The sequence below is a fragment of the Saccostrea cucullata genome, unplaced genomic scaffold, assembly GCF_032062105.1.
Source record: "Saccostrea cucullata isolate Sc308-1 unplaced genomic scaffold, CSIRO_AGI_Scuc_v1 ctg494, whole genome shotgun sequence".
Lineage (NCBI taxonomy): Eukaryota > Metazoa > Mollusca > Bivalvia > Ostreida > Ostreidae > Saccostrea > Saccostrea cuccullata.
The window spans coordinates 585737-708669 of NW_026936234.1; the positions used below are offsets into that span (position 1 = coordinate 585737).

At 33.8% G+C, this 122933-nt stretch overlaps 1 protein-coding gene and 1 pseudogene across 1 annotated transcript; one reads left to right on the top strand and one right to left on the bottom strand.

Annotated features, from left to right (window-relative positions):
- The first annotated feature begins 4128 nt into the window (after nt 1-4128).
- On the top strand, nt 4129-103009 carry LOC134245063 (high affinity cAMP-specific and IBMX-insensitive 3',5'-cyclic phosphodiesterase 8B-like; annotated as a pseudogene).
- A 3040-nt stretch (nt 103010-106049) lies between these two features.
- Nucleotides 106050-120193, bottom strand: LOC134245064 (phosphorylated adapter RNA export protein-like). Its single transcript, XM_062727327.1, has 10 exons — nt 120034-120193; nt 118000-118144; nt 117823-117882; nt 117194-117402; nt 116441-116601; nt 112467-112533; nt 110988-111675; nt 109333-109424; nt 107734-107897; nt 106050-107130 (listed from the first exon to the last, which is right to left on the bottom strand). The coding sequence occupies exons 1-10, from the start codon at nt 120085-120087 to the stop codon at nt 106890-106892; spliced, it is 1881 nt and encodes a 626-aa protein (XP_062583311.1). The 5' UTR covers nt 120088-120193; the 3' UTR covers nt 106050-106889.
- Nucleotides 120194-122933: the final 2740 nt, after the last annotated feature.

Here is a 122933-nt window from a genome sequence, read left to right on the forward strand (position 1 = left end):
ATCGTGAGCCCCGGGGATAGGGCGGGGCCACAATGGCCGAAATCAAAGTTTTACATAAGACTATATATTGGAAAAATCTTTGAAAATCTTCTTCTCAAGAACCACTGAGCCAGAAAAGCTGAAACTTATGTGGAAGCATCCTGGGGTAGTGTAGATTCTAAATTCTTCAAATCGTGACCCCCGGGGATAGGGCGGGGCCACAATGGGAAATCAAAGTTTTACATAGAAATATTTAGGAAAAATCTTTGAAAATCTTCTTCTCAAGAACCACTGGGCCAGAAAAGCTGAAACTTATGTGGAAGCATCCTGGGGTAGTGTAGATTTCAAATTGTTCAAATCATGACCCCCGGGGGTAGGGCGGGGCCACAATGGGAAATCAAAGTTTTACATTGAAATATATAGGAAAAATCTTTAAAAATCTTCTTCTCAAGAACCACTGGGCCAAAAAAGCTGAAACTTATGTGGAAGCATTCTGGGGTTGTGTAGATTTCAAATTGTTCAAATCATGACCCCCGGGGGTAGGGCGGGGCCACAATGGGAAATCAAAGTTTTACATAGAAATATATAGGAAAAATCTTTAAAAATCTTCTTCTCAAGAACCACTGGGCCAGAAAAACTGAAACTTGTTTGGAAGCATTCTGGGGTAGTGTAGATTCTAAATTGTTCAAATCATGACCCCCGGGGGTAGGGCGGGGCCACAATGGGGAATCAAAGTTTTACATAGAAGTACATAGAAAAAATCTTCTTCTCAAGAACCACTGGGCCAGAAAAGCTGAAACTTATGTGGAAGCGTCCTGGGGTAGTGTTGATTCTAAATTGTTCAAATCATGACCCTGGGGGCTGGGCGGGGCCATAATGGGGGAATCAAAGTTTTACATGGAAATATATAGGAAAAATCTTTAAAAATTTTCTCAAGAACCATTTGGCCAGAAAAGCTGAAACTTATGTGGAAGCATCCTGGGTTAGTGTAGGTTTTAAATTATCAAATCATGACCCCTGGGTGTTTGGAGGGGGCACAATAAGGTCTCAATGTTTTTCATAGAAATATAGAGGAAAAATCTTTTGCTCAAGACCCACTGGGCCAGAAAAGCTGAAACTTATGTGGAAGCTTCCTGGGATAGTGTAGATTTCAAATTGTTCAAATCATGACCCCTGGGGGAGGGTTGGGTCACGATATGTATTGCAAGGGGGAAATCTAGGAAAGAACAGCATGGTCAAAGCTTCTCATTTGAGCGATGTGGCCCATGGACCTCTTGTAATTATTTTAAAATCATTTAAAATCGTTCAAAATCCCTTCATTATACATTGAATACTTTAAGGGCTCTCGTAAATAAAGACACAAATGAACCAAGACTAAAACTCCGAATATTTTGTAAAATCATAAAATTTAAACTTTTATGGGATAGTAGTAATTTAAGCCGAGCAATGCGCAATTTTTTTGTTGTTGTTTATTAGGTACCAATGCGGTGTAATTGATTCCAAAATATCATTGATCAGTTATGAAAATAATAATATTCAATACGTTTTTAGCTCTACTGGTCAGAAAACATAAGAGCTCACGCGATAGTAATGCGTCCGTCCGTCTGTCTGTCTGTCTGTCAACAATTTTTCAAAATGCTACTCCTCCTACAGTTTTGGTCTGATTTAAATATAACTTGGCACACAAGTAGACTACACTAAGATACATAGTTCTGTATATCGGTTTTTGATTTCGATGAACGGTGTTGCCATGGTAACTAAAAATAGAGATTTCTTTGAAATACTTTAAAATGCTATTCCTTCTACAGTTTTGGTCTGATTTCAATATAACTTACCACACAAGTAGATTAAACTAAGTTACATAATTCTGTGCATTGGTTTTTGATTTCGATGAACGGTGTTGCCATGGTCACTAAAAATAGAAACTTCTGTGAAATACTTTTGAAATGCTTCTCCAAATACAGTTTTAGTCTAATTATAATATACAGCTCAACGCACTTTCTAAGCTCACATGGCTTTTCGCACAAATTAAGGTCACATTCTTCTTGCAATAAAATGAACACTTTCGACTTCTAATGCGAGACTTAGCCCAAATATGTACGTAATATCTCATGTTAAAGGTACATTTTCTTTAAATTCATAATCTTAAAGTTTTAAGTGGGACCTCATTAATAAATGATATCATGTTACATCTGCATGAATTCATTATAGGTATTTACAAATTAAAATTATCCAGCTTTCTTTGATAATATTTAGTTGAAATTGTCATCTTAAAGATGAGTATCTTTCGAAGTACTTTGCAAATTTTCCATACTTTCGTGGTTTTGTCGAAATATAGCGCCGAAAAATGACAATACTGCATAAAAAAAATCGTGACAAAAGACAGGATAAAAAAGTATTGTTCATCTATTAAAATAGTAAATTGTTACCATTGAAAACATAATTCTTTGATATTAAGGGTCTGAAACATAAGAATGCGGTCAGGTCTATCTTTCATGATGCTAGATTCAGAAAGTAACCCTTAAAAATGCCAGCTCTTTAATAACAAGAAAAGCAGTCGAACAAATAAGAAATACTATTATCATCTTGCGCTTTATAGAGTCATGTACAAAAGTTACATGATTTGCACTGTTTTTAAGTCCATGCAATTCAAAGAACTGTTTTAAAAAGAACGGGTACATGTACATAAACGGCTACATTTGACGAGAAACCACGAAAAAACATTTGAGAACTATCACAATCCATCCGCCAAGAGTATATTATTATCTTACCAATAATTATGTGTGAATAATATTTTAAGTTAGTTAAATAAACTTAACAAACTTAAAAAATAAGGAAGATATCACTTTTAAAATGCATTTTGTTACCTCGTTACACAATCTCGCATAATAACAATGTGACCTTAATTTGTGCGAAAAACTATGTGAGCTTAGAAAGTGCGTTGAGCTGTAATTTGGCATGCAAGTAGACTATGCTGAGATACATAATTGTCAATTTTGTGTTTTTGATGAACAATGTTGCCTTGGTAACTAAAATTTAAAATTATGTAAATTACTATTAAAAACTTCTCCTACCGTTGTAGTCTTATTGCAGTATTGCCACAAAAAGTGATTTAATCAAGGATCATTATTCTATTTATAAAGATTGCTTTTTTAAAAGTTTTATGTCCCAAATGCTACTTTTCTCTTCCTTTATTATAAGTACAAACCAATAGAGCTACAGTCTCGACAGAGACTTCTGGTTTTCTATGCTAATACAAAAAAAAATCACCATGGATGTTAAAATGTTTATGATAATAAGGATAAGATTTGCAAAAAGTTCTGAACATTTTAATTTTTTTACTCTAAAATGAAATACCGGTAATTATCCTTCATGTAAAAAGAACATAAATGATCGTTAATACATTGAAAGTTACCATAGAACTACCTTAATTAAGTATCAGCATTGAAGCATATCACTAATTATAAGCTTATCCTGTTTATCGGATACCAATGTGTTAAAAGACTGATGTGTCACCTTCTAATCGGCCAAAAAGTTATTCGGGAGTCCAGTTATTATATGTATATGAACATGTTTGCCTCAAAGAAAGTAAAAATATCTTTAAAATCTGATATACAGTTCTATGTTAAAGATAGTCTGATCACAATTCAATCGTCTTTTGGTAATGCTATATCTTTTAAATGTTAGGCAATTGGAAAAAAGTGTTGGAGTTCAAAAATCAATACTTAAAAAGGTATACCTGCGTCATTGGTTAAGCTTCATTGGGCAAAGTGGAAACAAAATAGTGCGAGGACAGGACCTTAGACCTATTGATACCGGGACAAAATGGCAAAACGTAAACAGCACAGATAAGACGACTGTATTCTCTTACACAACTGTACCTCCATTCTACAAACATCTTTTATTCTCTTCTAGTCAATCAAAAAATATTTAATAGCATAGATTTAAAGTCCTGTGCTCTTTGAATGCAGGTCTAAAAACTAATCTTAAATGCCCTTACTAGTAAAAGACTAGCACTGCGCTTTACTGCTTAACGTTAAGACTGATTAAACTCGGGGACACATAAACCAACTAACGCTGACATAGAATTCTACATGGAAGTACATGTATACGACCTTATATACTGGATTGCTAGAAATGTCATTCTTACAGGAATAATTATTGATGGATATATGTTAACTTGATGTATTTATATTCATTAACATGTCTTCAAACTACAAGCTTCCACGGCTCCAAGAGGAGAGACAAAAGGTTAGTAGCATACACGTACAAAGGTAGAAACGAGTCTTAAATGTCCACTGTACATAACTTGTTACCTTTTATTATAAATAGAATTATTCAAAATTATAGAAAGATGAAAAGATAAATCGTTCTTATCCTTCTTTTGGTAAAGGAAAAATTCTCAATTTACTTTCACAATGGGACGAAGAATTTACATATGACCCATTCAAAAGAGTTCACTGTTACAAGTCAATGATGTTGTGTTTTAAGACTTAGAATCATAAATGGCGTACCCTTCCCTTACCATTTTAATGAACATAACTCTTAGATTATCGTTACTTTTTTCTTTTGGTTAATTTGAATAACACAAGCACATATATTGTACTTCGCTATTGACAGGTTTCGGTAAATACTAGTAATTTATAATTTCTTTGATTGAAATAAAGAATTGTTAAGGTGGAGGCAGTGATAAATCTCGGACACATGTCCATGGAAACATACCACTGTGGAATCCGGTGTTTAAGAGGAGAAAATATCCCCCTGTCGACCGGTCATAATTATACGTTGATACTCTTGTCCAGTGATGAGGTAAATAAAGTAATCCGTTAAATGGTATGAAAACAATGGACAACCATTCTATGGGAATCTTGTTAATCAAAATACGACGCCACAAAAAACCCTTTTCCAAACAAGGTTATTCTAACGACGAGACAATATGCAAAAAATGTTGATTTTAGGCACAGATGATACGTGTCTGGACCTATTTTGGTTGTCAATTATGGAAATATTAAATTTCTAGAATACTAAGAAATTGTCAACTTTCTATGATTTTTTCAAATTCTACCTTTCTGTAACATTGACTTATTGTTATTAGTCTGCCCCTCTTCAAATTGAACTTACTCAGAGCATGCTCTTGAATATCGAATCTGTTGGGATGAAATAGAGAGACAACACAGACAGCTATTGATAACATGTTTGTTGAGTGGAAAGCAACAAGAGACGTCTTCAGAGTTCTCCTCGTGTAGAAGTTTTGGAATAAATTCTTCATAATTTATTTAATCGGCTAATGAAAGGCTCAGTAAGAGTTTGTGTTCTTTCACAATCCAACGGTATAAATGTCTACCATGAAGAACCCCAGCATTTCAATACCATTTTCAGGGTACTTTTGTGTAGAATTAGAATTATTTTAACGTAATGAGTTTGTAGATGAACAGTTGTCTGTAATGATATAAAATTTTTATTGAAGAAAAACTTGCGTTTGATATTTAACACAATCTGCCCGCTGTGAGAAATGGTTGTAAAAAGCACTTAAAAGTCGTTTGTTTTGAGTGGAAACTGATTAATAAATAGTTTGAAATACAAGTATACAGATAACGTACAGCAATGAAGCTTTCTGTCCATTTAAACAATACAAATCGAGAGAAGTGCAACTGTGGACCCCAAAACATCAGAGGTGGGAATATGTGTCATACATGTAGTAAGGATAGATATAAAAAATAATCTCAATATTCACTAGACAAATGTTACATTATTTGGTATCATTCTCTTTCACATACTCTACGTACATATTTAAATCATTTAATTGCAAATGATTTATGGGTCTTAGAGAAGGTACCATTCCAAATCAGAATGCAGGAATATTAATTCAAGATCTCTGTGTTGTGTTGATTACCAGTAATCTTTCCTTAAAAATAATCAAACTGTTGACAGCAGTTTTCTGAAGAGCTAATATTTAAGGATATGTACAAATCTATAAAGTTTCTAAGTTGTTATTTAAAACAAAGCCAGAGCGAGAGTTGGCTATACAATAATAAGTAACGTTTTACTAGTCAAAATAAGAGGATTATTTCGTCTAACAATCACAATAAGAGTTAATTGACCCATTCATTTATTTATTCCCAAAAACTATATAAATGGTACAAGATGTATATATCTTTTTTACAATTATCGTAGACGAACAGAGTTTACAGGAAACAGTTTTTAAAAGAATGTGCAGATGAGCAGCATTGCCCGTGGTCATCCTGGTACATGCAAGCGAGAGATAGAACTGTGCTTTTCAAAGACTTCTTGGTATAGAAAATCATTTACTAGTATAGTATTTTCTGTGGTACCTAAACTGCAATAAAATGCATATAGCGGATAGCCAGAAAGTTTACACAAACTGTCTTCCCAAAAATGTCGTATTAAAATTTTCTATTTTAATTAAAATTTGTGGGAAGGCAGAACACAGATACTGGAATTGAATGTTTTTTATCTACACAAGTCAATTCGAATGTTATCTATTTATTCTCTTTAAATTTTATTTCATATATTTAGTTTGCAAGTTCTTCAGCATGTCCTTATGGCTTACACATTTTAATTTCGTTTTAATTAATAAATTCTAAAGATTCATTACATTTTTATTATATATTTTCACGAAATAAATCATGTGGCACAATTCAAAAGAAAGACAAGAAAAACTCTTACATATATATCTATATAATAGAAAACTGAAAATTGCTTGGAGTTAATCCATTGCGTTTTAAAACATAATTATGTGGCGACCTAGAATGTTCAAGTAGTAACATAAATTATTTAATTAAATAGCTTTTAAAATGACTAAATTTCAATGGGTTTAATTATGAGACCTTTTCTTCTGCTTGGAATTTAAATATATCACAACCCATTATTAATGAAAGTAAATGCTAAAACTAAATCATGCAGCAAAATCAATCGCGAAATTGATCTTGCAATCAAAGAGAGAGCTGTACGACATTTTTCATATTTTCTGATCCCTAAATAAATATGTCTGCGACTCTCCGCAGGCGACAAAAATATATCAGTATACAAAAGCATTGACTTGTAGATGTACATGTATATATATATCAATATACAAAAGCATTGACTTGTAAATGTATATCTGTTTACACTTAAATTCCAAAATTGATTATGATCAGATTCTCTTATAAGGGTTGTACTTCTTAAACATTCAGACTACTCAATATTCTTTTAACAAAATACAGTAGGTTTTTTTTAAAGTCGAATTTATTTATAAAACGAAAGTTTGTGTCATACAAGAGTATCGAGCTTGAAGAACTGTTTAGAATTGTTTAGTTATTGCAATGTCAGTTATGGAGATATATTCCAAGTTAAGAGAAAAATAGCTAAAAACCCATGTTTTTTAAGTATCAAAAAGCAAGTATTTACTGGGAATAATGTTTCTAATGATACCAAATACAGTCAGGATGTTGTAACTGCTAGATCCACAAACATCGTCTGCCAGGCCCACCCTTCGTCGGTTGTCCCGTTTTCTTACCTGAAACCCTCAGGGTGGGAGTCAGCAGTGCTTTTCTCCACCATATTTAGCAAGACGCTTTTGTGCTGTGTTTGAAATTTTCTGTATTCCTGAAACTAAAAATAACTGAAAAAATCAGAAAATGGGGATCAAAGTTTTTTGGAGAGCTATTATTTATGGATATGTCCAAATCGATGAAAAATTTATGTTTATCTAAAACAAAACCAGAGACAGAGTTGGCTTCACAATAATAAGTAAACGTTTTACTGACTAAATTAAGAGGATTTTTTGTAAGATGAGCAGTATTGCCTATCCTGGTAATGCAAGAGAGAGGGAGAACTGTACTTTTTAAAATACCTTTTGATATATAGAGAGTATCAATTTACTAGCACTACACATGTATATAGTATTTTCTTTTTATCCGATACCTTAACTGCGATAAAATGCGTATAACTGATAGCTAAAAAGTTTAAACGAACTGTCTTCCCACTAATTGTTATTGAATTTTTCTATTTTAGAAATTAGTTTTTGTGACTAGCTATGGTGTCTCGGTGACTTAAGCTTGTGTCTAACCAAAAGTAATGGTGTCCTGTTGATAGCTATGGTGTCTTGGTGACTTTAGCTTGCGTTTGTGTGTCTTAAGGTGTTATCTGTGACTTTGTGATTTTAGAGTGTGTTTTGGGGGTAGTTGCGGACTGTGTCGGGAAACAACAGAACTGTTAGTTAAACCACTCAGTCTGCAACTACAAGGATAAGGTAATAGGTTTGATTATTGGTATGATAAATTATTGTTGATTCTTTTGTTATAGTTCGTTGTTATTTTGTTTACTAATCATTATCCAGATAGGACCAAGGAAAAAGTACATGTATATATAGTGAATTTCAGTCAGTTTCTTCTTTAAGTGCCATTGCGATTAAGTTTGATTTTATATTATAAATGTGGTTCTTAGGAAGGAAACCTAAGCGGACCCAATTATTTATTATTTGTGAATAGTAAGAACGTTACAATATCTTCACCAAATGAATCATTTGACACAATTCAAAAGAACGACAAGAAAAACTCTACATTGATATATAAAAGAAAACTGAAAAATGCCTGAAGTCAATCCATTGCCTTTTGAAAAATAATTATGTGGCAACCTGGAATGTTTGTTCAAGTATTAACAAAGGGAAGAAATCTGAATTATCTAATTAAATAGTTTTTAAAATGACTATATATCTATGGGTTGAATTGTAAAAACATTTCTTCTGCTTGAAAAATAATATGCCGCAACCCATTATTAATGAAAGTAAATGCTAAAATTAAATCATGCAGCAATGCCAAACGCGAAATTTATCTTGCAAAGAGAGATTGATTCTGTGAAAATTTCATTGACTTTTAAATACAAGAAATATGAGAAGAATCCTACCTTAATATGTCTGATAATTTTTTGTCTTTCATATGATCATGTATAAGTATGTGCATTTGTTTTATGTATGATGACATGATACCAAATAAATATTACTACTTCTACTATAACTATATCCAGAACTGGGTATTTACTTGTATAAGTGTATCCGTTAAGAATAATTCTTACATTAAAATGAGCGAATTCTCTTATGAGGAATAAACTTCTAAAACATTCAGACCACGCAAAAAGACATTAATATTGTTTTTACTTAAACTACAGTAGTTTTAAGAAATGAATTTAGTTTTTGAAGATTCATGAGGTTATGAACTAGGACGCTTCACGCCGGCATATTTCATGAAGCGCGTTAGCGCTTCGTGATAAATATGCCGGCGTGAAGCGTTGTAGTTCATATACCTCATGAATCTTCAAAAATTAAATTCATTTCTAATATTCACATTATTTTTCTGATGACTTGACATAAATTTACGCCATTCAACTGTCATTTTTAAAGCAAAACAGAGTGCACTATATTTTTTGACATCAAGTGCAGTATTATGACGTAACAGTGGAGATATTCATGCTTATTCGTGGTGCATATGTAATGTAGTTCATGAGAAAATGAACTGCATTTTATTTTGTAAAGAATCATAGGGGAAATTTATTGGAAATGTAAATATTTCTAGGTAAATTTTATAAATATTAAATAATAAGTTCGTGTCATGCAAGAGTATCGAGCTTGAATAACTGTTTGGATATGTTCAGTTTTTTCAATATCAATTATGGTGATATATTCCAAATCAAGAGAAAAATAACTAAAAGCCTATATGTTTTAAGTATCACCCCATTTGTGAGAACGGTTTCCCTGTCAGGACGTTGTAACTGCTGGATCCACAAACATTGTCTGCCAGGCCCACCCTTCGTTGGTTGTCCCGTCTTCTAACCTGAATCACCCTCGGGGTGGGAGTCAGTAGTGGTTGGCCAAACCACTGGCCGTCTGCAGGTGGCTTCCAGCTCTTTTCTGCTTTTCTCCACCATAACCAGCAAGACGTTTTCTGCTGTGAAAGTTTCTGTATCCCTGTCCTTTCAGCCTTTTACTTGGCACTCCAGAGGGATTTTACAGGAAGTCGTCTGAGGCCTTTTTTCACAGAAAACACCCATGTACTTAAATCCTTTGCATGCATTATCTGCCCGATCTTGATATTTTCTTCTCTTTCTGTGGTTGGCCTTCTTACATCGTTTTTTTTCAGAGTACGGTTCACTAAACCATTATGATTTGTTACACCTTTAAAAAAAATTGTTCCTATACAAATCTATGCGGAAAAAGACTAATGTATTAATGTATTTTATGTTTTACTGAGCGGCCATAAAAATAATAAATGTTTGACCGCTGAATAAGAGATGTTGGACCTGTCGATGAGATGTTGTGCCGTTTACGTCACAAAAGGGGCGGAGCTTTATCTCAATTGCATTCGTTGAACAGTGACTGGGTTTACATCACGGAAGACAGTACAGGATACATGTATATTAATATAATATTAAAATAAAAGTTATAACAAAACATTTATAGACTGTTCTCGGGAAAATGAGTTTTGCTACCACAGTTTGGTTCTTGGGTCCGACAAAACGCATATTGCCTTCAAACTCAGTCATTAAATGTATAATATTGGTTTGTCTGGAAATACGCGATGTTTGCCCGCAACACCCAGGAATCTGCTAGAAGTCAAGGAAGGGTTCTCATTTATGATATTTAGAAACCACTGGTGTTTTACCCTCTGCTCTATCCCTCCTTCTCCTGTTCCTCATCTAGAATGTGTGTTAGCACTCTCAATACTTGGCCTGTTCCTTATCTACAATGTCTGTTAGCACTCTCAATACTTGGCTATGTCTCCAACCGGGCATTGCATAACGAAACATTGCAAGATGACAAAACGTGCCCTTGACTCCTTTCCCACCTAGCTCCACAGTAAGGATTTTCTTGAAGGCACCACCAACACAAGTTTGTTAGGATTTGGAAGTAGAACACAGACCGATCTCAGAACTTGATGTGGTCTTGCTCAGTCTGACAGATTTCTTCCCGTTTCAGTTTTTCTATCAAGTGGAGTCAATCTAGTTCTTTCTCTCGTGGGGAGGAAGGGGGTAGAGGGTGTTTGTGTGAGTGCTTCCAAACCCCTGCTTCCCCTCTGCTATAGTGCCCCCTTAATTTCATTTACCAGGGATGAATTGGCAACTAGCGTTTGGTTGAGGAATTGTACAGTCCAAGGGAGAAAATTAAAACCATGTTCCGGTGTTGATGATGGTGATATGTGTGCGATGGATGGGAAATGTGTGAGAGGAACAAAACGTGTTATCTTTTCACCATTTTTATTAAACCGGAAACTGTCTAACATCAAGAACCAAAACTAACAAAAATAATAAATCCGGAATTCTGGTCTACGTAATATCGATATACTTAATATTGATATGGAACATCCCCGCCATGAGAAAAAAAATTTGACAGAATTTTTTACAATGTGTCACAGACCAGAATTCAAAATGACACTGGAGAAAATGTAATACGTGTACAAAATACAGATTACCTTAATGTAAATGGTCAAGTTAAGGTAAACAATATGTGAGAATATACACACATATCATTCTATTAAGTGACAAAAAAAATTAGAACAAGTTGAAAGTACAATGTTATAAGAATTTGTTTCCATTATATAAAAACTAGTATTCCATGGTAGTCAACCTGAAGAAAAAATACATTCTGGTGATGAAATCAGATATGAATAAAATGTATGAAAAACATGTACACACCATTCATTGGGCCCATCAAACACTCTCACGTTCACACTAACATAATATACAAATCAGAGTGCATCAAAAGAAGATTTACCTGCAAATGCCATATATAAGTAAACAATCTAGATACAATATAGAGTAAATGCACTAGTTTTAACACATTGACATTTTGTTGCAGTAATGACTGTTTTGGAAAAAACCTAGAAATCATGGAATGAGGTAAACATTGCAATTTCGTGAGAATGTACAAAACAGGAAGAGCAAAGTACTGTATACTTTAAACAAAAAAAAGGTGTTTCCAAACATGTATCAAACAAATGAAATTACACAAATTGACAATGTACCCTCAAGATATCGCATGTTATGTATGCATAGGTTAATGGTCTCAAAAAAAATTTAAGCAAGTGTGGGTGGGGGAAACGTGTTTACATGTTGTAAAGCTTTGGAATCCAAGTCCTTCTTTGAAATCCAAAAAGAGTTATGGGAGGGTTCCCCACGTAAAGTGACTTTATACTGTGTATCGTCACCGACTAGTCTCTGACCAATAACTCGTTTGATCTTATACTGACTGGAAGAGTCAGAAGAAACAATGTCACCGGCTGTATAGTCTGAATTCCTAAAACGAACTGGTTTGCGAATAGTACGCTTTGGTCGTGAGATAGGTTTAGTCAATGAGGCAATATCCTGGGATGGTTCTGTCTCTTTTGGTTTTGAGATAAATTCAGTGTGTTGGGCATTATCCTGGGATGGCTGAGCCTCTTGGGAAACATCCGAGGTAGATTTGGGTGGTTCTGGAATTGGTGTATCGATTCGAGTAACAACTTTGTCCATAAAATACGGCAAAGGTTAAGGCTCACGAACATGGGCCATTTTCAGTCTGTCCATATGCACAACATCCTTGCGGCAAAGATTTGTCTGGGGGTCCTTAAGAGTGACCATGTGTGGGCTAGGTATGCCATGTACAACAAAGGGTCCATCAAACTTGTGTTGTAATTTCTGTCCTTGACTTTTTGGGTCCGTTGATAAAAAGACATAGTCACCAACTTGTACATTCAAAGGAAACGCTTTTGAATTGTACCGTGAAACCATTTTGTCTTGAGCCTTTTGAATGTTTTCCAACACTTGTTTGCGCAGCACTGCCAACTTCTCACTACAATGCTGAACATAGCGGTGTAAGTCTGGGGGAACATTCTTGAGATCAGGTCCAAGGTGTCCGAAAAGTGGGAAATGAGGTCTTTCAAGAAACACAATTTCAAAAGGTGAATACTGAGTAGTAGAGTGTACTGCATTGTTCACTGCAAACACAATCATAGGTAAAACAGATTCCCACGTAGGCATGTCGGAGTGAACATATGGTGCAAGTTTTTCTGCAAGAGTCCTGTGAGTGCGCTCACATGCTCCTAGACAGTGATGAATGTAGCTTGGGGTGAATTCCTGTGGAACTTGAAACAATTTACACACAGTTTTCATAACTTCAGCAGTAAATTCAGTTCCATTATCACTAATCAATGTCTTGCACACACCAAAAAGACAAAATAGTCGAATCAAGGCATTTGACACAGTCACTGAATCTTTGGATGCTAAGGGTTCCGCATACATGTATTTACTGAAAATATCCACAGCAGTAAAAATGTATTTCGAGCCATGACTGGAGATAGGCAGTGGTCCATAAATGTCAACTTCCCATACGTCAAATGGCTTGGATGGTGTCTGGAATGCTGTAATGCCTGATTTGGTAGGTATTTGGGTCTGTTTACGTTTTTGGCATTCCATACGAGAGCGGACATAATCTGCTACTTTCTGACCCATCTTTTTGAAGAAGTAGTGCTCCCTTAACCTGTCCAGAGTGTCCTGGATTCCTGAGTGCCCCGAGAGTGGCGAGTCATGATACAGGTTTATGATGGTTTTGATCATGACTTCTGGAAGAACAATCTGAAAATGTGTCATAGTTAGTGTTCGTTTGGATTTGGCATGTCGTGATTTCAACAGAATACCATCAATCAAGACGTAATCACTCGATTCTAACATAAGCCTTCGACTTTGTTTTTGAGATGTTGGTAAAATTCCATGTTGAATGTACTGTATGAGGGGAGACAACTCCTCATCAGCGGCCTGCAATCTGCTGAGATCATCCGCAGTGTATCGAGTCCTCTTAAATAACTCCACAGACTTTAACTGCGAATGCAAGTCATCTTGGACATCAGAATCATTGCTGGCGGTAGGTAAATTACTGATGGAGTCGTACGAGTCTTTTTGAGATACTTCTGTGCATGCTGGATCGTCACTATACGAGTCACCAATTCTAGAACTGTCACCTGATGTCACTGTACCATCAGTAACAGTTGTGCACATAAATTTTTCATCCTTGTTCGAATAATCACAGTCTCTATCTGTGTCTATTGAGTATTTCACATCCTTATGGGAATAATCACAGTCTCTATCTGTGTCTATTGAGTATTTCACAATACAGTCACTATCTGTAATACAGTCACTATCTGTAGAAACACCATATTTCACACAAGGAGTATGCTCATCTAATTCAGTGTCGGCATCATATGGGTCATCATAACATTTGCTTTGTAAAGTGTTACGCACACGTTGACTTTGTTTTCTCGGAAACACTCTTTGTGGTTTCAACTTTTGTTGTTCAATTGGTGTGTTTTCTGGCTGAACTGCTGGTATCTGAACAACTGTTGCCCTGTTAGCCTGTGGGACCTCAACCTCCTGTTGTAGAAAATCACGGAACTGAATCCCGTTTCCCATCACGTTGTCGCCAGCACTGTCCTGCACATATGGGAAAAATGCATCCTCCTCCTCTGGACTCGAATGAAGTATGTTACGTTCATCTTCATGAGTAATCCGAGATAAAGCATCGGGGACAATCATTTCTCTGGCGCATTTGTACTTTATCTCAAAGTTGAACTGTTGCATTAGTGTCAACCATCTGTCATATAATGCACCCTTCAGGGGATTGTTGTAGAGAGGAGCCAGAGCTTTATGATCACACTCGACATAAAGGTTGATTCTCTATAAGGCCATTTTCCGGCCTACGATAAAATCACTTTAAAATGTGATTTTATATAACTATAATCATTCTAGTTCATGATTTTGATGTTTGTTTTTCAACATCGATCATCTACGTCACGTGATTTAGAAATAAAAAATGGCCGTCAGTTAAAGAAAAATTGAGGGTGGGTCTATTCAAATCAAGTTTCTTTGTATGTTTCTGAATGCAAATGATCAAAAATTGTTTATTTATGTCGGAAATACATCAGAAATAAGTAATAAATTGGAAGATTTATAAATTTAAGGTTTAAGATATTTTTTATGACAAGAATTCCGATGCATCCACATTTTGCATTTTTTGAACGTAAATCTTTACAAAATTCACACTGAATGATGCTGAAAAAAGTTTGATTAGCATTTTATTAGTAGTATTAAATCATATATAATTATATTGTAATTGTATATCATTTCTATAGATGTGTTACTTATTTTACGCATAAAATAAGCATTTTAGAAATGAGCTTTCTAAGTGTCTATTGAACTATAAAAGTTATGTATCAAATGTTGAGAGCACTGAATGGATTTTGATTGTGATCAAATAAAACTGAAGTAGTAATTAAGAAAGAAATTCAACAATTGCAAAAAATAAAGAATTAACAGCATTAAAACATCAATGCAAGTACATCTTGACTATCCATATACATGTAAATAGTCAATACATATACATGTAACTCAGAGCGGTTGCATTAAAATATACATCTCTAAGTGAAATGAAATATCGTCGTAAAACGGCTTTGCTTTTATTTATCTACTCGTGTTGCACGATATATTTAATTTAAAATGCCATCTGAACTTTATGTATTTACATGTATAAAAGTTGAGACCCCCCCCCCCCGTTTCTAACAGCACAACATTAAATGGAGTAGAATTTTGAGTATTATCTAGAGAACGAGACGGGTTCTGTATCGTAGATACAAATTTGGGGTGGATACGAGTGCAACATCCCAGGTACAAAATAGATCCTAATGGTTTGATGCTCCTTTCGCACTATTGAAACCTGTAGGTTAAATTCAGTCTCCTTCCCAGTGCAGCGTCAAAAACTTGTTTTACACAGATATTGACAGTTCCCTACCTAAGTCTTTAGCATTTAAAGTGAATATCATGGGTCTTTAGGATATTATCTTTTAAAAAAAAGGTCCCGTCCCGCGTTAGGCGTTGGTCAGTAATGCAACTATGCATAAACACTTGACCTTAAGTGGATGATCTCTTTACCTGGTCGAAAAATCCTAAAATGGGGTAAAGCAACATTCAATAATAAATTACATATTACATATAGGAATCCCTCTCCTCCTTACCATTTTATTATTTTAGACAGGGCTACTGTTCTCGTAACTTATATCGATGCTGTCAAAGAAGTGTGATGAATAGATTGAGTCCTCTCTATTAAGACCCATGCAGTTAACAAAATATGGATCACATGTTACTCTTACGGAAGTGTCCATATAAAAACTATGTGTGTACCCATAGGAAAAAAATCTATAACACAAATAGGAAATGCATTTTATCGCTTCAACAAAGATGGTTTTTATCATTTCTAAAACACTCGTTAGGAAATACAAAGAATATATGCAATGCTGATAACGGAATTCAAACAAGTAGCATATAAAGATAAACTAAACTATCATTATAAATATAAAAGATAACTCATATTCACACCTTATAGCCTATAAAAGTTTTTATTTCTTAATATTTATTAGACATTTCAATGAAACGTCTCCACTAGTAATTTCATGACATCCAGTCTTCTCAGTCCCTTGATTCTAGATTTTTTAAGTAAAAATTTCACATTTATTTTTAGTAAATATGCATGGCTGATATAAGTGTTAGTAAATCATCAGAAAATTGTACTCTAACCAAAAGTTTATAAAAAGAAATAATCTACATAAGCTGATATCCTTCATTGTGAGTAGTTAGCTTTTTCTGCAAATATCGTAAAAATGAAGCGAAAAGTTTTTATTTGGATGTCATAACCACCTTTAACCAAATTCATAATTTGGTAGTCACTTTTTATGTTTATTAGAAATTTACATGCAAATTTTGGTGTTGGTTAAAGGTGGTTATGACATGCGTATGAGTTATCTAACACAGCAACCCTCTTGAGTTTTCCCATTACTCTAATGCTAATACGGAACCGACAGTACCTTACACCCTATATCATTAAAAATACTATTGTATCATTAACCAACCGATATTTATCATTAAATTGGAACATAAGCCTAGTGATTCATGCAATTTTTAAGGGAAAAAATACTATCTGAAAATTTGACGTCATTGTAGGCCGCAAAACGGCCTTATAGAGAATGATCCTTTGTGTCCTCGTAAATATTGTGAACAATCCATAATGCTAGTGACCATGCCAAGAAGTTCAAGTTTTGTTGGTCCATACGATTTCTGCCAGCGGGATAGTCCCTTGGAACCAAATCGAATCACACGAATCCGTGACATCACTTCCTGGGAATCCTCTGGTGGTAGAATTTGGTATAGCATGTAGCCGATGCCATGGGAGGAAGTATCCACAGATAGAATGAAGGGTAGGTCAAAACGTGGGAAAGCTAACACAGGGGACTGTAGTAGTTTCTGTTTGAGGGTATCCACAGATCGAGTATGTTTCGGCATCCACTGGAAAGGAACATCTTTATGCAAGAGTTCATGTAGGGGTTTCTCGATAGCACTGAAATTCGGTATAAATTTACGAAACCAATTTAAGAGTCCTAAGAATCGTTGAAGTTCTTTAGCGGTCGATGGAACAGGGTAATCCTGGACAGCCTTCACTCTGTCTGGTGGTGGTCGAATACCATCTTTTGATATCAAGTGTCCTAGAAATACACATTCACTACGAGCAAACACACACTTTTTCGGTCCTAACTTTAAACCAGCTTCTCGAAATCTCTGAAATACTGTGTTAAGATCTTTAAGGTGCTGTCCAAAGGTTGATGAAAAAATGAGACAGTCATCTAGGTAACACAACACAGATATATACGAAAGTCTATGAAATATCCTATCCATAAGCAACTGTAGTGTGCCTGGTGATGTACGAAGACCCATTGGAAGTCGGTTGAATTGGTAAGTACCAAAACAAGTATTAAAAGCAGTAAGCTTGCTCGACGTGCTAGCAATGGGGAGTTGGAAAAATCCTTGAGACAAATCTATACAAGTGATGTAATTGGGGGAATTGTCTGCAAATGATTCCGTCAACTCTTGAAGGTCAGGTATGGGGTACTGAAATTCCTTTGTTTGCGAATTAAGGTAACGAAAGTCAACACAGAATCTGTAAAGTGATAGACTAGCTTCACGAGAACCTGGTGTAAACTCCTGTTCGTTTTTATTGCGCTTACGTACGAGAACTACAGGACTAGTAATAGGTAGGTCCTCTTTCTCCGAAACAGGCGAGATAATACCTTGTTTTAACAGTTCATCTAATTGATGTCTTAACACTTCTTTCTTGTCGGGGGTCAGACGAAAAGGGCGTTGTAATTTAGGCACAAAATTGTCTTTCAAGTGAATATTGTGTTCAACTAAATTTGTTTTCCCTAGCTGTGGGGATAATTTTGTAACAAAAATATCATGATTCTCATACAAACAATCTTTCAAAGACTTCAGTTCACTTGTACTGAGGTTAGCATTGTCAAATTTAAATTCATCAAAAAATCTCTCAGAATCGTTATGACTTACATCATTCACACTGTGCACCCTTGCATGATTACAAACATTTACCTTTGCATCAGAATTATGAACAGGAGAAATGCAGAATGTGTTATCTAAAGGGGTAAATGTAGCAATTTTGGTACCCTTAGGAATAACAATAGTAGTGTCTGTAGCATTCAGCAATTTCACAGGAATAGTGTTCTCAACAGTAACAACACCAATACATTTGCATGACACTACCTTAGATGTGGTAAGGTTATGATGCATACATAAACCATGGATACCTGGATATAAAGAAGATCCAGAAATGGAACCAAACACAACAGCCTCAGATTCTGGGGACATAGCAGTCTTGCTTACAACTTTGTAATTTCTGTGGTAAACGATATCTGAACATTTACCAGGCTCAGAAAAATTGAGTGAAATACTGGACTGGGCTAAAAACTGAGTTCCCAGAATTACAGGCTGAGATGTTTGCTCCAGAACATGAAAAACAACATGCATGTATTTGTGCAGCTGAGGCACATACAGTTTCACCCTAGTAGTGCCAAGCATGGCAATCACAGAACCATTAGCTAATTCAAGTTTGTCAAATGATAATGGTCTCAATGCAGTTTTAACTGACTTGGGCAAACGACTGTACAATGAAAAAGACATTAAATTTGTAGTGCTGCCCGAATCTAACAAAGCAGCAACTCTAAAATCATTAAAATGTAAAAACAAATACAGTAAATTACCAACAGAATCACAATCAGATTGAGACAATAGATTTTGATTAAATGATTCATCTAAATCACATGCATTTGATTGACATATCATAGAATGTTTGTTGTCCAGGGGAACACATGGATGAGTGCCCTGGGGTGGACCAGTCGCATGTTCCAAAGAGCTCCCAAGATGGCGGGCATCATTCTTGGGACCGATTAGTTTTTTCGTTGAGTGCACTTCACAGCGCTATGTCCGTTCTGTTTGCATATCTGGCACTTAATGTCAGGCGCGTAACGACCTTCTGCATTCCAGTTGCAAGACGAATCATCATGACCTCTTCCTCGACACTTTGAGCACGTCAGTCCGGAGTCTGTTCGTGGATGCTGTGATCCTGGCCGGAATCCTCCTCGGTGAAGTCCTCCTCGCGGGATGTAGGAACCACGACTGTGAGAGCTAAGCTGACGAAGGTCGTCAACCTGAGTAGAAAGTACCTCGATCTTGCGAATGAGGCCGTCAAGGGATGGCTGTGTAGCACCAGCCATATGACTAGGAGTAGTGCTGGGTATCGCAATAGTAGGAGGATGGGACTCTGTGGGAGGTGTTGGTTCTCTGTACCCACAGGCAGCACCCGATAATGCCGATTCCAGGGCCTGTGCTAAGTCGATCGGACGACCTGCTCGTACGAAAAACGCCAGGCGGTCGGGGAGGCCTGCTATAAAACGATGCAGAATGTCCCTATCCCCGACTTGTAGACGGGCTCCGAGGTCTACCACTGTCGCGTAGAAATCTTCAAGACGTTGTGTAGGTTGTAGTCTCAGTGAATGAAATTTCTCAATGTCACTGTGGTAAGTACGGTTATTGTTGTTATACTGCGCTAGAAAACTGGCGCGCAAATTATGCCAATGGTACTTAACGTTATCTCTCAAGCGCTGATACCAAGAAAGAGCTGGCCCTTGTAAGTGCAGATGGAAAGCAGCACATTTACGATCCGTTGCCGTTGCTTTGATCCCATGCAAGATTAGGTAACTGTCTAGTTCGTCCAAGAACTTTTCAGGGTCCTCGTGTACTTGACCGCTAAACTTCGTAATATGGATTTTCTGTGTCTCCATCTTGTATGGCCCTCTCGATGGAGCGAAAAGAAATGAATAATTAGAGATTCTCCACCATGTTTCGGTGTTGATGATGGTGATATGTGTGCGATGGATGGGAAATGTGTGAGAGGAACAAAACGTGTTATCTTTTCACCATTTTTATTAAACCGGAAACTGTCTAACATCAAGAACCAAAACTTGCAAAAATAATAAATCCGGAATTCTGGTCTACGTAATATCGATATACTTAATATTGATATGGAACAACCATAAGTATTTTTCAAATCAGCCTTGTAACTGATTAGGTCTTAAAAGTATTTTTTAGAAAGGTCTTTGACAGTTTTTCGAATCTGTTATTATTTTAAGTAAGTCTGATATTCTTCATTCGTCTGTTTTGTTTTATTTCAAATTACTGCGTTTTTTAATTTTTTCTATCATTAGTATTTTTAATTGGTCTTATACAAATGTATGTAGTTTTGATTTGTCTGGTATTTTCAAGTTCACATATTTTTGAACTAATTATTCCAATATATTTTTCATTAAGCCTGATTTATTTTTAAGGTTGTCTAGTACTTTTTTCAAAATGACCTTTTTTTCGACTTTGCCTAGTATTTCAAATAGGCTTTGTACCGGTATTTTTCAAATCTAATCTTGTATATTTTTAAAGTTATTTTTGTATAATTTTTAAAATCCAATCTTTAGAAAGAAATAGTCTTTTTAAAACAGAGTTCAAATGACATGTCGTGTGAATATCCTTTTTTATAAATATTTTTATATCTAGGACACTTAATTTAGATATTTGGGCCACCCTATATCTTACACTGTCTTTTGTTAATGATTGGTTCTGTGATTGATAATACAATATCTTACTATATGTCACAATCAATTATCACACAGTTTCATTTTCAATTTTTAATTTAGAAACTTCGATAATTTGTAAGGAAGATCTGTCATATTGATCCAAAAAAATATCAGTGTTGTTGACTACAAATTCATAACAACGGAAGAAGCTACAATTTACCGCTGAAAAAAATCTTGCAAAAACATACTAATATCTTCACGTAAAGTCTAGTAGTACTACATGTACTACCATTTATTATATTCCAGGATGCGACTTAGACAACTGAATTGCAAAAGTTAACTTTTGATTTGATTCGAACAATTTTTTTTTTAAACAAAAAGGTGGATGGGGGGATTATGAGCTATTTCTTTGAATAGTCTGCCAGAATTACCATGGGTACCAATTGCGCTCCATTATCTACAGACCTAATTTTTGTATTCATATAAAGCAGAATTTGTTCAAAAACGTATACACGAAGAAAACACTGGCATTCAGACTGACATTTAGATATATCGACGACGCGTAAGACCCATTTTTATATCGATTCGATATAACCTAGTCTTTGAAATGAAAGATACCATAGAAATTGACACGGCTATTTCATATTTGGATATTTTTAAAACTAGAAAGAGAAAATGTGAGGACTTAAACTTTTCCATCGTCTACCTCCCTTACTTACGTAGCTATATACATTTACCCTGATTCCCTGTACATGGGAATTGTGTCTCTCATTTGATTCGATATGCAAGAGCATGCTCTACCTAATAAGTTTCTAAAACAAGGCAAGCTATTAACAGACAAGTTGATGAAACAAGGATATTAATGGTTTCGTTGAAAGTCATCATTTTGCAAGTAGTGATACAACACAATGATCTTGTTAGCAAATACAATCTTGACTTCATTAGACAGATGAACACTACAATTTAATTGAGGCAGTTGCATCACTTGCCTGCCTTGTGTGACTTTATCATTAATTAATAAATAAGAGTTATCTTTCTTTCGAAACTTGTAATTATGCGCTATGAAAGCCAGCAAAATCATTACAATGTAAACAGTTTTAAACGAGAAGAGTTGGGTAATTTCTCTTCTAAGAATGCTGCAAAATCGAAGGAAGCTGAAATGAAGTTCGTAACTCTCTTTGTCACGAGATCGGAAGCTGAAACGAAGAGCGCTTAATTAAATTTCCTCTCATTAATTTCTGTAAATAAAAATCTGGTAAAGGAAACATAATCTGATAAGTAAGATCAGCTAAAACTGGGTATTTACAATTATTTTAACGTAACAATGAAATATCTACTAGAATCGAATAAACAGTTTAAGAATTAGATATTTATCAATGTCTTAGGTATATACGAGGTGGCTTTTATTTCTTCAGGGGAAACGGTCAAAAACACCATGATCTTATGTTTAAGACCTTGTGAATGATACCTAAATAATAAAAGAACAAACTTTGGTAATATCGCAAAGCCTTGACATTCGAAGTCACCTAAGAAATTAAAGTATTTATTAAGAGAAATACTTCAGTATTGAGAACCTAGTATTTATTTTACTAGTTCATATTTTGCTGTATGTAAGCAAATAAGGGGACATCGGGAGATACTCTTTGTTTGAAGGAATATGACATGTAACTTTGATATCAAAATTTTCTGTTGCAAAATTGCCATTAACTATTTCCTAGTGTCTTTCTGACATATTCTTTATTTATCAATAAAAATATGCATTTTGACTACTAAGTAGTCATAATGCATGTTATTATTGATAAATAGAAAATATGTCCGAAAGACACTAGGACAAAGAAAATAACATCTATAAACTACTGTTGACCTTATTTGTGATAAATTAACAAGCTATTTACAAGCTCTTAATAATGAAAAATTACATTATCGTCATCCAATAAAATATTGTTTTTTAAAATACACTGTAATACTTAAGATATTTACTGCTTTATTTTAGTCCTTTTGATTATAAAGGTTTAAATCAATAGCAAATAAAATTCTCAAAAATGCAGCTCATAATGTTTTTTTTTTTAAATGCTGAGCTGTGCATATTTCCCTGAAACCAGTTGAATTTTTTTTCCTTTGAAAAAAGAAAATCTTTCTCAAAACATGAAAATTAATATATGTTTAATAGTGTGTACTGGGTACTGGTATCATTTTTAAGAGAAAGAATAGCTGCTAAGGTACAAGTGTCTTTATTCCATAAGCTGAAAGTTGGAGGCTAAGTGATTTACACACGGATTGAAGCTATTACTTAACTCGAATGTAGACACGTTTATAATTTAAGTTAGTGACCAAAGTTTAATGGGCTTATATGTGGATTAAAGTCATTGCCAAAGTACGCTGATTAACACCAAAGAAGGGGCAGTCATTTTCGTACCGGCAAATTGTAAGGCCTGTATTTGTTACACTGTATTGTGTACAGATTTTTCCGTTGCCCGATCATGACAAGGAGAACACGGCGGGTGTGAACAGTCAAAAGATGATACTTACCCTCGATGGCATCTGATCCCACCTCTGATGTTTTAGAGTGTTTGATCCGCTCCAAATTTGTATTGTATCTGTGGATGTTTGAGCTAGATTGCTGTTCGTTATCTTTATTTTTTTATTTTGTCATTTTTATCATCATTATTATTTTTTTTCCTGGTCCACTAGGGAACAGCTAAGGATCTGTCTGAAAGTAAACATTTTTTGGGTGATAACTGGAGAGTGACTTTACTGCTTTATCATTAATGTATTTACATTGTCGCTGGAATATTTATGGTACTTAACTGACACATAAAAACTAAAGGCATTAATTGTGCATAAACACTGAAAGATTCAGTGGAGAAATCAATAGGCGAGAATTCCCCAGGGACAGAGAAGGAAGCTGCAGCAATTATAACGTAACATTTACTTAGCAATCAAAACCTGTCCACATTATTGGCATAATATAAAATCTCGCTGAAAGCTTGTCTCCATGACACTTTGGTTAATGATAGACTATCTAACTCATTAGGTTGTTTGAGAAGCCCATTGCAATACTGTTATACAACAGCAAGATCTTCGGAATATTTTTTTTTCTAAATAACAAATGCAAGCATCAGGGTTTGTACATATGTGAGAAGAACAAGATGTAACTGTGTAAAACACTACATGTAGCAGCTTATTATATAAACAAGATGTGTTTGTAAAACACTGATGCCCCCAAATGGCAACATAGCGGAAATTAAAGTTTTCATAGACGCAAATTAAATATGTTGGTACCCAAAGGAAGGTCTCCTCACAAGAAATACAATTGTAAAATATGAAAGCCCTAGCACCACCTGTTAAAAAAATATGGCCAAGGATGTTTTTGAAAGGTAGGTCAAACTCCAGATTGAAGGTCAAAGGGTCAAAGTTGTAAAAGATCTTATCACAAGGATTACATATGTGAAGTATTAAAGCCCTTACTCTAACTGTTCAAAAGTTATGGCCAAGGTTAAATATTTTTAAAAAGTAGGTCAATATCCAAGTTCAAGGTCAAAGTTGTTGGTATTCAATGAAAGGTCTTGTCACAAGGATAACTCTAAGATCAAGATCAAAACCTCAGAAATACCAGTGGAAACGTCTTGTCACAATGGGTACACATTTAAAGTATGAAAGCACTAACAAAAACTGATCAAAAGCTATAACCAAGTCTAAAATTTAATAAACTTTTGCAAAAATGGGTCAAACTCCAAGTTCAAAGATGTTGGTACTCAAAGAGAGGTCTTGTTATAAGAAATATGAAAGGAAGAATTTTAAGGCCATCAAAATGATTAACGCATTGAAAACGCATGCAAGCTTTTAAACTGAGGAAAAACTCGAAACTCGCCATAATCCCAGCTGTACAGCTATCAACTACTAATACTTTGTAGGAAAAAAAAGAATTAATGCATAGAAATTCATAAAAATATTATCAATGACATACAATAAATACGCATATTGTTAAAACATTTGATTTTTCTCTGGTTCACCTGATTTTGTCCATCGAGAGATTAACTATGTCAGTTAAACTACTGGTAAGCATAGTGTTAAGATTTTTCTCTTCTTGCATTGAAACGATTGGGGAGCATTTTTTTTCCGGACGTCACTTTCAAAGAACAACGTAAGAACACATTGAGCACAAATTCTTTCAGTTCCTGTGCTGTTCTCTATTTGAGACGTATATGCTTTTGCTAGCCCAGTGTCAATTTGCCATGAAATGGTCTCTTACGATCATCATTCTGTTTCGACTTTAGCACGGCTGATGTTAGTCTTTTCTTTCCCTATAAAACGATGGTTTTCCAGCACATTTGCTTTCACTGGTTGAGTAATTTGTCAGAAAAAAACATTTATGCCAGCATTAAACATAGCCTTAGACATGTTTCTTCGGCACTAGGTTTTTTATAAGCAGGTCACTGGCCTGAATTAACGTTCTCCGCTCTAAACAAATGTAAGCCCGCTCGTCTGCTTTGACGTCAAAATTCATTTTGCTGAAGTAATCAGATTTCTATAGCTTTATGAAATTGTTTCATGATCTCCGCATTTCTGTTCACCAAAATATGCAAATAGAAAGGACGTTTCAATAATTTCCAAAACTCCTCTTATATCTTTTTCTAATGAAGAACGATTTTCCCGGAAACTATAAATTAAAAAAAAATCTATTTAGCTTAAGAAATAGGCGGAAAACAAACACATTTAAGTTTTTTCATCTTTACTAGCCAAGGGTTTTTGAAACACTACTCTCGAGGAGAGTAGCGTATCAGAAACCATTGAATAGCAAAGATGAGTTTTCCTGACATACCATATTAAATTCAGTATGTATTTATAACATTGGTAAAAGTAAGCAGTAAATCCATTGTGGCAACATTGAAACAACAAGCTAATTCAGAGAATTTATGGAACGCCGTAATTGCCTTATGTGGAGAACTTTCATTATATGATGGTATTTTGTCATTATATGTGCTTAAATTATATGATGGTATTTTGTCATTATAACGCACTTTATATGATGGTATTTTGTCATTATATGATGGTATTTTGTCATTATATGATGGTATTTTATCATTATATGATGGTATTTTGTCATTATATGATGGTTTTGTCATTATATGATGGTATTTTGTCATTATAATGGTATTTGAAAAAAATTATATGCTGGTATTTTATCATTATATGATGGAATTTTTTCATTATATGATGCTACTTTGTCATTATATGATGGTATTTTGTCATTATATGATGGTATTTTGTCATTATATGATGCTATTTTATCATTATATGATGGTATTTTGTCTTTATATGATGGTATTTTGTCATTATATGATGGTATTTTATCATTATATGATGGTATTTTGTCTTTATATGATGGTATTTTGTCATTATATGATGGTATTTTGTCATTATATGATGGTATTTTGTCATTATATAATGGTATTTTATCATTATATGATGGTATTTTGTCATTATACTACTTTTCATTATATGCTACTACTTTTTCGTCATAATTTGAAGTCTCGATCATCCAGACTCTTGTCTCTATAACGCTTGTCTCTGTTCCGCGATAGAGTGGAAGCGTCTAGATGATCAAGAATAGTTACAAGGCTGTGCAAGAAGCACGTGTAAAAATGTTGCATATATTGGAAAAACTGGGTTTGCAGCATGTACATGAACAGTTCGAGCGGGAAAAAATAACACCAGATATTGTGTGTCAGCTTTCAATGCAAGACTTTGAAGCCATTTGCTGTGATGAATGAAAGTGTGTAACATAACAAACCAAATTCCCTGTAGGACCTCCCATGTATGATATTCCAAAATCAACTTTAGAGAATTTAATTGAAAATGATTTTAAGATCGCTGACATTGCAAGACTTTTAAACGTCTCCGAAAGAACTGTTTATCGTCGAATGACACTATTCGGATTGAGCAAAATGAATTTTTCGGAAATAAATGAGGATGACCTTGAGAAAGAGCTCGGAAATTTGATGAAGGATTTTCCTCTGTGTGGTGAAAATATGTTAAGACAAATGATGCTTGCCAAATGTTAACATATTAGAGACTGTATTCATCGAAAAAAATTTATAGATACGTGTGTATATGCCAAAATTTTCATACAAATCACAAGTTAGTCCGTTGAAGATTTCAGGGATTTATCTAGCTATTTTGTTTTACTACCGTTTTGTAAGAGAAATGAGAACTCTATAATTTTGGCAAAATTTTGTGTTTTTAAACATCTGTAGACCTTTACAAAGGCCACAAAAAGAGAGAGATATCAAAAAAAAAAAATTTAAACCAGGTCATACAAATCTATCACAAATCAATTCTGTTTTTCATGTTTCACTACTAACATTATTTTTGTTGTTACTCCATTCTTCCGATTCATAGTGATTTAAGCTCCATCTTACTGATCTACACTTTTCTTAACTCTGCAATATATATTTTTGACACCATGGACATGGCACATGTTTACCGATCAATATCAACTAGAAGCTTGAATAAACTCTCTCTTCTAAAAGCGTTTGAATGACTAGGATTGTGAATTAGGATATGCTGTTAAACTTCAATCGGACAAAAAAAAAAATTTTCAGTACGATGTTTTAAATATTCTCTGTTTAATTGGAGACTTTTGCTTAAATTTTTCACCTTTGTAAAATCTGTTTACCGGTAGTAAAAACAGCCTTGATAAATCCCTGGATTTATAGTTATTGGTGGTATTGATGGGTTTAGCAGGCTTGTGACATACCTTAAATGAGAGCCAGTTCGCGATAAAAAAAAATACATGTATACGAAAAATACATGTATGAAATGCATATACAGCTATTCTTTATTATGTGTTAATATTCTGAATATTTATCACACTGTAAATGATTTTATAACCTCATAAAATTTCACAGAATACTACATTTAGTAAAAAAAAAAAAGATTTAAAAAAAAAAAAAGAACAAAATTTCGATTTACGAGAGACTTCCTTGTACAGTTCGTTGTATACTGAAGTATTTAGAATGTATATAATTCATGTTTTTTTTTCAAATATCATGGTGATTTATTAGCCTTTATTAAAGGTTACGAGATGTTAGAACATAAAGAACCTGTTTTATAGATATATCTGCTAAAAATAGGTGGGAATGATAAAGAGTAATAAAACAAACGGGGCTGATAGACCTAGGGAGTTTTGGTATAAAATTCAGCCAGTCTTTTCTGAAATATCGTTTTACACACAGACAGAATGTATAAATTTCTTGGTTTTCTTCAAAATCAATAGTTTTTTAGGCCAAAAAAAAACATTGCATCAAAGATATCGTGTGGCACCGCAAAGCGAATTTGTATTCCTTGACCTTTTGACCTCAAAAAAAGATCCCGCTATGCTAAAATTGCAAAACAAAGGGTCAATCGTGTCGAAAGCACACAGAAAAAACTAACATACACATAAAGTAATAACACACATAATCGCACTTTTCAAGCGGGGGACAAAAAACAATCAAGCGAGGGAAGGAATTAAGGTAAACTGTATAATATGGTGTCTTAATAGGGTTATTTCAAAAAAAGTAACAGCGTGTAGAAATAACCAAAGTAGCGCTATTTCTGAAAAATATAAGTCTAATTCCTTTTGTTTCATGAAAATTTTTTCAAAGTGCGTTAAATGTTTACATGGTGTAAAATTATGATGTACAGTTTTAACACACTTCAGTATTGCAATGAAATTTTACATAACAACTCATTGGTAAAAGTAAGTTCAAGTAAATTTATACATTCTGTCTGTGTGTAAAAATTTCAGCGATATTTCACTGATGCAATGTAATTTTAAAAAAATATTTCGCCCCTTTCCGCAACCGTTTGTTTTAAAGTAAAAATTATATCTATTTTTAGCGCAGGGGAAGGAAGTTATTGGTATAAAACTGTCGGCGAACTTTATGTTCTTATTACATAGAACTGTTTAATAAAGGCTAAATTCAAACAATTGTGTAAAACAGAATATATACATGTATGTGAAATACTTCACACCCAAAGCACTCTAGTGGCGCGTCTTGTTCACGATTTGCATTAGGACGTTATCACTAGCAGCATGTGAAATGAAAAATTTATGAGGTTATAAAATCATCATTACAGTGTGATAAATATTCCATATGAAAAAATCGCTATACACATAATAAAGAATAAGCAATCAAATCTTTATATGCATATTGACATACATGTATTTTATTTCCTTCAGTATACATGTATACATTTAAACAACACACCAGTTTAGCGTGACGGCATGTGTGTCACGATTTGCATTAGGACGTTATCACTAGCAAAAGTGCAACAATGCTAGGGTGTTTTACACGCGTTACATATGTACAACGCACTAGTGACATTGCGCTAGCGCAATGTGACAATGCTTCGGTGCGTTCTTAACAACACACAAGTTTAGCGTGACGGCATGTGTGTCAGTTGCGTTAGTGTTGTGTGTCAACACGACGGTGTGCTGTGTCAAGTTGCGTTAGCGTCATGGCATGTTGTATGTTAGAGCAACGGTGCGTTTTGAGTAAGACGCAAGCGCGCTTCACTATGCGCTGGTGCAATGTTCCTATTTCTGAATAAAGGGCATAATTTCTACAATTTAAAATTTGTGTATTCATATGATTTATTCAAAAACTAATACATGAGTAGAAGAACATACAAGATTGTTGTGGCCTTTATCTTGACATTTAGATATAACGATATCCATTCATTCCAACTGAGTCTGAAATATCTGTTTAAAATTCGTTAATCGTTATCACCAATTTAAAAAAAAATCACCGTGGTTCTACACACACGTACTCCAAAGTTGAAAAGAAATTATTTTGAAAATGCTGGAGTTCCTCATTAATTGACATCATTTATGTTGTCTTCGGAGACCAGGTCCTCTATCAAACTGTAGGAATTCCGATGAGCTCTTATTGTGCTCCTTTGTCAACTGATTCGTTTTTATCTTTTGAAGCAAAATTCATTCAAAATTCTCATATGATTCATTGATTTTAAATGGCTTCAAAATTCTTTTAACCTATTGAAATCGAAGGAATGCGAGTTTATTTGATTATTGCAAGTACATGCTCTATGTTTGAGCAATTTCGTAAGCGACATAAGCTATTGACAAATAATTTGATATAAGAGTAATATAAGTATCTTAACAGTCTTGTTCAGAATCAACATTTTGACATTTTGCAAATTCTTTTGATGCAATGACCATGTCAGTAAATACAATCTAACATTTATTCAACTTATTCCTTTCATATAAATTGTTAGGCAGTTGGTTTTACACACACCGAACTGTCTACTTTTTTCTGTTTGTCGGGTCATGACAAGGAGCACACGGCGGGTGCGTGATCGGTTCACAGAAAAATCCCTCTATGGGACCTAATCCCATTTCTGATCGAAGTTTTTAGAGGTCCGTGTCTGCTCCAAATTTGTATAGCTTCAATGAACATTTGAAATAAAAAAAAAGGCATTTTGCCCTATAAGGTTTTATATATTTATGTATTTTTTTTTATTTCTCAGGGGCCCTATAAATCAAAATGAACGATTATTTCAAACAAGGAATCATTTTCTTACCTAGCTATGAACTACAGTGTTTGTTTTAAAATACTAGTAGGTTTATGTCAAAAGATCGACTTTTGGTCAACATCTGACCATGACCTCTTGCACTGGCATTCAGCCGATTTTTCATTTGGTGTTGCAAATTGTTGTATACGATGAAAGTTTAAAGAAATTGAAACTCATTTTGTATTTGAGTTGATATTTTATATATTTTATTAAACGTCTTAAAGTAGAAATATATCTACACGTGTATAAAACAAAGAAATTATAGTTGTCAAACTTCTATCTAAGTTCTTGTGGAAAGGACAGCGGGTTAAAATGCTATTTCTTATATGCTTTCATTATTCGGTGCATACATTTAATAAATTAAATAAATGTAAAAAAAAAATGTATTTAAAGAAATATGACTGGGTAACTTCTGTGTTAATATATATAATGTAACATTCATTGTGAAGAAATTTCATTCATATTTTGCCATTGTCTGTGATAAAAGTTGTAAATCTTTCTCTCGCCATAATGTAAATGTTTATTTCCGCTTCCAATTAATTACAACAATGAGCGCGACACTAATTTAATTAAACGGAACCTTGAATTCTCCCATTTACTATAATGTGTACATTTTTGGAAAGTAAGACTACACAAGATTTGTACTTGCGTTGATTTCATTAAAATTAATAAATAGAATACATAATATATTTATGGAACACTCAATGAAATTTTGAAATCCATGACTTGATTTCCAGGATTAAATAAAACTTGCAATACATACAAGAGTATGAATGTTTCAAACACATGCGCTTGTTTCATGAAGTATGCAAGTTTTTTATGCCCCCGTAAACGAAGTTTTGGGTTATATAGTTTTTGTCGTGTCGGTCCGTCTGTCTGTCTCTCTGTTTGTCCGCAAAAACTTAAACCTTGCCCATTATTTTTGATTTAGTGGAGCTATGATATACATGTTTCATATGTGTATTCCTTGCGACAAGACCTTTCTTTGAGTACCACCAAATTTGACCTTTTGACTTTGACCTTGGAGTTTGACCTACTTTTACACAAAAATTCCAAACTTTTACTTTGGCCGTATCTTTTAAACCGTAGATACCAGGACTTCTATACTTCACATATGTATTCTTTGTTGAAAGACCTTTCATTGGATACCAACAACTTTGACCTTTTGATCTTGACCTTGGAGATTTCTGTACTCGTGAAAAAACTTTAACCTTGGCTATAACTTTTAAACGGTAAGGGATAAGGCTTTCATACTTCATATATCAATTCCTTGTGAGAAGACCCTTTATTGGAAACCAAGACCTTTGACCCTTTGACCTTGGAATTTGACCTACTTTTAAAAACCAAACCTTGGCAGTAACTTTTAAATGGTTAGGGTTAGTGCTTTCATACTTTACATATTTAATCCTAGTGACAAGACCTTTCATTTGATAGCAAGACCTTTGACCCTTTGACATTGGAGTTTGACCTATTAAAATTTTTTTAACCTTGGCCATAAGTTCTGAAAGATTAAGGCTAGGGCTTCCCACTTTAGATATATGTATTGTATGTGACAAGACCTATCATTGGATACCAATTACCTTGACCCTTTGACCTTGACCTTTGAGATTTTTGTACAATGTACTTATGAAAAAACTTTAATCTTGGCCATAATTTTTTAACACTAAGGGCTAGTGATCTAATACTTTAATTTAGGGATGTCAAATCGGTCAATTTTTAATACTCGGTTACTCGGACGTTTTTTAAAAAGTACCCGGGTACTCGGTAAAAGTGTAAATAAATATGAACAAGTAAATTAATGAATGTAAAACATTGAAAATACTTGTAGAAATAAAACCACATGCTTTGATAGGAAGTTTACACGTAAATGCATTTCTGTTGTAACAATGATAAGAACTTCGTGCCCGACGAAATTTAATACATTTTTTTTAAGTTCAATTTATTTATCAGATAAACACAAGAAATAAAATCGTAAGTGGTTCATGGTGTTTTTGTTCAAAAAAAAATAATCTACTCCGTAATTGTAATGTAACTCTTTGTTGCATTTGACGTCAATGTATATACATGTATAAGTCGTACAGTTTGACTTTAACTTGACCAAGTTTTAACAGAGCTTATTTACGATTTTCGTGTACTCTTCGATCCTAGATTTTAATGTATCACGGGACGGTATTTTGTAGTTTGGTGCAACGATGGACATCAGTTTTTTTAAGCCTTTGTCTTCAACTATTTGTACATGTATTGGCACGTAATTAAACACAACCATATCAACAGTCGCGCGTGTAATATCATCTGTCTCTTTTCCCGAGAATTTACGGCTTCTCGGAGAATTGACAAAATTATCTAATTTACTTAATCATAACAGACCTTAAACGATGTTTAGTGAAAACAAATAATTAAATAAAATCAAAAAATAAGGGTAGAAGACAGCCGAAGGTGAGAAAAGCCAGGTAATAGGTGCTTGGGTCCCGATAATTACTGTATAAACATTGCCGCGGGCGATAACGGTCAATCAGAGGAGTCTAGGAAACCCTAATTACTATATGTACAAGTGCAATGAGTATTTTACGTTTTAAAACAGATTGTTTAATGCATTAAAAAATAAGCTTAGAAATATTCAAAAATATACATCCGAGTAACCGAGTACCGATTTTAGTATTCGATACTCGGACGTTCGATCGAGTACCCGGTTAACCGGGTACTCGTTGACATCCCTACTTTAATTACTAATGTGATCCTTGTGAAAAGACCCATCATTGGATACCAAGATCTTTGACCCTTTGGCCTACTTTTAAAAAGTAAACTTTGATCATTACTTTTAAAGGGTTAGGCCTAGTGCTTTCATACTTTACATATTTAATTCTTTTGACAAGACGTTTCATTTTATAGCAAGACCTTTGACCTTGACCCTGGAGTTGGACCTACTTTTTAAAATCTTTAACCTTGGACATAACTTCTGAACGGTTAGGGCAAGGGCTTCCATACTTTACATAAGTACTTTTTGTGGCAAGATCTTTCATTGGATACCAATGATCTTGACGTTGAAGATTTCTGTACTTATGAAAAACTTTTACCTTGGCCTACTATCATATTTCACAATTGTATTTTCAGTGAGAATACCCTACTTTTGGTACCAATGTATTAAATTTGCATTTTAGAAAAGTTTAATCTTTGCAATGTTGCCATACGGGGGAATCGTTGCTCCACAAACACTTCTTGTCTACTATACAATATAACACATACGTTTCATACGGTACGTTAGTTTTCTACTATACATGTACAATAACACATTACTGTATAGTAGAAATCTAGCATACTGTATGAAACAAGCTCCTGCGGTTTCAAATAAATATATGGAAGTGACGCAGTTCAACTCAGGCTTGTAGGATTAGGAGACTGCACTGGAGGGGGGGACTCTTCTTGCAAACATAATCTTTACCTATTGCAAATATTCATTTGAAGACTTGTGGTCCCATTTCGTTTTAACATGGTATATTCATAATATATATGTACACACGAGGTGTGTCCGAAAAGTTCGTGGACGATGTCAATCTTCGTTATATTTTTCACTAGATATTTAAAATAAGCACGATTTGATATGTAGAAATATTTGTTTTGTTGAAATGTGAAGTTTCATTCTATTCGATTTAACAGAAGTCAATTTACTTCATTTTAGAAATCAACATGTTTTGTACCCGCGGAGCACACTTCACGGCAATGTAACGAGATACTATCCCTATATACATTTCTCACAGTATAATCCAATGTCCACTCATTAAATCCTTTTTCATTTTTTTAGGAATTGCTCTAGTTGTTTAATTTCCTTTGTTAAGGTTTTAATTATACCCCCCGCTTGAAAAGCGGGAGGGTATACAGAAAAGTATTTTAAGGTTTATCCTTCTCTTACCCGTCCGTCCGTCCGTCTGTTACGCTTTGGGGTACCCATCTCTTATCCGCAACTCCTCTCATACCACTGAATGAAATTTGATGAAACTTTCACAGAATCTTTAACACATATTGCCATTGTGCACCTCCTATTTTACTTTTTGATCAGACACATATTTTGGGTTTCCCGGCCATAGGAAAACATGGAATTTTTATATAGTTATAACCATATGGGAGGCGGGGGGTATCATTTAGTGAGCTCATCGCTCACAGTACCTCTAGTTTTCTTTTATTACTTAACTCTCATTCACAGGATAAGCAACTCTGAAGCGTTCATGTCTTTCCTTGACGTTCCCACTTTTTATTAAAGTTTTTATTCAGATTTTTACAGTTAAACCGTTTCTTCACAGAGTCTCTTTCACTCAAATACTGCCTGTACTATTTGTCCACACATGCACAACTTGCTTGTGACATATTTTATTATATTTACATTTGCAAATGCTTGCAGGCACGTAGCAACCCCCCCCCCCCCCGCCTTTTTTTTCCTAACCTAACTACTACGAGGGTTATCCCGTAAAATCGTGGACAAGTTGTCTAGTGTGAAAAATAAACATCACTGCGTTCTGAAATTTTCACTATTATTTAGTACATATTTTATTAATATACACAGCAAATTTCAGATAAATATATGCATAAATAAACAAATTATGAGATTTTATGCCATGTATTGTATCACCTTACGGCGCATGGATTATAACGTCAAAGTGTCTAAAACAGCGTCACGTTTTATCTTTGCTGAAAATGAAGTTGGATGAGTCCGACTTAAATTTAGGAATTTCATTGATACACATTCTTTAGTCTCCATAAAAAGTCGAAGAACCAATTGGCACCCTCATGCGATCTTCTGAAGATTTATTAGTTAGTTACGGACAATATTCTCACCATCATTCAACTAATAGAAAATCTCATATCGGCGGTCTACTGTGACAGCGTCTTTTGCTATTACATTAGGAGTTTGTCCGTATGTTTTGTACTCCCCAGGGACTCGATCAAAAAAAAAATTCGCTAAGAAAACTCCTATTTCATTTGTATACTTAAGATATGGTGATATTTTTATAATCTTTTTTCTTCTATGGTCATTTCAAGTCTCTAAAGGTGTCATTACAACATCGAAATAAAACTGAACTGTTCTCCGGTGCGCCGTAACGTCATAAAACGTCGCCATTTTTCGTGTGTTGTGTTTACCACTTTCCTATTTCGAATGTTCGAGAAACTGCCAAAATTAAGCAAATTCCTTAAAATTTTTATAAAGACTACAAAATTGATTGTGGAATAGAATTACGATAATTTTAATCCAAATCTTATGTATTTAAAACTTTTATTTTGAATTCAAACATGTGTATTCTTTAATAAAACCTTGGTTTTTTTACCGTGCACCGTAGGACAATATCTTGTGCACATTCAAGCATAATAAAATCTTTATTTTTGCCTATATTTTATCAAAACAATTATCATGCACTTAAATATGATAAATAATCATTTACTGAAATTTTCAGCTTAGTGCGCCCGTTACTTTTCGAGAAAAACGCTTTGTCCACGATTTTACGGGACAACCCTCGTACTTTTGAAAATGTTAATTGATATGCTGGTTGCCCCCCCCCCTTTACTACAGTGAAGGAAATGTAAGGGAATTGTAGTATTGTATTTTACTACAATGAAGGAAAATAAGGGAAATGTAGTATTGTATGATCAAATCTTTATAGGATTTGGTCACGTGACCAACCCATTTTACATCCCAATAAAACTCAAAATATTATACTTTATTTCTTAATTATTCCTCCAACATTTTAAGAGTTTTTTCAGGATTTTTCTTGTGTAAAACACAAAATTGCTTCGTTATCTGCTGCTCCGTGACGTTCTAAAACGTCATCCTTTTTGTGTTTTTTTTTTATTTACGGACTACCTGTCCTCTCAAGTTGATTTCTTTTCAACAAAGCAAAATATAAAGCCATGATTTGAAATACGAATCGTTGTAACAATTCTTAATTTGAATTTCTAGGTTGTTTTTCGTTTTTTGCTCCGTTTTACAGCGAATATTACTAGACATTATTTAGTGTAATGTTTGTAACTTACTAAATTTTGACCTGCTCCGCGACCCAATTTTTGCATTTTTAAAATCGGGATAAATTTTAAATAAATCCTCATATTAAAAAAAATAATACAAATCATTTGAATTTATCGTTAAAATATTTCTACCAAATTTGGATAACATATGATGTCAAATTAAAAAGATATGACAGAAGTCCACGAACTTTTCGAACAACCCTCGTATTAATAAAATTTGGTTAAGAAAAGAAATTCCATCCTAAACACCCCCAAACACTCACACACAGAAAGATACACCTGGGTATAAATATTATGATCTTGACCCTAGCGTTTGATCCCTTTTTAAAACATTAATTCGACCATAACTTTTGAAGAGCTAGTTAGTACTAGGGTTTCCTATTTCACAGATTTACATATAGGTATATCATGAGACAAAATCTTCCATCGGGTACCAACACTTTTAATACCATTTTGACCTTTTACTTTGACAAGCATTTGAGAAACATAACCCTCATCATAAGCTGTCTTACGGGGCAAAGTGTTTCACATACAAATCTTGTTCTTGCCAGCTTCTACTGTGTAACACAATACCTCAGTTTATACCGACTTATCCGAAGGACGTGTTTCCAGGTCCCTCGTTGGAATCGAACCCGCGACATAAGGAAAACACCTTGCGACTCAAGAAAAACTGTTCCAATAACTGCGCCACGCGGGCGACGGAAGGGGTAGAGTTACTTAGAAATGTTTTCATCAGAAATTTTGAAATCGGTGGTGCTCGTTCTAAAACAAGAAAAGGCATTATTTATAATATGGTTTGTTCTGATTTTATACTTTATACACAAATTAATATGGGCTCTGAATGCATAATATTTTTAAACAAAAGGTAGGCGAAAAAGCTTTCTTTAATTTGCTTCTGAGGTTATATCTACAAGCATAAAAACAACGACGTTTGAATGTAATACACATTGAAAAGTCTAAGCAAAAAAATAGATTATGAAATATTTTCACATTTCTGACAACTTGTGAAGACACAGGGCAGATTATTGATTTTGAGATAAACTGTAGGATTTGTTTGACTGTGAGCCCTACCTGTAAAGACGACCACCAAACTGTCAACTCGCTCATATGTCTTCACACAAACACCAGTTATTGATGACGTCAATAGGGGGCCATATGGTGATACCCGCTCTATTGTAAGATCCTGGTACAAAGCTGCAAGCCATGGAACCAAGATGCAGACAACAGATTGCATAATTACAATTTTTCTCACATAAAGAACATAATTATATTGTCATACAGAGGCTTTAGTGTTCACCTTATATACTCTTGAACAGAGGAAGCATTTAATTCGACTGATGTCACTACAGAGTATCAAGATAGCATTTGCTAACTATTGCAGCATATCGGTTAATCGATCCTGAAGGACAAATGCCGGCCATTATCAAATTTAGAGAGTTTATCAATAAATATTTATCAGCCTGGACTGTCATCGCAGAATCTTTGGAATTAGTGAATCATGTGTTATAAACCGATCAGAGGAAAAAATCAGTGTATTTTTTTAAACGCTCAATTACCACTATTGGGATCCTTCGCACTCGTTTTACATGATGTGACAATACTTGGAACTGTCATCGATTTGAACCGTTCTGTTGTTTGGACACAGTGAATCCTTCATCGTTGACTTAATCATATCTTGGCCTTTTGTGACTTTAATGCTATACCACGGGCATGTGATGCTTGAAGATAAATTCTTTTTTATGAGATATTTTTCTCGAAAAATTTAAAAATCGAAAATTAGCTGTGCTTTATTTGATATAATTAGCTTGTTCCTAGCACCAACAGTATATTTTTAAGGAGACATCATTATCTTGGTTGAAGGGAAGCTTGAGACATATAAGGAGGCGCGGTCGTGATGGGATGCACGCCAAGCATCCATGTGAACCAAACTGGTGTTGTATATTGTCGTGATTCTGATGAATCTAACTCACCTCGAGGTTCATATTCTGCTACATATCATACCCACATAGTCAAAACAGACAGCACGGAAGTGACGTCAATTTCCCGTCCCATTTCTCCCGGAAAACTCAAACGAAAGGACCACCGCGAAAAGGAGGCATCAGTTGCGTCAAATTATGTGGCAGAAACGCAAACAGTAAGCGCGCACATGAAGGTATTTGGTTCTTCAATTTTTTTGTTACTGCGGCATTGGGAAGGGGGGGGGGTACATGTAACGGCATTTAGATTTAAAAGTTGCCACAAAGGAACTTAAAAAGAGGGGCTAAATTGATTTTGTCATTATTTTCTTTACCGGTATTTAAGCAAAACAATTTTAAAAGGCAACTGAACACAAAGCTGTATATTCTTAATAAATATAATTCGGAAAAGAATTCGCAGATCAACTTCGTAATATTGAGTACATCCTTTGACCACTTAAATTTATATCCAACAATTGCTGGTAATTATACCCATATTGTTTTTAATGTTTGAATCAGTAAAATGTTAGCACTTTATTAAATAAATTTCAGTGGTCTGGCGTTTGCTTGATGATGGCCTGTGTAAGAAATGCAAGTTGTGTCTTTTTAGTTGAGGTGAATTTTGTTGAATGCATAACCTAAGACGTATCTTATTATTCTGTGAAAATTTAGTATATTAAGCTTGTGCTTGACAGGTATACTGGTTTGATACTATTTGACGTCAGATTTGCGAAATTCAATAAGTTCCCAAGGGGAAAATGGAAGAACAGAGACGAATTTGAAATACTGTCATTGCAAAAATTTACATTCTGTTGGTACAAATAAAAAAAAGTGATGTCACGTTTAATGACATGTCCATTGCAATAAAATGTGTAAAATCACATGAAAAATCCTGTGTAGTGGCTGTATATTAGTGCGCTTTATGATACTGTAATCGACAAGCAGAACCAAAAAAAAAAAACTCTAAAAAAGCCAGAAGTCTTTGAAAACAAATATCACTCGTTGTACATGTATCTACCTAGGATGAAGAAGGAAAAACAAATTTCAGTAAGGCTTATAATAAAGGTTTCAGTTATATTCATTAAAAAATGAAAACGATTTTAAGGATATTGTGGGAGAATCCGAAGATATGTGTCTTGCGACAAGAAATAATTTATGAGATAAAAAGAGTTTCAACAAAATTACGAAAACTGACATTTTTGCACAACTGTAACAGTAATGAATCATGGTATTTGAGACTTTTTGACTATGATAGAAAAGTGTACTCCATGGTACTCTTATTGAAATTGTTACATGAAGGTATTATTTCTTTCATTTTGAATCATTTAAGCATCTAATATTTTACTTTAGGATATAAGCTACTATTATTCTTTAAAAAAAAAAAACAGCTTGTCAAGAAGCGAAATTAATCGTTTTCCTGGTTAAGAAAGAACCTCTACTTGACAAATTACTCGAACAAAATATTTCATCTAGACTTTTTTTTTACCCATCAGTAAAAAAGAGTGTGAAATGAGGGGAGGGGCACTGTTAATAAACACTAGATGGTGTTGTAATCAAATAACGGTACATAGACTTCGTTATTCGATATCTGCAACTCATGCATAATGCATGGGAGTGAGATTTCCGCCGAGCGACGAGTTTCTTTTTCTTGAGAAGCCTTGTTGATTGTCTTCGTGATCGATTTGATCACTGTCTCAGTAATGAAGAAATCAACGTCCGTGTCTCAGGGGGAACTTCCTCTCGTGTGAGGGCGACTGAAGAGTCACCTTGGAAGCTGTCACATCACTTCCGTGTTAATAAGGAAAATTACGGCGTCTACGAACAAGTACATGAAATATATGGAGATGACGAACAGTATGATTTATTCAAGTTCAAAAGTCGATTTACAATATAAACTTATAGCAAAGCAAACATGGACCTCCTATACATAAAAGGTTGGATCAGAAACAATGGAGGAGTTAGCATCCCCGGCCGACCGGTCACACCCGCCGTGTGCTCCTTGTCATGATCGGAAAATAACGGGAAAATCCATCGACAATTCAGCATGTAAATAATGGCCTAACAATTAGTATGAAAAACGTCAGTCAGCATTTGACTTAATGATAAATTCTATTTGCTGTCACAAGGTCATTGTATTGACAATAGGACTTGAGAAATGGTGACTTTAAACGAGACTGCTGATATACTTCTTTCATCAACTTGTTTGTCAATAATTGACCTCGTTTTAGACATTTTTCCTACGTACATTCTGTAGTACATGCTCTTCCGTATCAAATCAAGTGAGAGATAAAAACCTCGTATGCAAATGATGAAGGTATTTTGATGCGTAAGTAATGGAAGTTGACGATTGCAAAGTTAAAGTCATCACGCTTATCATAAACCTTTCTTGTTAAGTTGTAAGATTACCATTAACATAATTACATATGTCATATGAAAAATATCGTTTTTCGAATGAATTTTGTATGGGTGTAACGTCAGAAATGTGCTACTAAACGTTACATAACGTCAAAATGGCGTTGAAATAGATAGTTTTTGACATGCATTATGTCTAAGATATGCATTTAGAGAATTAATCATATTGAAGAAATAGTTATTTATGGAAAGAACCTTGGGTAAAGGTACTCTGAGCAGTTCACCGAGACGTACTGTGTTTTCTTTCCACGTGAGGTCAGCGTTATAAGGGTGAATGCCGTGATTATCGTGTATTTGATGTGCAGGGGTGCGCTTCTCAGATATAGATTGTGATAGTATGTGCGAAAGTTTTTTTTGTTTTGATTGAAAAAGTGTGCAAAGCACGATTATAGAAAATGAAAATATAGATTTCTCAGCGAATTTGACGTTCACTACTCATTTTATTGTCTTTTGTGGCTGTTTACTTTCAGATAAAACTGGGTAATGTTGCGATAACTCTACCCGACTATCCGCATTACTCTACAGAAAGATCCTCGCCTACCAAACCGTTTGTCCACTCACGGATTAACACAAAACAGAACAAAAACAATCGAAACAAAAAACCAACCCGTTCTTCTAAAAGAATATTGGTTGATGTTACTTTGAGCGAGGAAATTCTGATTGATCTGCAGGATGAAACGGTATTTGTAATAAATGCGACCTTCACCTCACTAACTATTAACACGAGTTGCAGTGTCAAGAATTTATTTCCTCCAATTCATGTTATTTAATAAGCACACTCTACATATGCATATTACTAACCCTAATAAGCTAACAATGTGTTACTTAAGGAATGTCTATTGGTCAAACCGCTTTTTTCCTTAAGGACATCATGAAACATTGTGTGGTTTTGTGCCATTTTGTTTGTGGTAGCTTTATCTTGCCCTTGACAAGACAGGGAATTTTATAATTTTTTTTTATTCCTTGTAGGTATTTTGCGTTATAATTCCTGTGACCACTACTAAAACTTATTTTTACAGTCTAATACATGTACATCCTTCATTTATCAATGTGAGGTTAAAAATGACTATAGACGATAAAATTAGAATTAATCATGGAGTAATTTTTCGGCATTTCTAAACTATATATCAAGTAAGGAGTTGTTCGTGTTTGTATGCTCAAAATCGTCGTGTTACCCTGGTAACGATGTACATTTGCCATTTTCTAGGAGAAGATTAGACCGATTACAAGTTTTCCTTGAATATTTGATAATCTATAACAATTTCAGTGGAATTTGACACAGTACTGTTATACTGAGGTCTGATTGATTAATAATAGGTCAGTAGCACACGTTGATAAACGAGTAGAAACTTAAAACTATGCCTGTAGACAGTATTTTTCTAGACAACTTTTTGTATGTAAAAATTGCAAGTGTCATTGTCAGAAGAACTTAAAGTATTCAATTCTATGCATGTTTGGTTAGAAGAGACTTTGTATGAAAAATTGCAGTGTCTCATTAACAGGAGATACTGTAGACATAATTATGTGACAAGTGGGGAACAGAAATATGCCACCAAAGGATGTTGCCATGAAAACTCCTTTAACAAAACTTCCATGTGCATGTAGTACTAGTGAGACTACCGACCAGCTAGATGACTGAAAAACCCCTTGAACCTGTTTTGTGTTTTTTGAAGCCAGGTTCCATTCAAAAGGGATATTATTTAACCCCTTCCCTTTCTTGAAAGAATTTTAAAAAAAAAAGGTCTAACGGACACATTGATTATTTTGTATCCTTACATCAACATAAGATTTTGCAATTTGATATCTTTTATCGAATCTTTTGTGCACTAAACAACCCAATATGTGTATGTAAAACGCTGATGCTCTTGTATGTTAGCTTATGGCAAAGGTTTGTTTGTTTGTTTGGTTGTATGTTGTTTAACGTCCCTCGAGAGTATTTTTCACTCATATGGAGACGCGACCACTTCCAGGTGGAGAGCTACAAATGTTGTCCTGTACTCGGCACTTAGGGCCATTGTGCAGGGAGGGATCTTCTTCGTGCCAGCACATACTGCGACACGGGACCTTGGTTTATACGGTCTCATCTGAAGGACCGGTCTCTACGTCCCACAGTGGGATTTGAACCCGCGACGTAAGGATCAACTCCTTATTTCGCGACTCTAGAGCAGACGCTCTAACCAGTGCGCCAAATGGGCAACTACGTTTAACAAATGCAAGTCAAACTCCAATGTCAAGAGATCAAGATTGTTGGTGCTCAAGGGAAGGTTCTCTCAAAACAAATACATTTGTGGAATATGAAATTTCTAGCACCATTTGTTTTTCTGAAGTAGTAAACTCCAAAGTCAAAAGGTAAAAATCGTTGTACTCTAGAAAAGGCTTTCTAACGAGAAATACCCCGGTATGCACGTGAAGCATAAAAGTCAAATTAACTATTCGAAAGTTGTGGCGAAGGTTAAAGTTTGGTAAAATTTTGAAAAGGTGGGTCAAACTACTAGGTCAGGGTCAAATTTGTTGGTACCCAAAGAAAGATCTTGTCACAAGGTATACACGTGTAAAATGTGACAGCCAAAAAAAATTTTATGGGCAAGGTATATAATTTGCTGACAATCTGACGAACAGATGGACAAAACAAAAACAACCTATATAGCCCGAATCTTCGGTTACGGTGGCACAAAAAGTACGTCTTATTTATAATCCTTATTAGATCACCTGAGTAAAGTCAGGTGACATATTCACCAAGCATAACCCCACATATGGGGGCGCGGAATGGTGACATCCGGGGGTGCGGAATTCGAAGCGGAATTTGCAATGTTCGTTGACCTGATTAGCTTTCCTACAGTGATTGAGAAGAAAATAATCCAAAATTCACTTACGGCGGAACACGGTGATATCCCAGCTTACTGTTACTCGTTTCCTAGCTCGGGACTCGTCCTAGAAATACATGAACACTTCTGCAATATCTGGCAAGAGCCTGCGGGAACGCAAATTTGACCGTTTCTTTGTGAAAATTGATGCCTTATATATCACTCAGCTTCATTTGACTTATGTGAGGGACTTCTAGATATGATTTTGCTCCACACACTCTAATGTTTCAGAGAATTCCACCTCAAATAAAGGGGAACAGGCTTCAGTTTAAGTGTGTGGCACTCGGGGGTAAAGATTTTAGTGGAGGCTGGGGGAAGGAATAATTTTTAGTCATCGTATATCAATCGTAATTCTTAAAATCTGCTCTGTTTTAATTTTTTAGTTCCTGGTATATAAATTTAAATTGGAACCGTTTTTTTTAAATGATTCGACAAATAGTGCTTTGTAGCAAAGATTTTACCACAATGATCAATAAGATTCTGATTAATGACGCATTTTATGTTTGTTATTTATGTTTGATTTTGTTGAGTAAGTCTTTCCACAGATTTCACAGGGAAACCGCGCGTACTTTCAACTTCTACAAGAGAAATACTGTTGAAAAATTTGAGAAACTTAATTTTAATTACTTATTTATCCAATTTCTTACACAACAGATCTATGTTTATCTGAACTTTGTCCTTTGTACTACTACGGAAATTAGTCTAATATGGCAAGCTAATCCTATGGTGCTACAAATATGAAGGTGAAATAATAAAATTCAATTATAACACAAGTTCCTTTCATCATTAATCTCTTTTGAAGAATCTCCACAATTTGCAAAAATCTTACAAAGATTGAAATTATTTGCCAATAAAATAGCATACATGCTAGTACACTTAAGAGGCAAAAAGGGATCCTTTTCTCATACTTTAACACAATTTTTCGATTGCAGTGGGCCTTTTTACCATTTTTTAAAAGGAAATTTGCGTAAAATGTACATTTTTTGGTTAACAAAAACATGGAGCAAAGACCCACTATCCTTTAGAATACATTTCTATGACACAACATTCGATTATTTTCGGAGAAATACTTCAAGTCCATTTAGTTAAGAGTCCACTCCACTTTTCATCAGGAGATGTGTAGTAACATCATTTTCGACTGCATCAGTCTAAAACGATATATTTAAAAAAGGCTTATAGAAACAAAAGGGTTACATTATCAATACATGTATCAAAAAATGCTTATTATACTACCAATATATGAAAAAAAACTTCGAAAAAGTGTGTCAATCCCAGATTTAAAAAGAAAAAATGGAAAGGGGGGGTGGGGGCAGCCCTCAAGTGCCTGTGATGATACTCAATGTTTTTATTGCTAGGGGGTTCGAACCCCACGAATACCATTTAATTACAATAACAGATCTGGAATAATTTTTTTTCGAGAAAATTTTTCTCAGAAAGGTTTTGTGTATCATAATTTCAATAATGAAAAATTTACACTAAATTATATTTTCACAAATTGAATATGATTTTTATATATCTGAAGCTATGGGCATTCTGAACGCCTTGTTAACCCATCTCCTTTTAGTCAGTATACTTAACTTCACTGCATGAACACGCGTATTTATAATTCTAAATCAATTCTATATACATGAAACATACGGAGATAATGAGCAGAATTCAAGTTCAAAAGTTCATAAAACAATACAATACAGGAGCAGAGCAAACACGGACCTGCTAAACATCAGAGGTGGGATCAGGTACCATGGAGGAGTGAGCATCCCCTGCCGACCGGTCACACCCGCCGTATGCCCGTTGTCATGATATGGAAAATCCGTCGTCAATTCAGTGTATAAATAATGGACTAACAAGTAGTATATATGAAATATGTACTCTAAACTAGGGATGTCAAATCGGTCAATTTTTAATAGAAAGGTTACCGGACGTATATTTAAGGTATGAAGTACCCGGGTAACCGGTAAAAGTGTAAATAAATATGAACAAGTAAATTAATGAATGTAAAACATTGAAAATACTTGTAGAAATAAAACCACATGCTTTGATAGGAAGTTTACACGTAAATGCATTTCTGTTGTAACAATGAGACAAATTTTTTCCCCAAAAATTTAATACATTTTTTTTAAGTTCAATTTATTTATCAGATAAACACAAGAAATAAAATCGTAAGTGGTTCATGGTGTTTTTGTTCAAAAAAAAATAATCTAAACCGTAATTGTAATGTAACTCTTTGTTGCATTTGACGTAAAATGTATATACATGTATAAGTCGTACAGTTTGACTTTAACTTGACCAAGTTTTAACAGAGCTTATTTACGATTTTCGTGTACTCGTAATTACGAAATCTTAGATTTTAATGTATCACGGGACGGTATTTTGTAGTTTGGTGCAACGATGGACATCAGTTTTTTTAAGCCTTTGTCTTCAACTATTTGTACATGTATTGGCACGTAATTAAACACAACCATATCAACAGTCGCGCGTGTAATATCACGAGTCTCTTTTCGTAATAACTAGAATTTAAGCTTCTCGTTATTACAAAATTATCTAATTTACTTAATCATAACAGACCTTAAACGATGTTTAGTGAAAACAAATAATTAAATAAAATCAAAAAATAAGGGTAGAAGACAGCCGAATGAGAAAAGCCAGGTAATAGGTGCTTGGGTCTCGATAATTACTGTATAAACATTGCCGCGGGCGATAACGGTCAATCAGAGAGTCGTTATAAACCCTAATTACTATATGTACAAGTGCAATGAGTATTTTCCGTTTTAAAACAGATTGTTTAATGCATTAATAAATAAGATTAGAAATATTCAAAAATATACATCCGAATAACGAGTACCGATTTAAATATATATCGATGCCATTATCTTGGAATTAGTACCCGGTTAACCGGGTACTCGTTGACATCCCTACTCTAAACTATTGCTCAAGTGTCAAGTTACTGTAAAAGAAAGATATGTATACCTTAAGTATACTTAAGTATACTTAAGGTATGAAGCTTATCTTAACCTATAATATACGATAAAACATAACTTGGACCAAGTTATGTATATACATGTATCGTATAACATAGGTTACATTAAGCTTCATTCCTTATAATTTCAGTGTAGACAAAGAGACAAATTTTTTCCTCCAAAAATGGCTTCAAACTGAGCAAATTTTAAAATTAACGTCAAGCGGAGTATAAACGTTTTTGACGTAGCTCATTGTGACGTAGCCAAGTTATGTGATACAAGATACAATATAAATTAAACCTTTTATCAAATCAAATGACGTGTTACAACTAAAATTAAATATTTCGATATATGTCTAGTAAACAGTTTAAATATGCGATAAAGTGCACTTATTCAGGGAAAAGGTTTATGAAATTATGAGAGAGTCAATAAATTTATTGTAGCAATTCATTACTTATATAATCAATTCAATTTTTGTAGAAACGATTCATTTCCATTACTTGGAGATTTATTCTTTCCCCCCAGCCTCCACTAAAATCTTTACCCCCGAGTGCTACACACTTAAATTGAAGTCTGTCCCCTTTATTTGTGGTGGAATTCTCCAAAGCATTAGAGTGTAGAGGTCCCTCATATTAGCCAAATGAAGCTGAGTGATTTATAAGGCACCAATTTTCACAAAGAAACGGTCAAATTTGCGTTCCCGCATGTTCTTGCCAGATATTGCAGAAGTGTTCATGTATTTCTAGGACGAGTCCCGAGCTGGGAAACAAGTAACAGTAAGCTGGGATATCACTGTGTTCCGCCGTAAGTGAATTTAGGATTATTTTCATCTCAATCACTGTTGGAAAGCTAATCAGGTCAACGAACATCGCAAATTGCGCTTCGAATTCCGCACCCCCGGATGTCACCATTCCGCGCCCCCATATGTGGAGTTATGTATGGGGATATTGCTCATATGTGCGTCGTTCGTCGTGTATTTACATTTGAACATTTTCAGTTTCTTCTCTGCAACCACGCAACCAATTTTGGCCTAAAGCATCTATGGCTGAAGGGGAACAAAAATTTTGAATTTCATGGTGCCTGCCCCCTTGGTCCTGAGGGGTGGGACCAAAATAGCTGCAGATCTGTAGCATTATGGTTTTATATATTTGTCTTTGACCATAACGCTACAGATCCCGTAATGCAAAAAAGGTGCAATTTACGGCGCAATATTTTTTGCGCACTTTTGGGGAGAATTTCTCCACTTTCCAGCATCGGTCAATTAACTACCTTTCACTCCCTAATTCAAGGCACATTTTTTAACTAATCTGTATATTTTATCCATCTTCCAACCCTTTATAGTCGTCTCTACAAGTGATAAACTCACTTGATTGAAATTTTTCGATAGATTGCTGAAAATTCACTTCAAGCGAGTTTATTGCCTGTAGAGACAACCATAAATGGTTGGGAGGTGGATAAAATATTCCCAGAGGTAGATCAGAGTAATAGAGAGAAAATGTTTCTCACTTTATACACAGTTGTGCACCCTAGACATCTCACCCACAAAGACACCAAAAGCGGGGGAGGGGGGAAACAATTCTTTGAATTTGCTTGATATATCTGTTACGTATGGCATTGTAGATTAAACTGTCGGAAAAGAGAATGGTTACAAAAAAGAACTTTATTCGGTAATAACCAATATTTGCCCCCCAAATCAAACTTTGATGGAGATATATTTAATTAAGTTCTTAAACAGGGGAGGTTATGCTGACTTCAAAGCACTGAATATTTTCATAAGTAATGACGCCATATGTTAGTAATGACGTCACAAACATGACGTAAATTTCAGGTTTTTTTTAAATTTTACTGAAAAATGTACATATTTCGTCGATATTTTGAGTAAAAGTAACCGAGCGCATGTGTGTTCAGGAAATATTTTGATATAATGTGTAGAATGATAATATCAATGAAATATGTCAATATTGTTCCTGAACAAACTTGCGCTCTATAAATTTTAAAGCTAGAATTGTTGAAATTTTGTCCATTTTGTCCTCTTTCTGAAAAAGGATATAAAATCGGACTAGTTTGTGCCGTCATAAAAACAAAAATTGTGAATACACTGCTTTGACACTATAATATTTTCTGTTAATTTATATTTCTCATACAATTTATTGAATTCAGCACATTTCAGGAATTTTTTAAAATTTGACTTTTGTGGGGGGAAATATATGCAATATACCGCATATAGTTCTTTGCTTGTGCATTTTCTCCAAAAGCGTAAAACAAAAATGACTGTGATTGTGAATTAGGTACTCTATAAAATTTGGATTTTATATACCGTGTTAAAACAATACATTTTTGCAGTTAGCGGAGTATGGAAAGTGATTAGGCGTGTCACCTTGAAATTTCAATTTTCACAGTGGGAGAGGGGTGATCAGAGTCAAAAATCGTTTTGTTTCGTTTTTACAAAGATCGCACCTAAGTTCCCTGAACTCCTTTCACATTTTTTGCAGTATCCAATTCATATTTTGAAAATGTGTCTTGTAGATGAGCACTAAGCTAGGTCTTTGAATCTCATTCTTCACCCCAGGGGACGACTTGGGGTCGAAAACTATGTTTTCTAACGATAAAACGTATACCCTGAATTCCTCTTATAGTATCATTTTAGGTCAACTCAGGTGACCTATAGTGCGTTAACATTTGAATTTTTTCAGCTTCTTCTCTGCAACCACTCAACCAATTTCAACCAATGTTGGCATAAAACATTTATGGGTGAAGGGGGAAAAATTGTGAATTTCATAGTCCCTGCCCCCCTGGGGCCATGAGGGGTGGGGCCAAAACCACTATAATTAATGCAATCTTTAAAATCTTTTTCTTTATTCCTGGACTTCAAGCAGTCAAACTGTTGGAAGATTGTAATCAACATTGAGTCTTCTACCAAAACTATGAAATACATGGCCCCAGGGTCAGGGGTTCTAGTGCTAAGGCGGGGCTTTATAGATTATATGGTGAAATTGCATAAATTTTGAAAATCTGAAAATCTTTTTTTTCTGCTCCTTGGCATTAAATAAACTAACCAAGTACTTAGTTATGCTGAATAAGGCTGCCTCTAAGTCTTCCAAAATTGTGAATTTCATGGCCCCAGCATCAGGGGTTCTAATACTAGGGCAGGGCTAAATACCGGTAGATTATATAGTAAATTGCATTAGTTCTTTGAAAATCTTTTCTGCTTCTTCTCTGCTCCTGGGTATGAAATAAAGTAACCAAGTACATAGTTATGTGGAATAAGGCTGCCTATTCCAAAATTGTGAATTTCATGGCCCCAGGGTCAGGGGTTCTGGTGCTAGGGCGGGGTTCTATTGATTATATAGTGAAAATGCACAAGTTCTTTAAAAGACTTCTCTGCTCCTGGGTATTAAACCAATGAACTATGTACATAGGTATAATGAGGAAGGGTCCCTCATCCAAATTTGTGAATTTCATGGCCCCTGGGTCAGGGGTTCTGGTGTTAGGGAGGGGTTCCAATGATTATATAGTGAAAATACATGAATTCCTTGAAAATCTTTTTCTTTGCCCCTGAGTATTATTCCAATGATCTAAGTACATAATATGAAGAAAGGTGTCTCTTCCAAAATGGTCAATTTCAGGGCTCCTGGGTCAGGGGTATGATATGGGGGGGGGGGGGGGGGTACATAGTATGAAAATAAATTAATGCTTTGAAATCTGCTCTTTTGGTATTAATCAACCATTTATGATGAAATAAAATTTATGAGAAGATTTCCAAAATTTTGAAATATGTGGCCCCAGGGTCAGTGGTTCTTGTGGGATGGGGTGCACAACTGGTTATATAGACAAAGTGTGGAAATGCATTTTCTCTTTGTTACTCTGATCAGCATCTACCTCTAGGTATTAAATAACCAGAGAAAGCGTGCTAAGTGTATAGTTATGATAAGCAATGATGCCTCTTTCAAAATTTTGAATTTTATTGCCTCTGGTTTAAAACATGAACCAAATTAAATTGTTGGAAAGTTGTTACATGGTGCTCAGGTGACCTATAAGGCCCGTTGGCCTCTTGTTCGTGTATAAAGTTGTTTGGAATTTTGATTTTCACCGCGATTGGGAGTCAGGAAAAAATATTTATCTACCTGTACTAGGAACTGGTTCTTGGAATTCCTCTTACTTTTTTCGCAGTAGCCCATTAATAATTTGGAATGTAATTTATGGTATTTCATGTATGTGGATTAAGGTTTTCGAATGTCATCCTTCTGGAATTTTCATCCTCGGAGACATTTTTGGTTACAGAAAATTGACCTGTTAACTCATCTTATATTTTTTTTTTACATAAACTTATTCATCTTTTGGATTATGTTTGGTGATATCCTTTGGATGTGCAGTAAGATTTTGGAATTCGATTTTCAAGGGGGGGGGGGGGTCAAGGAATATTTTCTACAAACTCTTTTTAGAATATAATTGTTGATGTGTCATAGATGTGCAACAAGGTTTTGGAATTTCAATTTTCACTCTTTGGGCGATTGAGGTCAAAAACAGTTTTACTTTACAAAAAAACCCAGTTTCTCTAAACTCCTCTTACATTTTCCTGATATTATTTTTTATTACATATTTAGTAATAAATACAGGATTTTTGCATATGCGATATGCCTGACGTCACAATAGCCGTATCAGTCCTGCACCCCTCTACCTTTGGCCCTCTGGCTGATATTGGTGTCTCGGGCTGATACAGGATGTGATATGGAAAATTCTATAGGTAAATCTATCTCAAGGGTTTTGGAATGTTTTGTTTTCATCCTGGAACGACTGGGAAATTAAAATATATACACAAACTTGCTTTCCTGAATTCCTCTTACATTTTTCGCGGAAGCCCATTCATATTATGGGACGGGATTAGTGATGTGACAAAACTCGCCCTAGAGGTTTTTAAATTTCTATTTTCTTCCTGAGGGGGTGGGGGTGGGGGTAATTGGTGGGTTGAAAAGTATTGTTTTCTTGCAATACCTTGCTTCTCTTACAATTTTGCAGTAGAACTACTCATCTTTTAGGATGTTTGTTGGTATTCTTTATATGTGGAACGAAGTAATGGAATTTCAGTTTTTATGATGGAGACAACTGGGGATTGAGAGCGTTGTTTTTATACAAAACCTTGGTTTCATGTACATATATTCCTCTTACATTATTTGCAGTAGCTCATTATATAGTTATCCGGTTTTGAAATGTGATTAGGTGTGTTTTACAGTTGTGCAATAAGATTCTGAATTTCCATTTGCACTTCTAGGAATACTGAAGGTCAAAACCAATGGTTTTCAATAAAAATCGAGTTCCCTGAACTCCTCTTACATTGTTTAAGTAACCAATTTATTTTTTGAATGGTGATTGATGGTGTTTTGAAGATATGCAATTAAGGTTTCAGAATTTCGATCTTTGCCGTAAGGGTCACATGGTGGTCAAAAAAAAAGTTTTAACTGGTTCCCTCAACTCCTCTTACGTCTTCGGTACAATCATATTTTGGAAGAAATCTGGGTGTTTCTTGTGGGTTTGCATTTAGTTCTGGACTTTATGTAATATACAGACTTCTTTTAAGGTGGAGGGGGCATATTTAGAGGCAAAAAGTTAGGTGCTGGTATTTATGTCTTCAGGTATGTCACTCGTCAACTTTTTAGAAAAGTTCACGCAGAACCTCTTACTTCAAAACTGTCTATTAAAAAAAATTAAAATTCTTCAATTTTTATGACATATTAAAATTCAACAATGTAAATTTTTTAACATTCAACAAAAAAACTGCTTAAAAATCTACAAAGAAGCAAAATTTATGAGGGACTATTTTTTGTGGTGGAAGGACATTTAGCAGAAAATTCTGCAAATCTGCACATTTATTAATTTAACATCCTGGAACTTTACCCTCACATACTTTTACTCGGAGAATATTTTCCGTTAAGATATTGCCATGAATATTTTTAATATAGGTCTTAATTTATATTTTCAGAACAAGTTTTACACCTTCCTTCAACAAACTTTGCCAAAATATGAAGATATGTTACAGAAGTCATGATAAAACTTACACCATTTTTCGCCACAAAATCACATATTTTGACCAATATTTCAAAATTAACATCACTGACCCCAACTTTTTTCTTTCATTATTTAAAACAACTCAATACTTGTGACTAATCAGCACTTAAGTCGTAAAAAGTTTGATATAAGAAAATGTTTTATTGCTTAATTAGTTTTTAATACCCCCAAAACATGTTACTTTTTAGTGCAAAAAGGTCATACAAAAATTTACACGCATTAATTTGCAAGATTTTTTCAATGGTAAATATTATTCAAATCATCTTACGTAAAATAAGATTATATTTATTGCCATAATTACATCTGATAAAATATAATAAAGGTTAAAGTAATTAACCAAAGAGTTAAAATTTAAGTGCAAAAAGGTCAACTTAATTGTACCGTAGATCAGTAAGATGCACACTGACCCCCTATTTTCTCTGCGATTTTGAGTTACACTATATGAGTACTTATCAAAAATATATACTTCTAAAAAAAACCCTTGATTTAACAAATTTCACGAGTGACATACCTTGAGACGACCTACAGTATTTATTTGGTTGTACATGTATCAATGTTTTGAGGATAAAAGCATTTTATTTTATAAGGTTGGTGTATACTGTACCAACATTTTAGCCATGGAGGCCATAATAATAATAATGGTACGACTGGAAAGGGGGCGTGACATTAGTTTTGGTTTGTCTGTAGGTTGATGATCCCAGTTGATCCCTGTACAGGGTCTGTCGGCTGATGTTCCAGTAGTGTCATTCTGTGATAACGTTATCAGCCTAAGATAACCAGTCGCTAAGCGTCGTTAATTACATCCATCTATGTCACAAACTGCTAATGAGTAAATATTTCAGACATTGTTTTGATTATTCAACATCATGCCATACCCTTTGGATGTGTTTGTGTTTATGAGCCGGGATATTACATATTCTCTCGTATCCTGGATTCTGTTTTCGTTAATTCAGTGTCATTTGGTTTAAGGGTAGAATAACTAAACCCTTTGCTGAGAAACGACCTGTTGGAAGCTTTTAATGTTAAAGCCGTTACCTTACAATGTTGCCGATTTTGGTGAGTAATAGGGTTCCAGACTTAACTTTTTCACCTATTTTTTGTCCTAAGGCACTAGTTTATATAGAAAGAGAGAGAGAGGGAGTAGTGCGTAAAAATCGTGTTCGATTCGGTCAAACTTTTGAACCTTTTGTCATTCTTGTATATTTAGTAGTATACAATAAACCAACGCGAGGGGTAAATACTTTATGTGCACTTGCTTGATCTTGGCCTAAAAACCTAGAGTAGACTTTGTTAGAATCCAAAACTTTGTTATCAATTTCAAATAATGTTTGCATTAAATTAATGAGTTCAATTGATTCAGACATTGAATTCTTTGCTCTCGACAAGCAAATATTGGTTGTAGGGGACAATGACCTTTTTGTTTCTTTTAAGTATTTATGCTGGTTGTTACCTGGCATGCTAGACAAATTAAAATCCTGGCGGTTTGTGACTTTTAAATTATGATCACAATATACCGGAATTTTTTAAAAGCGTGGGGGATATGTAGCAATGTGTTTCAAGAACGATAATTGCACATGCAAAAGTAGCAAGGAATATGACTGGATGATAAGTTTTATTTTCTCTAATTCGCCCCTATGATTGACAGTCGTGTGAGCTCTATCCATAAATTCTACCTCTGTATTGGTCTTGCAACAAGAAGGGAGATTTATGAGTGGAAATGTATAGTAATAAACTCGACTAAATGCCACCGTATCTTGCTCTATCTATGTCAATATTGACTCTCCATCGGCTGTACCTTTACAACGCACTCTAGATTTGTTATTGTTGTTTGAATTGATCAATGTTGAATAACCTTCCGATGTATTATGACGTCTAATACAACGATAATTGTTCATTATCACCTTAATATCGCATTGTAAAGCTTTCGTCAATATTTGTTAATGCGCATGATGAAGATACAACCTTGTCCCCATGACTCAAACATGCAAAGAAAAACGCATCAAATACCCTTCTGTAATGTATTTAGCTATGAGTTGGGTTTTTCCCCATTGACTTTGAATCTTTTTTAAATACCTACATGCGACTTTTGGTCTTTAAGTAACAGTATCTAATAACGTCATAATCTCCCAGTGACTCTTTTGGAATGACTTGTGCTTCTCTGGTCTTAAATCTGTAATATTCTATCTTTCAATGAGTGATTGACATTTAAAAGATTAACTGTGTTCAATTATTTTATGGGAAAATTTCATTTGGATATTTAATTGTCTGCGAACATTTGAGTTGCGTAGCGGAATAGGTCAGTTGACTACACCAGGAACGAAGTTAAACTTGGTGTGACGTCAAGGAGACGCAGTCGCCCGACTTAAATGGTTTGTGCATTGAAAATTGGTCTTATCCGCTTATTATTAACCCCACCCAATTAAAATGCTGTTTCATAAATCCTTGAAAAGATCAAATGTTTGCCATATGTGTAGAAATTTGTCTTGGCACTCATCTTATGAAAAGCAGAGACAATATTTGATTCAAGGCTTTGCATATGTAGGGAATTTAAAAATCGTATACATATATCTTTCACGTAAACCTTCATCAAGAGTGTTTCTTTGCCCCTTACTTCATTGCAAAAACAACCACATGGCTGTCGTACAATGACCGAATAGCTTTAGCCATGGCTTAAGTGGAAATTTATTTGGCATCAGTGGGTACTAAGCCTTTTATTTTGAACATTGGACATAAAAATCGTCAACTGTGGTTTGGGGGACTCGGGTAGACTCGGAGGCAATGGATAATGTAGGCGTGTGTAGTCTCCAGATAGGACTTAGTTTGCTTGTCCAGGATTGTGCCCATAATGGTTCCCTAACCGTCGACGGCAGGGAAGATAAGGTAGGCTGGATAGCTATCCTGATCCTTGTTATCCTATCCAATATCCCACAACTAGGTACCAACAATCGTCAACCTAAATTAGGCTGGATATTAATGTTGAGGTAATCATCAATAGAACTAAAGGGTTGTTAGATAAAGAGGCCAGTGGACATAACTTGAGAGGCTGACTGAGGGAGGGTAGAGATGGGGAGATTTCACTTTTGCTAATCATTCCTCAACATCGATGTGTGTCCTTTTCCTATCAATCATGACTTGGATATTGTAATAAATGAACATTATACCGATTCATTGACTTCATCAACTAAATTTGAAATCCGTTTAACTGCATTAATGTATTTGATTAGGGTAATCAATAGCGTAAAAATTAATATGGTGAAGTATAGCTGCAGATCTGTAGCGTTATGGTTTTATATATTTGTCTTTGACTATAACGCTACAGATCCCGTAATGCAAAAAAAGTGCAATTTACGGCGCAATATTTTTTGCGCACTTTTGAGGAGAATTTTTCCACTTTCCAGCATCGGTCAATTAACTGCCTTTCACACCCCTAACTCTAGGCGCATTATTTAACTAATCTGTATATTTTATCCATCTACCTACTCTTTATAGTCGTCTCTACAAGTGATTAACTCGCTTGATTAAAATTATATGTTAGATTGCTGAAAATTCACTTCAAGTGAGTTTATTGCCTGTAGAGACAACTATAAATGGTTGGGAGGTGGATAAAATATACATATTGGCTACAGAATGTGTCTAGAATTAGGGAGTGAAAGGTAGTTGATTGACCAATGCTAGAAAGTGGAGAAATTATCCCCAAAAGTGCGCAAAAAATATTGCGCCGTAAATTGCACCTTTTATGCATTACGGGGTGTGTAGCGTTATGGTCAAAGGCAAATATCTAAAACCAAAACCATAACGCTACAGATCTGCAGCTAGGTGAGGGAGAGCGGGGATAACTCATTACTATGCTTCAAACTCAGTATAAGACACGTATGGTTAAATAAGAAAAGGAATATATAATTATTATACATGTATATAAACATGCCATTGATCCTTTTGAGTAAAGTATTGCATTATGTTACAAAACATGTTCCGTTAAATTTATTCTGTTTGTTTCATTTCAAGCAGAATATCCATTTCTCTCCAGGCTGATGCAATGTAAACTTTAAAAAATAAAATTTTTAGAATCAAAGTTTTTTTTATTACAAGTTCCAGATTTTCAGAAGTTTGTCTAAATGTCAGTCTCTATTTATTAAACACTTACCTGTATTTATGCGATGATTTTTGGTGTGCGCAGGGGGGGGGGGGGGGGGGGGGGGGGTAGAGCACCAGTCTTCAGTGCAGAAAGATCTATTTAACACCTATGGTTTTGAATAAAGTCAAATGAAAATATACGTTTACAATATACTATTCAATTCACGTTGTTATTTTGTAAATTACTCTGATAAGACCTGGAGAAGGCAAGCAATTGTAGTCATAGCAACGGTTGCGTCATAATAGATGCTTTTTTCTTTCATTCTGCTGTGGTGTAGCTAACATGTATGCTGCTTGTATGTTCGATCATGCACATCCCTTTGCAACAATATTTTTTTTTAAATAAAATGAAAAAAAAAATCGGAAAACGATGAAATTATTAAAAAAGTATGAATAATGCATGAGGTTGAATTTTTATTTTTAAAAAATGTCTACATTTGAATCTGGCACTATTTATATCAATACTTGAAAAAACTATTTTAAGTATTTCCTAAATTAAAGTTACAATACATTTTAACTTATCTTCTTCACTTCTTCTCTTAATTGTAATAACTTGTAAGCTTCCGGGGGCTCCCCGGAACCCCAAAAAGGACTTTGTCTTAGACCCACTGGGGGCTTCGGTACAACCGCCAGACCTCTCTGCGTTCTACCCCCCCCGTCACGAAATTCCTGGATCCGCCAATGGAGAGTCCGATTTCAGAATTATTGATTCGGCATCCTAATAAGCCTCGGAATGTTTGCAATTGTGAATCTCAATAGAAAAAGACCGGCGTCAATACGATTGAACATTTAAGAAATATTACCCGCTAGAACATTCAACCAAGATTTGTTTCATATCAACTGATCAGTACTATACCCAAGCCTTCTATTCACCCCTACGTGTTCCTTGGTTAAGTTTGTCTTAAGAATTTACTTACCGCACATATACCAGGATGAAAATCCGCAGTTTGAACGAAATGTCAACCGAAGAGCTTAAATCGACTGAGAAGAAAATCTCGTTTGTATAAGACCTATTAAAGTCTTATTTTATTAGCTTGTTAACTAATTAATATTAATAGTAAAATTTATTTTTCTATAAAATATTTATTCCACTACTGATCTACTTGACATGTCTTAGTTACGTATTCCCTCTTGGATATCAGTATTTGTTAGTGCTTGATAAAATCATTTAAAATGTAACAAAATGTGCATATATGAATTAGTGAATGGACTCCCTCTCGATTCGTGCTGAATATATGTGTGATAGCTAGTTCGTAACTTAATTTTTATCTCCTTAAACTTTGATGAAATCTTTTAAAAGGAAATTCAAATTATCAAGAACATCAGCATCTATGAAATATGTGATATTTAGATTCCATAAGTAAATATTTTCCGAAGAATCAATCTATGTATTGAATAACCTACAATTTTAAAACTCATCAGTTACAAATCACTGAGTCATTGTGTAAAAGTAACAAAAAAGAGTTATCTATTTAATGATGGATTCATTTTATTGTGTCGTGTAATGAACTGATAAAAATGATTTTTTTTTCCGTGGGTGGGGGGTGTTAAAAATAATGAGAAATGTTGCATCCGAAAACTTGCATATTTTAGTCGAAATAATAAGATGACAAATTCAAGTTGTCCGGTTTAAACTTTAAACAAAAAGAAGGAAATTAATAATTAGAAAGAGGAAAAAAGATTAGCTGTGCATTATCAAGTGTATCAATATCTGAACAACAGTCAATGATGTTTTTAACTGCAGTTAAAGCAATACCGCTTTAGCTGTCATTAAGAATCATCTATCGATTCCCATGATGTTGTGCGCTGTGTACAGGATTTACTTTCTTGAGTGTAACTCTCCAGTCTTTAAAGGTACAAAAACGTCGTCTTGGGATCTCGAAGCAGATGACAGAGAAGTTTATATGTCTGAAATTTACATGATTAGAGCGATTAATTTTATGTACAAAGCTGGAATATTGGTGACATCAACGGATAATTTACAAGATTAAACGATAATTTTGATGATTTTGAAGCGTAAGGAGAATGAAATTAAAGAGCCGATAGTGTTCAATGTGATATGGCGTAAGACATGTTTATTAGGAGTCGATATCGTACCTGCCTATAAGCATTTATCTGAGGTGGGGAGAAGGTCAACATGCATTGGATTTATTTAATACACGGAAAGAGTACATATTTATTACGGTTTTTGTGAACTATTTAAACAAAATCTGCAATGATTTTGCTTTTGGGAATGAAATATAGTTTGCATTATTGATGCACTCGTCTCTTGTCACAATGGGAAATTGTCAGTGCTATCAGAAAGACAAACGGCCAGCTCCTACATCTCAGTATGCTCAGGTTTGTATAGTGTTTCTAAAGAGTTTTATTTAAGCTTGAATTGCTAACAAAGGGTGTTATATGTGTATTGTCAGGTGTTTGCACGTCTTTCAGTAGCCATTGGTGACCTTCATCCTTGTTGGTCAGTGAATGTATGGACAGTGACTTGGTCTTGTCTGACAAGTAATGGTGATATATCTTGATGTAAATCTTGACATATATTGAATATGTACTCATCCTAATGGAAACACTGAAGCCCATTCTTGTATAGCTTGGGGTCAAAAGATCACTTAAACACATATTATTTCATAATGCAGGATATAGTGTAATATGCAACAACTTTAATCCACTGAGACTAACTAATATGTAAATGTCTGTCAGCTGAGAGTTCCTACAATGTAGATCTTTGAAACTGAGAACCTAGTTTGACCTTTTCTTTCACTTTATCAATTTTTTGTCTGATTTGGAAAAGTACCAAGTTCTTGGAGTGCATTCACCAGTTATGTGTTTGTACACTGTACAACATGTAACAGATTAGATGTGTGTTTATCACAGCATTTTGTGGCATGCAAAATGTTTCTATGTGATTTTTTAAATGCTGAGTTTTATCTCCTTGAATAAATTTCAATGTATATAATTCATTGAAATGATTTTTTAAATCTTTCAAAATCTTTATTTTGTATTTGTGAGTAGGGTGTAACTGTTTTTGAAAGTGAAAATCAGAGGTGATAAGGTCACTAAAAATGTCATTAGCATGGACCTTGTCTAACTGTTGCCAGCAAGTGTTTGAATGTTGAAGCAAAGATCAATAGCATTTAATTATGTCAACCCCAGACTCAATCTGCAACAAACATGTTTACTAAATAGGGTTATAACATTCTAAATTACTGTTCCTTTCAGCAGGGATTTAGACTTAAAACTCATACCAAATTTACCAGTTTTGTTCAGAGTACATGAGTCTAAGATAGCTGATAATGTGACTAAATGTTTAAATGTCTTTTACAGTGAATTTAATGGCATTTATTCATAACATGGTTTGAAAAATTCCCAATTAATCCACTTAGTCCAAAATATCAACATAATGTGATGATCAGGTTGTATTATATTATGATTTCATTGATAAATCCTCTAGCTCTTATTCCCTAACAAGGTTTGAAGTGCTTTTTTCAAAATTTACTTCAGGCCTGGGGGCCATAAAAGTTAGATGAGCTCACTTTTGATCTCAGTCTCACTTTTTCACAATTTATTCCTTTGGTAAAAGTGAGACTGAATCCCTAACTTTTATATTAGTACACTATAATGACCAGAGGCTCATTTTTTTTAGCACAAGCATGTATGCAAAGGATGTTTTTTGTTTTGCCTTCTATGCCCAGTGCTCTAAATAGCTATGGTGGCATCCCTTCATATTTTCTCCATAGGACTGTCAGGGTTCCAAAAAGTTTTGGGGTTAAGGTCGGTTCTATAAATTTTTTGGTTCAATTTAGGGTTTTTCAAGTTATTTATCTATTTTAAAAACTAAGAAAATCTTCATTGTTACATTAAGTTCACATCGAAAACAAGTCATCTTGATATCAGTATTAAGGAGTACTAGGCTGACCATTAGCTACAAGTTGAACACTGATCTTGCTCATATCAATAATTCACTGGCAGATTTGGAGGGGGGGCACATGTCTCTCCCTCAAATTTTCAAAGTATGACATGAATAATATTAAAAATGCCATACTTTGGTTTATAATTAATGGTCAATTAATAAGTGGTATTTTTTATTTAATGACCAAACATTGGTTTTCTTGAAGATCAATTCTGAAAACCTTGTAGATGTAAAAATGCTATTATTTAAATCTGATCTTTGTTGGTAATTATTTTTTTTCTTCTTTTAAAAAGTGAAATATCATGGTGTACATAAATAAGCAATATCACTATTTTTGTTCTGTTCTTGATTTTAATTTTAAAATACACAAAAATATAGGATGTATCCAGGGCTTTGCCCCCTGAGCCCCACCAGGGCTTTGCGCTAGACCCCCTGTCAGAAAGAAGTTACACACCCCCACCCCAACCGCACCCTCTTATCACAACTCCACCCTTGTAATTAAAGGTTAATTGTAATCCTTTCATGACAAGTGTTTGAACATGGAGAGAAGTAGATGTTTACCACTGTTAATACTGACACCATTCTCGTGATTTTGACACCATATTTTTTATAAAACAGATTTTAAAATATAAGTCAAACCCGGACTGCAGTTTTTGGTCGCTCACATATAGGTATAATTATTTCTTCATTTTATGCTTTTTCCCTACATTAGAAATGGTATCAAATAATTTACCATAATATTTTTTTCACTTATTGACCTATATGTGGGCAAACGTGTGTTGTTGGAAAGATATTATTAAGCACCATCTACAACATGGACATCAGATGATCAGAATGAATTTTTTTAATTTGTCAAGTGGGATAGTGAATATTAGCATCGAACATTTAAATTTTTTAGCAGCTCTGCTGGTAGGACCAATGGTTTTCAGAAATTTTGTTACCTGTCAAAATTTAGTGGGATTTTCAGGATTTAAAGAAAGTTGAATGTTTGAACTACCAATACTGATCCCTACCAGAATCAGGACAAGAAATGCAGAAAACAAAAAGAATCAAAACGGCTTAAGTAATGGGTTATGCAGCTTAAAATTTAAGGTTTTGTGTCATGTTAGGCACTGACCCTCACTGCAGAATGGCCATGAGTGCCAGTTGAAATTTCAAGCCTGTATTAAAGGGCCATCTCATATGAGTGAAACATTCTTGCAAGGGATGTAAAACATCAACAAAGAGATTGGTATTGTATTTGACTACAGTAAAACTCGGTTATAGCAAAGTCCTGGGGACCTGTGAATTTAACTTGTTATAACCCTAATTCTTTATAGCTGTATAACGAATTCGTATAACCATATTTAGCGAATTTGCTATGCATGTTTTCCTTCAAGTATTACTATCAAATATGTTAGGGAAGCAAATATTACAAAAATACCTTCGATAATCAAGGTTTTATTATGAACTGAATTTTATATACAAATGCTAAAATAAATTAAAGTCTGTTAAATTTATCAAATTTTGAGATCTTTGAAAGTTCGTTATAAAAGATGTAAATTTCATTATATTTAACCTCAGTGGGACTCAAAATCAGTTCGTTATATCAGATTTCGTTTTAACCGTAAAATTTTACAAAGATTTGTTAAGAATTTTGTCGGGGACCCAGAAAAACTTCAATATATTTGTGAATTAGCTATATCCATGTTCGTACTAAAAGAGTTTTACTGTAATTCTAGATGACACATTTCTAAATTCTATTTATTGTTAGGATGTTAACATAAATTCATATGTACCCTGTATTGGGGCTATTTTTGTTGTATTTTTAGCTCACCTGAGCCAAAGGCTCAAGTGAGCTTTTCTGATCACATTTTGTCCGGCGTCCGTCTGTCTGTCTGTAAACTTTTCACATTTTCGACTTCTTCTCAAGAACCGCTGGGACAATTTCAACCAAACTTGCCACAAAGCATCCTTGGGTGAAGGGGATTCAAGTTTGTTCAAATGAAGGGCCACGCCCTCATTCAAGGGGAGATAATTGGGAATTAATGAAAATTTGGTGGTATGTTTTAAAAATCTTCTTCTCAAGAACCACTGTGCCAGGAAAGATGAAACTTATGGGGAAACATCCTCAGATAGTGTAGATTTAAGTTTGTTCAGATCATGAGCCTGGGGGTAGGGCGGGGTCACAATGGCCGACCAAAGTGTTACATAGAAATATATAGGAAAATTCTTTAAAAATCTTCTTCTCAAGAATAACAAAGCCATAATTGATCATACTTATATGGAAGCATCCTCAGGTAGTGTAGATTCCGATTTGTTCAAATTATGACCCCGAGGGGTAGGGCGGGGCCACAATGGCCGACCAAAGTTTTACATAGATAAAAATAGAAGAATTCTTTAAAAATCTTCTTCTCTAGAATGGCAAAGCCATAATTGATCATATTTATATGGAAGTATCCTCACATAGTGTAGATTCAAGTTTGTTCAAAGCATGACCCCCACGGGTAGGGCGGGGCCAAAATGGCAAACCAAAGTTTTACATAGAAATATATAGGAATTTTTTTTTTAAATCTTCTTCTCAAAAATTGCAAAGCCATAATTGATCATATTTATATGGAAGCATCATCAGGTTGTGTAGATTCAAGTTTGTTCAAATCATGCCCCCGGGGGGTAGTGCAGGGCCAAAATGGCTGATCAAAGTTTTACATAGAAATATATAGGAAAATTCTTTAAAAATCTTCTTCTCAAGAATAACAAAGCCATAATTGATCATATTTATATGGAAGCATCCTCAGGTAGTGTAGATTCAAGTTTGTTCAAATCATGCCCCCGGGGGGTAGTGCAGGGCCAAAATGGCTGATCAAAGTTTTACATAGAAATATATAGGAAAATTTCTCTATAAATCTTCTTCTCAAGAATAGCAAAGCCATGATTGGTCATGGGACTACTTTTGGATTTAAACTTTTCAATAATAAACCAATTTTTACTTTTTCCTAGCCACAGTGCTCAGATGAGCGATGTGGCCCATGGGCCTCTTGTTTTAAAACTAGATAACCTTTGGTCCTTTCTTGGACAACAAATATGAGAAAAATGGGAGAAATTACAAGAGAAGAATTTTCCCAGTTTATTTGGGTGGGTCAGAGATGTTGCTAAGACAAAGAAAACTGGTGGTATGCTTTTGATTTTTTTTTTTCGTATAAATTTAATAGGTCTGAGTATCGCAATGTAACTAGCAATATGAAACATATCACAGTGTGGTCATGCCATACAACATATATCATGATACAGCTGTCAACAATTAAATTAAGTGATATATCTTTACATATTTTTGCTTGCTCCATGGTTATAGAAAATATAATATTTTAAAGAATTTCTTGAGACCCCTAATCATGCAAAGTTATTTATAGGTGGACTTAAAGGAAAAAAATTTTTTTCCGTAACTGCACGTCGCTTCAAGCCACAGTCCGGAGTCCTCATATAGCTCTCTCCTACCCGTTGCTGTTTGATCACAAAAAGTGTCGTAATCTTGAATATTTATGCCTCTCTATTGTGACGTCATATTCAGTCAATGACAAGTTTTGTTGCCATCGCAATGTAAATCAACAATTAACATCAGCAGTATACAAGAAATATTTCGTACACTGCGATTGGGTATTGAAAGGTCACATCAAAGTTCATTATCCGACTATGCTTTACATGCATTGGTCAATATTTTAATGAACTACGAGAAATTCTCTTCTCATTCAACCACGGCCAGAATGAGAGAGATATAGTACATTTTGGCTATGGTTTGCGATGATGATAACTGCAAGACCATGTTAATCATATTGAAATTGAAGCATCCCCATGATGTGTGCATGGATCTGGAGTAGCTGCAATAATGTAGCCCTCTCCGATTTAATCTGATATTTTCTCTGCCCCCCCCCCCCCCCTCCCAAAAAAGGGAGAGGACTATATTATTGCAGCTACTAATTTATATATGACAGTTCAAGATTCCTGAGCTGATTTTTCAGAGGATTAGTCAAGTTTGCATTTTGTTTGTCATAATTATCAAATTATCCTTGAACTTTGAAAATTTAGTAGTCAAAACTTGTTGTCTCAAACTTGAGGGAGCTGAGAAAAGAAAATTTTAGATATCCATAGAAAAATACTAAAAAACTTTTACTTAAAAAAGTAACACACACCCTCAAACACACAGTTGCCCACTTAGGGCAATGGTTATAGCATTTGCTATAGAGTTGCAGAGTAAGAAGTTGATTCTTATGTCCTGGGTTCGAATCCCACTGCAGGATGTGTAGACGTGTCCTTTGGATCTGATGAGACTGTACAAACTGAGGTTCTGTAATGCCATAGGTGCTTGGATGAGAATCCTCACTGCTCATTGGCCCTGGGTGCTGAATACAGATCTAAATTTGCAGCCCACCACTACAAATGGTTGCGTCTCAATATGGGTTACAAATTCTTAAAAGGGATGTTAAACAAACAAAAGACAATCAACTCCTCTCCCATTTTGGACCATCAGATCAGGGATATAAGCACCATGCTTTCTCAGTATACTTTTCGGCAATTATGCTAATTTGTACTGGTACATGTATGTATGTGCATCATTCCCACATGTAGGAAAACGCAATTATGCTTTTTTAAAAATTATTATTATTATTTTTTTGTAGACTAAATTTTTTATCAAACCCATAGTGAAAAATACACCAATTCTGCACTGTGATATGGGTGACCATGTCCAAAATACACCATATCAACAATTGGACTGAAAACCCATAGTGCATATAAGACCAAACCGCAAGTTATTTTTGCATAAATTCTAAAAATTTAATTTATTTTATTGAAATATGCATGTAATTGAATCTATATCAAACTTTGTTTATTTAATTAAGTAGTTTTAAAATGCCCTAAAATCATGAAAATTGGCTCTATTTGAGGTCATACACATTATATGCTTGAAATATTCTGACAAATTTCCCATTATGTGAACTCGTATGTTTAAACATTTCAAATATTTGATATATAGAATACACTACTACATACAAAAATTCCTTTCGTATGTATATTGGGCCCCATATGATATCAGCCTTTTGTTCTTTAATCCTTGGGCTGATTTTATTGGCAACTTGGGCTGATTTGATATGGATTTTAGTATGTAATTATATCGTCTTCTCTAAACATTTTTTTCATTGCATCTTTAAATTAATAAAATATTAGCATTATATTTCTACTGCTTGCATCTTAATGATATATGGTCATTTTCCTGAGAATGACACCTATTTTTCTCTTTCATTTCTTGTTTCATTATATTCTTCTTCCCATTCTATTAGTATTTTAACTTATTAATGTCAGTATGTGGAACTATTTGATATGTAAAGAAAGGGCTAAGATACTATGTACAGACTATTCTGATGAAATTTTCTTCCTGACTATTGAATAAAGTGAAACCCAATGTATAACACCCAGTCAACAAAAATATTACAATGAAGGATGAAATTACTGGGGGGTAAAATATATGCAGTCTAATTATCAAAGCTTTTATCCCTTTGATAAGGTTAGAAGAAGAATCAATAATGGTTTATTGTTCATTTTTTACACACTGCGGCTTATTTACGTCATTGCTTTCACTCTCAGAACTTCTACATGACAAGGGTCTATCACAATTCATGAAATAGATCTGTCTGGTGGAATTTTTTCATGTTGTATACTTTAAGCTTTCATTATTAACTATTAGGAATTTTTAAGGACGTCAGGATTGTTTGAAGAGTCATTGATTCAGGAAGAAATGTATAACAAAGGGATAAAGAAATGCAAATTTTGGTCGAGTTTTCTACTGAATAAATTGTATTTGCTGTTTATAAATCTGTGATAAAGTTTTGTTGTCATAGAAATACCAACAGTGTATTTGATAGATGGTGTTGGGTAATCCCTGGCATATTCATTAACTGTATGAAATTTAAATAAAATGAGGAGTTAAACTATAAATTGAGAAATTTCGACACCTTTATAAAAAAAGAAACACTATATATACTTATTCCATTCTCAGAAAAAGCTATGGTATATTAAAATTCATACAGAGATTGAATAAAATAGGCAGAGAAGCATTTAGTGGATAATGATATTATAAAGAATGGATGGAATTGATTCTGGAAGACCTGGGTATTAAAAAATAATATTGTTCGATATATGTTATTCACTTGGCAAAAACAAAAAAAAGACTATTTGAGAGATATTGATAAGTTTTGTATTTTTTGATCTTCATAGAAAACCTGCATTCAGCTATTTTGTGTACTATAGATTGGTGTTTTTATTAAATATTTAAAACAATATTAAGAGTATACATGTTAAGTAATAAAATCATGATTGCTTGCCTACACGTTAGTTTTCTTGATCATTAAGTGAAATCTCTTGGCTCGCTGCTGATCAGAGAGTAATGAAACAGTGGCAACGCTCTACCAATATGCCATTTCCAAAGACTTCATAATCACCAAAGAGGTTAATTAAAAATATTTTCCTTTTAATAGGAAATATTAATTATATGTTGTAAAACACTTTGTTGAACACCTGTGAAGCAGTGAACCTAGTTATTATATGATTGTTTTTTGTGTAAGAAATGTCACTTTTTATGGTTAGATACACAAGGGTCAAGTACATGTGATGTACATCAAATCAGGGAATGATGGAGATTTGAGTTTCGTGTTCTCAGTAGTCACAACAAATATGTTGGGGTCAAGGAATTAGGAACTTTCAGCAGAAGATCTAAAGTTAATGAGGTCACCAAAAAAAAAATGAAATGTGAGTGTTCTGCATGTTGTATTGATGATGTTAATTAGGATCCATATGATTAAGTTGAAGTGATATGTGGTGAATGTTTCAAGGAAACTGATGTGAAAGCTTTCAGACATAATGTAGATCGATATTGTTGATGGTATGGATCCAGAGGGCAGTGTGGGGCTATAATTTTTACATGTGAAATATAATTGCAAATTTTTGAAAATCTTCCAAAGAACCACTGGACTAGAAAAGATGAAATTTATGTGATAGCTTTCAGTCATGCTGTAGATTTTAAATTGTTCAATTTATGGGGTCATTTAAGTTCTTCTCAAGTACCATATTGCAATTAGTTCAGAAAAAAATGAAATTTACATGAAAGCTTCCTGACATAGAGTGACTTTAAAAAGTTAATTCAAATAATGACCCCATCAGCAGGTTGGGGTCATAATGAACAATCAAAGCTTTACACAGGAATACATAGGAAAAATTTTCTCAAGAACAGCAAACCCCATGATGAGTTACATTTATACTGAAACATCCTCATGCTCATATTTGGTCAAATCAAGACTCCATGGGGTAGGGTTGGACCACTATATGTGATTTAAGTCTTGCATATTATAAAATGTATGGGGAAATAATCTGCTGTTAGAAAAGGGGTTCCAGTTTTTCATCTGATCATTGTGGCCATAGGCCTGACTTGAGATTCCAATAGTCCATTTAAGGATATCCGATCCTCAGCCAGGAAGGATAACTCCAAAAATTAATATTACGTATGAAATGCATCAAAATGAAGCTTGAAAATGAATTTTTTTCATGCAACAATTTTCATGTAATTCGTCTTTATACTTTAGTAGTCTTAGAAAAGGTCTAGCTTATAAAAGTTGACATTTGTATCCTATAAAAGGAAAAAAATAATACAGTTTTAGAGAAATAAGATTTTCTTGAATCCAGCCTTAGTTACCAATGCTTATTGGCGTGATATGAAATAAGAAATGATTTGTGGTGTCTAGCAATGATAGAAAAAGCCTTTTACATTATGTAATATAGAATACATAGAGGAAATAGAAGACATAGAATATCAAAAAAGTATAAAAATCATGACAATTTCTCCGAATGCCTGGATGCCTATCGTTTTTTAACCTAAAATATATTTGTTGATCAATTTGCCATTAGAAAATGCATTGCTGATATTCCAATTCGCTTTTTCTGCAAAAATATTGGAGATCTGACAATAATATGATTAACTTTAATCTTTAACTTTAAAGAAATTCTGTGGATAAATTTACATAACTTTGTGGATTCAGAGATCCTTTTATGAGTATTTTTGATTACTTAACTGCTAATTTTATAAACCTGAGGATCGGACTACCTTAAGACTTGAAAGTTTCATGATTTTTTTCTGGAGATTTTGACAGTACTGCAAAATTGCACAGGAATAATAGATATGGATGGAAAAATGTAGCACTTTTTCTTCATCATAAATTTTCCATATTGTTATTAGATTCACACAAATGTTGTATAGTCACATATATCTATATTGTATACTATAGACCATCATGTGCAAAGGGATATATTAAATGACAATTAGCAGCTTGGAAATGGTGTTCATGCAGGTCTCTTAACATGGGAAATATTATTGAATGATAATTGGTCACATTTAAAAGAATCAGGTATGTCCTGTATGTCTAGACTAGGTATAATTGCATCAATAGGAAGTACATATATCTACATGCATGTGTGCCAGTGTTAAAATTCTGTCAGTAATAACCATAATGTCGGTAAAATTTGAGTAATATATATCTTTATATTTGAATATAATGAGATTGCATTGTGTCAGATGTATAAGGTATGGTTGATATTGAAAGAAAATCTCAATAATCAGTGTTTTCAATAAGATTTTGAATAGAAGGAAAAATAGATGGAATAGCAGGAAACCAGTCTCGGCGAGGGGTCTGGGGGCCGCCTTAGGCCCCCAGCGGGTCCAGGGCAGAGCCCTGGTAGGGGGCCCAGGGGGGCAAAGCCCCCCGGCCGAAAACGAAATTCAGCATTTTTGACTCACTTTTCTTACCTCTCTGGCCATTAAAACTTTTACTATTTTTTCTCACATTCCTGTCACTATCAATTATCAAATTTTACCTAAAAAGCCAATTAGAAAACAATTTTTGTCTTTTCACAGATTTGTTTGACATATTTTTCACAGAGTTTTTTCTTCTTCTGAAAACTACGTGTCTATAAAAACATATATAGGCGACTTAAGTATAAAATTATAATATACAGACAATTGTCTGTGGTAAAATATTATACTGAAAATTCTACATATTTATTCCCTTTCACATAAATTGGTCAGTACTTTTATTCATATTTTAAAAAAAATTATTTAGTTAAAAATTTAAGATTTTTTAAACACTTGGTGATGTACAGTACCCCCTAAAAATTGAAATATTCTGCAATCTTAGACTTTTCATAAAATAACTTTAAATTGATTTATTTTTTGACTTTTTGTACAGATTGTCAGAACAAAATAATTAAGAAAATGGAATTTGATACAAAATACTAGTACTTTAAAACCTTCGCAAATGTGAAAACGATACTGTTCCTGTATTTCAAGAGATCTTACACGAATAAATGAGAATAAAATTTTGCATCGCAGTTTGACTAAGTTCTGTTAGAATTTCTACGTCTGAGTCACATCTTAGCTTAACACTTGAAAGAATGGAGGCGTACAAGCCGAGGACAATCCCCCGCTCTGATAAAAGACATTCCTCAATTCTTCAAAATGTTACGGTTTATATAATCTTTTACATATCAAATTCTGTATTTCATTGTTTTAATAATTTATGAATAATTTATTTTTCACTCATGTTTTAAAGACAATTAAAAACAGAAAAAGAAAAAGCTTCAGTATGAATGATTCGAACTCTCTCCATAGCGCAGTTTCGGTCCAAGACCAACCGCTTTAACCACTACGCTACGAGGTGTATGCACTATTAACGTCTTTCAGTGTGATTTAAATGGACGGGTTTGTTGAAGCGTAAATTTTTTCAGAAAAGTTCGATTTTCATATAGAATGGGTTCAGATTCCATTTTTTGGACAAATGAAATAGATTTCACATTTACATTTCCATCATTTAACCGTTCATGAAGAATGGAGACTTGACCCATTCATGTTCAAAATTCGTTTTTTATAGCTCTATTAAACCCATTTTCCACTAAATATGCTTAACTGTCAACTTTGAAATAAAGATTATCAAATGATAAGTCGTTCAGCAAAATAAAATAATAAAATGTTTTGAAGATGACATTACTGAGAACATGATTTTAGAAAAATATAACTTTTGTGAATTTTGAAAATTGAGAAACATTTTGTCTCAGAGCGGGGGATTGTACACGCCTTATATGCCCTCTTTCTTTTCATTTTGAGGAAATTCTGTAAGAATTCATACATTTTTTCGTAAGGTCTTAAAATCATACTGTCCTAGATATACATGTAGATATTTGCTGTTGTTTCACCGGGGAACCCCTCACTGTCGCAGAATCATTTTCAAATTGAAAATTATAAAACATAAACAAATCTTTTCGGAAGTGACCATGATTTATGCCTCTTAATGTATGTGATCTCAAACGCATGTGTTACAGCAGCAGCACGTTTCTCCACGCGCTCAAATATTCGTTGTCCGCGACGCCATTACATGACATTACATGACGATCTAATCAAACTTCCTTGAAAAAAGAGCGCACTAAAGGGAAGTTACTCTTGATCATGGAAAATATATGGACTTCACGTATCAACCCCGGCAAAATCCTAACGACGGAAATTTCATAGCCGGCAAAATTTCTCAAACAGGCGGTTAATTTTGCCGGTTGCCGGCTCTTATTGAAAACACTGTAATAATGTACTAAAATTTTAAGTGCCAGTAAAAAAAATCCTTAAATTGCCAGTAAAAAAAATCCTTAAATGAGCTTCTTAATTAGGTTGATTATTATCTCATATTGTAAATCTAAAAATTTTGTTCCTTAATTAATACCTGAAATAATAGAAAGTAGATTCTAGTAAGAGTTTTTCAAAATTTATATTGGTTTCAAAACCATTTACATTTCAAATCCTCTGTAACTTTGTCATTTTCTGGTAACTCTACTGGACTCTTTTCCCCTTTATTTTTGCTGCACTTGGGAAATTATGCAGAAGCTGGAGTTGCAAGTAAATCAAGTTTCTTTCAGTGGGTTCCACCCTGATATGATTTAGATTAATATGTGTATGTCTGATAATAATTCCACAGTTTTTTCCTCTCTTTTTTGAAATGATAAAATTTTGGAATGATAAATTATGAGTCACAACATGCACAAAGTGTTGTTTGTAATCAGTTATGCAGACTTCTGTTGGAGGTATGCTTTTTTTACATGGAGATGGACAGTGAGACGGATGTAAAATTGAGTCTTCAAGAAGAAAAAATGTAATTGCTTTGAGATGGTTAAAGTCTAGCTGTTTCCTCAAAGTTGATTATGATATATGCTTTATAGCTTTTCTATGGAAGTCTCAAAATTATGATTATCATATTTGTAATGATAATATGTGGTTTATAGTTTTGTTCATTATTTGTTTTGGATGCATAGATGATTAACAATTACTTTCTCTTAGACATTTATTAGTCACTAAAAAAATATAAGCCTGTTCCCTCTATATTTTCTATACTGAAGTATTTTATTATTAAAATACATCAATGCTGGTATGGAAAGAATTCAAAGAAAAATTCCCATTTCGTGAAAGCCAAATGTTGCTCAAATCTGACTTGAAGAAAAATGAATCGATAATTTCTTTGCTATTTCGATCACCAAGTGGGAATTCACATGATGTATAAATGAAACATTGAATCTTGTTGAAATGAGTGAAAGTATTGCTGCCTACATTATGATACAAGGGAGTTGTGGTTAAAGTCGTGACTTTTCCTTTTCATAGAAATATGTGGACTATGTCTACTGAGTGCCAAGGAAGACATGGTATTCTATCTGTAAATCATCCGACTTATTGATTTTGTCTTAATCAATCATTACTCAAAAGAGAAGATGGCCTTGAGAAAGGGTTGATAGATGAATTTGGGGTTGTCCCTGGCATAGGTCATTGACGTGACTACAATACATGGTAGAAATTGTCTACATTCATTAACATATATCTAGGTGTTGTGAACCTGACAGCCTTAATGAGAAATATTTCACAACTAAGATATACGGAAGTGAAATCAAAATGAATTTGGACTTCTGAGAGACAGTGGTGAATTGGAGTTGGAAGTGTGACAGTTGCAAGCTTGATTCACCCATTCTACACTGCATGTCTTGCACTGTGCAAATGAAATAATTTTATTTTTTCCTCCCTTCGAAGATTTTTTGTGAGTTGATGGATTATCATATTATTCAATTTTCCAAGTGAAAAACATTTTCATTTGTACTTTTAAAGTTATTTTTGTTTGCTTTTTTTTCAAGATTTTTTAAAATGTGAAAACTGACTTTTAATTTTTCTTGTATGCATTTAAAAGTTGAAGGCTTAGTCATACAATTTATGGTTCACATGAAGATTTTTATTGCAACGTTTATTTGAAAGAATTTAATTAATTTGTTTCTCTTTGTTATGCTCAAAAGAAAATAGGTTCATTCATATTCATTCAAAAGTATATATACATAAGATGCATGTACAATGTCTCCCAGAATTATATATGATTACTGATGATTCATTATTTAGATTTAATTGAATTAAGTAAACATTTTACTAAATCAATTCATGAATTTAAATCTTTTGGTTATATGTATTTAATTCAGTAATTTGAGCCAAGTAGATTATTCATATACTAAAACCAAATGTTCTTATTAATTTATAATGTGTTTTATCTTTTTGCTGATTCATAGGAGTTGAAGCTTCATAGAATAATGTAATAATAATAATTTGCAAGAGGTTCTTTGAAAAGGCTGCAGTAAACTAATAGCTAGTTTAATGGTCCATTCAGACAACTCGTGTTTTCTGACAATGTTTGCAACTTCCTTTTCATGATCTGTAAATGAGGTAATATTGACCTAATTTTAATGTGCATTTGTCCACACTTGGCTGACTCATTGAGCACCAAGCAGCTTTATCAAGTGTCTGCATTCCAAGAAAGTATTTAATCTTAATGGGCTTGTTTGACATGTGATATATAGTGTGTACATTGAATTCATTTTTGCTTTAGAGCAGTCAAGGTAATGTGCGTCTGACAGGCAGTAGAAGGAAATAAGTGTATTAACATACGCAAGTTTTTTTATAAACAGAGGTGCCTTTTATGGAGACGGAGCAGGCATAAACAGTTAACGGGCCTGTGGATGATCATGACACTTGACACTTACTACACCTTACAGATCAGGATTGTGTTTATTGTGGATTAATTCTTCTTAGTTGCATAGGAACTTCTATGTTTTTAGACAAGGCACAATGTTTACAGCATCCAATAGGTGCTAAACTGACTTTGGAATCTTTACCAAATTGATTTCTTGTTTCAAATAACATCAATGTTTTTATTTTGAAAGCAGTGATCCTGTTGTGATATGGAATTGTGAATCCCAATTGAAAGAATTGTAAAAGAATTTTTCCATTTTCGAGCTGAAGAAACTAGCAACTTTTTTCTTACAATAGTTACAATATAGAGCATCAAAATAGGGCCTGTACTGTACAATAGTTCTTACTTCCCTTTTGGAACCACTGTGAGAAAAAATGCACTGATGTGTAATGTGAGTACCAGCTTTTTCAATTTTAAAAAAAAATTTCATGATGATATTTGGGGTCTAAAAGAAATTTTAAATTTGCTTCATTGTATGCAACACAATTTCATGCTAATGATACGTTTGAGCCTGTTGAGGCGTGTTGTTGTGCATAGATTTTGCATCTGCAACTCTCCATCAACATTATTTTCAGCTAAAGGGATGGAAATGCGTACTTAAGTCATTTTCAGGAAGCCTTAATATCTCTTCCGGAAATGAAAGGAGAATTTATTTTGCAGAATATTGCTGCATTACTTATGATAAACAGATAAAAACCCTTTAAACCCCATACTTTTAACAAATATTTGTTTAACATGCAATATTTTTTATTTCTGTTAAGCGTGCTCAAACTTAACTTCCAGTTATGGCATGAAAATCATTCAGCCGTGAAATTATTGATACTTACAAAGTTGAAGATATCCGTACTTTTTAGATACAAAGTTATATATCCTATATACAAATTTCCCCTCTAAAATAGAATGTTGCGATTCTTGTGTGTTTTGGTATATTATTCATGCTATATCTTTTATTTGCATTATGTCACTTTTTAAATGAAAGTGCGCTATGGATTTGAAACATTTTTGCAAAGACGTAGCAAAATAATTGATTCTTGACAATATTCCGGAGAAGGTTGCAAACTCAGATATTTCTTGCATGCGAATAAAAGTTGGTTGTTAGTATGCTTCATTATCCTGGTGTTGCAGGAACAGTCATAGACTTTACTGGTACAATGCACAGTATGCAACTCAGGGTACATTTTACTGTATCCTAGATAGTATACCCTAAATTGAAAATTTTCATTACAGGTAATGTTAATGTATTACAAGTATTCTGTTCTTTTTTCCATATTCAGTTTTATTATCGATGGAGATTGAAGTATTGGTAGTAATTTTGACCTCACATTAATATAATTTGCAGACTTAATATTGTAAAACTAGAAAATCTATTGCTCAGTTCCATGTATATATATATATAGGATTTTAAAAATATATAGTAAAAAGATAAATTGGTTCAGCATTACAGGCTATTCGTGCAAGATGTAGAGTCGTACGTAGGTTGTGGAGTATAATGAAATTTTCATTTTTGATTGTTGTACCGTATGTACATTTGTATAAAGTTCATAATTGAGAATGTTGGGAGATAATAGATCTTTATCTTGCCCTCTTGATGTATGAAAATTTAAGTGCAGGAAACCTCTAACATTGGAGTGTATAGTTTTCTTTTTTTATGTGAATATTTTATTTACTTAAAATAACATGGTGTTTGAGTAGTCAGCATGAACATAATGCACAACTAGTAATCATTTCAAAATCGGTCGTGTATTGAACAATTTTCCCACATAAACAAAAAATTCAGCTAAAGTACAGGAAACTTTTCATTGCCTGCTCCATTTAGACTATCAGTGATGTAATAAAAGGGGCAAAAGGGACGATCAATATGTAATTAACACACCTTGATTTCAGTTTTGGAGGTTTCTCATGACGTCATTTTGTTGCAAGTCTGTGATGTACAAAAGAGTTCACTTTTGTTTTTAGTCCCTCTTGTGTTTGACAGAATTCAACTGATTAATAGGCTGTTCAGAAATTACGTGTTGTCTCGCAAGTCACAAAAGATGTATTTTTTGTGGATACACTGTTGTACGTTTTGATGTATCTAAGTAGAACATTAGTAACATTTCCGTTGAGAGCGTAACCAGGGACCCACACGTCAGACAGGGAATCTCATTGTTTTTAATCGCTTCATAGAACCACTAACTGTCAGCTGTTTGTTTTTTGACATGGAGTTTAAAATTATCATTTTTATTAAGTTTTTTTTGGTCATGTGGGTATATACTTAAAGGCTGACCTAATTAATGCTAAATAAACCATCATGTTTTCAACTTAAAAAAATTAAATGTCTTAGTTTGGCCTGATATGGAGTATCAATTTGATAGTAAAAAATTAAGATTTATTATGCAAAAAATATTATATTGGATTTTCCATGTACCATTATAGTTGAAAAATTGAATATTTAAATTTTGAAATGATATGGTGATGATATATTTTACTTGCATTCTGTGAGAATAATGTGAAGTATGATTTATAATTGTGGCTGCCAGTTGGTAGGATTGAGTGATGGCTGGTAGAAGGTTGCTGTTAAAGCCATGTCTTAATTAATTGTATAACAAAATTATCCATTACCGTATAATCCCTATTAACCACCCCTGTCCCTATAAGCATCCCCTAGGTCTTTTTCAATTGTCAGGAAATAAGGGCCCCCTGTACAGTGATTAAAGTCATCTATAAGCGTATCAAGTGTCTGCCAAAATTTGAAGAAATTGAAAATGAAACTTGTCTATTATCCAATTTCTTGGTGGAAAATGATTCATTTAGCACAATATGGGTGGATTATCTTCACTTAAAGTAAAGTTAGACATTATTTTAGAGGTTCTGATTTTATTTTAAAGTTAAAATATGATATTAAATATCATAAAGAGAATACCAAAATAACTGCCCCCTTTTCGCAATTTTTTAAGCGCCCGGGGCGGTTAATAGGGATTATACGGTAACCCAGTATTCAAGAATTTCTACTGCTGAAAAAGGTGCAATTTCAGAATGTTAAAAAGAAAAGAAAAGAAAGAAGGACTTTAAACCTTATTTGGAAATAAAAAGCAGGAAGGCATCACTACAGTGTATGATGCTTAAAAGTTCCATTGATCACCATGGGCATGAAACTTTTTAAGAGGATTCTATAAAATTTTGCTTTTGTTTTTTTTACATTTTCATGCAGTGTGTAGATGTGTTCACTCTTAATTTTCTAACTTTCTGGAATAAGTAACAGATAACTAACTAGAATCATTGCATATTAGCTGCTTAATTAAGATTTTCTTTTTATTTTCAGAATACAGATAATGAAGTAATATTTGGACCAATGAAGTTGAAACAAAAGAATTTATCAGTAAGTGTTGTGTTGTGTATATTTAAACATTAGAATTTTATACTGTTATGAAGATACCTTACTCAAGAAAATATAAAAATGTCTACTCGGAGATGTCACCACAAAAGTTGGAGAATACAGCTTCCAGTCCAGGGGCTTCACCCTCTTTTTGTGCACCCTCCTCTAACTTTAAATCCTTGGTCTGTGTCTGAATACAATACATAATAATAGAGATGGGGAATGTTAAAATTTGATATAGAACCAGTTAACTTGGAGAAAAGAACATTCCTATTCATACATACCTATCTCCTTTTATATATATCAGTTCCATTCAGTCAAGGTTTAGCTATTTGGCTTCAAAACTAAGAGCGCATTATGAAGGGGAACTTATGCTTTTAATGTGGGGAAGATGGTCAGGGAATTTTAAATTGTGATCACATTTTAATATCCCTGCTAGTCATGATTTTGACTTCATTGTTTTAATAGTTTAGACTTTATGTAATAGAAATTTCTTTAAAGTCAGACCAAAAAATTATTTCTCATAGAGTTTTGGTCTGATTTCAGTATAATTTGGCATACATTCTAGAAGACAACATCAAAATTTCTGAAAAAATTGATGTGCTGTTGAAAACACATTGAAAAAAGTACTGCGCAAACTTAAAATTTACTGGCAATCTTATTTTTCTTCTGCTGTATGTCTTGGCAACCTGATTTTGTTCACTTTGTTGCAAGTATGGCAAATATAGAAATGAGGGAGTCTTGCCCTATTTGGACCTAAATCCATATATTTACTCCTTTCTTTAAAAATTTAGCTAAAGTTAAGGTATTTTCTGAAAATAGATAAACTACAGATTTAATTCATATAACATGATATAAAATTCCTCACATTCACAGGTAATTTATTAATATAGGTAATATTAATAAGCTTTCATTCATGGCGACACAAATGAGTGAAGATTTACAGGATATTTAATAAGTTTGAAATATTGGATACAAAGTAAGTGTAAGCCACTGTCTATACCTTGGGAGTGATTGAAGGGTAACTCAATCATTTTATTAGCCAATATCATTCAAATTAATGACAAGTCTATAAGTCAGCAGGAGAAAACTGTCTTATTTCCTGTAATTTGGAGATGATGAATTGTCATTCAGGGTTTACTGTGCTGACCCAATTCACAAATTGTCCTTCTTAGGCATTGTTAGGTTCACAGAGAAAAAAGTGATAAATTGTGCTTCTATTTAGTTAACACTGTAGAGTGTGTTTTCATTCAAAGTATCGTGACAATCATTAGTCTAATTGCAATGAAACAAACTGTCTAATTACAGGGGAGACACTTTTGAGTGTATATTCATTATGGCTCTATCTTTTTTACGCATTATTTTAATGATAATTGTTTTTATTATAATAAATTCAACCTAAATATCAACTTTATTTTCTCCATAAAATAAATATTTTTATATTTGCATGAATTATAATGTAAGTTAGTGGAAGTACATAAGTATCTATTAAATAATTTACAATGAAATTATATATGTAATGAAATGATATATATACAAAGAAATTATGTTATTTTGCCTGGAAATTATGAGCAAGGCACTGTGCCTCTTCTAAAATTAAGATATTCATAGTCCCTTGGTCAGGGGTTCTGGTGATAAGGCAGGGCTTTATTGATTATTTTCAGGAAAATGCATCAGTTCTGTGAAAATCTTCTCTTTTCCTAAGTATTTAGCAGATTTAACTTAGTGCATTGCTATGATGAGTAGGGGTGCCCGTTCCAGAATCATGAAATTCAGGACCACTGGGTCCTGAGTTGTGGCGCAATGAAATGTATATGGAGATAACGAACAGTATTTAAGCTCAAAAGTCCATAAAACGATACAAAATAAAAGCAGGGGTAGACATTAACTTTTATTTCCACTTGTCCTTCGGGCAAGTGAACTACAATTTTGACTTGTTCACAGAGAAAAAAGTGAACTACAAAATGCAAAATTTGGTTGCCCAATATTTTTGAAGAAAAAAAAACAGTTATTGTACCTTAATTTGTTGTAAATATAAAAGTTGACAAATTAATCTCTGTTTTGAAGTTAACTGCCAGAGAAAAAAAATGTTGATATGATGGTGATGCTACATTTGTAAATGTACATGTATATAAAACACTTTCCTGTCATTTACATGTAACTATCCTGAAAACACACAGAATATGCAGGAATATTATTTTCTTACGATTTTTGTGTGAAATTCTAATTTTTCCTCTAAAAAATTGAGGTGAAGCCAGAAGGAAGATACATCGTGCACCGTGAATAATTGGTGTTCTTCATATAATTCCTTAATTGAGTAGAGAAAGTACTGTAAACCAACTTTTATTCGCGACGACTTTATTTCGCGATTTACCGAGAATAAACTAGTTCGCGACGATGAATTTTCGCGAACAAGCCGTTTTTGGAACTGTTTTTAATAGAAAAAGATACATTAAGAACCGGTTCGCGGCGAGAAATATTCGTGATGACGAGGCTCTCGCGAACTTCGCGAAAATTTCTCGCACGCGAATAAAAGTTGGTTTACAGTATTCTGTAATTATAATCTCTATTTTCATAATAAGACTGTAACGTAAGTTGTCAGGCGGATAATCGTATTTTTAAACTACGAAAGAAAACAGAATAACAAACCGGATTTCTGAATAAAGATCCAGAAACGCTAGCGAGGGATTCCGAATGCAACAACAATGTCCCGTTTTTGGCGGAAATCAAGTGTTTGATTTATTGTGTTGTTTATAAACTTTATATGTGAGATTAAAAAAAAATGTTTCTATCAGAAATATCCACTTGCCCGATCGGACAAGTACATTGATAGTTTCACTTGCCCGAACTGAGAATTTACTTGTCCGGGGCAATCGGACAGCCGTTAATATCAATCCCTGAAAAGCAGAGCAAACATGGAATTCCAAAACATCAGAGGTGGGATCAGGTGCCATGGAGGAGTGAGAATCCCCTGCCGACCAGTCGCACCTCAGCCGTGTGCTCCTTGTCATGATCTGGAAATTATGGAAAAATTCGTTAATGGACTAACAATTGTATTAAAAAAGTCAGTCAGCATTTGACTCAATGATAAATTGTATTTGCTGACAAGATCATTGTATTGACTATAGAACTTACGAAATGATGACTTAAAACAAAACTGCTGATATTCTTGTTTCATCAACTTGTTTGTCAATAATTTACCTTGTTTTAGAAATTGTACATACGTAAAGCAATCTCTTGCATATCGAATCAACTGAGAGATATAAACTCTGTATGCAAGTGATGAAGGTATATTGCTGCATAAATAAGGGAAGCTGACGATTGAAAGTTAAAGTCATTATGTTTGTCATAGAGCTTTGTTGTTAGTTAAGGAATCACTGTCTAGTTAGTATACAGTGTAGTATGCCAGGGCATCAACAATAGTGGGAAACATGGGATAATTTGCATAATGGGCTAAGCCCATTATGCATAAATTATCCCATAGTCAATAGTGGGAAACATGGGATACAGTAATTTGCATAATGGGCGAAGCCCATTATGCATAAATTATCCCATGTTTCCCACTAACGTTGATGTCCCTGGCATACTATACTAACTAGACAGTGATTTCCTATATTTCCATTTCATTGTGAAATAAGATTGTAGATTTAGACTTTGAAAATGTAGAAATAGACTTAAATTACACGAGGACTCCCATGCCAGTTTCAATAGTCCTTGCCCACTGACTTCAAACACAAAGGCAGCCACCCCAGATATACATGCAAATTAGGCCTCCTTAGTGTCAGAAACAGAGACAGATGCGCACGAGATTTGCATGCATATTAGGTCTACTTAGCCCCTGACCTATTGACCTGCCTAATTTACATTCTGGTAGAATTATCAAGATATCAACTCCGCTAACTTTCAAAGAGTTATCACAGAGAAAAAAAATTAGAAATGGAAGTATATTACCATTAGCGTCTTTTTCAAATAAAATATCCAAATTATATGAAACAGCTCATTGGAATATAATATATACTCATAACAATGGAAATAACCATTGTTAATTGACAATACGTTGTCGATATATCGAAATGTTGAGTTGAAGGCTACAGCATTGAGCAAGTGTTTTCTTTTCACATATAAGATTTTGGACAAATTCTGCTCCATATGAATACAACAATAGGTCTGCTAAAAATGCAGCACAGTTGGTACCCATGGGAATTCCAATAGATAAATAGAAGACCTAGATAGAGCTTTATTGGAGATTAAGTGAAAAGGCATTAATTCATTAAAAATCTCTGTTCTTGGGTATTTAGCAGATGAATTAAGTGCAAATCCATTGCTCTAGCTGTGTCAAGAGTTCTTTTATTACGACTAGGTCATATTTATCATATAATGATTATTCATTATTTCTTTGAAAATCCTCTCTGTTTCTGAGTATTAAGTGTTGTAACAAGTTTGGTCATGGTAAAAAGTGTATGTAGAGACTATTTTCTGACAGTTTGCTGATTAAAATCATTGACCATTTAGAGGGCTGTATTATTCTCATGTGATTGTGAAGGATTTGGGGCATCTTGTTAATACAATGTGTATAAAAAAATCTTTTATTTTTTTTTAGACAGTTTACCTAGACAATTTCTTTTTGAAATTAATTTTATTTATTAAAATTTCTGAGAATGGCTGTTTTGTATTTTATTTCAGCATGATTGTATGTGTATAAAAAGTTTGATTGATCATCTTTATTGATAGGGTTAGAGGATGAAAAGTAAATTACCTAGAATATAAAAACTGTTTACTTATACCATATTAATTTTGTGCTAATGACGATACAGTGCAGATACTTATATGTGAGGGATTGATTCTGATTGATTTGTTTTTGTTTGAGAAAGAATGGACCAATCAATTACGTCATTTTCAATGACTGAGGGGGAAAACATTAACAGAGGTTAACCTAGAATGCTTTAATTTGTTGGATTACAATATACTGAAAAGAAAAAGAAATTTTATGCTTATTTCTGCATCTTTTCATGGTTCAATTAGTTAAAAAAAATTGGCTTTAAATAATGTCCAGAAATGGACACCCAACCATGACTTTGGCTGATCAAAGTGAGCTCTAGTAGTTTGTCCTTGAGCTCTGAGTTGAGAGTCATGTTACTGGAATTTGGGATAAACTGAACTTTTTTGCAATCTCTAATGAATGATTTTGTTGGAAATGTTTGGGTTTTTTTTATCTCTGCTTATCAGAGACCAGAAGAGCTTAAGCAATAGAAAGTCTTGACATCTGTCCGTCTGTCTAGCTGTCTGTCATCAATTTTTCAAAATGCTACTTCTCTTTATTTTAAATGCAATAAAACTTAGTATACAAGTAGACTACACTAGGATACATTATTCCTTTTAGGTCACCTGAGTAAACTCAGGTGACCTATTGCTATCTCTTTTTGTCCGTCGTCGTCCGTCGTAAACTTTTGAACATTTTTAGCTTCTTCTCTGGAACCACTCAACTAATTTCAACCAAATTTGGGATACATCATCTATGGGTGAAGGGGAACAAAAATTTTGATTTTCATGCTCCCTGCCCCCCTGGGGCCTGAGGGGTGGGGCCAAAACCACTAAAATTAATGCAATCTTTGAAAATCTTCTTCTTTACTCCTGGACATCAAGCAGTCAAATTGTTTGCATGATTGTAATCAGCATTGAGTCCTTTACCAAAATTGTGAAATTCATGACCCCGTGGTCAGGGGTTCTAGTGCTAGGGCGGGGCTATATTGATTATATAGTGAAAATGCATTATTTCTTTGAAAATCTTCTTCTCTGCTCCTGTGTATTAAATAAACTAACTACTAAGTACATAGTTATGATGAGCAAGAGTGCCTCTACCAAAATTGTGAATTTTATGGCCCCAGGGTCAGGGGTTCTGGTGTTAGGGCGGGGCTGTATTGATTATATAGTGAAAATGCATTAATTCTTTGAAAATCTTATTCTCTGCTCCTGTGTATTAAATAAACTAACTAAGTACATAGTTATGATGAGCAAGAGTGCCTCTACCAAAATTGTGAATTTTATGGCCCCAGGGTCAGGGGTTCTGGTGTTAGGGCGGGGCTCTGTTGATTATAGAGTGAAAATGCATTAATTCTTTAAATATCTTCTTCTCTGCTCCTAGGTATTAAATAAACTTACTAAGTACATAGTTATGATGAGCAAGAGTGTCTCTACCAAAATTATAAATTTTATGGCCTCTACCAGTGAATTTTATGGCCCCAGGGTCAGGGGTTCTGGTGTTAGGGCGGGGCTCTATTGATTATAGAGTGAAAATGCATTATTTCTTTGAAAATCTTCTTCTCTGCTCCTAGGTATTAAATAAACTTACTAAGTACATAGTTATGATGAGCAAGAGAGCCTCTACCAAAATTATAAAATTATATTGATTATAGAGTGAAAATGCATTATTTCTTTGAAAATCTTCTTCTCTGCTCCTGGGTATTAAATAAACTAACTAAGTTTTGAAAATCTTCTTCTCTGCTCCTGGGTATTAAATAAACTAACTAAGTACATAGTTATGATGTGCAAGGGCACTTCTTTCAGAAATTTAAATTTCAAGGCCCCCGGGTCAAGGATACCAAAGGAGGGGGGCTCTACTTATATACTGAAAATGAATTGTTTGAAATCTGCTCCTTGGTATTAATCAAACATTTTTGATAAGTAAGTGTGCCTTTTCAAAAATTGTGCAATGGGTAGACCTAGGGTCAGGGGCACTTCTGATTATTTCTGAATACTACTGATTAGTTGAAATGCATGTTTTGTTCCCCTTCCCTGCCTATGGGTATTAAGTAAACAAACTAAGCAATTGCTAAGTGTATAGTTATGATTAGCAATGGTGCCTCTTTCAAAATTGTGAATGCCATAGCATCTAGCTTAAAACATGAACCAAATTCAATCATTTGAAAGTTGTTGCATGATGCTCAGGTGACCTATAAGGCCCATGGGCCTCTTGTTTGGTTTTGGTTTTAGGTGAACGGTTTTGCCATACTTAACCAAAATTAGAGATTTCTGTGAAATACTTTAAAATGCTAATTTAATACTCCCAGACTTCTAGTCTGGTTTCAATATAACTTGACACACAAGTAAATTACACTAATTTTTAAGATACATATTTTTGTTTAATAGGTTTTTTTATGAATGGCATTGCTGTGGTTACTGAAATTAGAAATTTCTTTGGCTGTGAAATACTGCAGTTTTGGTCTGAATTTGATATACCGGTAACTTAATTGACACACAAAAGTTTCATAGTACAGATGAACTATAATAATTCTAAAGTTTCTTACTGGACAGTAATATTTCTTAAGTTTCTTATTTATGCAACTCAATTTATTAGTGTATTAGTGTTGACATCTTATTAATCTTTTTAAACAGAACATAGGCATTAATGAAAAGCAATTAGTCATTCTTGGTAATATAAAAGGAAAGTCTGAAACATCATATAGAATGAATTCTATTTTCATCAATACATATATTCTTACAAACAAAATACCACTTAATTATAATGTTGAGTGTGTAAATGAGAAGTTCCCAATAAAGGCAGTGTTTGGTTAGAATTTCTTCCCTGTTTTTTTTTAATAGAGTGGGAGGGTTGGTTAAGTTTGTGGTTTCTTTTTATTAGGAATTTTTTTTTTTACACTTATTACATTGCTTATCACTCATTCTTCATTAGATAGCATTTTTAAAACTCATTAATAATTGATTCAAACAAAACATTGCCAATCCTTTGAAGAAGATACAATGGTATAATGAATCATTTTTTTAAGTACATTCTGTATTCTTTTATAAAATCCATGAATTTTAAAGTTGAGGTTACAGTTGCTCAGTGACATTTTCCACCTGTAAGCAATGATTTGAGAAAATTTGCAAGTACATGGATATTTTCTAAATCTTGTACGGTAGTATTGCCAGATACTAGTATTACTCAGAGACAAGTTATCGGGTCAAGGTGAATCAGTGTCGGCCGTGCAGTGATGAACAGGAACACCAACACTTGATAATGCACTTCACTTTGCAGTGTTCAAACATGAAGGTACAAATAACATCTGTGTCAACACGCTTTGCATACTTAATCAAGTGTTAAGAGCTGATGAATATGAAAATTTGTTATACTTGTATTCTTTTGAATCATATGACTTTATATTATAATATGATATTTTTTTTAATATAGTATGGTTTTTACATAAATAAAGTTAGTTTTTCAATTTTTTTTAGTTTATTGCAATTCCTTAAAAATTATTTTGCATGCTAATTTTCTTTCCCCCAGGGATTAAATCATGATACAAGTTAGGTGTGGTTCACATCTTGTGAGGCAAAATGACACAGAATTCAAATATATTCTTAGATATTTTATCGTAAAAATTAGATGTACTTGTACCAATTGTATAGTTGGTTTCTTGTTTCTATGTTATTTGCAATTTGAATATCATTAAATCAATTATCATATTTGACTCTTCATTGTCATTTAATCGTTTGATGTTTCAAATGAAGGTTCTGATGTGCTGTATTCATTTACTCTAATGTTTCAATAACGAGATGTGTCATGATTTCTTTTGAAACTTTCCAGCCTTAATGTCATAAACTTTGGATCATGAATTCGTACTTTTTCAATGAAAGTGACTCATTTAGAGTTGGGTAGTATTTAAAAGGTAAAACTTCTGAATTTCAGATATTACTGGTGTTCGCCAAGGAGGATGCCCAGAGTGATGGTTTTTGGTGGGCAGCTGACAAAATGGGCTATAAGTGTTTTATAGCTCACAATGCTGAAGGAGCTCTAGAGTGTTACTTAGACAAACATCATGATATGGTCATCATAGACAACAGAAGCAGCAAAAATTTTGATTCAGAAGCTCTTTGTCGGTAAGATACCACATGATTAAGGATAACATAAAATGAATACTGTATATAGGGTTATTTTTGACCTTACACACTTGCAAACAAGTTGCCCCTTTTTAAAGTCCCTTACATGCAGGAAATTATTTGCTGTCTTAAATTTTCCCACTTCTGTCTAAGTCAAAAAGGCAAAAATAAAATGGAGGGAAAAATTTCCTTGTATACAGTACAACATAGGACCTCCCTTTATTCTTTTTTATTTTATCAACAATTATTACAGTTAATTTTTTGCTTTAAAAATATAATTGATGTTTTAAACAGTAAAAAATAGTCTTAGGCATTTAAAGTTATTTATCAGAGAGATGTTATTCAGTCAAAGTTGAAGTATTACATTTTGACATAGCTTCCTATGATAAAGTTTTTGAAGGTCGGAGAGATTTTAAATCTTTTTTTGAGATTTAAACTACCTTTGAAGAGGCACTTATACATATATGTACTTGTATATTAAAATGCTCTAAAAATAGTATGATTGACCTTTATATGCTGGAGTAATGATAAAAATGTTAATGAATTCACAAGAAACAATTTCTTATGGATGTTGAGATTGCTGCTTTCTTATTTCAATTGTTGTCTGAATTATAGTGTGTACATGGTGCTGTTTTGAATGTGAACAGTATTCAGGTTTACAGATATTTCATTATAAAAGATAAATACCTTAATGATGGTAATTATGTATTATCAGTATAGGAGAATTCAGGTCTCTTTTGCCTGTGGTCATATAGATCCTCAGTCAGATCTTTGTCAGGGGGAGGAAAAGGAGTGTTAAATAATCAGTTGGAATATGTTTCCTGCTAAATATAATGTCAGGTAAAGCTTCAAAGAATTCTCTTTCAACAACAGGATCAGTTGACACCGTAAGGTTCGATGACTATTTGTAGGGTGGGTGTCGGAGGAATTCCAGTAAATAAGGCCTTCAGTTTTATGGTAAAATTACTGGAAAATGATGTTATTTACATCTTTGCCAGTTTATCTTGCAGATATTATTAAAAGAAATTTTATTTATCTGTTTGCATGCCAGAAGGGGGATGGGTGGATTCTAAGAAGAGAAGATTTAATTGTTATATTCTAAATTTAACTGATATCTAATGCTGGATGGATTTGGAAAATCATCCCAACAATTGAATGTCAGATATGAATTAACTGCCATCTTTGATGTTTTCATAAGATGTCAATTTGAAGCCCTTGTCAAAAGCACATTAATGGGAAAATAGACCTATGAATAATGCCATACAATAGAGAGAACTGTATTCATGGTCCTTGATGCATGTAAATTTTCATCACAATCAAGATACACAGAATTTCAGGATTTCTTGGAAAGCCTTCCTTAATAGTAAAGTATTGTATTGTATTTTCTTTGAGAAACTAATGCAGGTTGAGATTTGCATCTATAATTTTACCAGTCAGATTGTATGTCTGTCCATCTTAGCTGGTATTCAAATATTTTCCACATCAATTATAAGACCAATCACAATTTCAATGAGCGCCTAAGTTCTAAACAAGCATTTTTTGTTATATAGTCAGAATCCCCCCCCCCTTTCCCGACTTTAAAAACCATATGAATAATAATTGAAATCAATTGTGGATGACTTAAAAGATGGTGAATTGGAAGACAAGCAATTAGGTGGCTATAATCCAACTGACAAATTGATGGAGGGGGGTAGGCTCACCTCTGGTGTAAAAAAGACACTTTTTATTCCCCCAGTTTGATTTCAACTAAAGCACCTTACAGACCTTTGGGTGATATAGTATTAAGTAGCACAACAGTACATGTATTTGTTTATTTATGGTTTTTACTTATATGCTGAAATTCAAAAGTTCACTGAAAGTTCCATTTACTATGTTAAATAATGTGCAAGTGTAATTAAATTTGTGGGTGAAAAAAATGAATGATTGACTTGAAGATTAAATAAATTATACATTGTCTTTTCAATGGCTGATTAGATGGACCGACAACACAGTAACTAGAGCAAGGTAAAACTGATTAGCTATGTGTTTATTGCCGTGCATCTAGTACATAACGCAGCTGTATAAATCGGTATGCAGTTGAACTCAGTGGTTGGTCAGGTGTAAAAAGTTGTCTCCATTTCACTGTCTGCTTGAAATAAGATGTTATTGACTTGTAATTTGGTCATATAGAGTTCTTTTCGACAAATATGTATATATATGTAATCAAAAATTGTTTAAGGCATTTCAAATGAATTTGCTTTAGCTAAAAAGCAAAGTTTAGTTACATAAAAGACTTAATGTAGTAATGAATTAATTCATATCACTGAAAACACAAGTAGAAGCCGATTTTCCTGTATGTTTCCAAATATGCAGTAATTTTATTTTTTACTGTTTTAGATCAATGAGGGCAACCAAGTCCAGTGATCAAACTGTAATTGTGGCAATCACAAAAAGGGTGTAAGTATACATGTTTGATCGTAGAGTCTTACTTGTGTGTCTGTTAGAATAAAAAAAATGTGTGGTGGAGGATATACAAGTTTGTAGAAAAGGCCAAATATTGACCATTTCATTGTAAGATTGCTTTATTTACAAACTCTTTCCTAGGACAAAAGGAGCAATGAGCTCTGAGGATTCACCAAGAATTCACAAAAGATGTTTGATTTTTGTCATTTTGTGGCTTATTCTCAACATTGAGATCTTATCAGTAGGAGTAAATTTGAAGACTAGTATTTGCACTCATATCATCCTATGATTAGAATAAACTAAACATAGACCAAATTTAAGCTATTTTTGTCTAAGATAATTTGTTCTAGACTCTAAAAATAAGAACCACTCGAAAAGTTTTCTAAAATTAGAGAAAACTTCTCTCATTTTGGCCTCATTTTGCCTTTCGGAGGTGATTGGATATACAAGGTACAATAAGTCGAGACAAAAGTAGACATCCTTTATCAACATTTGAGAACCTCTACCTCACTATCTCAACAAGCCAGTTTTACTGGCAAAAATCTGGTTACTGACCATACAAGGACCACAAGATAGCATTCATCTGACTTTATATTCTAAATGACAGACAAGTTATTTATCCCATTTGCTTGTTTTTATGTTTTCTTTTCTGCTGTTTTAGCAAAATGGATTGAATGATTTATGTTGATGTGCTGTTAATTATTGTCCTTTACTTTTACTTTTAGTGCACCAGAAAAAGAGGAACCTTCAATACTTTCATTGTTGAAAGCAGGATTCAACAAGGTAATTCAAAGATTTAAATGTTAAAAAAATAAATAAAAAATATATGTGGAAGTATTGTGAAATCATTCATTTTTGTTGATCATATTTGGAAATGCATTTAATCCTTGAAATTCATTCTCTTTACTTTTGGAATTTTAGCACAAAACCATTTGCATAATTACAATGTGACCAAACTTGCAGTGTTGATGCATTTAGGGATGCACACTACATGTACCAATCTTGCTTTAGATACTGAATCTGACCTATCATTCCTGAATGAGCAAACAGTTAAAGGTTAAGTACAGGTCCTTAAGTGTATGAACGGAAATCTTCATTCCATTAGTTTAAAATTTTGGGAATACATATATAATATTTTTAGATAATTGAGGATTTATTTATTATTTGCAGAGGATTCCAGAAAACCACAATGTTAATTCCTGCATAAATGAGTTACTTAGCTTGGAATATGGTGAGGTTAGAAGCCAGTTAAAGCTCAGGGCCTGCAGTGCTGTGTTCTCAGCACTAGACAACATATCTGATGCTGTACAGATCAGTAATGAAGACAACCAAATACAGGTGAGCTAACACATACACAGAGGCCTTAGACACTGAAGGAACTATGATGTGCTGGTTGGAAGAATCTTCTTCCTTCTCTGTAGAATTTTTTGGTCTTTAGAAATGTCATTATTGGGCACACATGAGACAAATGTGACCTATGGATACTATTTGTCATAATGCACAGAATATTTTCCCTGTGATTAAAATGACCTGATATCTATTCTGCCAGGTGTTCTAGGTGTGTGACTATGCTAATTCAATGTTGGTTCATTACAGTATGGAGGCATTAATGTACATCATTAAATTCAGATTTATTTGTCACTTTATCAAATAGAGTGTGAAAATTTAAGGACATTCTGAAGGTTAATATGTAAATATAAAATCTGATTATAGAACTTTTTACCATAGATATTGTAGCCTATGACCTTTTGCAATGCTCAAAATCAAAAAGCTGGTCTAATTTTGTCCAAATTTGATAGATTCATGTTGATATTTTTGTTTAATGTCTTTTGCTGAATACAAATTATCAACATTTAGAAAGCTGAGTCATAATTTAGATAATTCTTGTAGATTAATTAAAACTAAATTCCACCCTCTACTGTATAATTATTTTTTGTAAATGATGAGTATCAATACAAAAACTCACATTATTTTGTCATATCACACTACGGTTTCTTTTTATTTAAATTCATCACTGAAGTGATTTTTAAGTATATATATTATGTGTGTTTCGATTAAAAGTCAAATTTTATTTTAGTATGTTAACCCAGCATATGAGAGGCTAACAGGCTTCTCAGCCGAGGAGGTGATAGGAAAAGATGCAACAGAAATGGCCAAGGTGGACCGAAACAAGACTGACTTACATGACAGCATCAATAATCAACTGAAAAAGGGCAAGGTCAGCATACAGCCTGAAATTTTCTTGATAGATCTGCAAATGTAACACTTTGTGTGTTACAGAAAAATTACTTCAAAATGAAATTGCATGTTAAAATATGCAAAAGTATTAATTACTGGTGCTTCATTTAGTTCTGGGAAGGTACATACCATACGCGAAGAAAAAGTAGTGACGTTGGTGTGTCCAGTCATTGTGTTTTTAGTCCTATACTGGGACCAGGAGGGTAAGTGGACATTTCTTTGGCAATAGATTGTATGTATATTGTGTAGCTGTTTTTAATATACTTTTATAAGTTTGAGTTAAGGAACATATTTTGCTGATGTTACTATGAGTGTTCTTTACCTCAGTTTGACTGATGTCATGTCTGCGTGAATTCAGTTTTGTTCAAATATTGTTTGCTTATTCAGAAGTACACATTGTTGACAAAATTTTCTAAAGAATACTGAAATATTTCCTCCTGAAATCTGAACGAATAAAAATGTTTATGCATGTAAAATAATAGAAGCATAATGCAAAGAAAGATATAGAAGGAAGAAAAATAAATATATATGTACCTTTTTCTTTTACAGGAAACTTTCCCATATTGTTTCTGTACAAAAGACCAACCCAGATACCTCATACTCTGACAGAATAAAAGAAGCTGAGTACAACTTAGCCAATGGTAGGTACAAGCTCCCAGACCAGCTGGTACTTTACTGTTGTCAGTAGCATTGAATGTTGTTATTTTCTGTAGTTTTATTCCATATATGTTAGAGCGTGCTGTAGAGAAGTATACTCATATATAAACATTTTCTGTAAAGGTAGATAAGCATTGTGTTAGTAATGAAATGAATTGCTATGAGAATTCCAAGTTATCAAAAATAATCCAATAATATCGATTGGTAATTTACCATACCACTTTGGTCACTTAATTATCTGTATATTTCCAATTGTATTTTGATTTGTTTGTTGTTGGTTACAGTTAAGTTGGGTTTGCCCATCAGTTTCCGGCGCAGATCTAGTGAGTGGTTAAGGATTGTATGATTGCAGTTACATACACCTACTAATTACTGAGCTTTTAAAACTTGTCATTTTGCACTGAGTGCCTTTTATTTTATGTACAGACCTCCAGTTATCACATACAGTTATAAACATTTCATACAAATGAGAAACAGTCCCAATACAGATTTCTTTGTGACAAAATATTTTAATGCCATGATTGAAGGATTTTTTTAAAAATTCATCAGGCCTTTTTTTTATTTCAATTGGTAAAAAAAGGTTTGTTAGATTAACAATAGAAGTTCTCAATTTAATTGAAAATTATGAAAAGCATGCTCTTGCAGAAAAATCTTCATCAAATTGAATAAATAAAAAGTTTTATTAGCTCACCTGAGCTAGGGTGATTCTTTCTGATCAAAATTTGTCTGATGTCAGACATTGTTGTCATTATCACTCTCATAGAGTATCACTCTCATAGAGTAAACCTCAACCAAATCTGCCATAAAGCATCCTTTAATGAAGGGGATTCAAACCAGTCATATTTAAATTTGTTCTAATCATGACCCCCAGGGGTAGGGTGGGGGCACAGGAGGAAATCAGATGTTTTACATAGGACTGTTTACGAACAAAAATTGTCAAAATGTTCTTCTCAAGAACAGCAAAGCCATGGTGAGTCATATTATACTCGACACATTCTCAGGTATTGTAGATTCAAGTTTTCACATCATGACCCCCTGGGATAGGGTAGAACCATAATATGTGATCAAAGTTTTACATAACAAATTATGGAGGGAGGGATCTTAAGGCCCATAATGACTCAGGTGAACATTGTGGCCCCTGACTCTCGAGTTGAAATATCAAATAATGGATGTCTGTATATTTGTTATGCCAATTTTGCAAAGTAGTTTTGATATCCAGGTAGTGTGTCTTATTGCAAGGGGATGTTTCCCCATCATAAACCCCCTATAGAGAACTTGATTTGGCCTGACTTACATGCACATACATGTAGTGAGACTAATTTTGGTTATGTTGTAGAAAATATCCAACTGCTAGTTCATAATGCAGCACTGACAGTGTTATCAATTCTGTAGCCAATTTATTGACCCCTTCAGCTTGATCCATTTAGTAATGCCTCTTCTATTTTTACCTTTTACTGGTACTCCAAAAGTTTCCAGTTAATCCTCTAGATTTAACTGCCTTTACTTTCATTGATAATCATAACTAGCGAGTGGTATAGCCAGTTTAATGTTATAACTTTCTTACCTTTCACATTATCATTTTAATATATATATATATTGTGAGGTGAAATGATTAATTTGATTAAAGACTTCTTTTCTTTGATAAAGATTTATACAATTTGTATTAAGGTGGATTGGCACATGGATATCCCAGAAGAAGAGAATCTCTTGCCAAGATTCATTCCATGACAGTAGAGGCCCCTATCACCAAGGTACTAAGGCTACAGGGAAAAATTCATAAGATATTGCTGATCTTCATTACAGTTTATGTAATGTCAACTATTTCTTGATATTAATTTGGTTCTTCATCAGGTAATTAACATCATCAATGCAGCACAGGAAAACAGCCCCATAACAGTGGTTCAAGCACTGGACAAAGTCTTAGAAATATTAAGGACCAGTCAGTTGTACTCTCCACACTTTGCACAGCCAATGAAAGAAGGTGATACCATGACCTCTGACCTAGTTGGAGGACTTGTGTCAGTGAGTAGTTTTACAGACCTCAGAGTGGTTTGGATTCATTTCAAATTAATTAGGTTTTAAAGTCAAAATTCAAAATGAAAACTGTAAATAAAAAGGATTTAATAGCAAAGGAGTAGTGCTAGATGTTTTTGTTTTCGTCTGTTTTGAGTTTTTTTCCCATGATTCTTTAAACTTTCCTTTTCCATCCATGACCTTGCATCTATTTAGTAGGTTCAACACATAAGGTATACAGTGTTGTTGTGTTTTCTTATACACTGTACATTTATATTAGGCTTCTATTGCCCTCCCAAAAAAGTTATTTTATTAATATGAATTTTTAAATTATCAGAATATAACTATTTTCTACTTTTCAGCAAAATGTAAAAAGACAACTCATAACCAGTTCACAGGAAAGCAACAGTGTGTCCCATAGCAAGCCTGGTATGAGTTGATAGAATGATGTGTAATTAACAATGAGGGGATCTCATGAATAGAAAATTAATTTATAGATTTTCTTGGTATCTGAATTATTGTTCATAAAGATCGCTAAAATTAAAAAAATGTATGTGTTTTCAGTTTCAGGTCACCACATACACATTCCCAATAACTTGCTCTCACAGATGCCAACAGAAATACTAGACATACTAGAATTAGAGCCTTCATGGGATTTTAATATCATCACCCTAGAAAAGGCTACATCCAAAAGGTGGGAATCCATTTCCTAGATTGTATGACTTTACCAGAACATAAAACAATATGATAGACAGTTGCCGTTATTTGTCTAAAGGTTTTGAATTGCAAAATCTGTGTTCTAGCAGACAATAATACTTTTAAACCCTTAGTAGTTACAGCATATTTAGTGATGGTGAAAAGCTATCTTTTTCATACTATCTGTACGTTGTCTTTCAAAATGCAAGTGAATAGTTCTGACCTTTCAACAATTTTCTGTCAGACATTTACTGCACAAAGCCTTAATATCAACAAAAAGTAGAAGGAGTTTACCTTTACCAATAACTGCTTGGCTCAATTGATCAGACATCAAAATCACTGGCAACTAAATCTCCAATCCTATATCTTGGCTTGGCTCATCAAATTACATTTTTTTCTGCAATGGGTTATTTACTCAATAAAATGATGACTTGCATGACAGTCCCCAGCCTGCAATTTACATTTAGTTGTGATGATTTATTTAAATATGCTGAACCTTTTTTCAGACCTCTGGTTCATCTAGGATTAAAAACAATGGCTCGTTTTGGTGTGTTTGACTTTTTACGTGTTGATGAGATGACAGTCATGAACTGGTTAAGTCTAGTTGAGGCTAACTATCATTCCACAAACTCCTACCACAACTCCACTCATGCGGCAGACGTTCTACATGCCACTGCATACTTCCTTAACAGGGAACGCAACCAGGTACAACAAGAAGTATTCCTATACACTGAAAGGCATTTTTACAACATGGCCTTAATTTTTCAATGGTTATTTTTGTGAAAAATTATTCCTCCAGTTAAGTTGTAAGACATTTGCAGAAAAATTTATCTAATCTGGATACCACTGGTCCCAAAAAAAATTTGCTGGATTAGGCAACATTCCAGACTTGACAACATTTAAAACAAAGGAATTTTCCAGGGACTTAAGTTTACACCACATTAGGCAAGATTTTGGATTATATAACATCCAGATTAGAAAAGTTTCTCTGTAGTTTTTCTTATGAAACTAGTATTATTTGGTTTTAAAGTTGAGTATTTTTTGGTAAAAGTGGGTCAGACTTTAAAGTCAAGGTGAAGAGGTTCAATTTGTTCATACGTGAAGAAAGGTCTTATCGCAAGGACTACACCTCTGAAATATAAAAGCCATAGCCACACCCACTCAAAAGTTGTCGGTTATGTTAAAGTTTTTGTGGACAGACAGACAGACGGGCAGGGGAAAAAATATATGCCCTTGGGAAACAGTTTAAGTTTTAGTTTTAAATAAAACAAATAGTTACCTTTTGTGTAAATTTTATCAATCGGGCATTTTGTGAATAAGAATAAGAAAGATGGATTTGAATTAATAATGTCCCTTTGTCAATATTAAAATTATAACCCCAAATTGTAATACATATAATTAAAAACAATAGAAGATATTTTAATTAAAGAGCTCTGTATTAAAAATAGGTAGAAGTAATACACTATCTATATGAACATCAAGGAAGTCCAGAATTACATGTTCATTAATTCTGTGAAAATGCCATTATAAACTTTCCACAGACTGTAATTTAGATTGATAATGACTGATGGAAAGAACGCCAATGCTTTTAAGAGTTTCACTTTTTATGACCTTGTCAAGATAAACTTTAGAAGATCAAGCTTCCCTTCAGAAAAAAGCTAAGATAGAAAGATTGCTAGTTGAGGTCTCGGTATTGATCATGCCTTTTCCTGTGCATCAAGTATATTCATTTCTTTGAAAGCAGTTCCTGAGAAATATTGACATTCTTTGGGTTGTTTATGTCAACTTGACACAGTGAAATGAGCCAGCTGCAAAGTAATTAAGCTCTAGTTAATTTTAGTTAGTGGTTCAGGATCAACTCATGGTATTCTTTTGTCCTTGTAAGATTACTTACCAAACTACATAAATTGATTTGCTTTCTGAAAGTTTAAATCTTTATTTATCTTGAATATCTTTAAAAAATGAATGTTTGAACAATAAATGTGCATTGCACTGAAAGAAGTGAAGGCTGTTAAAATATTTTATAACATAAACTACAGTCCACACTAGGAATTCACTCAAATTGTGACTAAGATGGGTGAAGCTTACCTTTAATCAGCGTAAATTATCTGAACAGACAGTCCTGCTAGTAGGAGAATATTTTAATTGTTACGTGTTATTTACTTTAGTTGGACTCATATTTTTAGTGGTTAACTTGCAAATAGGACACAGATAAACTGAATTCATAAATGAATTACCGTACATTTATGTAGTTCTCATCATTTTAATGCATTTAATGAACTGATGATTCATTTTTTTTTAAAATACAAAACCTTTTGCTTTAGGCTGTTCTTGACCAGTTGGACCAGGTTGCTTGTTTGATAGCTGCTATCATACATGATGTGGACCATCCAGGTTACACCAATGCATTTCTTATCAACGAGAAAAATCCTCTGGCCCTTATGTATAATGACCAGTAAGTCTTATTATTGACAGTACCTTGTTGTATTGCATCCAGTGCATTTCCATGAAAATTTTCGTACAATTTACATTTGATTTCAGAGCTGTTCTTGAAAACCATCATGCTGCCCTGGGCTTCCAATTGTCTTGGAAAGATAACACTGTCAACATCTTTAAAAACCTAAGTCGGGATAGTACACCCCACTAAGGGAGACCATCATTGACATGGTGCTGGCTACAGAGATGAAACAACATTTCGAACACCTAAACAAATTTGTTAGTTGTGTAAACAAAAGCACCCTCAAACTAGAAGAAACCTCATCTATGGTAAATCTACATTCTGTAAACATTGACAATAATTAAATTGTGAAAAAAATCTTATGTCGTTGTATTTCAAGTACAAAGGAAGTTTGAGCTCTCATTCTAAATATTTATTTTGATTCGTTAATGGTATGTAATGTAATTATTTGATTTTTCCAGAGTGGGACAGGCTCTCCAGACAGCATGGCTATTATAAATCAGATGTCAACCCCAGAAAACCGTTGTTTAATAAAGCGTATGTTGATTAAGTGTGCTGATGTAAGCAATCCACTTAGAACCACAGAAATGTGCATCGAATGGGCCAAGAGAATTGCTGAGGAATATTTTATACAGGTACAAGATTTAGTTTTAATCGTTGGACAAATTGACAATAAAAAAGAAAATACTTCTGAAAGATATACCTGTAAGTGTACAAGAGGCCTGAGTTCCTTTTTAGCTCACCTGAGCCGAAGGCTCAAGTGAGCTTTTCTGATCAAAATTTGTCCGTCGTCTGTCGTTGTTGTCGTTGTTGTCGTCGTTAACTTTTCACATTTTCATCTTCTTCTCAAGAACCACTTGGCCAATTTCAACCAAATTTGCCACAAAGTATTCTTAGGTGAAGGGGATTCAAATTTGTTCAGATGAAGGGCCACGTCCTTTTCAAAGGGGAGATAATTATGAATTAAAGAAAAATTAATGGCATTTTTAAAAAATCTTCTTCTCAAGAACCACTGGGCCAGGATAGATGAAACTCATGTGGAATCATCCTCAGGTAGTTTTGTTTCAAATTTGTACAAATCATGACCCCCGGGGATAGGGTGGGGCCAAAATGACCGATCAAAGGTTAACATAGGAATATATTGGAAATTTCTTTAAAAATCTTCTTCTCAAGAATCACTGGGCCAGGAAAGATGAAACTCATGTGGAATCATCCTCAGGTAGTGTAGATTTATTTTTATTTAAATCATGTCCCCCGTGGGAGGGTGGGGCAAAAATGGCCAATCAAAGTTTAACATAGGAATATATAGGAAAAATCTTTTAAAATCTTCTTCTCAAGAACCACTGGGCCAGGAAAGATGAAACTCATGTGGAATCATCCTCAGGAAGTGTAGATTCAAGTTTTTTTTAAATAATGTCCCCCGGGTGTAGGGTGGGGCCAAAATCGCCAATCAAAGTTTAACATAGGAATATATTGGAAAATCTTTTAAAATTTTTTTCTCAAGAACCACTGGACCAGGAAAGATGAAACTCATGTGCAATCATCCCTAGGTAGTGTAGATTCAAGTTTGTTCTAATCATGACCCCCGTGGGTAGGGTGGGGCCAAAATGGCCGATCAAAGTTTAATAAGGAATATATAGAAAAAAATCTTTAAAAATCTTCTTCTCAAGAACCACTGGGCAAGGAAAGATGAAACTCATGTGGAATCATCCTCAGGAAGTGTAGATTCAAGTTTTTTTTAAATAATGTCCCCCGGGTGTAGGGTGGGGCCAAAATCGCCAATCAAAGTTTAACATAGGAATATATTGGAAAATCTTTTAAAATTTTTTTCTCAAGAACCACTGGACCAGGAAAGATGAAACTCATGTGCAATCATCCCTAGGTAGTGTAGATTCAAGTTTGTTCTAATCATGACCCCCGTTGGTAGGGTGGGGCCAAAATGGCCGATCAAAGTTTAATAAGGAATATATAGAAAAAAATCTTTAAAAATCTTCTTCTCAAGAACCACTGGGCAAGGAAAGATGAAACTCATGTGGAATCATCCCTAGATAGTGTAGATTCAAGTTTGTTCAAATCATGACCCCTGGGGATAGGGTGGGGCCAAAATGCCGATAAAAGTTTTACTTAGGAATATATATGTAAACCTTTTAAAATCTTCTTTTCAAGTACTTCAAAGCAATGCTTAGTGATATTTATAGGGAATCATCCTCAGGTAGTGTAGATTCTAGTTTGTTCAAATCATGACCCCCTTGGGGGTTAAAATTCAAGCCCCCTCCCCCCATTTGCCTTCAATAAACTTTCAGTTCTGATCTGATCTGTGCTTTTTCCTCACCAATTGCTCAGGTGAGCGATGTGGCCCCTGGGCCTCTTGTTTCTGCAAGTACAGTACATGTATATAAAGGGTTTAATATCCATTAGATCCAGATCCAGAAAAAATAATCCTGTTGCAAATGAAAATCGACTACCCCTCCCCCAAAATGTACTACTGGTAAAAATTCTCAATAAAAAGCAAACTGAATTTTTCAGTGATTTTTATATTTAAAACAAAAAAGAATTTAATGATTATGAAGGTCGTAATTTTGTAAATAGAAAATGAGCCTACAATCTAACTTTTGATTATCATGATTATTAATATACTGTTGAATAAATCCAATACACCAATAATGCTCCCATTTCCCCTTTTTTTAATTTAAAATTTGCACTTAAAAGGAACAGGACCCTAGCTGTATCTAAAAAAAAAGAGGATCAATTAAGCCTTGTTAAAAATTCCTAGAATCCCCCCTCCCCAACATAATCACGCACACAAAATTGCTAACAAGTACAGACTTGATGATTTCAGACTGATGAGGAGAAGAGGAGGAAGTTGCCTGTGGTGATGCCAGCATTTGATAGGAAAACCTGCAGCATACCAAAATCTCAAACCAGTTTTATAGACTTCTTCATTAATGACATGTTTGATGCTTGGGATTGTAAGTTTTTATTGCTGTAATTAAATCCAATAACACTTTTTTTCAGCAAGAGATGTTTTCATTTTTGAAAAAAAAAGCTTATTGACTAAATTTGTTATAATCAAAGTATTTGAAAAAAAACGTAAAGAAGCTAAATAAAAAGCTCAACAAGTAATGGATTTATTTCAATTTTTTATAGATTTTTGTGATATTCCTGATTTAATGAGCCACCTACAAGAGAATTACCGGTACTGGAAGGAGAAATCGGAGGAGGAAGCATCGTGATGCTAAGGACGCTAGTTATGTTTGGACTTCCTGGTTCTGTGAGAACCGGGCTGACCTAGGATAGAAACTAGAGTACCCTGAAGTAGGAACCAGAGTGACTATAGACCGAACTCTTGTGACCATTAGTGGTACAGGTTACTGTGAACTGGGCGGTTTCTGCTATTTTACCTCATTCTTGTATGGACACAAGTGCCAGCATTTAGACATCAGCAGGATCCAAGTGCGGTAACCCTAACACCAGGAGTGGATGTGATCATTGAAGACATTAGCAATGAAACTCAATGAGGAACATCATGGACTCTAGGAGCGAACATGCAGTCATTTCTATATTTTTGTAAAGATCTCATAGTTGTATTTTGTTCACACAAAACCCAGCCAATAGTGCTATTGGTGTCTTGACTACTATGTGTAAGATATTATGGTTTGGGAGATTCCTGTAGGAGACACTAGCATTGTTTGTGTTAAATATTGTTAAGTTATTCCTAGGCTCTGTTGCTTTTGTGATAAAACTCCTTTTAAACAGGGGTTTTGTTCGAGAGTTGGTTGTACTCTTGTTTATTATTGTTAAATTTTTAATATTTATAACTAGTTCAAAGTTTATTTTGCCAAAATATTTAAGTAAATTTTTAATTCTAAGGAAGTTAGAAAATGTTATATAAGGGTAGGTAGCTTTTCAATAATTTTTCATATAATGAATGTCCTTTTATTTACAAATATTAAGGGTCTTTGTGTTTTTCATTTCATTAGTAACAGAATTGTTTTTATGGCACCATAATTTGTCACACAAAATATACAGCCTTGAATTGCTCAATTTGAGGAAAGAGTATACAAAATGTTAAGAATACAGAGCTTTCCATGCTGAGCAGATTTATTTCAAAATTTATACAGCACATTATCATACTTTGAAAATTTTTTAGGTTACACATTATCTAAAAGATAGATATTTTTGAAACACTCTAGCTATTAATATATTACTCATCTGATAATACAATATTGAACCTAACCCTTTAACTATTCTTTTTAACCAGCTTTTACATAGTTATGTAGAAATAAATGTTTTCTAAAGAAATATATATAGAATAAGATGAAATAGACTTAGTATTTAAACTCTCATTTTATTTCTTCATTCTTATTTCAAGGAAAGAATACAACCAAAGAAAATATTTAATTTTTCTCTGTTTATTAAAAAAGCCAAGAAAGTTAAAATTCATGCATAAACAATTCAGGAACTGACGGTGTAACTGTTTTAAATATTGCCTTCTTACAAAATGAAAGTGAGCTTTAGATCTAGTCATTCCCCCCTTTATTTGTTTGCTTAATTAATGTGATAGATTGTTGTTCTGTGATTTTATATTTGTGATTAATGAAAAAATGGCAGACGTGTGATATAAGTTACAAATTCTGTTGTGAAAATGCATTTGCCAAAAAAGAAAAATGATATATTCCAATAGATTATAAAAGCTCACATGTATTACTCTACCCACTGGTGGGTGCCAAAATAGAAAATGTTGTACCTCAATTTATTAAAGTGATACCTTATTGCCCACTTAGAAGTGACTAGCATTTGAATATGCTCAAACTGTTTTTTTTTTTTTTTTTAATGTGAGAATGTTTTCCTCGCTGTCATGTATAGTGAGCATAGAATGAATGTCCCTAGGTGTCAAGTATTGTAACTACCTTATGTCTGTCAAGTTATATAACCAGATTAATGTAGTTCATTATCTCTATTGTTCTTGTCGAAAAATATCACTTATTGTGTACCTTAGAAATGTTATGTCTAATTTATTCTATATGCATACATTACTCTTGTATTTATCTTTTTTTTTGCGGCTGAAAGTTTGGAAATCGCCAGGAATTTCCTTCAGGTACTATAGAATTTGAACTGTAAGGATATGGATTCCACTATATTCTTACACACTTCTTTGTTAACATAATTACCTCACTGCCTGGGCAAACATTTCTACAGCATAGGACTAGGAGGGGGATTCCAGACAACCTGACTTGGATTGGGGGATTAGATATAATGTAGGACCAGTGATTCTTTTCTGTCTTGGACTTCTGTATCTTGGTCGATTCCATCCAATCATCCGTCCATCTAGGGGGTCAAAGTTAAATAGGTTGTCTTAAAGTCCATCACTATCAAACAATCTTACAATTTGAATGTTAGCAATAGTCTTATACTGAATTTTTATCAAGAAAATTATACTTTTAGACTGTGTCAGTGTGTTTTTTTAAAACCGGTTTACGTATTATTATTTGTTTATTTTTGTACTAGTAGTTCAACAAGGGTAGATGGAGGATGGAAATTAAGAATGGTGAGGAGTTCTAGGACCCCTACCAATTCAGTATTTGGGAGTGTATTGCTAAGGTCAAATTTCCAAGGTCAAAGAGAATGGGATTTCATTTTCGAGATCTGAAAAAAACGTGATCCCTATGATATCCAGGGGACAATGAGAAACGTACTCTGAGGGTATGGGTTATGTATGTGTAGTTAGTTGTTATCAATATCATCATATGTAATGTTATACTCCCTGTAGATAAATTGATATTTGCATTTTATTTAGAATTATTGCGTTTCAATTAGATATTAAAAAAACATTTCTATGTTATAATGAGGCTTGACCGATTTTCTTCAAATTTACACCTCTATCCTTCAGTGAAGATGTGCAGAATTTAACAAGAAACTAACTCCTCAAGACACAGATACATATATCCATATTGTAAACTTTTTTCTAGTTAAGAATTCTTAGTACAAGCAGCTGCAATTATTATGTGTATGGACAATTAGTGAAGTGCCTCTACAATATTGATTGCTTTCACTCTTAATAGGGCATTTAATTACTGAAATAATTTAATATGAAAGAATTACCTCTGTATATGTAAGTAAGCTTTTAAACTGATACATTGTCTTAAATGTTTATTCTCCCAGTTTGTAAACCACAGTTGACATTGGCGGTATGTCCTTCCGGGGTCATCCTGCATGTATTTTGGCCAATGATTGGAGATAATCCTGCTCACTCTTACTGCTGGACAGCTGTACAAAAGTTTTGTTATGAAAAATGTGTAATAAATTATATGAAATGTTCTTTTGCTTTTCATAGTTGTAATATTTTTAGTATACTTGAGTCACTCATGGTGATTTTTGCTATCTATGTTTTTTTCCATCATCATTATTAGCTCACCTGAGCCGAAGGCTCAAGTGAGCTTTTCTGATCAAAATTTGTCCGTCGTCTGTCGTCGTTGTTGTCGTTGTCATAAACTTTTCACATTTTCATCTTCTCCTCAAGAACCACTGGGCCAATTTCAACCAAACTTGCTACAAAGTATCCTTGGGTAAAGGGGATTCAAGTTTGTTTAAATGAAGGGCCACGCCCTCTTCCAAGGGGAGATAATCATGAATTTGTTAAAAATTAATGGCATTTTTAAAAAATCTTCTTCTCAAGAACCGCTGGGCCAGGAAACATGAAACTCATAGGGAATCATCCTCAGGTAGTGTAGATTCAAGTTTGTTCAAATCATGACCCCCGGGGGTAGGGTGGGGCCAAAATGGCCGATCAAAGTTTTACATAGGAGTATATAGGAAAAATCTTTAAAAATCTTCTTCTCAAGAACCACTGGGCCAGGAAAGATGAAACTCATGTGGAATCATCCTCAGGTAGTGTAGATTCAAGTTTGTTCACTCATCATGACCCCCAGGGGTAGGGTGGGGCCAAAACGGCCGATCAAAGTTTTACATAGGAGTATATAGGAAAAATCTTTTAAAATCTTCTCAAGAACCATTGGGCCAAGAAAGATGAAACTCATGTGAAATTATCTTCAGGTAGTGTAGATTCAAGTTTGTTCATATCATCAAACCCCGGGGTAGGGTGGGGCCAAAATGGCCGACCAAAGTTTTACATAGGAATATATAGGGAAACCTTTTAAAATCTTCTTTTCAAGTACTTCAAAGCCATGATTAGTAATATTTATATGGAATCATCCTCAGGTAATGTAGATTCTAGTTCGTTCAAATCATGATCCCCTTCGGGGTTAAAATTCAAGTCTCCCCCCCCAACCTCAGTAAACTGTCAGTTCTGATCTGATATGTGCTTTTTCCTAGCCGATGTGCTCAGGTGAGCGCTGTGGCCCCTGGGCCTCTTGTTCAAATTCTAATGTCCAGTTTCTTCTCAATATCAACTGTATCTGATTTCTTCCAATTTTGGCATATGATATCAATTGGGTACCCTAGGTGTACATAATTTGGCCCGTTATGCATAAATTATCCCATCTTCCCAACTATCTTTGATGTCCCTGGCATACCCAACAAACTAGTCAGCGTTTCCTTATATTTCCATTTCACTGTGAAATAGAATTGTAAATTTAGATTTTAAAAATTGTCGTCTAATAGATTTAAATTACACGAAGCCTCCCATGACAGTCCCCGCCTACTAATGTCAGACACAGACAGATGCACAAGAGATCTTCATGCATGTTAGGCCTTCTTATCTCCTGAATTTTTACTTTAGTGAAATTTACATTCCAATTGAATTATCAAGAAATCAACTCACCTATCTTTTAAAGAGTTGTCAGAGAGAAAACAAATAGAAATGGAAACATAGCACAATCAACGGATATGGAGACTTTGACGTAATCATGAATTAGCTCTACACATGTCTGTGCCATATCTTGTATTTATTAATGATCACTTATCGTTATTCATGAATTAGCACATTGTTGTTCACCAAATTTAGTTACTATTAAAATTAAAAAAACTGCTTTTTTAAGAACACAGACAGTATATGTATATGCACATAAAATTTTGTATCTGTTGTCTTTGAATTTTTCATTTATGACCAAATAAAGCATGAACTTTTCAGCATAATAAAATCAAGCAGTTTACCACAAGGATATTATACATTTTACACATACAATGATGTGCATCGAAGTGGTAATTTTTTTCCGTTTGAATGGGACGTTTTGCACCATCTTAAGAATGTTGATTGTTATATATTGACACACCCATTTCTTTAGGAAGAAAAATGTTTATTGAAATATCTGTAGAACATGTATTCCATAAATAGAATAGCCAATCAAATTGGTCTACATAAACTCCGAGTAAACACGTGTTCAGCCAATACACGTGTTGTGGTTACTCCAGTGAACATAATAAATTGATAATTATTATGTACATCCTCATTGCTATACATGTTTTACAGATGCGGAGTCTCTTACTCTCTCTTCTAACTATTATTATCAAAATCACCATTTCATTGTATCTCTTGTTGCTAGTCACAAAGAGTTGGATGTCTAAAAGCATTACCACGAATATTTCTTTCTCATTTCTAAAGAAATGGCATGTCATTATGTTACAATTGATGTTCGAAAAGAAACACCCAAACATCCATTCAAATGAAAAATTTTACCACTTCAATGCACTTCATTGTAACAAATTTAGAGATTGCCATTACGAATTGTATTTAAGGAATGACTCTAATTCTTGGCCAATTTATCGAGTATAATCTGGTTTGGGTCAGTTTACGCTTTATAATCCGCGAAGCCAGATTATAAAAAAAGTGTAAACTGACCCAAACCAGAATATACTCGATAATTTGACCAAGAATTAGAGTCATTCTTATAATTTTTTTTTTAAATAATTAAACAACTTTGGATGTAAAATTGTGTTGCTTTTTATGAGTTCAAATTTACTGCGCAATAATACAACCTTAGTAACGGAAGTGATTGGAAGCTAGGGGAGGTAATAACTGATACATAGATCTAGCAGCCATGATGTTTGTTTACATGAGGTAACATCGAGTTACTGTTTGAATTTTAAGGTACATTTATCATGTTTATTAAATCTGGAATGAGGGGATTGCATGGATAAGATAATTAAGCTTGTCGTCAAGGGGGTGTGTCCCCATACCTAACCAGATTATGGAAAATAATTTGCGTTCCTTTTTGGAAATCAACCAATGAGAGGCAAGAATACAAACAAAATCAAATTATATCAAATAACGTAAGATTGTGTTAAATACATGATCACCCGAGGTAATGAATTCTGAAGTGATTAATTTAAGAAATGAATTTTAATACAAGCAAAATGTTTTAATAAAAATCAAATCAGTTTTTTTCTTTTAGAGGTTCAGGAAGATCTTATTAATATCATAACATATTACGAATTTATTTAATGTTTTATACCGTACATTTTTGTTTCAACAGTATTGACAAAATAATAAAACAATAGTGCATTTTCTTTCAACTGTATAATAATTTGATTATAATGCAGTTATTAAGGTTCCACAAAAGACAAATTATTGTAGATAGAAACAGATTTAACAGTGCCCAAATTTTTTTAATTGAATGCTCCTGATTGATTTAGCCTGCAAGATACACCCTTGTAAACTGTAGTTATGAAGTTGACGAAAAAAAAAAACACGTTTGGCTTAACAGTTTTCCAAAAAGAAGACATTTTATGGTACAAAAGAACAAATTAATACAATGTCTTTTACAATAACAGATGTTTGAAAATATCCAACCCTTTAACTCATGTTTCAGAGGTAAAATGATATACAAAGCATATGTTTTTTTTTACTTTGTAAATTTGTTAACATATCTCTCACTTGGAAAAATAAGTCAAAACAGTTTTTTGGTTTGCCTGTGTAAGCTACAATAATCAGGAACATTGATAACAAAACACTCTTAAAAATGTTTAATTTATAAACATAAGTTTGATCCTCCACGAACGTTAATTTTACTCGCCAGAATCAGTCTGTTAACAGAACTTGCTGTAAGCTAGGCAAGATTGAACAACAAAATAGACTTTCAAAGTTCCAATAGAAGCAGGCCTGCCTTTTCCTGTGTATATTTACAGTAATCATGATTCACTGGCAAACCATGATTCACTTATCACCATGTCTATAGCCATTACCAGATGACAATGAAGTTCCTTCAAAACAAAAGGGTACAGTCAAATATTTCACCCAAGATTAGTCAATAGTCTCATCCACTCCAATGTCTATATCAACAACATCCTTATCATCCACATCCAGAACATGGAGACCATCCTCTGGCTCACTGTGTAAGCTTTCATTTTCACTGTCTGTCATTTCCATGGTAACTTCAGGCTTTTTCTCACTATTGAGATCCCCTTTGACTTTTGATACCCCCGACTTCTGCATTAACTTGGACTGTGGAAGTAATCTGGTTAGCTTTCTCCTCTCCTTCCTCCTGATAACACAAAAATTACATTGTTATTGATATTGCATTCCTCCTGATGTCATAGAGAAATGACATTATGTTACTAATATAACATTCCTCATTATATCTGATAATCATAGAGAAATGACATTATGTTACTAATATTACATTCCTCCTGATACCATAGAGAAGTGACATTATATTACTAATATTATATTTCTCCTGATAACATAGAGAAATTTCATTGTGTTGGGTAGACTTACTGATATTACATTCTCATCATAACAACAGAAATGACATACATGTAATGTTACCGATATATTCTACTGTTATTACGTTCCTCCTGATAGCATTATGTTACTGATATTACATTCCTCCTGATAACATAGAGAAATGACATTTTGTTCCTGATATTACATTCCTCATATGACAGAGAAATTGCATGTTACTGATATTGCATTCCTCCTGATAATATAAGAGAAATGACATTATGTTACTGAAATCACACTGCTCCGGATAATACCCGGTATAAAAGAAATGACATTATGTTACTGATATCAAATTCAGAAATGATGATTACCCAGGGTACTACATGGTCACTTCATGACCTTGATGAGCAAAGAAAAATTTTACCTTTGTTTTAGTTCTTTTCTCTTCTGTTTTCTCTCTTCAAGTGATTGTATAAACTCCTGCTCTTCCTTGGCAAAAATTTCATCCACCTGTTCAGGTGAAACGCTTTTGTCGGATTTCAGCAGATGAATGAAGACACCTCCAGGGGAACGTCTTCTTGTTTTATTCTTTAAGCAAGACAAAAAAAAATACAGTGCTGAAATATTTCCTGTACATGCATGAGGGCTGTTCAAAAAGTTTACGGACCTCTGTCATATTTCATTTAAGTTTAAACAATAACTTTACTTAAAATGAGGATTTTAAAAATTCAAATACATGTATATCAAGATATATTGAGAATTTAAAACTGCAAAAACAGGGACAGAATTCTGCAATTTTTTAAAACAATTTCTGTAGAAAAATGTCTGCAAGATAGCATAAAAAACCTGATTTTTTTTTAAAAGCTTTATATAAAGCATAAAATATTACTTTTATTTCTATTAATTTCAACAGGCTATATTTAGTTGCCCTACAGCCTTGTCATCGGAGATATGACCCTGAATCAAAGTAAATATAGTAGTTTGATTAATAATATTAATAGGTAGAAACAGTCAACAGGTGGAGAAAACTACGCATTGCCTCCTTATATGTACATTTTTAACAAATATTACTGGGTAACTGATACAAGAGGCCCATGGGCCTTATAGGTCACCTGAGTATCATGTAACAACTTCCCAACAATTGAATTTGATTCATGTTTTAAACCATAGGCCATGAAATTCAATATTTTGAAAAAGGCACCATTGCTTATCATAATAACTATAAACAGAACATGCTTACTTTGGTTACTTAATAGTTAATACCAAGAGGTAGATCAGAGTAACAAAGAGAAGATGCATTGCCACTTTATAACCAGTTGTGCACCCCATCCCACAGGAACCACTGACCCTGGGGCCACATATTTAAAAAATTTTAGAAATTTTATCATAAATTTTATTTCATCATAAATTGTTGATTAATACCAAAGAGCAGATTTCAAAAAATCAATTTATTTTCAGACTATGTATCCCCCTCCAAGTACCCCTGACCCAGGGGCCCTGAAATTAACCATTTTGTAAGAGACAGCTTTCTTCATCATAAATATGTACTTAGATCATTGGCATAATACCCAGGAGCAAAGGAAAAGATTTTCAAAGAATCCATGCATTTTCACAATACATGTATAATCTATTTAGCCCTGCCCTAGGACTAGAACCCCTGTCTCTGGGGCCATAAATTCATAATTTTGGTAGAGAACTAAATGCTGATTACAATCATGCCAACAGTATGACTGCTTGATGTCCAGGAGTAAAGAAGATTTTTAAAGATTGCATTAATTTTAGTGGTTTTGCCCCCATTCCCCAGGAGATGAAGGGACCATGAAATTCACAATTCTGGTTCCCCTTCACCCACAGATACTATATGCCAAAATTGGTTAAGCGGATTCAGAGAGGAAGCTGAAAATGTCCTAATGTTAATGCACAGCGCATGACAAACGCCGACAGACGAAAAAGGATAGCAATAGGTCACCTGAGTTTATTCAGTTGACCTAAAAATTGATCTGAGTATATTGGTAATGTCTACCTGTATAAGTAATCCACCAGCCTCTTCTATGTCCTGTGTTTTGTAAAACAAGTCCAAGGTTTTCTCTTTGCCTATTATTCTGTATATTCTCTCTGTTTAAATAATGTTAATGGTATATGTTAATAATAGTCAAATTATCAATGTTTTCTGTATGAATAATTTTCATTCTCATTTCCTCTACAGAATTTTTCTAGCATTAAAAATTTCATTTAACACTGTATGCTAAATGAAAGAAAAAGTGACCATGCAAGCACACATACCCCACGCTCTCCCAAAACTCAAGGAGATGAATATCCCTGGGGAAAAAAAGAATCAAAATTTCTTGGTAATATGCAAATCTACACATTGTGTCCTAAATATCTGCAAAGTTTGATGAAATTCTGTGTAGCGGTTTATGAGGAGTTGCGCTGTCAAACTGGTCTCTCTGTAATATGCACATCTACACATTGTGTCCTAAATATCTGCAAAGTTTGATGAAATTCTGTGCAGCGGTTTATGAGGAATTGCGATGCCAAAATGTTCATATCTATATTCAAGGTATGGCCAAAAATCTAAGTTGAAAAATGTAGAAATTCCAAGAAAAAATAAAGGAATCAGAATTTCCTGGTAATATGCACATCTACACATTGTGTCCTAAATATCTGCTAAGTTTGATGAAATTCTGTGTAGCGGTTTATGAGGAGTTGCGCTGACAAAAAAACAGGACTGACGGACTGACTGACTGACACTCTGACTGACGGACGGGTCAAAAACATTATACCTCACGCAACTTGTTGTGTGGGGTATAAAAATGCATATAATATAAACTGTTTAACTTACTGGAGATTGAAGAAAACCCAGTCTACGCGAAAGTTTAAAATTTTTACAGGAAAAAATGTCTGGTAAAAATAAAATTTTTACCAGACCAAACCATTTTTTACCAGACCGACTTTTTCCCCCCTTTAAATCCATACATCATTATGATACTGATATTGAGAGGGTGGGTGGGATGGGGTTAATTCACACTGTGATATTTAACCTTAAATAAATTCAGAGTGAAATAGACAAGTTAAATATTATATAATTTTTCTTTGTAAAAGGTATCTATTTATACAATTGCATGCATTTTTTTCTTTATATTTGACTTATACAACAAACACTGTATCAAAGATTTTATGAAATTTAATATGCACTTTCAATGCATATTTATTTTTTCCTGAAACAATTAATTATGGTTACTCAAGTTCAATGATCATTTGAAAATAATTTCCCAATCGAATCTACGTATGAGCTATCTAAATATTTTCCCAACCAAACCTACGTATGAGCTATCTAAAGATCTCTAATCATTGACAGAGGAAATTCGAAATTAGAATAAAAACGATCATGACAGGGTTGTAATACATAAAAATTAGTCAGGTATTACTACTAAATTGGTCAAATAAAGGATATTTGTGGGGAATTTGACCATGTTTACCTCTTAATTTAGATTTATTTGGCCTAATTTTTTTATCGGACATTTGGTCCTGTATACTGAAACTTTTTACCGACCCGACCTAAATTTTGCCGGTAAAAACCGACGGTCCGGTGACTTTCGCATAGACTGAAAACCAAAATTAATGATAATGACTTCAGAGATTTTCTTGCACCACACAATAGCATGTATGTATACAAACCTATGAGGTACACCTTAGGTTCATTCAGTTTTCTGGTGATCATTTTCACAATTTTGTCTGCCTCTAAGTCTGGAAGAGGCTCTTCAAAGTCTCTATCATCGTGCATTTTTACTCTCTCTTTCACAGGGCGTCTTTCTTTGCGAGTTCGTTTTCGTTTTCTGCTGGAGTTAGCATCCATCTCTGGTAGATCTACCACCTTATTGAATGGATCATGGCTTTCATTGTCACTTAATTCATTGGCCAAATCTGGCCTAGTGTCATTATACTTCAGTGTAAAGTCATACTTTTCAACATTGCGGCTATCATCACATGTTAAAGTTTTAACTCCCACATCTTTTAAGTCTTGTGTAAGACTCTGCTCAGTCAGGACAGAGCCCCAGATATTGTTTATTTTCCTTTTGGCTGTTTGGGGATTTACATTTCTACTTGCAGGTCTGTCGTTTTTGCGTATAGGAGATTTGATCTCCTCTGGTAGTTCTGTCACCATGCTCTTCTCATCATGTCTGCTAGAGGAGAAATATTTAGCTTTCTTGCATCTCCACAGCGGCGTGTCCTCATCACTGTACGAGGAGCTGTCTGAATCCTCACTGTCCTCAGGATGAGGTTTACTAGATCTGTAACTCACAGCAGGGACCACCATGTTATGACTTGATGTGGATGTTGGTAATGAAGTTTTATTTTCATCTTTCTGAAAGTATTCAAAAAAATGTTTAAATATATTGTTTTTGAGACAACATGGTCATTGATGAAGTTTTCATCTGATTTGATCTCAGCCACACTCTAACTTTATTTATGTATCAATATTCCATACACATTGCATTTTGACAGATGTAAATGAATAAACAAAAAAAAGAGGTGCTGTGAGCACTAAGCTCACTAAATGATACCCCCACCTCCCATATGAGTATAGTGGCAAACTCCATGTTTTTCTCTGGGAGACCCAAAATAAGTGCCAGATCAAAAAGTAAAATACAAGGTGCACAATGGGATTATTATACCCTCCGCTTGAAAAGTGGGAGGGTATACTGTACTGGTCTAATGTACTACTGTACTAATCCAGTACTGGTCGTCTGTTAATTCACTCAAGAACTGAAGTAAATGTTTGGTCACACAATGACACATTAACTGTTGAATATAGCCTCAAAACTTTCGGACTTTGATGGCAATTGTGCAGAAAAAGACACATCTTCAACATGTTTCATGAACCATTTTCAGATGAGTTTAAAGTTTAAAATTAAACTGCATCAAAGTGTGGTTTTCTGCACATCCAGAGAAAATGATAATTCAAGAAATAAGTCTGATTTGGTAGCTAATTAAAGCTACTTCAGGTAGGTAAATAAAGCTATGTTGGTAATTTAAGCTACGTAGCTAAGTAAAGCGATTATACCATACCTGTATATTAGTGATTAGATTGACAAAATATCGAGCCTTGTGGTAAACATTTACTAAAATATATGAATACCAAAATAAATAAATCACCTTTGGTTGGGATTCATTGTCATTGTCAGAGTCTGTTATTTCTCCTTCTTCAAGTTCAGACATTGCGAGAATAAATTCTTTATGCAACCCGCCTTTTCTTCTTTATAAAAATACAATAGCCCCGATAACGCAGAAATTTCGTGCTTTTTCCGGTGTTGCAGATTTAGGACAGTTCAATCCAGAAATTATTCGTACTACGCAATCATTTGTTTTACCTACAACTCATCTTGCACGTTTGTCAAGTTTTTATCATTATTTTTTTTTTTATTTAAAGTATTACTTTTGACATAAGTTAAACTGTTTGTTTCTTTATTTCTTAAACCATATGGGAAATGTTAAAAAAAAAACACAGATTGTTTTATTTAAGTGTTCATTTCAGTAAGAAAGGACAGATTATTTATTTTAATTAATGATATAGGACAAATAATTTTCTGTTTTTAACTGAAAAAAAAGTTTGAAGCCTCAGAAAAAAATAATATCTGCCATGCCATCCAACACAAACAAAACCCCAAACCAAATGGTTGTTATCTCAAAACCTATAACTATAGAGATACACAACCATAATCAGAACATTTGTTCTTGCATAATGCAGAGACATATATAACATTTTATTTACCCCATATGTCTCTGTATACATCAAATTTTCAATTTCTATACCACAGGTATTTTAATTAATGAGTCCTAAATTCATATTTGTCTTTTTCTATATAGTATCTGGCATTCTGTGATTTCATGTACATCGTCCAAAAATGCAGTGCCTTTGAGGTGCAACCCTTCCAGTTCTATTTCTGCTTCCTACAATATGAAGCCAATTCCAGAATGGCTCTATATATATTTGATTTGCTACCAGGCTAGCTGTTTAAGAGAGCAGCTAGATTTCAAAATAAACTTTGGGTGTGCTAATTTCAAAGTAAAGACATATCGTATAATCCCTATTAACCGCCCCGGGCGCTTAAAAATTGCAAAAAGGGGGCGGTTATTTTGGTATTCTCTTTATGATATTTAATGTCATATTTTAACTTCAAGAAATCTTTTGAAAATAAAAATAAATACAAGGAACCACTAAAATAATGCCTAACTTTACTCAAAGTGAAGACAATCCACCCATAATATGCTAAATTATTCATTTTCCACAGAGAAATTGGATAGAGACAAGTTTCATTTTCACTTTCTTCAATTTTTTGATACGATTCTAGTTGATTTTAATCAATGTACAGGGGGCCCTTATTTCCTGACAATTGAAAAAGACCTAAGGGGTGCTTATAGGGGCAGGGGCGGTTAATAGGGATTATACGGTAAGTAAAATCAGTTGTATCCAAATATCATTCTTTTTTAAAAATAATTAGCAGAACATGTTCATCTACATTATATTTAACATTTCTGAAATACTTGCTTCATTTGCAGGCACGGATCCAGAAATTTTTCAAAAGGTGGAGGGGGGTTAAAGGATTTTTCAAGGGGGGGGGGGGGGGGAGGGGAAAAAGCTCTTATAACGTATGTTTTACACAAACATGTAGTTAAATAACTCAATAGGATACGGTGGAGTATGGTTTTCAAAAGTTGGAGGCTGATCAACCTGGGGAAAAGTACTTGTATGAATTACTTGAAAGTTTTTGAAAAAGAAAGGAAAATATATATCTCCAAACCCGAAAATCCTACATAGCAAAGGGGGTGGGGTTTTATTTTGTATTCACAACCGAATTTCTTTATATATTACAACATTAGCCTTTCACTTATCATTTTCTAAAACACAATAAAAATTTTGGACTTTCTTCTTTCTTTTTTTTTTTTTTTTTGCAAATCCAAAGGAGAGGGTTGCAACCCCTGTAACCCCCCTCTGGATCCGCCACTGATTTGTCATTTATTGCATGAATAAAAACACAACTTCAAACTGAAACTCTTACTTTTTTATTGTAATAATTCAATATCAACTACAAATATTCTGGACGGATGATAAATTAACTACATCAGAAGCTTTAAAACTACATATATCACATAAAATATTATGGCAAGTTAAATCAAAATGTAAATGTTTAATGACAGACTGTATCTTTGAATTTTATTCAGTTTATTGGACTAAAAACAAAATTTTCAAACATTTCCTGAATGTAACCTCCAACCCCAAATCTTAAAACCCTAGGACAAACAAAGAGGTAGGTTCACAAACTCCATAAAATGGCCCTGTCAATATACCAATTAACTGACCAGATCCTAATGTCCCATTTTGAACATCAACATAAAGTAGAGACTTAGTGCTTTCATTTCATATAAAAAATTTTCCTCTAGGTGTCCAAGTTTGGAAACTCAGGCGTTCTGAAACTGCAATGTTCTTGATTTTTGAAGAAAATGGGTGAAATTGAGCATCTTCAACTGTCGATAAAAATATGAGCCCACCCCGCGATCCAAAAAAAATTTTCATGGATTAGAATCTTCTGAAACAGTTCTTTCATAATATAATTGAACATTTTAGATCAGAGGTTGGGGGCTATGCAAAATATTCACATACAGCTTAAATTTTTGGTCACTTTTAAAGAAATTTTCAAGATTTGAAGAAAATGACGAAATTCATGACGTCATAATACATGGACAAGAGAGAAAATTACGTCATTTTTATTTGATATGAAGTCAGTAAGGGTCCAAGTGAAATTTAACATATTTTAAACTAAAACTGAGTAGTTCTGATTTTTCAGAAATTCACAGGGCCAAAAGTTGTACAAGGTGAACTTTGTTCTTTGAATTGGCATTGAATGTGAAATATTGTGAATACTAGAATATAAATTACATGTACAACCTTGCTTTTTTTAGGTTAATGTTGTTATTTATTTTAACAATTTTAATGCATAACTTAACTTCATCATATAAGCAAACTTAATAAATTTACTTTTTATAACTAAACTACAATGTTTTTTTTAATCCAAAGTTGTTCTAGAGAAAAAAATATTTACATTTAAATTAAACTGTCATATTTTTATTGTTTCCAGAGTAGAAATTGACAAAGAAAACTGTATACAACAACAACAAAGGACAGACAATAAAATAGACAGAATGATCACATAGCTTCCAGCTGAGGAATAACAAAATTAAATATTTCATGTGCAGATCTTTGAAAATGAGTTTAGGATATAAGTTAATTGCTTTCTGTGCAGAAACAAAATAGTTTCATTGTTGACAAAACATATTTAAAACATAGATTAACCTCCCTCCGCCCATTTTTCAAATTGTATGTTATTGATTGTATTATTGTATTTTAATCATTTTTCCAGTTTTAAAATTTTAAAAATTACAAAATATGTTTCATTCTAGTTTAATAGTTTAAGGAATTATTAATTCAGAATTATTTCTGTAATACATGTACTAACAATAATATTCCAGACTTTCCAATAATAACTCTGACTGTTAAATTCCATATATTTCACTTAGTATACAAGTAATCACAAAATGTGACATCTTTTTTATAAATATTAGAACAAAGAAATCAAAATAGAATAAGTAGACAGATGTTATAAATATAATTTTCAGTAAGAGGTTCAAAGCAAACATCTCTTTCCAAACAAACACATTCATATATGAACATCTAAATCTATAAAGATTATGTACCTCATACAATAAAAAATAATGGTCATCAACATGAATATACACGTCTCATAAAAAGATTACACCTGCACTTGAAGCTTTTCTTATGGTATTAGTTTTGAAAACTTTTGATCACTTCAAAAACAAACATTCTTCAATCCCACTCAACAGCCAACAATACAAAAAAAATACACATTTAACATGAAAATACCGGCAATGTGACGCAATGATGTATGTTGTACAACTAGATCAGATACAAATGAAAGCTGCCACTGGATTAAATCAACTACTTTAAGAGAAGGCAAATAAATTAACCTCTTGAGAGGTAGAATCAAGCTAAAAATATGTTCATCTTACATAACTAATGAGCTTGTCAACATCATCATTCCTATACAACCTTTCAAATCTTGTTAAATCCATCTTCTGTTTTCTTGGACTCTAAAAGCTTTTTGTTGAAGCTCTCGAATGCCACTCTGATGCTATCTCTATCTGAGCTGGTACAGGAATGGATTTCCCAGTGTCGACTCTTAGATTCCAAATCCAATTCCAAGATTTTCTGCAACTAAAAAAGTGGAATTATACTTATGCCTAAGGGTCAAGTGCTTTAAAACATAAACACAAAGGAACAAATAACTAAAAATACTTAAGGACAAATGCAAGGTACCTACTGATAATTTTTCAAGATATTCTAAATTTAAACTTATAATATCATTACATGTTCTTACACAAAAAAATCAGCATTATTCAAAGAAAAATGTACAAAAATTACAAAACATAAATTCCAGATTTTTTTCATCAAAAATTGTTTTAGAAAAGTTGTACAAATCCATATATAGACATTACAAATATTGCATACAGGTCCTTCTTTTAGTGGAACTCTTCAACTCCGCAAACTACGTTGCATATGACCTTAACTGTAACTATTTACTTACCAGTATATGTAAAATTAATTATATACAGTTAAACCTGATTATATCAAATTAAATGGGCCAGAAAAAAACCTACAAGAATCCTAGGTTCAAGTTGAAGATAACAAGGGTAAATAAATAAAGAAAAAGTAGTTGGGACTTTCAGATCACTTTGATATATCCATGGTATTTGAAATGCCAGTGCTCAAGATAATAGATTTCAACTGTGTATTAAAAAAAGAGTACCTCTTCCTTGGACTTGGCCCCTTCTTTGTCACTATAGTTACATAGCACCATCAAAGGAAGATTATCAAGTTCAGGGTCAGCAAGTGCTTGATGGAGGGTAGTGTTGGTCAGCTGTAGACCTTCATCACTAGCAGAGCTATCTACAACAAATATGATGCCCTCTGCTCCCCCAAAGTATTTATCCCAGTACGGGCGTACACTGTCTCCTCCTGTAATGTGAATTAACCATGAGAAGATCAAAGCTTTGAAGAAGAAATCTCTTATGAAAATTAACAATTTAACAAATAGGAGGAGTCCTTCTTAAGGATAATGGGTTATGATGTAAAATTATGTTGCAAAGTTTAAGGACTTTTGAGTTTATTTCAGACCTTTGTGTTTTTATTATATTAACTACAGTATGCAGTAATAAAATATCAAATCAGATTGCTAAAATAGATACATGTATTAATCTACTCTTAATTTAATGGTTTGGAAAAAAGATAATGCAATTATATGACAATATCAGTGATTTATATTTAGAGAATACTTTGCAATCGTAATTTTTGTGGATTTGTCCTTTCTGCTTCATTCGGCAAAAATGGACCACAAAAATACCTATTTAACAGTATACCATTTCAAGGAAGCCTTACCTCCTAGTTCTTTGACATCAACAATACAATTACTAAATATCAAGGCTTTTATACTGAAACCTGTCAATTAAAAAAAAAGGCTTAAAAAATACAGCAGAAACAACAATTTTTATAAAACAGGTACAGATAAATTCTAAAAAAAAAAAAATTAATTAATAAACTAATAAGAATACATACCCACAGTTGGTTCAATATTTTCTGTGCTTTCCCCACTTAAAACTGACAACAAGGTACTTTTCCCTGTCTTAGACAAACCAAGACACAGAACTGTAAAGTTAGGCTTTGCTGCTGGAGGATCCTGGCCACACATCCTCCTAAAGAACTACAAAAACAGGGACACAGGCATTGATTATCACACTCTTATAGATGTAAACAAAATAATACCCATTTCATCTTATATGTATGCAAAGTTTACAAAAGATATACACTCATACTTTTAGGTCCATATTTTTAATGTGTATAGTCTTTTTTTTCAATTGAATCTAGCATACATGGACTCTATCAACACTTTAGTACTAATTCAGATCTCCCTTTTTTTTTTTTTTTTTTAGAATTTCACAATTTTTGAATATGTCTTTGAAAAAAAAACCACTACAATGCTTTGTGAAGATGCTTTGTGGAAAGTCTGGATGAAATTGGTAGTAACAGAAGCAAATTTGTGAATTTGACCCTGTGATACATGTACTTGAGATAAATTTCATCGATTTAAAGTTTGAATGGTTGTCTTGGTGGCTCTCATTTGTTAGTGATGTAAAAATTTCACAGGATGTCGTCTGCCTTGCCATTTTCATCAACAAACTTGAGAAGGTCTTGTGTGGTAAATGAATAATGTTTGAATAAAATGAAATACGAGAACAGATAAAACTTCGGGTGGTTCACCCCAAGCACTTGTCTGAGTGATTTTGCGCCGTTTCCCTGTTTATCCTGAGTGGGATCACCCCAGACAGTTTTCTTCAAATGTATATCATGCTTGATGTTTATTGAGGAAAAAGTCCCTTCATCATGGGGTATAAAAGACAAATATGATATGAACTTTTCTTTAAAAAATCATGTTTAAATTATAAAAATAAATGTTTTGTTTCTTTGTTTAAATTTCATTCCAACAGTCTCCAACTTCAAAATCAATGTTTCTTTTTCTAGCTGTAACCTCAGAGTTGAAAGAGAGGAAGCTTAGCCTGAACTTAGTCAAACTGAGGTTGCTAGTGGTTCTTCTCCTGTTACTGTTAATTAATAGTGAGCGCAGCAAGCGGCACAAACGGCCACTCATTACTGCAAGCTCTTTAACTAAATTAAAGCAACCCCTGGGTGAAGAGAAAATTCAAAGTCGAGTTCTGAGTTGTCAGTAAATTCACTCATGCATGTAAAATACTCAGGTATCAAAAAGACAGCATAAAAGAACGTAGATAGAATGTTCTATCGTTAAAATGATAAATGTCCTACCGACCTGGTTTAACGATAGAATTCATTCCGTGTGTTCACAATGTAGCAAAATAAACACAGGCGATAACTTGTACTCAGTGTATTTACTATGAACAATCCCGAGAGTTCCGAATGTAAACATGGCTGCTGCTGGGGTGAGGTAAATTTGAAGCGAGAAAAATCGTTGAGAATATTAGTTAAATTTTCATCTTTTTATGGATTATTTTTTGAGATAAAAGGCATAAACAATCTCAAAAAGGTTTGTTACAATTAATTTGGAAGTTATTTTCAGTTCAAATCCTTTTGTATCCTTCAAAATCATTTTGGAGCAATTCTGCAATTATTTGCTACATTGCAAGTATAGGGGAGGTATTCTAATTGTGGTGAGGGCTTGTCCCGAGACACAGTTAGATTATTCTAACTGAAAAGAATGTCTCCTCACACGACATGGTTTTATACTGAATTCTTCGTGTTGGCGTACTAAAATTACATGCATGAGTGAATTTATCAATTGAATTGCTCAAGGTATTTGTAATACCTTGATCAAGCTATATAGCTTTATCAGGGTATTGTGCTGGACCTGTAAATCAAATGTGCAGTCATATTTTTCATTTATTGTCAAAGTGTTCTTTCTTCTTGATAAGTCACTCCTGTGAGAAAGTAAACCATGAAAATAAATATGAACAATTGATTTCTACTTTATACATACTTTTTTTTAATGTTGAAAAATTAAGTTTTATCTATGGATATATAGGCTAGTTAAATAACACTGGTTAATGAAAAGGACCTTACCGAATAGATGTAAATCCTTATTACTGCACAAAACAATTGTAAGTTTTGGCACATAGTGCTTCTTGAATTTATAATAGTGGTAAATATTTCAATCAAATCATTAGTAACCAAATTTTAGTCAAATAACAAGTTATGGGCTATTTAGAATTTCAACCCGGAAGTTGATACACGACTTGTATGTTCTGAAGGTAAAACGGAGAAACTTAATTTTCCCGGGAAAATATTGAGTCCATCCTCGTGTCAAATCAATCGAATAGATTTGTCGGGTTGAGGCAAACAAACCCCAATAATTTTATTACCCCTTACCCACCAATTAAAAAAAAATAACAGTGGCGGATCCAGAAGTTCATGTGGGGGGGGGGGGGGTTGAGGCCCAAAGGGCTGAAGGGGGAGGGCATGGGAGGGGGTATCCCCTCCCGTAGGTGGGGGTTCGAGAAAATTTTGTTTTAAATGGTTCTAAATGGTGCATTTCCCAGCATTTTGGGGGGTACTTTTTGTAGCTTTTTTAAAGACTGATCATCACAATTTTGTAATAAAATGTTTTCAATTTAATTTACCTTTAACACAAGACTTTACACTTTGCTTTAAAAAATTGTTAAATCTGCCAATTTTAGGAATGCAAGCAGTTGACCTCAGGTTGTCTTTACTTTAAATGCACCTACAATTAATTTAGTCCGATGTCAAGCTGACTTCCAAGATACAACTAATGTGCAAAATTTTTAAACACTAAAAAATTAAAAATTGAATTATTTCCAGAATCCGAAACTAGTGCTTTTCAACTTACTTGTGTATATACTGTTAATATGATTTGGAATATAAACACACGTGTTCAATTAATGAAATTTCAAACTGAAGAAAAAATTACATAAACTGGAGAATCTGTCAAAACTAGAGCCAACCTGTTAAGAAAAATATATTAATTCTTAATTTTTAAAACGGTAAAACGGCTAAATATTAGTTTATTCATAGTTTAAAAAACATGCATTTTATCAGCAAAAGAATATTACTGAGCAGCACCGTAACTATGCAGTTTTCTGTTGTTGGTACCTGACTACATTGTAATGTGACCTTGTGTCTTCACTACATGCACGGACTACCCGATCTCTGAGGCACTCTCTGTGTTGATTACCTGTGTATTGTGTGCGTTCAAGCGGAAAGTGATTTCCTGTTACGTAGTATATTTCACAGTTGTAAAAACAAAGGGTTCATGTTTATTAGAGTCTTATCAATGCAACAAAATAATGAAAAGACACTTGTAAAAAAAAAAATTCAATGAGCGGGGGGGGGGGTCCCAACCCCCCCCCCAACCCCCCCCCCCCTGAATCCGCCATTGAATAAACATGCTACATACGAACAAGAGTACGTTGTCACTTGTTCTACGATTACTTGAGTGTATATGTCCTGTCCGTCTATCTGTCCGTCTATTTATGTGTTTGTCCGCAAAACGTTAACCTTACCCGGCCATAACTTTTAATGGATTGAATCTATGGATGTTTTTTGGATACCAACATATTTGATCTATTGGCCTTGAGCTTGGAGCTTGACCAACATTGGTCATAACTTTCAACTGGTTGGTGCCACTCCTAGGGTTTTCATACCTTACATGTGTATTTATTATGACAAGACATAAATGAAATGAAATATATATATAGCTTAACAAACAGTATTCAAGCTCAAAAGTCCATTAAACAATGCACGTTTTGAAGAAGAGCTGTAGCAAACGTGGATATACAATCATGTAGTTATTTAATTAATGTGTACAAAATACATGTAGGTCACGTACTACTCACATTAGTGTTAGCTTGATAATGCGCCCTTTATGTATGAAACATGGAAATAACACTATTCTAGATCAAAATTCTATAAAACAATACAAAATAGGAGCAGAGCAAATACGGACCTCCAACACCAGTGTCTAAGTTCTGCTAATAACAGGGCGCAATTGGTACCCATGGGATTTCCGAAAGATTGTTAGAAGATCTGGTCCCAAAAAACCACATGGATTTTGTCAACCATGACTCAAGCGTAATTTTAATATTGACGTCAAAGTACTTACAAGTGTGTACAATGAGAATGTTTGTTAACAAAATAATTTTGCAAATAACCAACGACAAAGTAAATGTATGTAAATTTACGAGTTCCATTTTCATTGAATAAGGAGCTGTCAATGATGTTAAAAAGCCTGGAAATAAATATTTCTGACCATAAACTTTGAGTTTTACCCATTTTTAGAACATTTTCATAAAGTTCTCCTTTGAATACCAACAATTTTGACCGTAGAGTTTGGCCTGTATACTCACAGGAGTCTGAAGTTTTTATCGTCCGGATTTTTTTTTTTTTTTTTTTTTTTGACGATAAAAATTTCAGACTCCTGTGATATACTTTAAAAAAAAATAAGAACCTTGGCTATAACTTTTTAGCAGTTGATACTAGTTTTAACGACGTTCGATCCTGATATCTAAAGTCTTAAACTTTTTTTGCCAAGTATATTTTTAGTTTCTACGTACATAGCTTAATTAAAATTCAAATCAAAAAATGGGGGTAAATGCGCTTCTTTTGGCGCGCTATAGTACATTAAATATGACCTTATTGCACTGAAATTTGTGTCTTAGTTAAAAATTAATTTTTTGACGTTTTCCTTCCAATATTTTTATCCAATTATAGCATGAAACAAAATGAACTCTTAGTTTGTTTTAAAAAGGACACTTAAAAATTGTGACTAAGAAAAAGTTTCAAATTCCTTCGCATAATCAATTATTTGACCTTTCTGCACTAATAAAAAGTGATTTTTCTGGCATTGAATATTTAATTAACAAGAAAATTATTTGTCTTAAACTTTTTCTGATTTGAAGCAAATAGGTCAAATTTATCTTGAATATTTAGAAAAGAACATCCAAAAT

Coding starts and splice junctions, on each gene's coding strand:
- LOC134245064 (XM_062727327.1), bottom strand. CDS start 120,087: ATGTGCCAAAACTTACAATTGTTTTGTGCAGTAATAAGGATTTACATC. Junction 117,403..117,822: donor TGATGTCAAAGAACTAGGAG/GTAAGGCTTCCT, acceptor TTCACATTACAG/GAGGAGACAGTGTACGCCCG. Junction 112,534..116,440: donor GATGGATTTAACAAGATTTG/AAAGGTTGTATA, acceptor AGAATTTATTCT/CGCAATGTCTGAACTTGAAG.